Source organism: Rhipicephalus sanguineus, chromosome 1 (assembly GCF_013339695.2).
Source record: "Rhipicephalus sanguineus isolate Rsan-2018 chromosome 1, BIME_Rsan_1.4, whole genome shotgun sequence".
In the NCBI taxonomy this organism is placed as follows: domain Eukaryota; kingdom Metazoa; phylum Arthropoda; class Arachnida; order Ixodida; family Ixodidae; genus Rhipicephalus; species Rhipicephalus sanguineus.
Genome location: NC_051176.1, coordinates 106,681,086 through 106,825,264, shown reverse-complemented (window position 1 = coordinate 106,825,264; position 144,179 = coordinate 106,681,086). Strand labels below are relative to the sequence as shown.

General features: G+C 45.3%; 3 protein-coding genes across 5 annotated transcripts in view; all 3 read right to left on the bottom strand.

Moving 5' to 3' along the window:
• LOC119395138 (cytochrome P450 4V2) overlaps positions 1–2,418 on the bottom strand; it is a 65,640-nt gene extending 63,222 nt beyond the window's left edge. The window contains exon 1 of one of the 2 annotated variants that reach the window (XM_037662428.2): positions 2,135–2,418. In XM_037662428.2, coding sequence (XP_037518356.1) covers positions 2,135–2,189 — 55 coding nt within the window. In that variant the 5' untranslated portion in view covers positions 2,190–2,418. The remainder of the gene's footprint in view (positions 1–2,134) is intronic. The other variant, XM_049415523.1, reaches the window with a different exon arrangement.
• Positions 2,419–22,237: 19,819 nt separating this feature from the next.
• LOC119378826 (cytochrome P450 4c3) lies at positions 22,238–42,427 on the bottom strand. 2 transcript variants are annotated; one of them, XM_037647851.2, is made up of 9 exons: positions 42,346–42,427; positions 42,068–42,255; positions 38,502–38,571; positions 38,312–38,438; positions 38,004–38,156; positions 37,686–37,859; positions 29,487–29,553; positions 26,285–26,458; positions 22,248–22,540 (listed from the first exon to the last, which is right to left on the bottom strand). In XM_037647851.2, exons 1-9 carry the CDS (start codon positions 42,381–42,383, stop codon positions 22,365–22,367), a joined length of 1,167 nt encoding a protein of 388 aa, XP_037503779.2. In that variant the 5' UTR covers positions 42,384–42,427; the 3' UTR covers positions 22,248–22,364. The 2 variants fall into 2 exon arrangements, with proteins under 2 accessions (XP_049271483.1, XP_037503779.2); XM_049415526.1 differs by lacking the exon at positions 37,686–37,859 and having other exon boundaries at positions 22,238–22,540.
• A 17,882-nt stretch (positions 42,428–60,309) lies between these two features.
• LOC119378773 (cytochrome P450 4V2) lies at positions 60,310–119,947 on the bottom strand. The gene is made up of 21 exons (XM_049411977.1): positions 119,300–119,947; positions 118,512–118,624; positions 117,195–117,280; positions 115,070–115,257; positions 107,407–107,476; positions 107,181–107,307; positions 105,813–105,965; positions 104,565–104,738; positions 103,634–103,700; positions 102,193–102,369; positions 101,297–101,467; positions 85,358–85,470; positions 82,416–82,501; positions 80,977–81,176; positions 75,494–75,563; positions 75,259–75,385; positions 73,708–73,860; positions 70,509–70,682; positions 69,933–69,999; positions 61,232–61,408; positions 60,310–60,539 (listed from the first exon to the last, which is right to left on the bottom strand). Exons 1-21 carry the CDS (start codon positions 119,535–119,537, stop codon positions 60,352–60,354), a joined length of 2,919 nt encoding a protein of 972 aa, XP_049267934.1. The 5' UTR covers positions 119,538–119,947; the 3' UTR covers positions 60,310–60,351.
• Between the last annotated feature and the right edge of the window lie 24,232 nt (positions 119,948–144,179).

Sequence of the window (144,179 nt, the reverse complement as noted above, 5' to 3'; positions counted from 1 at the left end):
TTACCTGTGCACAGCTATTTAAACTGAACACTCGACAAACAAGCTCGAACGCACCTGCGTACAGATTCTTCTCAAAGCGCTATAGCCCTGGCACTTTTATCGAGGAAGGTAAGCTCTAAGTAAGGAAAAATAGACAACCACCCGTTTGTAGGACGAAGTCAAAAGGTTTCGTGCTACAAATGGGTGGCTGTCTATTTTCCCTTTCTTAAACCTTCCGTCACCTTGCGGGATTCCGCAGAACTGATTTGCAAGGTAAGCTCTTTTTCACACAAGACTACTGAGGGGCAGCTAATACAATTCTGACCCGCACGTGAGATGACATCTGCCTCGATGATTTCTCTTGTAAGAGTTGACTTAGATCGAGATAAAATATTTCACCCACAGTTTGGCTTGTGGCTGAACGAACAAGCCCAGACAACCGTTAAAACTCTACGAACGATACACACCTGCGTGAATGTTTACTTTAATCTTACGGTCAAATGATTCTACACTGGAGATTAGTCTTCCTCTGGGGCTCACATGTGGGATGATCCAGCCCTGATACAGGCCTGATGTGAGCCCGGCAGACTTCTTCCTGTTCCCAATGCTCAAGAAAAGCCTGAAAGGTCATCTTTTCGACGGTGTCCCCCCCACCCAACTGATCTGATAGCAGTCTCGGCAGCGCCCATTTATTTTCGATAAACCTCGTTAAATTGGGTTTGGTGCGACGTAATTTTCGTTAATTCGGGTTGAAAACAACATTGAACCCTATGCGTACCTGAAGGGGAATGGAAAGTTCTTTGTTAGATCGGAAATTTCGTAAAATCTGGTTTCGTTAGATCGAGTTTCAGCTGTATATTTTTCCGTGCCCAGTGTGTGCGGGGAGGGTCACAGCACTTGTGCCAGGCATGACTTCATTGCTGCACGTAACTTTAAGCATGTATGATGACTTAGTGGCTAAGGCGTTGCCCTGGTAAACGCGTGGTGGCGGGTTCAACTCTCCGCCTCGGTAACATTATGATGAGCTGCGAAAGGCAAGAAAGCCCGTGCACGTAGATTAAGGTGCATTGGTAACGAACCTCTCGTGGTCGTCGATTACGGAGTGTCTCATTATCGTATCGTGTTGTCGGCACAATAAACTGCAGTTTGAGTAATTAAACTGCAGTTTATTGCAGTTTACTTTACTACAATCAATGAAGGAAAAAACACGTCAAGACAAAGGGAAAGGCAACGGCGCAGCTTCGCCCTTTTTAGACTGTACCGGAGTAATGATTCAGCTAGCCTGAATGTGTACATTTCTGCAGTTATTTACATATTGCTTTCATTAGCATAGTTGATAGGTGGTATGCGCGTATTTCGTTATGCCCACATTAACAAACACAACGAATATTTGCTTCGCAGGGGACTGCCTTTATATTTCATAATGGTCGGTTTTTCTATCGAATCACCTTCAGAGGTTTTGTGTTTCTAAACGAGAACTTGTTGAAATACCAATAGACAAGGACGAATGCTGATCTTTTATTTATGTAGCGCTCGGCCAAAGCACGGCAACTGCAAGTTCGGCCATGTAGCGTACCTAGCTTCTTTGTTTGATAGCACTATTGCTATCAAACATGGCAAAGAAACGAAGCGCGCTGCATAACTGCATCGGTGGTAGAACCTCTTTCCACAGGGTGTTTATTTCCGTGTTGACCGAAAGATCTCTGTTAGTGGGCGAGCCTTATTTCGTTTCGAATCATATCGTTCTCTGCGTCATTTAGGACAGGACTTCTGCGGCCCGATGGCAGAAAGCAGGGTTAGGTTTTTCTTTTTGGTTAGCATCTTTAATAAAAAAAGAATTCTACAAAGAGCCACGCGATAGATGGCGCACCGCAGTCAATTGAAAATATATGCCTATGAATGCGTTCTAATGCAGTGCTCACACGTCCGCTGTAATGATGTTAAATAAAAGTTTATGGCATAATCGTACTAAGCCAATTCAGTAGGATCAATACAAAAAACACTGGACGCCTCAAAGAGTATAAGAGCTCGTTTCCCCCGCATGAAACGCTTGGATAACTAATAATACTTCGGGCGTTATAGCTCGGACCCCCTGTAAATGGCATATTAATTATACCGGTTCAGACGTGTGTAAAACGTTGATACATATACTCACGTATATACCCACATAACGTCTCTGGCACGACGATTTCTTGGAAAATGTAGCCCATCTTTCTTTGCCCTTGTATCCTCGGGTCTCAGAGTGCATGTGGTCGCGCACATGGCAGTTCAGTACGCGCCTCGACGCAGACTCTCGCTTTCGACCGAGTATACCGCTTGCCGGTGGTGGCGCTCTGTGGGCGTCGGATGAGTTGACAGGTGTCTTTCCACTGATTGCCTTTCAGTCATGCGGCGCATCACTTTTCGTCGGCAATCGAAGATAGCTCCTCTCGCTTCCGCTTTTTCGGAGGTTCATTGTATGGGTTTTAATGGAAACGTGCCCCACTGGCGTGACAGGCACCGTCAGCGCACGGCTGACTTCTCTTTGAGGTTTATCACCCGCACGTATACCTGTTGCGTAATCGTCAGTGAGCATGGAGTCAGGCACCTAGCTTGGTGATTTGTCATCGGACCGTCAAAGAAGCGGCGCGCCTTCTGACGGGCCGGTAGCGGCAGCCGCACGTCAGCCCGCTCGTCGCTCGCCTCACGTGGCCTTGGAACATGTAGCAGACAAGGCGCGCTTTCATTGTGCTTAGGAATGTATGTACAGTACTCACGGATTGAAATAGGGCTAAGTAATGCACATGTTTTCGTTTATATACCGTCTTCAGTTCGACTCGAACGTGTAGATCAGAGCCAACATTATCTTTAGAGACCAGATTCGTCGCGACATGACGTGGTTATCTCGAGCAATTGCACATACAAGTCATTCTACAAAAAAAAAAAAAAAAGAAAATTGACGTCACGTTTGAATACGTGAGTACTGTACTTAGGCGTGTGCTGTATCATAATGCAGCACACGCCTAAACAAAAGGTGACATAATTTTGGACAACGTAAGCAATGTAATTTCTCTATTGACTCTATAAAAGTTATACAGAGTGTTTATAACAGGCACGACAAGTTTGCTGAATGTATCGATTGATACCTTGGCTATTTACATGTGAACAGGCTAATAATAATTATATCTGGGGTTTTACGTCCCCAAACCACGATATGAGTATCAGAGACGCCGTAGTGGAGGGCTCCGTAAATTTCGATTAACTGGTGTTGTTTAACGTACGCTGACATATTACAGTATACAAGGGCCTGCAGCATTTCGCCTCCATCGAAATGCGACCGTCGCGGCCGCGATCGAACTCGCGACCTCCGGGTTAGTAGCCAAGCACCAAAGTCACTGCTCCACCATGGCGGACTTTTGAACAGGCTAGGCAGCGTTTTCGACGACCGAAAGTGATTCTGTCTGTGCACGTTATATTTTTGTACCGACACGAATCGCCATCACGGGACTGCTGCGTCGCTGCTGAATAATCAGAGTCTGGCACGGCTTTTGTGGGGTGTTCCGCAGTTTGGTAGACCTGCTCTAACTAAAAGAAAACAGGGAGAGAAATAAAAGATGAAATAACCAGCATCTGGTCATTACATATGTGGCGGTGTACTTTTCGTTGTCTTAGCGCAATAAAAATTCACCGACATTTATACGATACTGCCTAATGCAAATGCTGAGCGCAGCTGTTTAGGTATTTTGATTTTGCGATAAGTTGAGCAACTTCGCATGCGTCAAGGCGACGCGGCGCGGCGCGAGTGGGAGTACAGAATGCTCGGTTTTCGCGTCAGCCAGGCGTCAGACGCGGTGAACCTGGCGTCGCCAACTTGCGCCGCCGCTGGCTGACGCGAACGCTGCGCTGGTCTATAAAGGGTCCTTAAGAGTCCGCTAGAGCGTTCCACACACAACGTGTCTCTTCGACCAACGCACGTCTTCTTCCAAGCCTCGCAGGTCAACCCATGTTCTCGTGCCCGTGCGCTAGCATATCCAGCTTTTGTGGACACATCGGATGGATGGATGGATGCTATGAGCGTCCCCTTTGTAACGGGGCGGTGACATGTCTGCCACCAGGCTCGAAAAAAAAAAGCTTCCTTGTTTCATGTTGGCCTAATACCTTATCTACATTGATTAAATATATGTTATTATACCAAAAAAATATAAATTCACGGTCTATCTCTCTGCCTCTTAAGGCAGAAGGGCCTTATTTTTCCCCGATTATTTATTTTTGTTCTTTATCTCTACTTTTCGGATGGATGGATGGATGCTATGAGCGTCCCCTTTATAACGGGGCGGTGACATGTCTGCCACCAGGCTCGAAGGCGAAAAAAAGGAGAAAGAAGAAAAAAAGCTTCCTTGTTTCATGTTGTCCTAATGCCTTATCTACATTGATTAACTCTATGTTATTATACCAAAAAATATAAATTCACGGTCCATCTCTCTGCCTCTTAAGGCAGAATGACCTTTTTTTCCCAATTATTTATTTTTGTACTTTATCTCTACTTTTCTGCCACCAATACTCTAACCGTCTCTTACTTATTTCTATCGCGGACGTGTTCAGCTTTCCGTTGTTGTCCCTAAAACCCAAGGCTTCATGTAGACTCGTGCCCACACGTATACCTGGGTGAATATCGCCACATTCAATCAGTACATGTTCCATCGTTTCCTTAGTTCCCCCGCAGCATGTACATAGTTCTTCTTCGTTACTGAATCTCGCTTTATAACTACGCGTTCTCAGGCAGCCCGACCTTGCTTCAAACAGTAAAGCGCTTCCCCTTGAATTATCATAAAACCTTTCCCTCCTTATTTCGTTTTTTCCTTTTCGGTAGTTACTCAGAGCCGGCTTCTTTTCCATCGCTGTCATCCAATAAGTCCTCTCCGCCTCTCTGACCTTCCGCTTAATGCTCCTTGTTGCCATATCGCCCGCACTGCCAGCCGTATATTTACTGGTGAGCCTCCTAGTTCTTTTTCTCCACTGCGTGTCAACGCTTTTTCTATACAAATACCTGAAAACCTTCTCTGCCCATCTACTCTCCTTCATTTTCCTCAGCCTCTCTTCGAATCTCATTTTGCTCTGCGCTTCCCTCACTTCAAAGCCTGTCCATCCCCTATCACCCTTTACCGCCTCATTTGTCGTCTTCCCGTGAGCGCCCAGCGCGAGGCGGCCCACCGTCCTTTGATTTACATCCATTCCTGATTGCACCTCTGACTTCATGCACACCACTGAGTTCCCAAATGTAAGCCCCGGAACCATCACACCCTTCCACAGCCCTCGAAGCACCTCGTACCTATTGTATCCCCATAAAGCTCTGTGCTTCATAATTGCAGCATTCCTCTTTCCTTTTGCTACCGATGCTTTCTCTTGTACCTCCATATATCTATCCCCCTCATTTACCCATACTCCGAGGTACTTGTACTCGCTTACCCTCGGTATTTTTTGGCCCTGTATTAAGACCGTATGGTCTCCGTGATCATTGAATACCATCAATCCACACATCACAACCAGCGCCCCTGGCGGCCCCGGCGCGAAGCTAGCGTGTTTTCAATGGAACTGGCGAGTTTTTCCCGAATAATTAAGTGTAGAGGGTGAATGTTGAAAAACGCAGACAACAGAGCGCTTCTGGGAACCTAAACGCACGAGAGGACTGCAGCGATCATGTTGCAGTAAGCTTCAATTTTGTTCCCAGAGCAGTTAAAGATCGTACAATGGGAGTCTATGGAAACGGCGAAAAATGGGGCCTGTTTTTCGAGACAAAAACGGTCACTGTCGTAAAACTAAGCAAGTTATGTTAATGGTCAGGAAATCACATGTAGTCCTGACACTCAGCTTTCGTTTGAAGCCATTCTCAACTTGCCGCAATTGGCGTAACATTGTTCCCTAACGCGTTTCTTTAAGCGCGGTCGTTCAAATATTTGTGGTAAATTGATAAACCCTTGCCTACCACAGGCGACAAGGCGTCCACCGTGGCGGAGAGAGCTAATCGCTCAAGTTCAGAGCGCGGCATCACCGCTCCGTCATCGGTTCGATTCCTGGCAAAGGATCAGCACTTCTTTTTTCAGCCCGCGACTTAGTTCAACAGCTTCGCACAGGATGTCGCCGCCGAAAAAAAAAAAAAAAAGAGCTTTCGTTTCGGTTTCGGTTCTTGACTGTAATCTTGAGCTACCGTTTCTTTTTCTCTTTATTATATGACTTTCTTAGTGTATGTTTGAACACTCCACACGTATCCCATCGTTCAGATCTACATTTGTAATTCTTACTTTATTCTTTTATAAACGTCCTAAGGAACAGAACGCCCGATCAAGTTATGGTGAACAAAGCTCTTTCGAACTTTTGTACGCGTATTGTGGTGGAAACTTATTTCTCCCTTCTCAATGATGTCGTTACGATCTTCTCAGGTACCTACAATTCAGCAACGTAAAGGAAGCGAACTAAGCTTAAACAAGCGTGGCATAGTAATTAAATGACAAAGTTAGACGTTTTTGCAGTTGCGTTTTACTTTAGGGCTAACGCAAGTGTCCGTAGTAATCTTAACGAACGAAGGGGAATTTTTCGAGGGGTTCTTTTTTTTTGTTAGACACTACTAATGAAACCAACAGATAATTAAGCCAATCAAAGAATAGGACAAATTATTTGTTCTTTTTCAAACAGCAGTGCAATGATTTAACCCTAACTTAAATGAAATCAAAATCGCTATCTCGACAAGCATCAGCGGACGGCTCATATACCCTTCTACATGCTGCGTTCTCAACTCGAAGAGACTGTGCGAAATCCCCTTTCCTGCCTGGAGTGGCTGTGTTCTCTTACAGCACCATTTTGTAGAGTTACGCGAGACTGGATATAGAAGAGTTAGCTGCCAGCTATACTTCATGTGTTGCTATCGCACTCATTGCATCGTCCTTGCGGTGAAACTGGGATTTTTATTAATCTCTTGTCATATCTATCGCCCTACATGAGCGAAAAAAAAAAACAGCATGCCTTCTCCTTTAACATCACAAAGCACTGTGTGCTGCATCGGATAGGTCCGTGGTATATGACGTGTGTGGATCAAAGCTTTCGGGAAGTCCAGGGACTGGTGCTCCAAGTTACAAAACGAAAATCCTGTGATTCAGCAGCTTTTCGCACGCACTCGCAGCCCACCTCAACGTGCCGCAATAAGATGCCATTTTAAACATCTGTAAATGAAAATGTGCGCAGCATGTACTGGTTGCGCAAGGCTGGAATCGATAGCGGAGCTAGCGTTCGACCTAGCTTCTTCTAAGGTTTTGCTAGTAATACCAAGCTATTGCTAGAGGTGCAAAGTTTTTGCTAGTATAGTATTATAGGATATGGCTAGGCTTGGATAATCTATTCTTCTCAGGTTTCGGTCGGTTCCCCAGGCTACGCACTTGTTGCGTGGTTCTGAAGGGGAAATGTCGCGTCACTAGTAGTTACGTGATGGGATTTTAGTCACGTGAGAGAGAAAGTACATCTTTATTAGAGTCCAGTGCAGACGCTGAGGTTGCCCCGCGCGACCCGATTGTTCCGAAGTTTTTGGCGCCAACACGTCACGTCAATAGTTACTTGACGTTACGGGATTTTAGTGGCGAGAATAATTACGTGATTTTAGGTGATTTTTAGTCACGTGGCTAGTTGTTACGTGATTGTAGTCACATAAGTAGATGTGCGATGTTACATGATTTTGGGCACGCGACAATTGCAGGCCTGGTGTACAAAAAATTGTAGTCGCAGGAAACAACAGCCCATCATCGATATCACATATATTTTACGATCACGAGAAATTCACTTTCGTTGCTCGAAAGAGCAAGCGAAGCTGCACTCGTGCACTTTTTATCACGTTTCAAAATTGCTTGGGCTTCTACGATTTTTTCTGGATTTTTTTGTATGCTTCATTTGCTCTATTCTTTTTCCTGTCCTGGTGATATAAGAACGCATATATATTGCTGTAAGTTTGAAAATATAGTCAGTTGTAAGTTCAGTGCTGTGTGTGTTTTCCAGTGTCGTCCTCGTTCCTTGCGCTGTGAAACATCGAATTATGGTCTACAGCGCATTTTTGCAAACAGAAAGCAGCTGTTTTCACTTTTGCATTCCGTTCCTGCTCTTTGGAAGGTGGGGACACTTGCAAGGAGCGTTGCAAGGAGAGTTTGACCGTAGTATCTTTATAAAAATTGGGGGGACGCTTAAGCTTCACCTTTAGCTTCGCCTTTAGCTTCGCCTTTAAGAGGTGAACGCGATAGGGATATCCTGCCCCTAGTGCGCTCTTCTAACACTACGAGTGTTTAACAGAATGTGCGCACTAAGATGTGTGCCTTATGTAATGGGTAGCATGCTTTAAACCAGGGGCAATTATGCGCGAGAAACTTTTTCGAAGTTGCGATGCACCCACTACGTGGTCTTAAGGGAATATGCGCAGTAATGTGCGTGCCTTTTGTAATGGGTGGCTGTCTTTAAACCACCAAGTCGTTATGATATTGACATGGTGTGACGCCCGATGGCAATGTACGCTTGTACCACGCAATATTACTGCGATATTACATCTCGTACTGTGACACCTGTATACAGGACGCGTATTTTTGGGATGCATGAAAGTTACTTTCAGTGCAGCTCCAATCAGAGGCGTGGCTGTGTGGTAGAACACCTGCTTTCCACGCAGGCGGCCTGGGTTCGATTCTCACCCGGACTTAATATTTTTTATTATTTATTTTATTTGCAGCTTTTTCGATTTTTCGGTCACGGACAAGATGATGATTTTTCGCTCACAACCAACGGTGCCGACGCCGACGGCGGAATTTCTGCGATACGAGCTCTTTAACGCTATCGCGTTAATAGATATCGTATCACGGGCTAGCCGCCGCGCGCTGTGGCTGAAAGGGTTGGTCATCCGTGCTGGCTGTTTGCGCGCAATCGCTGGGGCCTGGGTTCGAATCCCAATGCGGTTTTTTCTTCTTTTTTGTCTCTCTCAGAACTGCTTATGTTTGCCGCGGTGGTACAGCGGTTACGGTGCTCAGCTGCTGACCCAAAGGGCACAGGTTTGACGACGGCTCCAGCATTTTTGAATGAGGCGAAAATGCTAGAGGCTCGTGTACTTGGTTTTAGATGCACGTTAACGAAGCTGAAGTGGTCGAAAATTCCGCAGCCCTCCTCTACGGCACGCTTCATAAACATATTATGGTTTGGGCACGTAGAACTCCAGCAATTATTATTACTAGTACAACGCTGCTGAAGATTTAGTTGCTTGTTTTTTCGCTGGAGCATTGCACCCAAGATATTTGCTGCAGTTTCGGTTTCGCTTTTGGAAATGGGGCAAGTAAGCTTCTAATGTTTTAGTTTTTATTACCACGCAACCCATTGCTTAATAACGAAGAAAAGGAACCCACATTTTAGTTAACCTCAACCATAAGAAGGCAATACAAAATGAAACCAAGGCAAGCATGAGGGTAGCCATTGATAATATAATGAAGCGTTTTAAAGAAGTACTCTACTATTAGAGACGACGCAGAAACGTAACCAGTAATAGTAGAACCAACGCAAAGCTTGTATTGTTGAATCGTCGCCTTTTTTCTACGGGAGCAGCGTTCTCTACTTCTGCAAGTAGTGATGCTCTTTTGCATTACATTTACTTCACCCCCGAAAAAGAGCCATCCTGGCTTAATGCGGACAGCGGCACAGTGACAGTGAGGCTTTAGCAGGTCCATATGCACAATATCATGCGTCGACATTGTTTGATTACAATAAGTCTCAAGCGACTTCACGGCATATATGAAGTACGAGGCTTGCTAGACCACACGGTACGGGCCGTGGTACTTGGGAAGAAGTTTTGTAGATCGACCGAGGCCACCTAGGAGTCCAGAGGAAAGGCCCGTAGCTAGGGGGTATGCCCCAAGGGCCCGCCTCCCCTCCCAAAAGTTTGACGGAGGCGGTGTTTTACCGACAAGAATAATGAGAATAGGGGTTTCTCTCAAACTGTCAAGGCCTTCAGCAAGTGCCCCCTCCCATTACCCTACCCCTCCCCCCCCCCCCCTCGCTGACTATCGCAGGCCGGCGGCGGGGACCGGTGTGCACGGAACAGACGGCGAAACGGTAGGCAAGAAGACTCGGAAGCGAGCGCGGCCGCGCGCGCCGTTGCCATAGCAACGACGGAGAGATCTTCAACCGGCTGCTTTGCTGCTGGCTTGCGTTTCCTTTCTTGAATTCTCGGCACTCGCCACTTTCCTATGAAGAATGCTGTCTCACGCTCATAACGTGCGTGCCATTTGTGACCTGGAAGTGCCGGGCACGCGGCGATAATGCAATCGAGAGGCATGCACGATATCAGGACTGTTTTTGTGAGGCGAAACGACACCCTTTCAACACGTTCTTTAGTGTACGCTGCTTTCCTGAAGAGCATAGGTAATTTCATGGGGAATATTAGCCGATTACACACTGGGCCTTTGTTGCCGCGACGCCACTTCACGCCGTTGAAAGAGTAATAAGAAGGAGTAACTAAGAGGGAAGTCTATGCATGGACACATGCATGTTGCTTTACTGATGATTTTCCCTTAACAGGTACCCATGTTAGCCGCAATGTACAACAGAGTGAATGAAAACAGCGAGGAAGAACACTTCAAAACTAACAAGCGCTTTTCGCTTTAGAGTTCTGCTTACCGATTCTATGAGCCAAGTATTCGACGCTCACTAGATTGCCCTCCGCACTGTGTTCCCGAGCCAAGCCTAATTACGGTTCATCAAACTAATGAACAGATTAAACTCGCCTTGCTTGTTCGCCTCACGTTTATGACTAACGTGTCGGTAATGCACCATATATATATATATATATATATATATATATATATATATATATATATATATATATATATATATATATATATATATATATATATATATATGTGTGTGTGTGTGTGTGTGTGTGTGTGTGTGTGTGTGTGTGTGTAGAGAATGCCTTGCGGGTAGCACTCACTAAAAAAAGAAAAGATGCCTTTACTAATGTTTCAGCCGTGACACCGCGTACGTAGGTCAGTGTCTTGCGAAGCCCATGCCACAGCCCAAACGTTATGGAATGCATTTTTTCCGGTTTTTGATGTGTGCTACCTGGAAGTTCATTCAATGTAGAAAGCGTCGCGCGCATGCGCCGTTGCTCGACATGTGTTCACTAGTAGTCGCGAAGGCAACGCCACCTCTCAACGTCAACTCCCTTTACTCTTTTATAAGCACAGAATAAATCGAGAATGCCTAATAACGTGCGGCTTAATTTTAAAGCATTTTTTTAGTACTAAATAGCAGCGTACTGCGTACAGCATTCTGCACATCTCATTCGTGCACTATGAGGTCTTGCCCGTCAGGCAACGCGACATGCCGTTGTGATTTTCACAGCGCAATTCAACAATACAAATCCTAATCATATGGTGAAAAATAAAAAGCTCGTTTATATCACTGTAATTCACAGCCAGAGTCTTGTGACACATTTCGGTCGGTTGTCAGTCCCTTTAAGAAAGCACATCGCGAATATATATAGTGATAGAGTAAGTATTTACTCTAAAAAGGCGTGACCTCACTCATGCTCACCTCATGTTCCACGATCCCAAATATTTGTGCATAAGTAAATATTGAGAAGGTTATTGTGTATACATATTTGAACTTTCTCACTATCAAGGAGGTAATTTCCGCGTCACTACAAAATCTGCCCTAAATGGTGGCTCTGCGCTGTACAGCACACGTGTGTGCTGCACAGCGCAGAGTTACCATTTAGGGCAGATTTAGGGCCTAATCTAAGAAAAAAATATATAATGTTATCAGATTGACAGGAATTCCATTCTTTGACCTATTTTCACTCAGAAAAAGCTGAGAGGGAATACCATGTCTAGAGGGTGTTTTCTAAAACGCGTGCATCTATGATAGCACTGTGCTATCTATGCGCATTAACCAGACTTCACACCTGTGTGCAGATATCCCTATTAATAAAGTCGAGGCTACATGTCAGTTATCGCTTCTTATGAAATATTATTAATTTTCCTTAGTCGCTTTTGCACGTATTTCTATTGCAACTTTTATGTTGCAGTAAAATTTAATATTGAATTATATATTTCTTACTATCTATTTTACTATGCTTTCCTTATCTACAATAGAGACAAAACTACCCGATACAGTGGAAGGCACTTTCAGGGTGGGCCTACACGTTTGAGCCAAAAAAGAATCCCAACCAGGAATATCATCGCAGCTTTGACATTCCTATCAAGCCAGAAGATTCCAGGACTCAATACGCGGCTGATATTTTGCATCATGAAGTACAAAAAAATCTCCGGTTTTGAAGACCCTCGAGCGGAGCTGTAATCATTCTATTCGACACGGGTCATTTTCCGTTGGGCTTTGAGAGGAAGAAGACTACTGCTTGAAAAGCAGTAGATATTAAGGGAAAAAGCAGATTGCGCTAGGCTTTATCTGGCTGAAGACTGGTATTTTTCAGTCATTGCTACGAGCGAAAAACTACTAATCAAAATTACTGTGCGCATAAACACCATCGTTCTCTTGAGGGAACATCCTGGAAAGAAAGGCTTAAGATTTCCTTTGGAACGCCTGCACATCTTCGTGCCAACAGAAGGAGCTCCACACACAACTGAAGAAATTTTCATATGCTGAGTGAACGAAAAAAGGGGGAATTAAAGGGTTCGCTTTTCTCTGATGTGTCTTGTGACCCGTTGTTGAGCAAGTCAAATGCATTTTGTATTCTACATCAGGAGTGATACAGAATAAAGAAGTGATTTTGAGAGATTATAGGAATAGTTTCTATATTATGTTGCATTAACAATCGTTGTTGTCAGCGCAAAAACGCCAAAATTCGCTCTTCTGAATTTCGTTGTGGTGATCAAAGTGGACGATTGGGCCAGTAGGTGATTCATGATCGACTTTGTGCTTGCTGAATTGCAAAGTTGAAAGAGACTGCGCCTACAGAACATGAAAGGAGAGCTTCAGGAGAGCTTCCAGCCCATTAGAGTAACCTAATGGTGTATCTGCGCCAACAGGATTCAAGACAATCACCTGCAGCATATGAGTCAGTCGACCGTGAGAAAAAAAGAGAAAAAAAGAAAGAAAAAGAAGAAATGCAATTAGGATAGATAAGTGCCTTTTTTAGCGGGATAGACGGCAGATCTAGAGATTATTACACAACACGTCAGTCGTATATGTTCTACTATACGTTCATTCCTTACAAAAAAACTAACCAAGTTCACATTTTCCGGTGTACAAGATCATCTTTCAACGACTGTATCATTTTTGCACACCCGCTTAGACGGCGCCAAGCTTGCGGTGGCAGCCACATTTAAATAAGAACTAAATGAAAACAAATAAAAACTATCTTTAACTTCCTTTTTTTTCACTCTCATTCCTAGCGTTCTCAAACTTATCCAGTTCTAACTTGAGGTAACGCAAGGGGAAACGAGCGTCACCCAAGTGGTACACCAAAGGAAATTCGGTTTATTATGCAACCACAATATCCTGTTCGTACCCAAACATAATGGTTTCCGCTAGCTGAAAAAAGAAACTCGGAAAGCAGCATGCTGCTCCAATATCCCACCGGTACGGCAGTGCAAGAACCTAAACAAACAAACAAATAAAAACACGATTCTCTTCATGCATCGCGGGCGCGTCTATAACGGCCAAATATTTGGCACGGCTCGTCTAGAAAAACTGCCATTTCATTGCCAGTCGTCGCCGTCGAGATAACGCCGACAAACAGCGCTCTCTTTTCTGCGCACCGAGGTGAAGCGACAGTCTCGGGGCGTGTGTACTGTTTCTTTTGATTCTGTTTTATTGAGTGCCGCGTCACTGCATACGTCATGGCGGGACTTTTGAATTCTTTAAGGTCGATACGCCACGTGGTGTCGTTCACGCGAACTAGGCCGCTGGTGTCAGCAGGGGGGCGATTTTGTACGCGTTCTATAGCATAGAACGGGGAGGAGGATCGAACAAAAGGAGGAGGGCGAGCCACACGTCATTGGTCGATGCTATACTGACGGTCAAGACGTGAGAATAGCCACAAAATCTGCATAGAATGGAGAGGAGGCGTTGGAACGGTCTCCGGCCCCACTCTATCGATAGAACGGATACAAAACAGTCTTCGCAAATGACTTGGATTGGATTGAAACGAATGCGGAGGAGTGGGCTACCCACGCATCTCTCTACCGCGCTGACAGTTTGCGAAAATGGCGTCTCCTTTATCGTTCATGCCGTTTCGTGTCTCCTGCGTGGCTGGTGAAGTCACGCACAAACGAAGCCCCGAGGTAGAAGATGCGTTTGAGGTGATGACTGAAGAGGCGGGCTTGGGTGACGGGGCCCTCGCTGTTCAGCGCGTCGGACAGCTCGCCCCACAGCCGACGCCTGTCCGCTGCCGTAAATTCGTGCGTAAACTCGCTAGCTCGTACGGCCAACTCTCGATGCTTTTCCGTAAACGAGAGCAGCAACTCTCACTGATTGTCGGGAACGCGCGGACCTAGTAAGTGCGTGTACTGCGCCATTTCGACAACTGAATAACGGTTCCAATCGTCGAGCCATTTGAATTTTACAAGTGCACAAATATAATACTAGAAGCACTGGATGAAACAGCGTGGTCGCCAGCGCCACTACCGAACGTATCATGAAACCAAGGAGGTAATGAAACTGCGACACCCCCTGGCGTTATGTCAAGACATTAACACAAGTTAATTGTTAAAGTCGCCGAGCTCTTCCACTTCAAGCTACGAAAAACAATGCCTCTGAATATTGATGTTCATTTAAAATAATTGTACATTTATTTATGCATTGGATATATTCCTGAATTCCCGAGCGCGCCTATTGGCTGTGTGCTCCCTCTCGTCCTTTTGTTCGATCCTCCTCCCCGTTCTATGCTAGAACGCGTACAAAATAGCCCCCCAGGGGGGCTATTTTGTACGCGTTCTGTCACAGAACGGAGGCGGGACCGAACGGAAGAACGAGAGGGAGCAACCAGCCAATAGCTAGCTAAGGAATTTGGGAATGTTTTCAGCGCACGAAAAAATATGAAATTGTTACAGCTGAACATTAATATTGTCTGACATTGTTTTTCAAGGCTTTAAATTGAAGAGCGTGATTGCTTTAACAATTTATTTATGTTCGCATCTTGACATAGCGCTAGGTGGTGTCACAGTTTCGAGAGACGGTTGATAGTGGCGATGGCTACCACGCTCTTCCAACCAATACTTCTAGTATTTGTCCACGTGTAGTAATATTTGAACAGCGCGAGCATTCGAACCGTTATTCAGAAGAAAGTGCCGCCAGAACTCCTCTTCAGTCATCACCTCAAACGCATCTTCTACCTTGGGGCTTCGTTTCTGCGTGACTACAGGAGCCACGCAGGCGACACGAAATGGCATGAACGAGAACGGAGACGCCATTTTCGCAAACTGTCTCAAAAGGGAGATGGCTGAATACCAGTCGGCGCGTGAAGCCGCTCTTCCTCTCCTCAGCCCACGCGCATACGTTTGGATCCAATCCAAGTCGTCCGGAGACCGTTTTGTATCCATTTTTGTTGACAGAACGGGGAGAGGAGGTCGACGGAACGAGGAGGTCTCCGGCCGTTCTGTGGCTGTCACGTGACCGTTCTATGGCTTTCTCAGGCTATTCTCACGTCTTGGACCGTCAAACAATACATATTAAATTTGAATTTGAATCGAGCCTCGACCAATCCCGTGCAGCTCACAGAACGCTCCACCTCCGTTCTGTGACAGAACGCTTACAAAATAGCACCCCAGGGCCCGTATTCTCAAAAGGCGACAATCGCAAAAGTATCGCCTTTGGTGCGCGCTGATTGGCTATTGAGCAAACCGGAAAAGTCAGGGCGCCATCTGGTAATTCCGCCGACGTCAATTTTGCGTCATGGTGCTCGACGGTGCTCTCGACATATTTGCAACAAACGAAGGCACCGTTAACCGTCGGTTCGTGGTGAAGTCTAGCATTTCAGTGACGTAGGCGGTAGCTTCTAGTATTCAATCCTCGGTGGATATACGCAGCATTTTTTACGCTGAAGCTTTCATCGAGCATTACCTTGGGGTGTCATCAGCACTCGTTCTTTGCCAGCGTGTGTTTTTTTTCGTGGTTTGAACGTCCCAGGAACATGAACCGTGCGTTGCTCGCGTGGCTTATCGCGAGCCGGCAGCATGTTGAGATCCTGAGACGATGTCGCTGCGGCGGCACGCTACAGCTGAACTCTCCGAGTACGCCGTGTTAAATTCTCAACGAAAATACGTTCCACGCAAAGTTGCATTCTTGAAATATTATACTGTGCATTAAATAATCGAACAAAAAAAGTTTGAAAGCACTTTCAACACGTCTTATACTTCAAGTAGCCACAGCCAAGCCGGCCAAGCCTGGCCACTGCGTAGAAGCAGCAGCACACGCTCGAAAACGCCGCACTCGGGTTGCTCTGCGCTCGTACGGTGCGCTCACTCCTGTGTTGTGAGACATTCGTTTCCGCAACGGCCAGTTGCAACAATGACGTCACAGGCAAGTGTTTTTTTACTTATTGAACGCATAAAATTCTACGTCACCAAACGCGATACTATCGCCTTTTGCGATCGTTTGAGAATACGGGCCCAGAAAATGTGCATATGAGGCATGCGTTGCGCTGTCACAAGAAGCGCGAGCAGGCACGAGGCATTGCAGACGCTAACACAGCGGTTCGCTGGCTCTCACAGTGGAAAGCTCCTTGGGGAAGTCTCTCTTTCGCTCTCTTCCGTCCCGGTTTGCCGGTTACGCCGACAACAGCGGCGACGCTGCTCAACGCAGGAACGGGCGCCTAAGAGCTGCGCTCTAAAACTGGTGGTCGATTCCACTGGCTGCTCATAGGGCAGGTTCTGTCTGTACACGAGGATGAATTCTTATTCCACAGGCCGACCTAGGGGAGTTTAGTGTTCGCTAACGTCATGCCGCACGAACGAAGCGTGCCACTTTTCCATTTGTGCCGTCGGTGCAATAGGTATGATCCAGCTATTCAAGGATGTGTGCATCACTCTCGCATTTAACCTACCGTATAAAGGACGCGTCTGCCTGGTGTTATGTTCCTCCTGAAATGCCCGTACATAAGTTTCCGCTTCCTCGCATAATGGCCATATCGGCTGCCAATATGACGTTTGATCAACATGTGAGTGGTTTCACTTCGTAGAAGTAGCGCGACGCTGAAAATACTGTGATATCTTGGGAAATGAAAACCGAGAAAATCGCGGGAGAAGTGATTTATCTTATTTACTGAAGTGCATAACTTAAAAAAAGTAAAGGGAAAGAAAGTTAAAGGGAAAAAAAGTATTAGCCGCAGGTGGGATTCGAACCTAGGCATTAGCATTATGAATGCGACGGTCTTACCAGCAAAACTTCTAAATAAATGTATACGTTATAGGGGAAGTAGTCCATGCGCTCAATGAAATGGAGAAGGAGGAGGAATAAACCATTGATAAAAAATGGGAGTGGGAATGGTTCATCGGCAGTTTATGGAACTAGCTTTCCCAGTTTGTACCATCTAAGTAGAATATATCTTGCAAGATTTAAAGATACCTGTCTGTGGTGTTCACAAACACCAACACTCAGCCACATAGCATGGGAGTGCACCCAGAGGCCCACACACATCGACAGCCCACACATCACTAAGCAACCACGCATGTTTCACAGGCAGTGGGAGGCATGGCTTGCGGACGAGGACAAGCAGAGCGAAATAGCTTTGCTTGACCAGGTCCAGCGAGCCGCTCGCGCCAGCGGAGCCCTGGACTGAGGGCCCGACCAAACTGCCTGCATTTAAATTTTCTTCTTTTTCTCTATAAAGTTTCCTCCTCCCCCTGCTGGCACCATTTATGTGAGGAAGAAACACTTACTGCGTACCAAAAATGAAGTGGAAGCGATAGCATGTGCGCTAAAGAAATCTGTGACGTCGGGTTTTATGTCAGTAACGTTACCTTTATTTAATTTTATAGGCTTGCGAACAGGGCGGCATTTTCAAGCCTCCTGGAATTTCATACGGCTCTACAATGGATTATGCATTGGAAATTTCAAGCTAGACTCGATGGGTTTCTTCTACATATGAATGTTTCTCAAATGTGTACTTGTGCCTAGTGGTAAGTCAGTGAAATTTAGGTGAAGTGTCGTTCCACCTTGCTCTCGCTGTGAAAAGTAGTATACTCTACGTTTGCGAACTTACTTTGAATTTGGCGCCTCATTACTGTTTCTTCTCCTTTGGGTAATTCAGCCGGACTGTCCACATAACGCGTATATTTTTTTTAATTTTTACATTGTCTTTCAGGTATGTAGGGGTACCCCCAAGTGCAGTGTGGTGCTCCAGATTGCTAGGGAGTTTGCTTTAAACCAAAAGTAATTCGTATTCATGCAAATATCTGATACCAGTTCACTTTTATTGGTTGAGAACCACTAAACAAAAAATTGGCCGCGTATCTGCGTGCTTCGCTCCAAATGTCTAAAGACGATAGAAGAGGCGCTGCGTCAGATATGGACGCCATCTGGCAATACGTCGGGAAACATGAGTGCTGTGTTGCGCGGGCTGGTAGTCCCGGCGCAGCAGCAGGCGAAGACCGGCGGTGACCAACGCGACCGGCGTGGACGCCGGCCAGCCCGAACACGTGGTTTGGCGCGAAGCGCCGAAGCAGAAGAAACGTCCGCACTCAACGAGTACTCTCCACACACTCTTTTGTTTACACGTCGCCTGGGTAAAACAGGAATGCCAGAGCGGAGCCCCATGGCATCCGTACAGTGCAATACAGAACCGAAACCGAAACACAACAATGAGCTCGTGCAGAGGGCACGAAGGAAGGCAAGTTTCAGCGCAGTCGCGTGTTCTTTAGAATTACGTATGTATGCATTTTCTATTAAAGGAACACACCACCTAATACTTACCTAGTGATGTTGCGCCTCAGATATGCGTAATGTTTGCTTTTTGATCGACAATGTACACAAGTATGAACCTAGTCAGCCGTTCAAGATGGCTGGCCCTTGGGCAAGTGGTTCAACTTTGGCAGATTGGCTGAATGGAGTGACGTGCCCACAAACAGAAAGACAGACAGACAGACCAAAATTTCTCCGTTTAAGTATCCCAAGAAAGACTATCGTCTTTAAAAAAATCACATAGATGATGCAGTATGCGCGCGTGAAGCGTGGCAACGAAGACACATGTGTCTTCGTTGCCACGCATCACGCGCGCATCAGCACTGCGTTCTCCCAAAAACCTTACTCATCAATAATCGCACGTGTGATCAACGAAACATGCACAACTTGACTCAATATTTGAGTGACAAGAGAGCTAACTAGGACTATTAACCTCGAGGACACGGGTTCGATTCCCGGCTCCGACGGCCGCATTTCGATAGGGTTGAAATGTAAAAAACACCCGTGTACTTAGATTTAGGTGCACGTTAACGAACTCCACGTGGTCGAAATTATTCCGAAGAGCCCGCTACGGTGTGCCTCATAAGACACTTTTGGCTGAGCGTCTCTTACGCTCAGCCCCGCGCAGATGTAACGTCCCGAGACAGTGCAGGGAAATGCATAGATTTCGCGTTTTTTTCTTACAAGCGCGTCTTGCTGAGACGCGGTCATTACGCCGGCTGCATAATGACGGCGAAACCAAGTGGATGCACCTTCACGCTCCGGGCAATCGACTTCACGAGCGGAGCGAGAGATGCGTTCTGCGTTCCGCTGCTCGCACGATCGTTCTGCGCACGCGCACTACAGTTCCTTCTAGGCGTTTGTGTGTAAATTGCTAGCCTACGTAAGTCTGACCGGAGCGGATCGTAAACGCTCAGCTAAAAGTGCCACTTTTGGCTCTATAACCACGATGTGGTCTTTAACCATATCGCGGTTGTCGCACGTACAGTCTCGCAAATTATTGTTAAAATAAGTGTGTCTTTCTAACAACTTAAAGTACTCTTTATTTTCCCTTGTTCCAGATTGCAAGATGCATGCGCGCGAACCTTGCCTCGAACATAACAGATCCGGCGTTGCGCACTTCTGCTCACCACGCAAGAAGCTGCGCGTTCTAAAACTTTCAAGCAGAGAGTGACAGAGCAGCTTAGACGCATCAGTCAATCAATACCTAGATAAATTATTACATCGTTGCAGAGGACATCGTTTATTCGCGTACAGTAGAAAGAGTCCACTGTTCGGGGCCGGACTTATCGCCTCAAAGATGACGCCGAGCAAGCCGATCACTGCGGTGGCACGAAGACCGCTGAAGACCGTGCTGGTGCACTGTTTTTTTTTTTTTTAACTGGCTCACTTTTCGGCGAACGCGTTCACTCACGATGTAACAGCCCTCGGGAACACGGCGCACAACAAGCGTAAAATTCTGTTCACCGGAATTCATATTACACACCGAGAAGCGAAACCCGAAAACATTTGAGTGGAGCGTATGTCAGCCGACGATCTTTAGAAGCGCGCTTTTCTGCAGCGACGTCAACGCCCCATTTTTACCGGGAGGCAATAATAAAATACATACTTTAATAACACTAAACTAAAAGACAAGCTAAAATACAATAATCGTTTCTTCGAGCGTCACAGTTGCTTAAATTAAATTTGGAGCAACATTCTGCTTCAATATAAGATGGGTACTCGTGGTGTATAAAAGTGATTTTTTCGAAATAACGGTTGTCATCTTCTTATTTATTTATTTATTTATTTAGTACGTACTGCTGCCTCAGTGAGGCTATTGCAGGAGTGGAATGAACAAACATAGGAACATTTATAAACGAGCTTCCATTAATTCTTTCAAAATTAGTGAACGCATGTATCCAGGTAATGAGTTCCAGGCTTCAATTTTTGACTTTGAGTCAGCGTGGTACAGTTATAGATATCGTTACACTTCAGGCGCCGCTGCCGTAACCGCCCTCATTGATGTCTCTCGCAATTTTTCCTGAACCACTGCTTGTCCATTCGCGGCGATCGAATAAACCTTGTCCACTTAAGCGGTACCGACCAAACGAGATATCTGTGTGTCCGCCCGTCCGCCCCTCTCTCATGTTAGACGAATTGCTATAGAGAAGTAAACGTATAACAAAACGAAAATTTTCTTCGCAGGGTTGGGTTTCAAACTCCCACTCTCAGAAGCCGAGTGTCTTACGCACGGGGCTAGGCACCCACGCTTGTAGAATGTGAATACATCTGAATCATATGAATGTATTGTGGCGGCGGTACAAAGCAAACTTAAAAGGAAAACAGTTCCTGCGTAGGCTTCGTTGAGGTATTTCGTGATGGTGGAATAAAAACCCTCTCTAGGTCAAGATGTAAAGCAGACATGGAAGTTTGTACACATCAGGAAAATTCCAACTTTGCGAAAATTTACTGCATAACACGCGTTTCGTTGGTCGCGGCTGCGCCTTCTGCGGGGCCTTCTAGACGTTGACGAACACTATACAAAGATGAGGACGCCGTGCTGATGCCACCCGACAACAATGCTCCAGGGAGGGCCACAACAAGACTCTGCGCTTCACTTAGACAACTCTCAATGTCGGTTCTGCGTGGAGCTTTTTAACTATACCAGATATAACCCTGAGAGTGCGCGTCACTTGTAGGCTTACAGAGACTCCCTGGTGGGATCCGTTCCCTGTTGGCGTGCACATTATTGCTGTTGTAGCAATTCCCGCTGTTCTATTTCGGCACAGCTGGGACGCTAGGAAATTGACTGAACAATTGGGTTAACGGTGACGGCTATCCGTTCACCCAAATTCTTCAGCATTTACGTACTCGTATATGTAAGCTATCCCTGATGATGATGATAATGATGATGAATATCTTTATCGGCATGTCATTAAGCAGTCACCTAACCTGTTCGTTACAATAAAGCATTGCCTCATCCTCTAGAGTCTAGCATCCTGGCTATTTTTTCCTTACTTTGTAGCAGCCCCTGTTTTTTCTTTCAATTGTTTTATATATTTTTGTACATTTATCTCCACCACTAACGACGGCTGTCCCATCAATTTCCTCCCTGATTTTTTTTTCACCGCCAGTATCAGCTCGCGCACGACAAAGTAAATTGGAGGTCATTAGGAAACGCCTTAACCCTGCAGCGGACATAAAATAGACTGATAAGGATGACGATTGTGACGTCATATTATATAGCCACTGCTACCAAATCATCATCCCTGTTTTGCTTGTTAGACCATCACATTTTTAGCTCTCATAGACGCTACAATACCAGATCCGCCGGTAGAAACAGCTTGTATGAATTGCATGACAAACTAACGACCGTTGGAGACATTTATTTGGCATTATGGCTCAGGCTGCGAAATTTGCCCGGAGCTGTTTGTAACAAAATAGGTGGAAATGCCCTTCGTCTAAGAACTAATCTTGCAAATCAGGTCGGCGAAAATTTAGTCATGAGAACTGCGTTGGCGAGGAGTCAGTCTCAGTTGTATTCCCTGCAAAGGCCTCAGCACTATTTCTAGTTGCAGCTGAAGCTCCTCCATGGGCACCAGGGACTCGACTCTGAAGTTTCTGAGGATGTGAGTCAACATAATTTTCTCCTCCAGCTGGGCAAACCTTTGGCCTAAGGAATAAAGAGACGAAAGGAATATTTCAATCAAATGATTGAGAACTGAATGCGTTCCTGCCATTACAGCGGCAGAACAGCGTGGCCTAAAGACATGTAGGCGTTAGAAAATGGCAGTTATATTCTATCCTTCAGCCTTGCTCTTCAGGGGACAAGTCGCATATATGGCGACCACAATAGCCGAGCAGCGTTCGCATGATAAGGCTTGTTCTTATTGTTACTTTTTATTTTTACATGTAAGTAGGCTACAATTTGCCCCTACTGGTGAACTATAAAAACCAATTCACTATATATATATATATATATATATATATATATATATATATATATATATATATATATATATATATATATATATATATACACACTTCTCTTTCTTATTATCCGCCACTAACAACGTACTCTAGATTATGTTGGCAACGTTGGCAGACATCAGTCGTGCCGTGCACTCACCAAGTACGAGAAGGAAGAGAACTTAATTACATTAACGTGTATTCGTTGCAATATGTCGGACTAGCTCCATGACTGTCTTCTACCCGAGTGCTTGGAGTACATCTACTACGTGTGTAGGCAGGATAACTGTGGATGTCTTATTGTTAGGTAATATCCATCCAGGTAAAACCCCTCCCGGATTATTGAAGAACAATGTTCGGAAGCTCTTAAACCTAAGTGCCACGTGTTCAGATATTTTGTAGCACACATTAATGGGCTCGTATCTAGAAGATGATGCTTGGTATTGGATCCATGCTAAGTAGACATGAACAAAAGGCCGATGGGCTTGTCAAGCTGCTTATGAAGCTTTCTTCCTCGGTCTTTTCATGTAGCCAAAGGGAAATAAATAAACTTCAAACTTCGCCACACCTTCACGTTAAATTTAGGTACTCAAATGTAGATTCTAAATGATGTAGTATAGTTGCTCAGTACACTTTTCCTACATCAGTAAACGAACACGAAGGAAACGTTCATAGCTTTGACAGTACCAAGGATTTTCTCTGTTTTCTCCCTTGTTCAGAGGCAGAGCCACAACAGTTTGTGAGGTTGAAATTGAAGGGAACCACAACGAACCTGTTTTGCTGGCAGGAAGGCGCGCATTTTGAGCTGTCTTTCATAAAGCTGCAGACAAGACGTAGCCTCAAACTTAAAATCTTTATTATTATTGCTCTGAACATTGACTGCAGCTATTACCGCATTAAAATTTGCGAAGTTACACTAGGCGCGAGTTCATGGCGCACGACTCGGTTAGGTGACGTCCAGGCACCCTCCTGTGTTCTTAGCCAATCTAATCGACTCTGTCATCAGTGAAGCAAAAATCATATGCCATCTTCGACAAATCGCTCCGGTGCGCACCGGGGCACCAAGGCGCTACGATGATTGGATGAAACGGTGCACCGGGGCGCCCCGGTGCGCACCGGTGCGATTTCATGAAGATGCCAATAGATTCAGCTCAAAGTACCGTTTTCTTCTGGTATTGCCGTTATTACAAATAGAAACCCTGGCATATGCACCTTTAGGCTTAGCTAGCAACACACGCCTGGAAAGGGCGGGAGAGTGCGCGTTTCTTGCGCAGGATGGCGTTGTACCGTGACTTGAATTAGAGTTACTTTATATGCTACCTTTAGGCAGCAGAGTTGCGCATAGGTCTGGCTAGCAACCACAGCTATGCGGTGAAGTCGTACTCCGTTTTGCAGGCGACATGCCTACCGTGTCGCCGATTAAATGTCTGGCGTGTCGAAGACTGGCGATAAACATTGACTATCGATTACTAGTGTTAATTTAGTTCCCTGCACGCCGGCGTCGAAAAATACAAAAACTGGCCCGAGCGTCAGCTTCTCCGCAATGCATGGTTGCTAGCGGCGTTTGGAAGACAGATGCGCAACTCTGCTACCTAAAGGTAGCATACACAGTAACTCTAACTTGAATAAGACATCCACGACAGTTAAGCAACTGTGTGTAGGCAGGATAACGCTGCCCGAAATCAGTTGCTGGCGCATCCTAGTAGGCACAGCTCCTTTGAGCGTAGGAACACTGAACATTGTGGTAGGGCCAATCACGTGCCAAAGAGAATGCTCGTGGAGTATTTTCTGTAGGGCCGATTTCGATGTGTCAGATCGCACACCCGCGTCATGTCGTTATGTTCATATGTATAGCACAGTTTAATGTATGTTCTGATGATCACGATCAATCTAGCTCGTTCTTTTTATTTCCGTTTTTTTAAGACGGGAAATATCATCCACACGACTCTAGCACCAAGCTGCAAGGGAAACTTATGCGTGTTTCTCAGAAAGGCGAAGTCATAGTGGGATGAAGGAAAAAAGAAAAGAATACTCACAAGGTACCTTATGCATTCGCCTAAGACGAGTCGAAGGTGAAAGTCATCCGGTGTGTCTATTTTACCGTGTACTTTGTATCACGCTTAAATTGTTTTCAGTCATGCGAACGCTGCAAAGGCGAAGCGAACGCGCTGCTCACGCTCCCAGTGCCGCGATGTGCACAGGTGGTCATGTGACTATTTGTACCATGCCCTGGCTTTGCCTCCGAGGGACCTTTCTCATGAGCCGTTTAAAGGGACACTATAGGCAAATAACTATGTCAGAGTGAAAGCTCAATGTATGACAACGTCTAAAACAGCAATATTATCAACAGCAGTGCCCTACTTACCGTGAAAATAAGCTAAATGTATCACGCGATGAGCGCCACTAGCGGGACATTTTGGAAGTGATGCCGATGACGTGAGAGAGTACGACTACAATTAATCACTCGTAATCAAACTAGCTGCAATAAAAAGGGAACCTTCCGCGCATCAGGAGACGTAATAAAATGCTGCTTGTTCGTTTCTGTTTGATTCATGGAAAAAAGAACCTCTTTGGCGTTGCCATGGGGAACGGCGCGCATGGTTCAAAGGTTCCGTTTTCGCCCAACTGGGCTCCGCCCGGCGCCCTGCTTCGCTCACGCGGTCGCGTGTCAGTGGTAGTTTCGGTATCGCGTACGGCCGCGTGTGTTTTGCGCGCTCATGAGAGTCGCTCTGACAGAAAGTTCGACAAAATGCCGCATGCATGTGATATTGCCGGATGCCCGAATGGTGCACGCCGCCAGTGCACGCCACCGCGCAGTAAACGCGGGCAACGTTGGGCACGGCAACAGCGGCATCTGGATTGACGCGAAAATTAATGTTGCGGTGTTTCATTATTGCTTATGGTTATTGCTTGTGGCTTGCTTATGGCATTATTGCTTCTGGCTCTATCGTTATCAACTACAGTTTTCTCGGAGAAAACATGTCACTGCAGTAAGGACTGACACGCTTTATGTGTCTTCGATATGGCAAGGGTCGATGGCGGTCGGGTCCACCTGAGCGCAGTCTTTCAAGTGTATCAGACGCTCTTAATGGGCTACATATCCCACAGCACATCTGCCCTATCTATCAATGGCTATCGTGGCTGCTCATACTGGAGAGCCTGCTCATATATCTCGATTTAGCACGCTTTATGTGCACGTTAAAGAATTTCAGGTGGTCAAAATAAATCCACAGTCTCCTTCTACGGCGCGCCTCATAATTATATACAGAGGTTTTGGCACGTAAAACGCCATTCTTTCATTTTAATTTTTAGAATGAGAAATAGAATACAGTTTCTCTAAATGAAGTTCCGCATAACAAAACACTCCAGTTCGGCTCTAGAATTAGCAACTGTTGGTCTCCCTCAGTGTTTTGAAGTATTAGTATGCGCCGAGAAAAACTTGGCGTACCGATGCAGTTCCGGGATCCAGCGGAGAAGGGGACAAAAGCGAAAGGGCTGACATTCCCGTTGCCCATGAACCTCTCTGGCAAGAATCTGTTCGGTTCCTTGTAGACTTTGGGGTGCCGATGCAAAAAGTAAATGGCACAGACTGCGACAGTTCCTTTCGGAATTGTGTACTTTCCTGCAATAAAGAGGGGTGGCCAAAAACGCACGTGTCAAGCTATACTTCAAACACGACAAGGTTCACAGAACGATGTAGACAGGAATTGGCCAACAGTGGGCCAACAAGGAAACTCTTAGCCCAGAGCGAATGTTTCAACAAGGAGCCTGTGCGTTCGGAAGCCCTGACGATAAGTAGTCACCCTGTTGAACCGTTGGCTCTGACTTCAGAAAGGTGAGTCGTCACCTGTTTGGACACCAAAAGCTATATGTTACGACTCAACCCTGACAGCATGCTGTAATGACAAATTACGTTTCCGGGTCAGTTGATCAGACTGTAAGAGCAAGTTGAAAATCTTCAGTTTAGTGGGATGCGTTGCTTTGGATTTGATGAGATTATCAATAAAATATACCCTGCAAGCCTTGGCGATACGTTTAGCAAATGTCTGAGCATAGCATCGTTACAGGGGCGTAGCCAAGGGGGGGGGGGGGTTGGGGGGGTTGAAACCCCCCTCCGAAATTTTTCAGTTTTGCTTGCGTATATAGGCACGCACACATACAAACACACGCACGAACATACATAAAGTATGGTTGAACCCCCCCCCCCCCCCGAAAAAAAGTTCTGGCTACGCCCCTGCATCGTTATGATGTAGCTCCAACAATTCAGAAGTCACATGCTCGTGATTCCAGGTTGATGCTTAACGCCAACCTGCAAGCAGAAGTGTAAGAATTGACACCGGGGCCTGGAGTTGAAAATCCAGGCCAAAAAAGTGCCGCTCTTATAAAATGCGGCCGCTTTCTCCTTTCTAGAGTTTTTGTATATGTCTTTTCAGCGCAACCGATCCATTTTTTAGCTTCTTCCCGACGGTCGGATCCTATTTGTGAAAGAAAAAAAGGTCATACACACTAAATGAAGCATGAAGTTCATGATCGCTGTTATACGCAGCATTGTATACAGCACACGTGACATTGTCCCCGTCGAGCTACATCGAAGCCAACATGAAACTGTTTTTCTGACTCTGTGAAGAGAAGAGACCGCTCAAACTGCGTTGAAGTTTCGGTGAGTGGTCATTGTTGGTTACATATATATACCAGCCACGGTGGTCTAGTGGTTATGATGCTCGACTACTGACCCAAAGATCGCGGGATCGAATCCCGGCCGCGGCGGCCGCATTTTCGATGCAGGCCGAAATGCATGAGGCCCGTGTACTTACATTTAAGTGCACGTTAAAGAACCCCAGGTGGTCAAAATTTCGGGAACCTTCCCTTACAGCGTCCCTCATAATCATGTCGTGGTTTTGGGACGTAAAACCCCAAGAATTATTATTATTGTTGGTTATACTATTGGTGTAACATCCTACAGGTTTCTGTATCATAGTGAAAAGTGCATGTTTGAATGCGCAGCATTATTTCGTGAGTCCGTCCCGGAAAACGTTGTCATTCTGTCACCAACGAAGCAACGGCCATGAGAGCACAAAGTCGTAGGCGGATAGATAGATAGATACCCTCAAAGTATCTTTGTTTCGCCAAGAAAATGCTTCGTACTTAAAAAGTTTGGGTGTCGCAGGGGAAGTAAAGCAGACTTCTCGCCGAAGGTAAGCTTGGGCCGATCCCGGGCCGAGGTCTTCTTTTTTGTCAGCTTCCAACTCGCAAGAAATGGCGTGCTACGTGACGCCATATGCCAAAAAGAATGTTCCGCTTTCGTCGCCTTGGCGACGAGAGCGCTGGCTGAAACTCCTAATGTTACAGATACAGAAATAACACAGAAACTAGACGGGGGGGGGGGGACGACTGTCGCCTTAGCTCAGTTGGAATAGCATCGCACGCGCCAATGTGTCGTTTGTAGGTTCGGTCCCCACCGGTGGCCAATTGTCTTTCGTCCACTTTAATTCCGTTTCCCTCTTTCTCATAATTACCACACTTAAATAAAAAACTGCGAACAACACCACATGTGCTTTCCGTGAATTCATTCATTCATTCATTCATTCATTCAAGATATCTCTAAAAGCCTTAAAAGACGGTATTACAATGAGGGAGATTGTTCGATCTGTTGGCTTCGGACGCCGCCATTAATTGGGCAAACGGCATTTCAGGAAAGCAAGTTTTACATTTGTGAAAAGGAACTATTTCTTCGCAATCACCACCACCGAGTGTCATGAATATTCGTAGTTACATTGAAAGAACGACGGCTTCGTTGCGATTTGGGAAGTCACTGTGAAGTCACAGGGTCTCTTTAGCCGAGGCTAGGGCCACAGGCGAAGGCTTATGGTCCGATAGATGCTCTTAATTCACTTGAACCACTCTTCTTTCACCCAACTCACTTTGATGTCTCTTAATTCACTTTACTGTGCGTTGATTCACACTAAAGCCACTTTATTCGTTCCTGATTCACACTATAGTGGCTCGATTCCCTCTTGATACACACGTAAGGTACTCGACTCTCTTTTGATTCACACTTATGTCAATTAACTTATTCTTGATTCTCACTTAATTCATTTGAGCCTCTCTTGATACACTTTAATGTACATTTATGTGTTCTCGGTTCACTTTAGTATACGTTGATTCACTCTAGAATCACTTTAATTAGCATTGATTCACTCTTGATTCACATTAATGTACGTTGATTCACTATGAATCTATTTTCAATTCGTTTTAATTTGTACTCCTAATCATTTGCGCCATTGCATTTGTGTCTAACGTCACGAGACTTTTGTACCATTCGTATTCACGATACCGCCGGACGTCGGACTTCTCGACCGATGAGACATATAAAGCTTTCGCCTTAATATAATGGTCGCACATAGTACTGCATTTCGTGTGCAATAGTTGTATACTACACCTAAACTAGTTATCAAGTTTAAAATATCCCCGGGGTTACGCATAGCCAAGAGCTTATTTTTGCTTCGTAAATTTAATGAATCAGGAGTAGCACACCGACACGTGCGCGCGCAGCCAGACATCCACACAGGCACGCACGTACGCGTATATATGGACGCACAGAGGGAAATATGCTAAATGCAGTGTACACAGCATCAGGCCTTATTACTCACCGATGTGCACGTCTTCATCTATATTCCGAGCGACAAGAGGAACTGGCGGGTAGAGACGAAGGGACTCCTGGAATAACGAATTGTAGAAAAAAGCAGTTACCAGGTAAGCCAGTTAAACGTAAAACCAATTATATAGCTGTATTCTGCTGCCATTCCATTTGGTCACTTGAGCGAAAAAACATGAAAGGAAACAAAGAGGTGTAGAGGAGTCAGTAGATTACAATTTGCAGGTTGAAATCGCTTTAACTTGGTTACCTATTGCACGCTCCGACATCTCTTAGGCAAGCTGGAACCGTAAATCAACCTTGTTACGTCACCTAACGCATTTCTTTAGGTTTCCTAAACGCACTAACGCTCTTTCTCTTAGCTTTAAGAGCAGATTGCACGCAAAGCCCACAAGCAGTTGGTTGCCTTTTTACCGTGTCAGACTGATTCATCATAGCAGCCACCTCATCCTAAAGTGCGTGCTGTCGCGATTTCCGCGCTGTAGGCAAGTCTCGGACGAAAGCGGTCGACTCTGCTTCGCTAAAGCGCACGTCCGTAGAAGCTAAAAGGCACCGACAACCAATCCCCCCCCCCCCCCCCCACCTTTTTTTTTTACACCCGCCATGGCGATCTAGTGGTTATGGTGCTCGACTGCTGACTCCCAGGTCGCGGGATCGAATCCCGGCCGCGGCGGCCGCATTTTCGATGGAGGCGAAAATGCTTGAGGCACGTGTATTTAGATTAAGGTGCACGTTAAAAAAACACCAGATGGTCAAAATTTCCGGAGACCTCCAGTACGGCGTCTCTCATAATGAAATCATGGTTTTGGGACGTTAAACCCCAATAATTATTACATAACCAATTTTATGGCACCTGTTTTCTTTAGCGCAACGGAAAGCTTACCGGTCAGAGTGTCTAATCACGAAATGGTAACGCGGAAAACGCCATGAAAGATTTATCCTCAGAATTTATCGACCTGCGCCAACTATGAAGTCGTACACACACAACACATGCTGCAAACAGTGGGAGGTGTGCGTGAGAGCGGTTCGTGTTTGTGCACGACGGTTCGCTGCGCATGCGTGCACGACGCGCGCATGCGCTGCCGCTCGTTATGCTGATATATATAGTTGCCGCGAAGGCAGCGCCGCTCCTCACCGTGCAACTCCTCTTACCTCGTAAGCAGCACAGAATAGAGCGGGGATGGATAATAATATGCAATCTGTAATTTCTAGCACTATTTAGGGTGCGCATGAAAGCGGCAGACTACGCACAGCAAAGTGAACGACTCCATAATCCAGCTTCAAGGCTCTTACGCTAGGCTGCATGACATACCGTTTTTTTGTGACTTTAAGTGCGATTTAAAAATATAAATCCTACTCAGACCTCGAAAAGGATGCTCGAATCTGTCACTATATTTCACGTTCTTTTCATTTCCACCAGGATCTAATCAACACGCTCTGTCCAGTTGTCAGTCCTTTTAAGGTTTCGAGCCTTAGACCCTAGCTGCCCGGTTGAATTTAAGCCTTTCACCAAAATCTCTTACTGCGTCCTTTCTCCGAGTGCGGTTTTTCCTTCGGTACCTTTGACACGTCTCTCCTGTCGCCAATACGTTTTTCAACGACGCCTACCTGCAACGTCCTCAGCTGTCTTTGTTTTATTCTTCTTCTCCTCCTTTGTCTTACCGGAGGTCCGTGCCATTTGCATGCGCTGCAGGCGCGGTAGGCAAGTCACACTTCAGTGGCGCGTAAGGCCGCCTGGAGCGTCACATTCGCGTGTGGCCTCACCGTTAGTGGCGGCCGAGAACTCTGTCCTTACACGGCGAGATAAACTGTTGCTTCCTTCGAGAAGTGCCGCGTCGCACGCACGCAAGTCTTTCTCTCTGGTTTCTCAACCCTCGAAAGGCAGGCAGCGAGAGGAAAGAAAAAAAATATGGCAAATACGTGCCGATCAGTGCCCCACCTCAAGGCCGTTACACGTGAGTGGCCTAAAATAATCCCCGACGCTGTTTCCCTGAACCCCCATGTCAGCTTTGAATTAGAGAAAGAAATGAACAAAAAAATTACCAATGCTTGATCGGGTGATCAGCTGACCGTGTAAAGTAACGTACGTTTTACATGAGCATTTCCACATCTTTGTTTTGCAATTAAAAATGATTTTTTAAAACTAACTCCACCAAATCACTACAGCGTCTTCGATGAGCACTCGCAGTTCGCCATTTGCGAAAGCACTATGCGTTCTGAAGTATGACTGCGGCGACGAATATGTGTTTTACTCACTATGGGACCAGAGGAAGTACTACACTAAAGAGAGAGAGAGAAAAAAAAACAGAATCACAACTATTACTACCACTAGAAAATTCTTGAAATGCATAGAAGTAAAGCTACATTCACTTGTATGACGCTCGTTGACAGCAGCTACAAAAAACTCAGGGACAACTATAACATGCTGTTGTGTCCGCCTCGGTGGTACAGTCGTTACGGTGCTCGGTGGCTGACCCGAAGGCTGCGATTTGTATTCCGGCGGCGGCGGTCGCAATTTGATGGAGGCGATATGCTTGAGACCCGTGTCCTGTGCGATGTCAGTGCATGTTAAGGAACACGAAAGGGTCAACATTTTCGGGGCTCTCCACTAGACCGGCCTCGTAATCATATCGTGGTTTTGGCACGTAAAACTCCAGATATTATTATATTGGTGCTCCTCGTCAGTTGATCAAAAACCGCGGCCGCTGTTTCCTATCTAAAGTAGTCGACGACCTCCTGCGATCCTGCTCGACCCACCACAAGTTCACTACAGTGTACCGCCCACAAACGAACGTCCTCACCAAACGCCTGACTTATATGCCTGCAATGTACGTCTTTGAGGACCACCGAGATTGGTATATCAACCTACCTTTTGTAACCTTTTCATACAACTGTGCTGTATCTATAACGGTACCCGTGGCTGCTAGACTTGGCCGGGAGTTTCATGATATCACTGCCACGGAAGCCCAATTGGTAAAGCACTGCACTAGTAGCACGGAGGATGCGGGTTACATCACCTGCTGCACGTTATATTTTCCTTCACTTTGAATGCGATTTCCCGAATTATTTACACATTTCAGGGAAGTACATTTATACGCCCATGTGTTTTCCCTACGTTAATCATCACTTAATATGGTCCTGAAAGACAAAACATCGGATCTGGTGGCCTATCCCTCCTCACCCTCGCCCTCGTCCTCACCCTGACTTCCCTGTCCCACCCTCTTGCTATACTGTACTATACATGGCTATGCTATGCGTTCTTCCTGTATCTTTCAGTCGCTTTGCAACGTGCTTGACAAATTGGACGAACGAACTCTTTCGGAAGAAAGAATCCTGCGCCACCGACAGGACTTAACGTCACAGAAGAAGGCTGTGCAGGCGCTAATGCGCTTTCTGCGTTCAACCGGTCTATCAGAACGACTCTGATAGGACGTCCTGCATGTGTGTGCATGTGGGCATTGTTTGTTTTGTTTTCTCACTCTCTCTCTGTCCTCTTTCCGACCCCTATATCCCCACCCCTGTGCAGGGTAGCAAACCGGTCACTCGCACCAGGTTAACCTCCCTGGCTCTTCCTTTTCATCTATTTCTCTCTCTCTTCCTTTTTTTCTATCTTTTTCTTTCTCTCCCTGCCATCGTCAGCCGGGCCCAAACTCGATGTCCAGGAATTCCTGCTGGGAACGGCCGTTCGTGCCACCCATGGACTGGCGGGCTGGGCACTGAAAATTTCGCATGATTCGGTAGCCGGGATCGCTTCCACGCCGCCTGCAGTCGGTCGACCGACTGTGCTTGTTTTTGCGCTCTCTGTACTCGGTATCCTTCTCTCATCGCCGCCGTTTGGACCCGGCAACTTCGGTACGGTAGTCAGTGTCGGATCGCAGCCGTTGCATTCGCTCGCGAGCGGCAGTGCGACGGGCTTCCCGACAAGCGGCTTCTTCCTCGGGGGTAGTGTACTTCTTCGGCCGCCCCATGTTCGGTGACGCGTTCGGCGAGCACACTCCGGGAATTCTGTCGCCGACGCGGCGACACTGCGCTATATCCTCCGAGTGACGTCATGGCTAAGCTGCACCCACGCATCTTAAGTATGACGCTTATGGGATTGTGGACAGATGACGCTGTACATTTTGAATATCCCCTATTGTCTCTATATTAGTGTTGAATTGTAGTGCACTTTTTTACTATAATATTTTCTAACTTAATATGTGCAGATACGCCTTCCTTTGTACTGAGCAGAACAGTGGCGCCGCCTTGCCTTGACGCATGATCCGATGCTCATCAGCGGCAGCATGAAAGTTATCTGAGGGCCTAGCGGCACTTGCCGACGAGTTCGAGAAGTACGAGAAGCGCCTGGCTCGCGAGGCGGTAAAGGAACTTCACCTGACGACGAGCGTTCGGAAAACTTATTCTACCGGCTTTTTATATTCGAAAACGGTTGAAAATGTCAAATTGAAGGTAAAATGTCAAATTACTAGAAACAAAATGAAGGAAAATGTAAAGATAAGTAGACACAGCTGCTTTGAAGCTGGCGACGAGAGCTTTTCCTCATCCCTGGTAAAAGTTTCGTTCGATCCGGACTCCGAACATCCAGCAGGCGTCAGGAGTCCCTTAGCAGGCACATAGTCTGTTGGGAAGAACTCACGGTAAGCCGATATCTCTTACAAAAGGAGGCACCGGACACGAGCAAAGAATCGAATGGTGCTCTGGGCACCTCCAAGGTGATGTGAATCGTGGCTGAATGATCAATGACAGCTGAAATGGTCGCCGCTGTTGACGTGTAGCTTGACAATCCGCTACCAACCCTGAGTGCCTCTCCCTGAGCATTTTTGATTTTGCGTATGCTGCGTTTACAGGTGTTTGTCAGTAACGGTAAGGTGTACCGCAGCTGCCCGAGAAACAGCGTCCTGTGTAGTAGCAAGATAGCGTGCACTGACGTACTACACGTTTTGCCAACTTAAGGAACACTACGGTGTGTCTAGATCTGACAAATAGGCCCACCGTAACTTTGCACAAAGACCTCATGTGTAGCTAGCAACAGATTCAACGGTGCATTCGGCCACTAAGGGTGACCGATTCAAGAACGTCAAGCATGGTCTCATGAGAAACGTTGTCATAAGTTCGTTTGACATCTCAATATGGCGCGACAGATAACCGACTCCTCATTTTTCTGGTGTTGAACGTAAGTTACCAGATCGATGTCGTATTCAATGGAGCAATGAAGGCATCGAGAACCGACCACAGCATCTGGACATTATAGCATTACAAGAACTGCTCTAGTATAGCAATGATATTTTGCATCATCAGATTTCCTACAGAACAAGCCAGCACTATTGGGCGGTGTGCCACGAGCGCTAGGGGGGATTTTCCAGGTTTTAGAAGTGGAACGAAACGGCCTGCTTTCAAATCTTCAGGGACTTGACCACCTCGCCGGAATTCGTCGAATGTATACAGCAGATTGATTTATGCCAGCTCGCCGAGGTTTCATAACATGTGGTATAATATGCAGTTTTGTACAGTTGATGAAAACTGATTACAGAACGCAAAAGCCGCATCCAGCTCCTCACTCAGTAGGGTAAGAGGCAGGTCCATTCGTGAGTTCAAGGAATGTGCCGCGTTATTAGCAGCAAGGGCTCCTGTTCTAGTTGATTGGGCCGCATTCTTCCTACAGAATTCTTCCATTGGAAATGCGCCAGGCTTTGGACGGAAAACGTTTTTCAGGAAATATGCTCTGGCGTCGCACGTACGGTTCTCCACATTTGAGATAGAATTTTTGTTTGTCTAGAGACTCACAAAACTTCGCCCGTCGTTAAGGTTGCGGAATAGCAACGCTATACGCTGGATATTCTTTTGCAAGCGCCTGGCTGTCCTGATAGTATAAATGGCTTTTGTTCATTGCCAACCTTGCTCAGCATGTCGACGAATCCTAAGGAGTCACTCCATACTACACGTCGGTTTCCCAGTGCTTTGAAGAGGATGTCAGCGTGCGCATCGCAGCCTGCGCTGCTTCCTTAATTAATCGTTTGCTCTAGGCCAGAGGACGAGCCGTTGTGATAAGTGTCTTCAATGTCGATTTTTAACGTAGACTAATCATCTGTTCAGATTGTGTTTGGTGGATGACACCTAGCCGAGCCTTTGATCTTAAGATAACTGGGATTATGACCACTCCCATGTGTCTCAATGCCTAAAAACCGCTTAACACGTGTGGCAAAGCGACGTGATGCAATCGTCAAGTCCGAGCAGCTGTTCTACGTTGAGCCCTGTAGAACTGCAGGGATTTCATCACGGACAGTTCATGATCGCACACGAATTAAGCCAGTCGTGTTCCCGTTGCGTTAAATTTTGAGCTTCCCCAGATAGGGTGGTGGGCATTATAGTCCCCTGTAACAATAAATGGGCCAGGGTTTCGTGCCAGTACGTTATACAGTATTTTTCTATCGAATGGGGCTGAGGGGGACAGGTACGTGCATACAAAGGGGGCACTTTTCTTCTTCACAACCTGGCTAGCATATTGGTTGTGATCATGAGGTGGTACAGGCTGAATGATGTAGGCAAGCTCGCAACCAATATACACCAGCGCCTTGTTATTTTCATTGCAGATTGAAGACATGATTGATTCGTAGCCGGATAGCCTGATTGCGTTTGTTAACGTCGGTTCCCAGAAAATACATAGTGACAAAAATCAGGAATCTTATTATATCTTGCTAAAGTAGTGTTCAAAGGCAGAAAATGGTAGTACTGAACAATCGAATTTAGTATATTCCCGATTTCATCACATATAAAAACTAAAAAAAAAACAGATAGCGTTACTCTCTTCATTTATCAACGTCAACAAAATATATTTTGAAATCTGTAAGGGGGTGAAAATTTGCGCCTCACCCTAACGCACTATCATCCCTAAAAATTTCGTGAATGTAAAGGTTCGTTGCAACATTTTTTGAGCAGATTACACAATTTCCAGTGTGAAGAGAGTACTAGCATGTGCCCTGTGAACTCTCCTGCGCATGTGACAAGGCCACTCGTACTGTGAAATCTGTAAGGGGGTGCAGGCAAGCTCGATAAGCTGTAATGTAAGATATTTTGCTGGCGTACACTTATAACAACTCGTGTTTCGTTGCCAAAAATAGGTTCTCTAGAACGCTTGTAGTTGCTTTTGTTACTAGAATTGCTGCTGCCACACGAAGGGGCCGCTATACGTGGATCTATGGGCAACAGAGCGAACGTTGTTATCGACCTTCGGACACTTCGACCACTGGATGTGCCCCAGCAGCCACATTAAGTGTTTGGTGTTCCTTGTATTCGCGACGACATTGGAAATGAAGCCTCAACGTGTTTGTTTGCATAAAGAGTAGCGTCTGATTTCAACTGAACAGCAATCAAACGCAATACCATCTCTATATAGACAGGGCGTTTCAAGAAATGTCTCCAAAATCGTCAAAAATCAGGAAAATGCGATATTTGCTCACTGCCTTCACAAATGCTTCTTCTGTAGTGGCAGTCATCTTAAGATGGTTAAAGACATCATTTGGGACAGTAATTAGGAAAGCTAAATTAATTAACTTTTTAATTAGTGGAGTTAGGCGGTTATGTCAAATGGGAGAATTGAAGTTCTCCATGCGAAGAACCCATCGCAGCTTTGAGATATAGAAAAAGTGGCCTCTAGTAATTATTGTAATGAAATTCAACCAAATTCAACGGCGAAACCGAAGCCGAAGCACCGATGAGCGCAGCAAGCAGACGACCAGAATGACGTCACTGTTCAAGACAACGATTACAGACGTGTAGGACGCTCACTCATTCTGGACGTCTGAGAAGAATATGGCACTGGCGCTCTTCCGCATTTTGGTTTCGGTTTCGCAGCTAAACTTCGGTGAACTTCATTACTCAGCAATTATTAGTAGAGGCAGCTTTTTTCGAAATCTCAAAGCTGCAACGGTTTCTCCGTGTGAAGCACTTGAATTCTCCCATTTGACATAACCGCCTAACTCCACTAATTAGAAAGTTGATTAATATAACTTTCTTAATTACTGCCCCAAATTATGTCTTTAGCTACCTTGATATGCCTGCGGCTACAGAAGAAGCAATTGTGAAGGCGTGGCCCCTTATCGCCTTTCCCTGATATTTGAAGATTTTGGACACATTTCTTGAAACGCCCTGTATGAAAAGAAAGGTCACAGTGAATACTCTGGTACACCTTACTTACCTTTATAACGCAGTCTAGATATTTCAATTTTTTTATGTCTTCAACCGTAACGCTCCTCTGCTTGTCGTCCGCGAAAACTGCGTCAATTTCAGCGTGAACTTTGTCTTGTGCTTCGGGATGATGGCCCAGCAAATACAGGGTGTATGATGTCGCTGTGGCCGTTGTGTCAAAACCCTGGAAGAGCATTGAAAGAACACAGGATACTGCACACCCGTTGACTTGAATTTGTCACGGCACCTTTTGTCTTCGGAAGCTTTTTTCATGGGCAACGCAACTGAACAAAAACTTAATCGTTTCAGAGAAAATATTACGGCTTACACCAATGAAAAATGTTGCAACTTCTTCGGCGACTTCCTGCTCCGTTAGCGTTTTTTCATCAATATGCATATGAAGCAGAATATCCAGGAAACTTTTTCTTGAAGCACAGCCGGCTTCTCCTGAAATATATTGTGCTTTCCGTTGTTGAATAATCTAAAAGAACAAGGGGAAGTAAAGCGTGCTTTTTACATCTCGTTTCTTGTTGTGCCATTGCGGTCACAACCCATGTGCATTCTTATACTTATGCGAATGGTATTCACATTCACGGGCTACGTAAATAGGCATGTCAGAAAATTCAGTGCACCTACCTTCTCATTGTACTGTCGAATGTAGCGCGCCTTCTTCAAGAAACTCTTTCCTTCTTTAGTCATATAATACACAGTATCGGACCAGTGGAACACCTTGAGAACTCGGGATATGATGCTGGCAGCCAGGCTATACAATAGGCAGCATTGTTATTCACCTGTAGATGCCTTTAAGCAACGAGTGAACACTTACTCGTCAGTTGTGTGAAGTAGCTTTTTGTTTGTGACTTCTTCTTCGTTAATGTTGACGCCCATTGCAGTTTCTGTCAGACATGAGTTATCAGAGGCATTAGAAGAAAAAAAAGCAAAGCTTCGCTGATGTCAAGCGTCGCCCGTGGGGGATGGGTTGCTTCAAGTGCGACTGGGGGAGGTATATCGCAGCCCAACTCAGGCAGCAGAGTGAATCCTTGCGCGGGGAGCCCGAGGTACGCGAATTGCGCTTCCCGGTGAATTTGAGCCAATTCGTCGCAGGTCAGTAAGGATAGCAGTATATCGAACCCTATCAGATTTGGCGCATTGAGGGGTACCCAATATAGTGCGATAAATTTGACGGAGCATGGTCTCAAGCTTCGATTTGCGTAACCGCCGCAGGGCATATCCCGATCCACTTCATTCTATGACGAGGCGCGAGGCAGCCCTGTTGAGGCGGGCCTAAACTCACTCTTTACTACCCTCCCCACATTCAGCACAACATACAAGGCAAGGAAGGGTCTCCCGCATGCCTGGCATGAGGTGGCTTTCCGGATAACGCCCACGTTCTGTGGGATTGTTCATGCAGCCAGGGGCGGGAGCCACGGACACATACCTACTAACCTAAGACCTGCGACCCTGAAGGAGTGGCTTACGGACTCCTCCACAGACATCATGAAGGCACTACTCCAACACTTGAAACTTCTAGGCCTGTGTGATGGCTAGGTCCTGCTTCTTTTAGTGGACCCGGACTGGGGTTCGTTTTCCTTTAATAAAGTTGTTCTCTCTCTCTCTCTCTCTCTCGCGGATGTCAAAATATCAGAGATGAAATATATTCCATTAGCAATATGGACAGCATAGACAAGTAAATCTGTTGCGACTAATTAACAAAAACTTGTTAAATATTTTTTTTTAATTCTTGACTTAAAGGCAATTGTTTATATGAGAAAGTTCTAGTGCATGACAATTAATGGCACACCCATTTTTTAGAAATCACAAAAGCTGCGCGTGATTAGAGATATTATTAATCGAATTTAAGGGCGATATCGAAACTGATCGCGCCCGGGGCGCACGAAACGCGACCACTCTCTTACGTCAGACCGGAACTACCCGTGTCAAGGAAGTGAAGAAATTTAAATGAAGGCGCGTCGTGGCCGTATGTGTTCGGCAAAAGAGGCAAGTCATCTCACTAAAACTTTATAAACAACTGTCTTCACGTCAGTATTTAACAAGTTAATCAACGAGTTTTTGATAATTAGTGGCAACAGTGTCATTTCAGCTGCCGCGAAGTATTTCCGCCTCGACGTAGAGTTCGTGTGCGAAAACAACAGGAATATTGCCGTCATAGGATTTTTAGAAAAAATGTGTATTGTCGAAAAATGAAAGTATTATATATACTACACGTTATATATATATATATATATATATATATATATATATATATATATATATATATATATATATATATATATATATATATATATATATATATATATATATATATATATATATATATATATACACGTTTGTTTTCTTCTCCAACTAGATATTCCTGCATTTGCGCATGCCTATATGTATCTGGATCTGGACGCACACAGCTTGCGGTGATTAGTATAGCCCTATGATTACTGCTTCAGTACGTCGCCCCAAGCTTATCTAGTCAAATGTGGCGGCGCATGACGCAACGTGTCATGAGCCGCCCCATGGGGCGAATCCGGTGGGATCAACTCGCGCACTGCGGAATGTATCTACTGTCTTGGTGCCGCACTTTGTAAGTCTTTTGCACCGATTCTACTCTCATTTCCATTAATTATTCCTGTCACCATGTCGCTTCTCCCTGCAAGAGCGGGGGCACACTGTCATTCGAGCAGGGGACAGACAGAGAAACAGAATGAAAATAATTATAACTCGATGCTTAACCTAAAAAAAAAGGAAGAAAACAAGAAAACCAAAAAAGCCTAGACGACCGTAATCTTTGACCTAGGTGTCTGGTACTGCCTCTCACACCTCGGCGCTCGTGTGCCATGGTGTATTCCTCAACTTTGTGTGGTTAGCATTGTGTTTCGTCGCACAGCCGAAGCGGATCTCAGAGGCCAAGTAGAAAGATGCGTGTGGTTGAGATCTGCTCCGCCAGTGGCCGCAACGATCCCACCTGCTCATAAGAAAACCATGTGCTCTTTTAATGAACTCATTCAATCAATTTTTAATAATTGTTCAGACTGTTAATTGTCCTTATCAGAGCATAAGTAAACTTATGCTCCGATGACATATGTATCAAATCTAACTCTTAGTTATTCAGGAAATGTACATCCAGCCAAAACAAACGATAACAGGCAACGATGAAGAAGACAGGAAACAAGAAAAAAAAATCGAAACGACCGCAGTGCTTGACCTAGGTGTACTGGCTCTCACACCTCGGCGTTCGTGTGCTCCGGGGTGTGAGATCTTCACTGTTTTCTGTGATCGATTGTTTTGGCTGGATATGCATTTTCTCAATGCAATGCACCAATTAGGCCAACAACGTGTTATACTAGAGTAACTCTTAAAGCGGCCCTGCAACAATTTCGCAGCATGGTCAGAAAACGCTGCCAATCGGTAGTCGAGGCTCCTGAGAACACGCGAGCCAATCATTATAGCGCAGCACGTGGCCTGGAATTTAAATTAATCTCAAAGTCAGCCAGCTTCAATGTCAGCTAGCTTCTTTCTACAAGTGATGCCATATACCTAAATTCACGTCCATTGGCTGATTTGAGCATCACGAGCTGCATAGTTGCCGTGGCCGCCGCGGGAGGCCTCCACGTGCCCCCGCGCTCGCTCGCCATCGCACTGAAAGTAAGCCGCGCGTTCAGAAAAAAAAGGGGGGCTCAAGGTTATAACGCGCGCGTGACGTTTCTTCTTTCCTCTGCTATCCCTCACTGCTTAGCTTCGAGTGCGCTCGTGGGAACGACAGAAGAGAGAAAGCAATTACAGCGTGCGAGAAATCTCTGCAACTCCGCTCGTACTGGACGGATTCTAAAAATTTTTGTGGTGGTCGATTCGTTAGGCAATAAACTCCTTTAATAAAGCCATTCGACGGTTTCTTGGAAAAGTGTTGCAGGGCCCTTTTAACAGCCAGCCTTATTTTTTAGAAGACTTTTTCTGAACATTCGGAAAACCGGAAGTAAATGCTCTGCCGGAAGCGCTTGGAAGAGAAACAAGAGTGTCTCTCGTTACTCGCGCCACTAGAAAGGTGCAAGTAAACAACGAGTGCTCATCAGTTCATCCGCAGCGTTAGAAGACCTCAAAATTAACTGTCACATTGCAAGTTGTGTTCTGGCTTTCACTTTAGTGAGTGAGGCAACTTTATTGTCTACGTAGATTTCTGTACCCATGGTTCGTTGAGAGTGTGATTATTTTGAGAGGCACACAATATATAGAAGCGGTTGGTAGTGTCCGAAATCCAAAGACTTTTCTTGTGATGCAGCTTAAGTAATCCTGAATCAGTGCATAGACGGACGCATATGGCTTCCTGCTTGGTGGGGGGAGGGGGGAGGTGAGTCAGTGTGGCTATGCTGACCATTTTTTACTCACCGAAAAGCATGCCAAAAGCTGCAAGCCGCAGAATAGGAAGTATGTCGAAAGGCCTTCCCCCCAGTTGCATCAGCTTGTCAAGGACTTCTTTCGTTCGTCGATTCATAATGTGCACGTAGTTGTCCAATATCTTGAAGTGAAATGCGGGAGTAAGTATTTTTCTACGTGTTCTCCAAATTTCCTTGTCACTGCGGTGAAAAAAGAAAGCGGAAGTGTACAGAAGACACTATGTTCGTGATGAATACTCCCAATTATTCACCACTGATCTATTTATTCACCTTGTCAGAACACCATTTCCCATCCATGGTTTCATCATGCGATATATGAACGACTTATTAAGGTTCACATTACTTGACAGAATCGTCTGGAAGAAAGATTATAGATTTGTAGTTGAACGGACAACTCGCCGCATTCAAGCTTCTACAATCACTAGAAAGCGTCGGGCCTGTTCTGTCTTACCTTTGGGGAATAAAACCAGAGACACTCAGCGCTAGAGAACGACACCGCTGTAGATTATCACTCGCTCGGCGCGATGTTGAACTGAAGTCTTTATTCGTCGTCAATGTCGTCATCCTGTTTACATTGACCGCAGTTCAAAGCATTCTCCCAGCGGCTTCTGCTTACCCCTTCCTTATATTAATCGCCACATTATTATCTGTCGCACTCGATAGCCTTTATCGGCCATTTATGTGCCAGCATTTATCTGCCCTCAACTAGAACTCCAGATACACCACTACGTTTTAGAATGATCCATATCACCGTCTCCCTATTTCCCAAGTTAGCTGCTTGCAGATCAACGCGGGAAAGGCGTACCCTTGGTATGGCCTGCTCCGTACTAGTCTGCAAACAATTTTGCCTGCCCTCGTCCTGAATCATTCGCTGCGAATTTATTCCGGGCTTAGCTGAAAATTACGACACACACGAACTCTGGTTTCGTAAAAGTTTCGCTTTGGCTCCTAACTGCCTATATAATGCTTACCGCCCTAGCTTACCAAAAACGTTTCGCAATCAATGAAGACATGCAGATATGTTGGTTATATTCCAGAGACGTTCTATTTACCAGTTTGAGAAGAACGAGCGATGCTTGAAGATGTGTGTATCAATCCACTCTGTCATAATAACTGTTGGGGTTTAACGTCCCATAACCACTATATGATTATGAGAGACTCCGTAGTGGAGGGCTCCGGAAATTTCTACCAACTGGGGTTCCACAACGTGCACCAGAATCGAAGCACACGGGCCTCAAGCATTTTCGCTGCCATCGAAAATGCGGCCGCCGCGGCCGGGATTCGATCCCTTGACCTGCGGGTCAGCAATCGAGCACCAGAACCACTAGACCACCGTGGCGGGTCCCCTGCTCTCTTGGTTGAGTGATGTGCAGTGATGGTTTACTCACACCATTAAAATATACTGGTAACTTCTCCCACTTTGCGGTATGTCTGTCTGTCCGTCGTTACCTAACCTCCTGTATTCATCGAGGGTCACTGGGTAGTTCACAGTTTAATGCATAGAACGCCGTACTGGTGTGCTGGAGGAACCGGATTTGAAAGCAACGATCACACTAATTAAGATAACTAAATTATTTGTTATTACGCGCTCAAACTAAGATATGCTTACGTAGCACGTCGTTGTCGTGGACTCCGTATTATTTTTGACCACTTAGGGTTCTTTAACGTCTACCTAAATCCAAGTATGTGGGCGTTCTCGCCCCCGATACGCGGCCACCGTAACCGGCAATCGAACCCGTGTCCTCGTGGTAGCAGCGAAACGTCATAGCCGCTAAGCTATCATGGTGAGTACAAACTACGGTCGCCGGGCATGTTACACAGGATATGGATGTCTCTTCAGTGACAAAAATAACTTTTAACATTCAGCTGACTGTGGAGCCCGCTATAGAACTCATCTACTTCCTTTATGCTGTCATCCAAATTTCAATTGACTTGTTTATATTTTACTGAGGATATCTTATCCTTGCCTAGTGCCTCTTGCTTTATTACCTCCGCGTCTTTTTTTTGAGTGTTACAACATGAAATGGCGCTCATTTACGGCTTTTCAAGATTACTTATGTCAGTTCGTCCAGACACACCATATCTCGCGAGCTCGGTTGTTGGAGGTTTTACGACTTATTGTTTATTTATTAGATAATTTCTCGCTTAATGGAATGACTAAGAATATCTTCCACAGTTGTACATACATCCAGCTACGATAATGTTCAAGAATGGAGCACCAAGCAGCCAGAGATTACGCCCATCTTCTGTCGCCTGCACAGGTAGCTGTAGTATTGTTTTCTTAACCTAATATGAAGTGCCATGATCATAATTCATTCGTGGCTATTTACCGACATTTTGAAATAAGAGCAAGCTGATATTCATAATTTGGACTGGTGTTCGCAATACTTTTCCTGCGTAAGGGCTTTCCCTCAATGGCCTGTGGGTATCGCCCGTCATGCCCGACAGTCACCGCCATGACAACAATAAGATAGTTGCTGGGATGGCGAGGGCGGAAGGTTGGAAGGTACTAACGAAAAAAAAAAAAAGATTGAGACGGCACAGGCTCGGCAAGTAGCTCAACACTTGTAGCTCGTAAAAGCTACACGAGTTGTCTTATCTTGTCTGTAGTAGCTACTACAAATAGCTCGTGTTCTGTAGCTGCGTGTAATGGCTGTATTCACGCATCGTAAGTGCATATTGCAACGAGCTTGCGAGAAATTAATGTAGCGCTAATGTCGTCCTTGTGCATGCCCTAGTGTAGTTCTAAATCCTGCTCTTAATGCAGCTCCACTACCGTGAAATCTGAAGAAGTGCGTAACACGGGCAGCCCTGCGATTTCCTTGGCAATTGCGCGGTTGCCGAGACGGTGGCGCCCTCACATGCGCGACGCAGGTCTCAGCAGGATGTTTCAGAAGCGTTTTCGCGATTTTAATTAAATTATTGCGGTTAATAAATTATTATTTCTGTAGTTTATATTCTTTTAGACCTAGTTAGTTTATTTGGCACTGGTTTTGAGCATTGTTAGCCTTGTTTTAGGCCTGTATTGACCACCGCGTGACCATGCGACATGGGACTGCGGATGGACGACAATCCGGACCCCTAATCTTCTACGCACTTGAAGTAAAACTTTTGCAAACGCTGGCAATGTTGCTTGCAGTATTCATTACGTGAGAAGTTTTCTACTCACCTCGAGCACCGCCGGAGAAATGCCGAGGAGAAATGGTTGAGGGCCGTAGTAGGCTATAGTTACCTCTTGATCGTATGTCTTGGAAGCGATATCTTCAAGGTAATTGAAAAATTCTGTAACAGAAAAAAAGGAAGAGTAGGCGTGTAGGCCCCAAGTTATCGTTGCAAAAATGTGACATTTCATATGACCTAATTTGTGAATTGAACCTTGCTTCAACTAGCTAATGCTTTGTTGGTCCCATATGCGGCCCTTTTAGCTACAGATGTTCGAAATTAAACTTTCAAGTCAATAGAAAAAAGCCCGATTCAAATAAAGCTGTGCCGTCGAAGAACTTGTTTCAGACGTGTAGTGAAACTATATACAGGGTGTTTCAAGTAATGCGTCCGAAAATCCTCAAAAATCAGGAAAATGCGATATTTGCTCGGTGGCTTGAAATTGCTTTTTCTGTAGCGGCAGGCATCTTAAGATGGTTAAAGACACCATTCGGGACCAGCGCTCCACCTTCACGACTTCGCTCGCCATGTAGTTGAACATCGCAAACACACCCTTTGACTACTTAGGGTATCTTGTGTATCTTGTCCGTACTGCTTTCACTACGAATGATCACTATAGACCAGGGGTCTCAAACTTAGCTGAGCTAGCGGGCCGCAGTCAAGAAATTTAATCCTGCAAGGGCCGGGGCAGCGAAGAAGATCGGAGTGGGAGGGGGGAGGTAATTGAACAAAAGAGTTGAAAGGCTAGGCTTTTCCCATATCTCATATCATTTCTGAAGTGAATTTCGCGCCAGCAGATGCGAACAACTTATCGATGCCGATCTTCAGAGTGACTCAAATCTGTACGCCGACTTTTGTAACCTAGAGGTTTTGTTCCACTGCATGCATGAGGTGGCTCACGAAAAAAACGCTTGAGTCCGGTCACGTCTGCGTGGCATACCCGAAGCCTAGTAGTCGCAATAGGCGAGAAAATAGTGCGAGTGCAATTTAGCAAAGTCACAAAAACCCAGTCACAAGGTCATAAAAAATATGGGACGAAGACAGTCATGTGCGGGCGCGGGCCGCGTGTCTGAGACTCCTGCTATTCGCGAATAATTGGAGCCAATACGTCACCTAGCGGAGAGAGCGCGGAACAGGCTATTGAGGTTCATGTAGCGGATGACATTCAGTTTCGTACGTGCGGTAGCGGTTCTGGCGGATGGATTCGTCATCAGCATAGGCGTGCGCAGGGTTCCATTTCAAGGGGGGGGGGGGGGGAAGGTTCGTCGCAGCGCCCCCCCTCCCAAGTATGTCAACGTATGGCGCTGACATTGCGCCCCCCCCCCCCCCCCGTGCGCAGGCCTATGGTCGTCAGCAAAGAAAAAAATGCGTTGCGAAGCAATTTTTCTGCTTTTCGATATCCACATCAGCGAGGCGGAATAGTATGTTTTCACGAGTTTCCTTTCTTTGAGTGAACCGTGAAGAACGGCGTAAAACCTCCGCATCAGCAGAGTTACTCCAGCGATGGTTGTATGTTCTCGGCACTTCAGCAACAAGTATTACGCCGCTGTGCTAAACATTTGTTGCACTCTTCGAACGGCATCAACGAATCCTAAGGATAACACAGCTGGAATGAATCGGAATCGATTCGTGGAACGTCACGAAGCGATACAAGCTGCGAGAGACGCCGTAGTGGCGGGCTACGCATAATCTCGACCAGCTGGGGTTCCGAAATTGCACAGTACGCATGCATCTAGCATTTCACCCCCATCAAACTGCGACCGCCGCAACTGGGATCGACACAGCGTCTTTCGCGTCAGCATCCAAGCACCGTACTGTGCCACAGTGGCTGGCAGAATCGAAATCTTCGTATAGTATTGATGTCACCGTGCTTGCTGCGTGGCTTCAAGGCAAGAGGCAGTAGCGGTTTACCGGCCTAGGGCCGGTAAACCGCTACTGCCTTTTCAGTCAGCTCACTCCAAATTGGTGAAAAGAAGTGTGGCTTGTTTTTGTTTCAGAAATGCTGTGTCAAAGTCATGTGCCCATCTAATGATAGAAGCAGTGCAGCTCCAATCTGAGCGCTTATCTCTAGCGGGCTATCCGATGCATTTGCAAATTTCAGTAGCTGAAGGTCTGCTCAAAAAACTGGTGCGACCACCTGAGGCGCGACCAATTAACACGAAGAAGAAAGTGGTCATCCCTTACATTCATAAGGTGGCACACAATCTCAAACGAATCGCTCAGAAGTCACATGTTCCAACTGTATTCTCTGCGCCGCTTAAGTTGGCCTCTTTGTGTAGGTTAACTCAACCAGACAGAGCTATCGATGAAGAAGTTTCTTGCGCAAAGAAACACCGAGCGCCTTTTCAAGACTGCGCAGTAGGCGTAGTTTATTCTATACCGCTAAGTTGTGGTAAACATTACATCGGCCAAACGGGCCGATGTATCAATGAAAGGTTCCGTGAGCATGCCAGCAATGTCACGAAAGGACAGGGAGGCCTTCTCGCTCTGCACTGTAATGACTGCACGTGCAAACCAGTCTTTCAGGAAGCTGACGTGCTTTGTAAACATAGAAATAAATATGTCCGTGAAATAATTGAAGCAGAGATGATTCAAAGGTTGGGTGACAAATGTGTTAGTTCGCCGTCGATATTTTTATCAGATAAAGAATTGCAATTTCTCCGGTCGGTCTTTTCCAAGTTGATTAGAAAGTTATCTGCTATGACATGCGCAGCGGTTGGCTGATCCCCTGTATATATGTGAAATGTTGCTTCAATAAATTTTGTTGTAAGTCAGCGCTGTGTGTGTTCCCTTCCTGTGTCCCCGTTGTTTACTCGCGCTGTGTGGTTCTTCAAGGCAAGCTTTAGATGCTTGCTATATTATGACGTAGTAGCTCTGAGATTTCCTCTTTAGATGTTGCGGGCTCAATTTCCTTGATTTGTGGGCACGCGTAAGTGGTATAGCCCAACCTAATCTAGTACCGTTGGTATAGCCTGACTGATGTCTCATCGTAGGGTTCAGAGAGCTAGGAAAGTGCCAATTTACACCCACTTATAACGATACACTGCTGTAGCAGCAGGTAAGCAGAAGAATTTGCGGGCACCACAATTCTGCTCACGTATGCGGATGAGCTGATACACGCACAAACAGACAAATCAATAAGTCTCTGTGCATGCACTAAAAAAATTGTGAACAAGTTTCCTGCTATCATTTCGTCAGCAGTTAGTAGTCATTCTTTCTCTCCGCCTCTTCTTATATATGCAACGTTATTTCTCTCGGTGTACCATCACCGTCTAATTTTTTGGATTCGAACACATTTATTCAAGGACGAGACGAAGTAACTGGCCGACAAAGTCGCTGCAAAATGTTGACGTGTCGCCGTGATGCTCTAGGCAATCAGCATTTGATAAACGATACCCACCGGCAACTACCGAGTGCGTTAGCCCACCTACCTTCAAAACATTGCCGAACAGTTTGTCTGCCTTGCCGATTGACACGGCCCCTGACAGCGAAGCAGCACTTACCTAGCACTAGATGAGAACGGCTGATGAGCATTTGCACTTCGCTAAAAAGCCAGCAGTGCAGGAGGATTGGCCATCGCAGATCACAGGCTAAATAAAAACACTTCGCAGCCGCACTGGGATTTCTTGTGCGTTCGAATCACGCCAGACGCTTACACGAACAGTGCAACAACATTTATTTTATCGTCGATGTTGTCCTTCGCGGCAACCAAAATGACGTACTCGGAACCAAGTACACTCTCACCTTCGACAAAACACCACGTTTTCACCTCGCAGTCTAGGCAACGCGGTATTTCCAGCAGCAACAATCAGCACATGGACCTCCTTGCTGCCGCCATCCTTGCCAGTGTTGTTGTTGTTGTCCTCTCCTGATGGCACATACCCAATGGAGGGAATCGGCCGAGTAGATGGTGAATTCTTCCTATATTTTCTGCATGTTGTGTCTCCTTGTTACGCTGTTTGTTTTTAATTATTGAATTAAAGTGCCAATTATGAATAATGAAAAATTTAATGCCCATGAAATTTAGCAAGAGATTCTTTTAGTAGCAATGATGTATTGCTGAACAGCAAGGAAAACATCCCTGTGGTTGTACCTCAGGGTAGTGGACCCCCAAAAAAGAAGAACGGGTTCTGATAACTCCAGGCCCAGTTTTCGAAGAGGTGCTACTAGTATTCGTTTCCTGAATGTGTTGAACCAGCGACATGATATGAAAAAATGACTAATCGATTTCTTCCTGATTACACAAGAGGCACAGAGAGGAGTTCACTAAACCTGATCGATGGATGTAAAAATTGAGGGAATTAACGCGGTAGCGAATTTTTGTTATGGCAACTTCCATCAACCTTGAATTAGCTAACTCGCTGTGCCAAGGGAATAGAAGGTGCATGACTCTGGAGAAACTGTCAATGCCGAGTCTAATAAGCTTTTCCTAATTGTAAGTGTGTGGAAACGCGCCGTCGTGATGTGAGCTGTTGTCGGGAAAACAGGAATTATCGGTGCGGTCAGCGACGCCTTTGCAATACTCTCTGCCATTTCATTGCGAAACAAACCGTTGTGGCCAGGTACCCAAATTAAGTGAATACATTGTAGATTCGCGGGGACCAGTATTTTAAAGAGCTTTGTTATAGGTGTGTCACAGGATGTGGAAAGCGAAGAGCACACAGACAATGAATCGGTCATTACTGCCGCTACTGGAATTGAAGTACTTAACTTGCGTAAAGCCAGAATTATTGCCATAAATTCAGCAAGGAAAACGGGAATAAAATCCGGCAATCGCAGTGAAAAAGACCAATCAAGTTCAGGGCAAAATATTCCGATACCAGATCTTTCCTCAGACTGCGTTGCATCCGCTGCAATAAAAACATTCGTTGACAAAGTTTGTAGATGTTCTTGCAAGAAACCATTTAAAATGCCGGAAGGCAACAATTTCGCGCGGTTCGGAAAGATATCATGATACACGATTTCGGGATAGTTATGTTGTGTAGTCAGAGGAAGCAAATCACGAATTTGTACATTTAGTGGATCAAGTAACGATTGAACAAATACAATTTGTGGTTTATGAAATTTGGGCCAATGCGCTGAGAAAAAGAAGTCAGGGTCCGAGATAAAAATTATCTGATCGCGGATAGAGGGTGATTCGTATAATCTTAAGAAAGTTTGCACCGTTAGAAGGTTAAATCGGCATAAAAGGGGTGCCGTGCGCGCTTCTAGGTATAACACTACATTTGCAGCACATTTAGGAAGGCCTAAGGACAGCCGTAGAGCTTCTCTCTCAAGTAGAACCAGCGGCCGAAGCTTGTACGCTGGCGCACCAGAAAATAGAAAATAGAACTTTGGAGCACCCCCTGGATTTCGTTTTAGGTGCGAATAGACGCCCCCCCCCCCCCCCCCCGAGGTTAGCTGCTATGACGCGCAGGCTCCTGGCTGGGATATTGATGTATTGGTAATCGTTCTCTAGCGGCAGCAGCGTACGGTTAGGAAATCTCAGTGTCGGCAGGCAGATCTGAATGACCCCTCCCCGGCTTTTTCTTGCGAGAGCAATCATGTGGACTCTGGAGTAGCATTATTGCGCATTTTTGCCGCCATGTTTCGTATAAAGTCCAAATCGATAACATCGTCCCGCGCGTCGTATGTTCTACGCGCGAGCGAAAGCTTGCCAGACTTGATCTTAATGGACTAAGCTTCAAGCTTTACTCCGTATAGCATTCCAATTTGTTGCTGTCGCATTCACTGCTTCGGCCGTGTGGCCAAACTGCAAATTGTTTTCATACCCACCGACTTCCGCTTCTCACGCAGATGCATTGCTATTGTACTACCATCACCTGCAAAAGGGCGCGCACTAATTGGACGAATGTAACGGGAGCTGGACACAAACGCGAGCTAGACGACGCCCATGTAGATAGATGTCAGCGCCTCTGCATGCGAAGCCCTCCGCTCTAGCACTCCCCACGATAATGTACTCCTCGCTGCCGTGTTGTACTGGAACGTAACGGATTCACCAATTTACGGAAATCGTGACCCGACTCCTCGCTTGATGAAAGCTTTGGGTAGAAAACAATCGCGACAGTTTATGCATGGAATTATATTGCGAGGTAGGCCCTTATCAGGATTCGCTGGTTCGAATGTTTATTGTTGCATGCGTTAGATATACTGCACTGATCGCTCGTTAAGAATTAAGCTAGTACTTTTTGGGCAAAAAGTAATGACGCAACGCAAGGCGGAAAGACCAAGAACAGGAAAGAGCGTCAACACCTCTCGTTTCTTCACCTTGCGTTGTGTCATTACTCTTTGCGCAGTATGAACCAACTAGCCCAACAACATATTTTATTAGTACTTTCGTCTGGTGTCATAACACTGTCTACCCTTATTAATTTTAAAGCTACACGTTTTTTACTTCGGGAGCAGTTAAAAGACGATATTGGGATTGCTGTTCAAGTCCTTTCCATTCCACCTTCATTGTCAAGCGACCACCTCCTGATCAGCTTCACCCTCGCCATATGGCGAGAAAAAAAATGTAGACAGCTTGCACTAAGTCGCGCAAGGCTAGGTCACAGCGGAGCCTGGGGATCTGCTAGCTAGTCCCGACTTGGCTAAGTTATTGCTAGGTTTTTCTAAGTGTTGCTAGGTATTACTAAGTGATGCTAGGTTTTGCTAAGTGTTGCTATGTTTTGGTAAGTATTCCTAGGTAATGCTAGGTATTGCCATGATTTGCCAAGTTTCGCTATTTTCCATGTCCCATCAAGCCCAACTGGCACTTCCGTTCCGGTCGGTGCCCCATCTTGATCACTTCTCTACTTTAAGACATGCGCAGTGTCGTTCTCAGCTGTTTCAGGGAGTCTGTAGTAGCTATAGGAGTGGCTGGTGGAAGCCGGGACTGGCTAGGAGATCACCAGCTCCGCTGTGAGTCTGTGACCCAGCCTTGCGCGACTCAGTGCAAGGTGTCTACATTTTTTTTTTCTCTTCCTTACTTCCCCTATTTCATTCTTCTTCTCTCTTGTCTCTGTTTTCTTGCCTTTTTTGTCTGTGGTTACTTCTATTCGTTTCTTTCTCTCCCTATCTATTTCTTTCTCCCCTTTCTTTCTCTCTCTTTGTCTATTTCTAGATTCATATTTCTTTCTACCTCTTTTTCTGTTTCTTTCTCTTTCGGTCTTCCCTTTCCTTCTCTCTTTCTATGCTGTGCTTTACTCTCTCCCGTCCTCCTTTCCTTCCTCCTCACCCTCACTTCCCTTCCCCACCCCCTTGCTATACTATACTATACAAGGCTATGCTATGCTCTGTTAGCGTAGCTGGATAGCCGAGTTGTTACGACGTTCGCCGTGGGAGCGTGGGTACGCGGGTTCGAATACCACAAAGCCAAGAAATTTTTTCGCCAGGAATTTCTCTCTTTCTCTTTCTTTCTCACTCTCTCTCTCTCTCTCTTTCTTTCTTTCTCTCTCTTTGTACTCGTTCTCTCGCGCCCATCAGAGTTATTGCATCCCACGCCGCGCAAATAGGCGCACGTGTTCTGGGAGCGAAGCAGGAGATGAAGCAGAGGACGAATAGAGCGCGTGCCGGTTCATGATGATGATAGTTTTCACTCGACGACTAATGGCATTACGAAAGCTGAAGTGATTTTAGAATTCGGTAAGACTTTGTTGTTAACAAGGACGAACATTATTGTCGACGATGGCGCAATTTTTTTTTTTTCGCTGTTGTGGCAGGAGGAGCTTTAAAATACGCGAAAGAAAAGTTCTTGCTCCGCCCACGCAAACCCGCCGAAAATGTAGGCGTGGAAACGAACTAACCAGAAGTACGTCATCGTCAGGAAGCCGTGCAGCATTGCCGTGACTATTTCCGGCTGCGCGTTGGTGCTGATCGCGAAGGCGATGCTTCGATGTTGCTAATGGCGCACCCATCGAAGATGACGTCACCGCGTTCGCTCAACATCTCAAGAAGCCCTGCGGCTGCAGCCGCTGTTTTTATTGCGATAGAAATTATATGGACAGTCTCGACGGGTTTTTGCCGTCGCCGTCATGTCCTTCCGGTATGAAGTCCAAATTGATAAGATCCTCCCCCCCTCCCCCCGCGCATTTTATGTCCTACCGTGGATAAAAGCGCTCGAGCGGGGGAGATGAACGCGGCCGAAGCAGAGTTCAAACAAGTCGGATCATCACCCCGCTCGGGGAAGGCCTGCCGTCGAAGCAGACAGGAAGCGCCCGGCCTTTTTTAACGAGCCTTAAAAGATGGAGTGGGAGGGGGGGGGGGGAGTGTCGCGTCGCGCGAGGAGCAACTTTGCACTTTGAATCTAAGGGCGCGGTCGCGATCGCTGGCGCGCGCGCACTATCTCGAAAGCCATCACAGCGGGCGGCTCGTATACCCTTCTACGTGCTGCGCTCTCAACGCGAAGTGACTATGCGGAGAGCATCTCTCCCTGGAGAGGCCGTATTCTCTTACACCAGCGTTTTGTAGTTACGCGAGATCGGATACAAAACAGTTAGCTGCCAGCTTCACTTCGTGTAACACTACAATTTGTTGCCATCGCATTCATTGCTTCGCCCTTGCGGTGAAACTGTGACTTTTTTTTGCCAAGAAATGCTACTTGCGTTCACTTCTGTGAACTCTTACATTGGTTTTCGAATTCAGCAGGGATCAAACTATGATTACACACTCCAAAGTCATTTTTTAAAAAAGTGCTTCAGCTTCCCCTTAACAGCTCCGCTGTAAAATAAAAAAAAAAGAATATAACTCGTGTCCATGCAGGAGTGTGCGGGGGTGGGGGGGGGGGGGTGGAGGGCGGGATGCCGGTTGTGCTATTAGCGCAGTGCTATTCCGAATATTCTTTTCCGTCAATACATAAAAGAAACGTAACTCAACATTTCATTCTAGACAGATAACATCGCTACGGGTACAGTCAAAACTGAGATAAATACACACATGTAAAACAATCGCATTCGGAACGGTGGGACTTTCCTGCTCAGCAGGCACGTGTTGCGCGTTCAACGCTCTTTCCGTGAATGGTGGCGCCCACACTTATGCATATTACCGAGGCTATTGCAGGCAGTGCGGTGGCGAAAGGAAGCAACGCTTCTGTAATTTCAAAGAAGTTGTTTTCAGTGTTTTTGCACATCTTCTATTTCACGCGAATTACGCTTATTCACGTGTCCAAAATTTTGGGGTGTCAGGTTTGCCGATAGCAGTGCGTTCCGTGTGTGCTAGTTATGCGCAATGTTTGTCCTTCCCTTCTCGTTGCGGTGGTCCCTTACGCAGCTTCCAACCGTGATATTTAACCAATTTACCCGACTCGCTGCTTTTCGAAAAGCAATAATAAACAAACAAACAAACAAACAAACACACACACACGCACACACACCTTGAATGTTTTCTCTTTGTTTCTTTCTTTTCCAGGGCGTGAGTTACGACCATATGAGGGCATCAATTAAGCAAGATATGACTCTTAGCACTGTAGCTAACATGAACAACAAAAAAATCTGACCTCTCGGATGTCATCATCTACCTAGCTAATTGCTGTGTGAGTCTATTGCGGCCAGTTTACGTCGTGTAATACAAGTCATGTTTTATACCAGAGAATTAACAACTGCGGCATCTGCTTTTAGGGCCTGCTACCGCTGCACTTAATGACTTTCTGAGCCTGAACTCAATAACTCTCTCGCTCAAGCTTGCTCCCTTCTCTTAACTCTTTTGTTAAAAGAGAGATTGACAGATGAAAGGCTGGGAGGTTAATCTGGCTGAGCTCGGTTCGCTGCCGCGCACTGATGAAACGGAAAATGCGGGAAAGTAAAAAGAAAAAGAGGAAGAAGCAAAGATATCCATTGTTGGGCAGCGCCCAAACGGACGAAACAAGACGAAAGAACACGGCACCGTCTTCTTCTTTTGGTGTTTAGTCCGTTTAGGCGCTGGCCAACAATGGATAGGTTCCAACTCACCCGCCTTTCAGTCCTACTAAAGCAAAGCTAGCCGCATGCACACATATCCTCACGGTTCATCGTTCAGCCAGTCACGAACGGTCACTCCGTGAAGGCGAACGCAAACCGAAACCCGAGGCCAAGGTTTGGGCTCTGCGCATGCGGCTCGGTACACGCTATGTCGCAGGTGCCTCTTGGCTTCTTCGATAGATAGATAGATAGATAGATAGATAGATAGATAGATAGATAGATAGATAGATAGATAGATAGATAGATAGATAGATAGATAGATAGATAGATAGATAAAAACTATATATCGAACGTGAAATGGTTCTTGGATGCTGTGTTCGGAATCTTTCAGTCCAAGGCCTCGCTGACCTCGGCCACCCGCTCAACGTGGTCTATAAGTCGCTAGATGCTCCCCTGGGTCTGAACTGAGACAGCTGTACTTCACACTGGTCTTCCGTTACGCGGTTTCTCCTCTGCTTATCAAATTTATAGCTAAGCGCTAGAGGTTTTCTATCGCATTTCCACCAATGCGATATAGCGTGGGGCGGCCCACCCCCTGCCACAAGCACTGGGCCTCACGCTGTTCGTTGGGAAACAGGACATTTAACCTTCTGGGTTATGGATTGCTCACGATCTGTACTTTCCTATATCGTTCAGTTCTTGAGAGGTGTGGTGTGCCTTTTTTTTTTTCAATGGGGTTCGCCATCCACGTCTGTTACGGCTAAACTGCATCTTTGTTTTTACCTCGTGCCCTTCGTATTTGGCCGCATCGACGTACATCATAACGTCGTTTGCCTTCTTTTTTTATCGTTTCTGGGAAAAGGAAGACATAGCACGTGTCTCCAGCCTTTACACAGAGACAGAGTGATGAGTAAATAAAGAAACATAGCCATAGCAGTGATTGAAAGTGTCAAATTAAAACAGTGAGATACTTTTTAGCATATGCGGTTCACTAGATTGTGTGTATGAAGAAATATAAACAAAAAGTGCAGAGACCTCCACTATTGCATTGTGTTTATTTTGGGGTCTTGAACAAAAACTCACAGGGTCCCTTATGCATCCGCCTCAGTCTACTCGAAGGCGAAAGCCATCTTCTTCTTCTTTTTCTTCCAAGTCGATGTATTGAACCTCTCGCGCTCCCCTCCGAAAGCTTTCTGCAACTAACGTGCTTTTGCAATGCCTCCGGGATCGGAGGCATTGTAAGTTCGCGGCAGCTCACCTTGTTTTACGCTGCCTCCGTGATCGGCCCACCTCTGACCAAGCAATGGTGTCATGTGATGACATCACAATTTAACATCATGATGACGTCTCGCAGATTATGGTAATCTGTGACGTCATGATGACGTCATCACGTGAGAGTGATTTTTTGCATCACTCGTGTTGACGTCGCCGACGTGGGACGCCGACGCGGGATCCCGCGTCGTTTTGCGTATTAAGGCTTTCGCCTTAATACGCAAAAGGTGTTATCCTCGTGGCGAAATCGCCGAGTATACTGACGGCCACAGCTTTGCACACGCCGAGAGGCGCTATATATAGACTGCATCGACGTAGAGCTACTGTACAAGGGGAACGTATACAGTAACTCTACGTCGAGGATGTCACACACTTAAGTGCGCTTTACTTTACTTTACTTACTTTATACTTTACTCTACTGAGGCACCAGTACTTGTATGGGATGTTCGATTGCGTGTATTTTGGAGCCCTCCCAAGATAATCAGGGCTTCTTGGACTCCAGAAGTGCGACGATATATTCCGAAATGCAGCATTGAAACCGTACCTTGAGACCCAGGTGGTTGAAATGTGATGGCAAGTCTTCTTTTTACATGTTGGAGACTTGCCTAAATTTTACATTACAAAAATAATACATACAATATCAATATCTAAAGATAAAGCGTAGTTTTCGGCCTACAAAATTCTTGATGCGCTCCCTTGCGGTTCGAGATACCTTTCATAATTATACTTGCATGCTTAATGATGGTTTGCCTTCCGTCAAAAAAACAAAAAAAACAAAAAAAAAACCAGGCAGCGATACTTGATGCCACTCCAACAACATTTAAGGCCTCTATTTTAATGGCAATTTTGCACAAGAATCCACGATAGTGAGCCGCTGAGGACTGTATAGATCTCGTTGACCGTTTTTATCTCAACAGTCGAAATAATCGGCCGCCCTCTACTATTGCAACGAGTAAGTCCAAACAACGCAATAATTCACATTTACGGCGAATTGAATCTTTGCGTGCAAGATAAAGTTAAGGAGTAGGTCTGGGTACGTGAGATTACTTGCAGCGACTCAGGGTGGTGCGACCAGGAATGCCGCTGAAGCCATCATTTCAACAAGGGGTCTCGGTTTCGCTCAGGCGAAGTGAAGTCCCCTCATGGAAACGGTTGGTTTCCAGCGATAATTCCTTGCGTGCCACTATTATTTCCTCCACAGCTGCATTTTTCATATTCCTGCAAGCACTTGCTTTATTATAGTTACATGACCTGCAGCAGGGACGTTTAAACTACTGGTATTGTCATTAGTACACACCTAAAAACAACGTCTTTGTAGGTATTAGCTATCGTTTGATAACTGCTTCTCACACATAAGTTACAGCCAAGTTAGTAACCGCAGTTAGTAACGCCAGTGTCATTAACACTTACCAACTATCAATGGTATAGTAGCCGCTAATATATGTGCCAATGCACCAGTTACAAAACATTGTGATCGTTATGCGCGTTCCTAAATTATTGTTATAAAAAAGTACCTGGTGTCCGCATCTAGACGAGGAAGCTAGTAAAAATCTTGTAGTTACAAGCTTTTCACTAACTTCGGCATCAGACTTGCACTGGCGGTTATAGACTACGACGTTAGCATGACTGTGAGATGTGTGTGACTTTTTGTGCGTGCTCTCTCTCTATCTTTATATCTCCCCCATCCCTTCCCCCAGTGTAGGGTAGCATGCCGGTCCTTCTAGACTGGTTAACATCCCTGCCTTTCCTTTCTCTCCTTCTTCTTCCTTCCTTCCTCGTTTTAAGAGTGTAGAATAACGTAGAAAGTTCTAGATTAGTGATACGTGCCCCTTTTGCCAAGATTTTGCCGGACCAGCATAAGTAAATTTATACCTTCAACGAGAAAACTCCATTAGGAGGCCACATATCTCCAAACAAACAAATTACGTAGTGTGCCAAGTGAAAAAACTAAAACAAAAAAAAACTTGACTGAGTTTTCTGTTCCTCTAGAATACGTGAAGATAAATGTGAACTGGAATGTAAATACATGTGAAAAAGAAAAACATGCATACAGTAGCGTGTAGCGCAGGAAAAACTTCACATAGCACCTGTACGCAGTGCAGGAAGGCGGTGTTTGTTTTGCGCTCTGTGGGAAGCAGCTTCAGTTCCCGTATGAACTTACGCAGTCTTACAACCGGTGGCTTGAACGACCTCGTTGGTGTATCTTCGCATTTAAATGAGAGAAAAAAAAAAACACTCACTCGCTGTGATGGGGAGGTTATGGTCCATTTTCCTCAACGCCGTCCAAGTATCGAGCAGCAGAGAGAAGGGCCATCTTTCCTCGAGGTGTGGCACGTGTCGCAGATAGTAATACATGCGGATCCATTGCAGCGCGAGTTTACTGCATATGCAAATGATTATCATCAATGCAATGACAGCTGCAAGTTCTCCGATAACGAGAACATAATGCACGGCAGCCGACATCTTGCGAGCCGGTGACACTTCTGTCAACGAAGAGTCTGAAAATAAACGTGACAGCTTGGTTGCTCGTTAAGGCGCGCCTGGAACAGTGAATGTCCGTGCCTCTCTAGGGGCCCAGGAATGCCGACAGAGGATGTACGGCTTCTCGGCGAAGAACGGCGTATATTATACAAGGCCAGTTTCCATGCCAGCGCATATTGGACTGGAAGCCCCAACGCCGCTGTCATTCGCTACACAATTGATCCTGTGCGTGTGTTCATTCGTCCGTGAATGTCCCGTGTATGCATCACAACGCTTTCTATTCGCCTCGCCGTCATGACCGTCTCTTTTGTGAGTTTCCGAGTTTCCTCCGCCGGACGTCCCATGCTGAGACCAAGGCGACTTACTCGCTGAAGGCGCTTGTTTTTGCTCGCTTCACGCTTTTATCTCGTTAGTGGAAAGTGAAGAGTACCAAGACAACCCCGACGTCCTGCTGCGGTGACTCGGTGGCTACGGCGATCTCGAGGACTGACGCGTGTATAAGTCTAGGTTGTTGCGGTGATCGCTTTCCTACTGGAGCAAAAAAAAAAAATAAAAAAAAAAAAACACCGCCTATTAGAATAGTCAACATTATGCGTTGACGGCATCGTTACACACCGCGGTTATATTTGATGTAATCTCACCAGTGTACATCGTTAATATAATTGCTACATCATTATAATGGCGAAAAGCACAAAGATTTCCGTCACGTAAACAAACAAACAAAAAAAAAGAACAGCGAGGCATTCTGCTATTTTTTCTTGGGTTTTGTTCATTTTTCCTATACCTGAATAATAGGAAGGAAAAAAAAACAGAAGGGCAGAAGGCAGAGAGGTTAACCAGGAAAGTGTCTGGTTGGCTACCCCACGCCGGAGTAATGGGAAAGGGAAAAAACTCACAGGGTCCCTTATGCATTAACCTAAGACGACTGGAAGGCTAGAGCCATCTTATTTTTCTTCCCAGTCGATGTACTGATCCTCTCTCGCCCACATCACAGATATTTCTGCACGTAACGTAGTTTTCTTACTGCCTCAAGGATCGAATGCACGGCAAGCTTTCCGCGCCTGAGCTGGTTATGCACTGCCTCTGTGACGGGCCCACCTATGACCAAGCGAAAATTTCATAAAATGACGTCATCGTGTGACGTAACAAATTTTGGCGATTTGTGACGTCATCACGTGATGATGATACTTTTTTTGCATCACTCGTGTTGATGCCGCCGACGTCAACGGTCAGTCTTCGCGTTTGATTAGGCATCTGAGGCTTTCGCTTTAGTAATAATAGTTAGGTTGTTTCTTACGGTTAGGTAGGATGTTGGTCCTTGGAAAAATTTATGTGTGTGCTGCACAGAAAACATGTGTGGCTATTTTTTATGGCTATAATGGTTCCAGCTGCCTTTCGTTCCTGGCGTTCAGTGTAGAGAGAGAAAAAAAGGAAACAGTCACGTTACTTTCTCTAATTTAATTGGTTGACAGGAAATCGCCGCGCATATTCATTGGGCGTGTTCTAGCGGATTTCGAGGTCTTCTTGGGGTGAGCTTCACTTCAAGTCCCTGTGATGGCCTCAGAACGATGCCCAGTTCCAGCTGCAACTCTTCTTCGGGAAGCTTCGAGTGGATCTCAAAGTGGCGCATAAGCTGAGTGACCACAATCTTTGCTTCTTGCACCGCAAAACGCTGACCTGGAAATGGTTTGACTAAATGAAGGCAAGTAGAGGAATTTGGCACGCGGCAGCATAAAACAAATGAGCGCGAATTCTGCGTGATAGAAAACGACCCGAAATTAGCGGCCGATATATCCCACATGGAAAAAAGGGGAAAAAATAAACGCAGCGTTTTTTTATATCAACATACTTTTCAAACTTTCTGATATTGCGCCGAGCTGCTTGTATCCCACAGATTGTCGTTTTCGTTTGATGAGCAGCTATATTGTTTTGTTCCATACTCTGTCTACAACCATGTAGCCGAAAGCTAAAGTTCGCTCTATTTACATCGTCATTCGCCTATATCCTCAGCCTTTTAAGCAGTCGATAACTGCTAGAACCTTCGTAAAACAGCACCACTTTATATAGAAAAGTACATTTTTTTTGCTGAACAATCTTGTTCACTTCAGTTCACATCTAAAGTAAAAGACCAAGTCTTCGATACGTTGCGTGAGTTGAACAGTCTAATGATGCGTACAGGTATAAATAGTCAAGAATCCCAAAATTTATTCCAGGGCGGCTTTATCTTTCCGTTTTTTGTATCTACTACGAGCATTTAACTTTGCGTTCCGTATCTCGCTGTCGTTTCAAAGGCTTTTGTTCGAATATTTACGCTATTTGCTAAACCAATTGTTTCTTCCAAGGCTGCAATATGAAAAGCACGCGTTTACCTATGCAATTTCTTGGTCCACCAAAGAATGGCATGTAGGCGTACGGTTGCGGCCGTGTTGCGTCGCTTAAGAACCTGTCGGGTGTGAAACTGGTCGGGTTCTTGTGGAAGCGGGGGTGTCGGTGCAAGAAGTAGATGAGAACCATGGCCATTGTTCCCTTTGGTATCAGTTGGTTTCCTGGGAGAAGGGTAACGCAAACGCTCGCGGTGAAAACAAAGCATCTGACAGCAGTTTCCTGATTTGCAATACTATTACTGCATGCTGTTAGAGCAGTTGTAAAACATAGGCAGTCCAAAAATAATGAGTGGTGACCGGCTTGGTGGTGCGGATACGGTGGCTATTGATTTTCAGGCATATTTACTGAACAAATTGAACTGCAAACTGGAAAATTTGCAGTTCTGAATGTGATAACGTTTGTGAATAGAACTGCAGACGAGAGCGAACTCGCGCCCATGACACTGAAAACATTTTTGTTTTTTGAAGACATTGTCGCTTATCGGCTCCTACAACGGTCTTTATGTTTAAGCTGTATAGGCCGAGGCGAAACGGATGTCCGTAGGCAGGTTGTGCCTAGCGCAGGTATGTGCAACAGAAATTGGACAAATCTCACTACCCACTTCTGTTGCACTAAAAATGAAGTGTCCTCGGGAAAAGGCGTATGCGCCACTGATTCCTGCTATGGGCTATGGAATCTGGCGTTCGCAAAACCCAAATGTACAGCCTTTGTGATTGGTGGCTCTTACTCGGACGAAGGATGCGAGTATGTGCACGACCAATGTTCACGCCAATAGGATGTTTTCTCCAGGAATCTTATATAAACGCATTTTATTCCTTGCTACAATGCACTGCAATCATCTTTTTGCTATGAGCGAGAGAGAGAGAGATAATGAGAGAGAACTTAATTCGCGCTCAATTTGGTGTGGTTCGTCATATATAGAGATGAAATTTGGTTAGCAGCGTTCAGTAACATACATTACATAAAAAAGTACAGTCAGTCCTACATAGCATGTACTGTGACAATCATATATATATATATATACGTGCTATGCGTGTTATAGTATTGCAAGCAACACTTTTTATAAATTACCCACACTACTTTATGCTTGATGAAAACTTCAGCGCAAACCCGGACGGACCACAAAGAATAGATGAGACAAGCACTGGCACTTGTGCTTGTGTCATCTATTATTTGTGGTCCGTCGGGGTTTGCGCTGAAGTTTTCATCTTGAAAGCTATGTACGAACCAGGCCCAACAGAAGTTTTATTGACTTCATGAATAAATACAATGATGCCGGAGGCGGCCTCCCCTGTAGCATAGATTTGTATCATTCAATGAAATTTCGTTAACGTCTAGGCGCTGCGCACTAATAATTGCGTTTTTTATGTAGGGATCTGCGACTGTAGATTTCCGTTTCCGTAATTAGTACTACACTTTCTGGCAGATATTTAGGTTTACGCATCTTATATTTTGCCTTGTTTACTCCTAGTCGAATTAGTGTTTCTGGCGAATTATTATTAGTAGTACTATTGCTATATTACTATTATTGTTAACATGTCAACCACAACTTCTCTTCAAGTAAGAATTTGTGGTAATAGGGGCGTAGTACATTCTTTATACTCATCGTATTTGTATTTGCAACTTTGCTTGGAGTGTGCGAACTTCATAGTAGAAAACAGCGCAATAATAGAAGACAAGAAAGACCAAACAGGACCAGCGATGAACAGCGCTGGTTCTGTTTGGTCATTGTCTTCGTTGTATTGCGCTGTTTTCTACTTTGCTTGGAAGGCCTTCCGGCCCCTCCAAGTATTTACGCCTATGCAAACGGTGTAAGCACAAATTTTCTTTGAAAAAAAAAAATACGGGTGATTATAAAGTAAAAATACCCCACCCCCTTTTTTTTCCCCTTCCGCATTGGTCGTTAGGGGTTTATGATTGGTCGAAATTTTCTGGGTCATGCACACGGCAGCTGCTCGTAACGCGGTACAACAAATGACCCCAAACTGATCCATTGCGCAATGACCACTCGAGCACGACTACATAAAAAATAAGAAAATACGCTATTTTCAATACGGCATATTTTTGATCATTGGTTCTTCGCCGTTCGTCAGAAATTTTCGGTGTGGCTTAAAATCGCGTGCTTGTTACGCGACATCACAAATTTGTGAAATCTCGTGGCGTTAATGTGATTTTCGCGCACTAAACAGCGCATTAGTACGCTGAACAATACCTAAATATTTTTTCGGCTAGACGGACAGTGTCTCATTTTGAATGTAGTTCAAGAAGGCTGTCCGCCGATCACATTTGCAGCGGCTACTCATAGCAGCTGGCGAGATGGATTCATGTGAATATAATAAATATGTTCACTTGTATAGTATAACGATGTTGAGCTGTTTGTGCGCGTGTACAACTCTGTGAACTCATCCTTGCTGAGAGAGAGGAAGAGAGGGAGAGAAATGAACAGCGCTGCGCGTATGTGCTTCTTTGCTGTCCGAGTTATATTTGGCCTTGCGCAAGTCAATTCGAGATGACTCAAGACCAACTAGCCCGGCTGTCACTTCAGTCTCCTTAGTCCAGAAAACCCAGATCGCGGGATCGAATCCCGGCTGCGGCGGCCGCGCTTTCCATGGAGGCGAAAATGTTTGAGGCGCGTGTGCTTAAATTTAGGTACACCCCAGGTGGTCGAAATTTCTGGAACCCTCCACTACGGGGTCTCTCCTTTCCTATGAAAGAAAAAGAATTTCGTGAAAGAAGAAGAGCGTCTGATCGGTCCATGAAACGTTTACTGGTTCCTTCCCGTATCTGAGTCGTCGATTATGTAAATTTCAGGCCAGGCACAGCAGAATAAAATCATGACAGAGTGCTCTAACGTTAAGAGGCCCTACTCAGCATTCTCTGCAATGCTGTAAAGCAAAGCGTTCCATAGGCGGCCTGCACCGCAGAGAATCTACAGTGCGTGGTCGTGACACACGGGAGACGTTCTCTGCAGCAGAAGCGGAGAACAAATTTCATTATATAGGTAAGTGATTGCTGTGTAGAAGCAAAACTTCACCTCAGTTCATGGTTTCCCAGTGTGCAGCCCACAGTGCCACTGTCGAAAGTGGGGGGGCTCCGCCCCCCCAGCATTTCTTAGTGAGGGGCTAGCGCCCCCCCCCCCCATCCCCCCGGTAAATACGCCTATGCCGTGATTGGACTAGCACTATGCCCTGTTGAATTGCAACTATCTTGGTGAATTTTCTGTCTTGGTATGCCGATAAAAAAAGCGCTGTTGTCGTTATTGTTGACGATGTTCTCAAGTATATATATATATATATATATATATATATATATATATATATATATATATATATATATATATATATATATATATATATATATATATATATGTGTGTGTAACCTAACTAGTTATTTGCATTTATTGTCACGTTAAACTTCATTGACTGCCTTAATTTTCTAAGAAGTATTTTTGATTGCGTTCCTATGATTTATTTTTTTAGATTGGGCATTATCGTATTCTGTTTGTCTCCCTCCCTTCTACACTTTTTCTGTAACGACCATACGCACTGCGCTTTGCATATGCACACTTCTTTACAATTGTTTGTTTGTGCACGCTTGTGCGTCGGAGATGCCTATGTGTGCATTGAAAAATATAGCGTCACTTTGAGGAATGACCATTCGTAAGCTGACTCACGGAACTGTTCAGTGACACTCGCTGTGCAACGCACTTCCACACGACTGCAATCGTGCACTTACTTGGCTATGTTGAAGTACGAATAGCCTCGATGCAAGTACTCTAAATATATATAAAATAACGGCAAAACAGGGGTGCTATGCAGGACGGCCCAAGCTTCTCGGGCGCACGAGTTTGCTCCGAGCTTGTACTACGGCGGTCATGCTAGGAAGACAGGGCGCAGCGCGAGATAGCAGCGTTGATAAAAACGGCTACAAGAACGAGCATGGCGTCACAAGCGTATGTGCGGCGTTTGCGGCGGTTCTCAAAGGAACACCGCGTGCGAACGCGTCAGCGCCTCCACTCAGTCAACATTTCAACAGTGCAGCGACGTCAGCGTGATTGTCACGCTACCTTTTTGCAATCTGAACATCGCGCCTCCCACAGGTGTGTTCGTGGGCGTTTGTCCTCCTTCGGGCAAGTTCTTTCGTTCCACCTGCAGCATAGAAATTTCCACTCTCGAAGGCAACAAGGGCGCACACGCAGCGCTCTCGGGCAGCTCATTTCGCTTCCCTCGAATATTACAGATAAATAAATGGACAGGTTACTGCTACTTACACCACACGTCTGAAGATTTTTTCTGCAGTAACGAATCGGTAGAAACAATGTCTTCACAAATAAGTAAATAGTAACATTTCTCGCCGCAAATGCCACCAGGGGTGCTTGCTTCATGGCTGTGAGTGGTACGTCGTGAGCGCGGTGAAACTGAATGCGAGACATCGTAGTCACGTGATGATATAATTTTTAGTTCTTCATGCGTTTGTGCATAGTCTGTGCGATTAAGCTCATAGATGAAGCGTGCCGTTCGCTGGCGTTGCGGCGTGAACACTACTCCTCGCCAAGAGCAAACGCTGTAGGCAGACCCGATCTTCGCCGCGGGCGTCTGTCAATCAAACTGACTGAAGCGCGAACTCGGGTACAAACTCGTTGATTCTGAAAAGGCCCCAGTTGAACTCGTGACTGTCTTAGTGCCGGTGTGACTGTCAAGCATTTCATGCGGTGGACGCTAAGCAGCAGCTTCTTTGCATGTAAAACAATTTGGTCAGCTTGCACTACTTCTGCAAGGCTGGAGCCATCGGAGGAGGTTGTGATCACCTAGCTTCTTCCAGCTTGTTACGTGGCTCGTTTACTCAGTCTGCTCGGTCTGCTTCAGGTGAAGACCGCGCCAGTTCGGCCTCAATTGTGGTGGTATTAATTAGCTAGGTCTTAATTAACATTAAATTGAGTAGTTATGTCTTAATCGGTAATGTTTAGTTAACATGACAATAATCAATCATGCTTAATTAGCAAGTAATAATTAGCATGGCGCTAACTAGCGTAACACTAATTAGTGTGTTCGTAATTAGTGCGATCTTATGAGTGATGTCCTTATTAGCTTCGTATTAGCGCGCCTCTAATTAGCGTCGTGTTAATTAGCATGGTCTTAAGTAGCTAGGTCTCAGCTTTACATGGCCTCATTAGCATGGTCTTAGTAAGATGTGGCTTAATTAGCTCGGTCTTAGCATGTCCTGATTAAATTAGTTAGGTATATAACCCAGCCAATTAGCTAATCAGTCGGGCGCACGTGCTCGAGGAGCGAGGAGACGGTGAACAAGAGGACGAAAAGAGCACGCGCCAGCCGAGCAACGTGCTAGAATGTACAGGCCGATCATGATGATTATACACATGGCCTCGGCGATTAGCTACGGCCGCGATGTTGTGAGGCGCTCGGACGGAGCTAATTACAGAGGCCAACACGGTGCTTATTATTCTAAAGGATACCTAGTGCAGGCAATAAACGCTTGAAAATTAATTTAAACAGCCCCCGTACCTCTAAAAAGTATCGTTAGTAAAAGTTTCTGACACTTTTTTGCATGGTGCACTTCTGCACTAAGTGGAACGACAAACAAATGAAAGAAGCTGCCTCTGGTTTGAAAACACCACCCAACTTTGTCGACCGCCGTTGACGCGACGCCGCGTTTCATCGGAACCAATGGGACGCAGCGCGCGCTGAGGGATGGATTTGACCTTTTCGTACTGTTAGCTCGTGCAAAAAAGAGTGTCGCCAGAGCTCGGAAAGATTCCGAGTTTAGCCAAACTCGGGCCATCCTGCATAGCACCCCTTTTCTGCAGAAGCTTGCAAGTGGAGGAAAGTTCAAGAGCGCAAAATCTGACATCCACCCCCTTGCAGCGCGAAGCTTCAAATGAATTCTATACGACGTACTCAGAACTAAACCTTCCTGAATAGGGCAAGTATTGATACTGAAGGTGGCAAATCAGCACTGGTACTTTTTTGGTCAACAAGGAAGCTTTCTTTGTGGAAAATCTATATGAATTTCTTCTGTATCTTCATTACATAAACGGCTGGATATCAAGTCGTCCCTCTCACAAATTTGTCTCCAGAGATTCCATGGAACTAATTTGCTAGATTCAGTGTCCCTGGTCATGTAGAGTACCAAAATGATTTGCGCTCATGCTGCCACCCACTGGCTTCCTGGTTAGCTCAGATGGCGTAGCAACCACCCCGAAAAGGTATTGGTCCCTGTCACAAGCGAGCGTTTAAACCGCCTTCGAAAGCGCGTCAAATCACGGCGCCAACAGAGCCCGCACCGCACCGCGACGCCAGAAGCCAGCAACGGTTGCTTCTCCAAAGCACAGCCCCCTAACCCCCTCCGACGACCGCCGACAGCCAGCGCGCTCGAAGCAAGCGCTCGCGCAAAGCCTTGAAAGATCGAGAATCGAGACAAGATTCCATGTTGAGCGAAGCCGCAGCAACTCTACCACACACACGCCCGCCGCCGCAAGTCGAACATCCGGGAACTTTCTCGCCCTTTCCCCAAGCCTTCACTATGCTGTGAGGAGATGATTCATGTCGATGATTCGCGAACCCGGGCGCAACCTAATATAAGCGCGCGGCAACGGTAGTTTGTCGGTCAGTCAGTGAAAGAAGTTGGGATGTAGAAGTGTGCGGTTCGGGCGGACAGAGAAGACGTGTTGTGTTATGATGTAGTGCCGTCGATCAGTCGGTCGGTCTAGGAAGAAGTGCTGAGGAACGACGCCGTGCGAGCAGTGAAGATTTTTCAAGCCAGTGTCGCCGAGAGGAGACGTGATCACCGACGGCGGAAGGGAACGACTGGTCAGCGCTGCAGTCTACGTGGAGGGACTCGCCAAGCCGGTGAATATGAAATGACTTTGTGTTCGCGATTATTCTCGAGGGCTTGTACTTGAGCGCAAATTATTTATTGTTTCCCAATTGTTGCTTAACCCATCTGAGCTGTATTGGGATTGAACCAGCGAAGTGTGCATCTTGGCGTGATGATTGTACTGCCTTTTTTTTTAAATATTATAGTATAGTGTTCAGGAGATTTTGGCACTTTTGTCTAGCGCCGGCTACTCCTTTTCACAGATGATAGTATACGTGAAAGTCAAAGCAACGAAAAAAAATTACACCATCTAACGCTAAAGGGGATTATGAGGCGATGCGAAGTCGGAGCACTTGCACGATTGCGTTCCGTTGGCGTTCGTTGGGCATACCGACCTCGCGTCGTGGAACGCGAAGAGGAACAGTACGCGCATCGTGTCTTCCCTCTAGCCTGGCCGTTAATTCTCACAGGGCGAGCGGGGAACGCGGTCGACAGGCGCGCGAGAGGGGGACAGCGTAGGAGAGGAGAGAGAGGGGGAGGGGACGCGCATGTGCTGGCGCTCATGGCGGCGCTGCGCAGGAGAGAATTCCGGCATGTCGAGCCCGCATTTCAGAGGAGTCAACCGAAGCAAGCGCTGGACTGAACGCGCGCAGCCCTCTACCACTTGAACGAGAGGAGACTAGAGGAGGAGAGTTGCACATGCGCCGTGAGAGCAGAAGCGAGAGCGCTGGAGAAGCGCAAGCAGGTGCTGGTAGAGAAGTGGAGAGAGTAACGTGCAGCTGTTGGAGAGAGGGAAGGAGGAGAGTTGCGCATGCGTAGTGTGAGTGCGGACGCCCAGGCCAACGCCGCGGGACATACCCCCGAGCAAGAGATGCTTCGCATCTAAAATGCCTTAATTGAGAATATGTTTTGTTTGTGTTATCAACTCTTGGCTCTTTAAACCACAACCGGCGCTCGCTGGCGCGCTAAAAGGACCTACTCTTAAATTGTCTGTGCTTTCGTGGTGCATTTTGGAGGGCCGATACGTCAGCCCTTGGAACATACCCGGTGAGTGCCTTCCCATTAGCGGTGTTGTGACAGGCGCAGGTTGGAGTCCCAAAACAGAACGAATTGTGTGTCAGTTTGGAAGCTTTCTGTCATAGAAGTCCGCATAGAGTTTCTTTGTGACTTCGTGCTACAAGAAAAGGGGATTACAATTTTCATGTAAACTAAATATCAGCGAGCGCGCGGTCGGCGTTAATAGTGAAACCAGCTCTTATGTAAATAAGACGTCTAAGCGTTTCTCGTCATGAAAACAGCATTTATTCATTTACAACGAAATCTGTCATTTTTTAAAAGCACCCATGCTCGTCCACAGTCAAGACTTTCAAACAAGGGCTTAATGTAATGTCCTTTCTGGTTCGCTCCTGGCAACTAATCTCATTAAAGCAATTTTGGTAACATTTAAAATAACAAGTGTATAATGCATTGGCCGATTTGCCGAGCGACACTGCCATCAAAATTCAAATGACGCTTTTCTTCATCGTCTACCAGCATGCCGCCAATGCGACAGTTGCGATTGCAATGTGCACTCGCTCGATGTGTGAATATATGCTCTGCTCGGACTCAAGTGTCATAATTATAGTGACCAAGTGCACTGACCATCTGCGTTCTCCAAGTAATCAATCTTACAGATGTGTCATACCAGTGTACGTCAATTATAGGTATCGGTTCTTGATTTTTGTTGATCATAACAAACATTTAAATAGCAAAGAATAGCAACGCTTCCTGGGTAAGCCACACTTGTCTGACATATGTTAGCATGAGTGACATTATTAAGGCATGATTATGGGCAAACGTGTTAGTTCTTACCAATTTTCATGTCTTCCTCTATGTAGCGTCCCATTATAGGAACAGAGGGGTAAAGGCGCAATGTTTCCTGAAAGAAAATGGGGGAAATGTCACAGTCTAGCCCGAAAAGCGAAGTATTATAGCAATAGCAATGCGTTAGAAACTACCAGTGTAAAATTTTACTACGCAAAGTAAAATTCGTATATATATCGGCCGCATGTACTGCAGCAAACAATTACTTACTCCGTAAATTGACAAGCATAGTGCCACGCGCGCACAGGCAAACACGAACAGAGCTCACTCGATGACAGTGAACGTTTGCAGTCACAACGCCGGCGTTACGAACTGCGCATGCAGAACGAAATGCGCAGACCCATCGCGTTGCCTTTTACTTCAACTATAGTCTCGGGAACTTCGAGACAACGCGGCCTCCGACATTAGACGTGTCAGAAGAGAGCGCGCAGGAAGCTACCAGAAGCCATCTGTGCTTGCTCAGCTGATGTCCTTGCTGCACATTCGAGAAAGGTTGCACGACCGACACGTTGACGCGCGGAGCACCAGCGGCTCAGCCGGCTAGACTGGATTCGATATGGTTACCTTTATGATGCAGCTCAAGTACTTCATACTCCTCAAGTCGTCGGTTGTCACGGGCCTGTGTACGTCATCTCCAAATATTCTGTCGATCTCATCGTGTAACTCAACTTGAACGTCTCGATGATTTCCCAGCAGGTAAAGGCAGTAGGCGGTCAGTGCAGCGGTGGTATCGTAGCCCTTTAAGGAAAAAAAAAACGTTTTATATAAGCCTAACCGAACGCGCTTCATCGAGCCGCATCAAACTCAGTGCTCGTTTACTGATTCACAAGATGTTCCGGAGGGCAGTTTATGAACCATACGAAGTTCAAGGATGGTCGTTAGGAACCCTTACAAAACATCACTGACGTTCCAAAGAAACCATTTTACGACAGTCGTTTGGAATTTAACAAAGCCCTTTTATCAAACTGGAGAAGCCAACGCGATTTCAAGCAGAACACAAATATTCTTTATACCAAAGAACACATAGAAGAAAGAAGCATCGCTCAAGGACAGCGGCAGCTATAGAGCACACGATGAAAAGGCTGAAAATAGGTTCATCAGGTCATAGTACATTCCGATAACGACTGAACAGTCGTTGAAGTGCCTGTAGCATTGCCTAATGCGCTGTGGTACGAGCACGGGTGCATGATATCCTCTGCATTGTCATGTAACGGACGTATTGGAATAATCATATATAAGGTCAATAGTCACAAATTTACGCAATATATAATGTTTTCCTCAGACAGACACACTTCTTGCTTCTGTAGTTCCACAAAGCCGTGTGAAACGAGCGTTCGTCTTTTGCTAAACAGAAGAAAAGAAATGGAAGGAATTAAAAAAATCACACCATCTCCCGCTAAAGGGGACCATGAGGCGATGCGAAGCAGTGTTTCGGCATGTAGAGCCCGCATTTCAGAGGTGGAGTGGTGAGGGGGAAAGGGGAGAGGGGAAGTGGAGAGGGGGATGGGAAAGGGAAAGGGGGAGGGGAGAGGGGTGGGAAAGGGAAGTGAGAGGGGGAAAGGGAGGGGAAAGGGAAGGGGTGATGTGGAGAGGGAAAGGGGGGAGAGAGAGTGGAGAGGGGAAGTGGAGAAGGTTCGCGCATGCGCAGTAAGGGTGGCCACGCCGCACACCACCACCACCACCACCACCGCATTGAACTCCGCCATAAGATGCTTCACATCTGAAAAAGGAGCTATTAGCCCCGAGAACGAACACTGGCGTCGCGGCAGTCGCGGCGATGTGACGTCACGGCAAGGACTCGCTTGCTCCGCGGCCGAGGATCGCCTTTTTCTGCGCCCGCCACGTATCCGCTCTTTCGCGATACGGTGGTGATGACTGCTCATTCTTGCGATGCAAATATCCCAAGGTAGAAGGTGGAAGTTTACACTACTAGCGAAAGCTAAGTAAGTTGTAGAAAGTTTGGATAATATAGCTTATGATGGGCGAATTCCCGTCCGAACGGAAGACTCACTGTGAAAATGGTGATGCACGATAGCAAGACATTCGATGTATTCACCGCGTATTCCAAGACATCTGTGCTAATAAAATTTACGCTAATGGTTCTAACTTCATTACAACTTGGCGTGAACTCCATGGTTAGAACATGCGTCCCGAAGAATTACAAATGAAATGAGGACGTTTTCAATTCACTAACTACATTGCGGTTTATCGTACAAGTTATGTCTGCCTTTGCAGATTGTCTAGGTTATTTGACATAATTGCGCTTTCTACTACAGCAGACTTTAGATGAATCTGTCTATCATAAAGAATCAGTTAATACATCCGGAACATTAAACAAAATAATACTGCCACACACACAATGGTTTCGGGAATGCTGAGATGTTAGTATACTTGGATTATGTATGTAAAGATTTCTCCTCAACACTCGTCTAGGATTATGTGGCCGTACACCCTGATTTGCGTGAACTGCTGGTCCGATCAACCACCCGGTCACAAGCGGTAATGTTAAATTCTCGTGGGAGCACTGTTAGCAATCGTCTGCAAAACAAACACCTGAAAGTCGAAATGAGCGTCATGAACTGTTTCGATGGCGCTCTCTGCGAGGTGGCCCACGTAATAATTAAACGTCCTTCGCCTCAATGAGTCAATTATCTCGTACGTCATGTCCGCATAAAGGCTGATGATGCTCAGAGTTATATAAAATGCAAGGAAAAATATTTTACGAGCTGGCTATCTAAACTAGTACTTATACAAGTGTAACAGCGCCGTTGCTGCGATGCTGCATGAAGACCCAATCTGACAACAATAAGAAGTTTCTGCGATTAACCTCAACTTGTTTTTGTAGTGAAATGAAGCCCCAAAATTATTTCGAGTAAAACGTGAAACTGAACAACGTGATGACTGAGCGAGTACACAAGAAAACAAACACAACAACTGCGGCGGTATTCTCAGGCGAGCGCTTTCTACATATTTTGGGAAAGCCAATACTGCATACGGAATGCGGCTGCTGTGGTCGGGAATCAGACCCATCCCCGAGGTTCGCAGCGCGACACAACAAACCTGATCATCCCTTTCAAAGTGTGCACGACGGAGCACGGGCACCGTTGGTGACTGTGAAGAAAAAATGTATAGCTCTTCGTGGTTTTACTAGGAACATTATCGATGCAGTTTTCGTCACTCTTCTGAAGCTTGAGCCAGGCAAAAAGCAAGCGCAAACAGCGGAACAGCGTACGAAGCACGCGCATGATATGCCGGCGCGTCACGGCGGGCGTCGAAGAGTCCGTGCCGTGACGTCATCCAGGCCTCCCGCCAGGCGGCGCCACCACAACTCCTCGGGGCTAATAGAGAGAACGCTGAGAGCGTGCCAATGTTTAATTTCAATCTACTAGAACTTGCGGATAATTCTTGACCATTCAGCGTTTGCATGGCGTGCACATAATTTGCACATAAATTATCGTACACATAAATTAAGTACACTGACGTTTTTGCATTCCGCCATTATCGAAATGCGCTCGGTGTGGCCGGGAATCGAGCCCGCACCCTCGTGCTTGCCATCCAGCGCTACAGCATGACCTCTAAACCACCGCGGCGGGTGATATTTCGATATACGCTTGAAATGTTAATATAGGCTCTCCCCAAATGACTGCCAACGACGCCATTAGGTATGTTAATGTCACTTCTCGTCATTGGAATGTAAAAAGCCTTACACCCACTAGGCCCACTAGACTTCAATCCATTCAGAAGTAAGTGGCGTACTGCTTACCGCGGCGAATATTGTGACTGTTTCGTCGAGGATTTCCGCCTCCGTGATCGATCCGTCCTCCAAATGCATTTGAAGAAGGATATCCAGGAAAGACCCTGTGTAGTCCTTTGCGGCATCTTTGGCCTTCAATGCCTCTTTCCTTTTCAGCAGTATCTGAAACAGCGAAGCCACGCGTCTGACATGGTTCGTCTGAGAAAGTAACCTACGTGTAAGCGCCAGCAACAATCAGTCTTTGTCTTTTTCGTTCCGGCACGGTTCCGGCTGAAATTCGTAAGGCCTTTAGGTCAATATCTTTGATTACACAGCACTCTTGACGGTTCCAATAGGTACTCAATCGCTTAGCGAATTAACCTTAGCGAATTAATTAGCAATTCGACACGATTGGAGTTGGCGTTTATTCATCCACATAGTAGATAAAAAATGTACATTTATGGTTGGTTATGAAGGGGAAAAAAAGCTGCATTAAACCAACTTGACGAGCCCCATCAACCCTGAAAACAAAACAAAACAACAAGCACAGGCAGCAGAAAACAACGGTGCATAAAGTACATATCTGGTATTTCGCGAAAAAAAAAAGGATTCAATGGTTTACATAATACAAAAACTAGATCATCTATAATGAATGAAACAAATGCATCATTTAAGTAGCGCAGTTCTTGGTAATGCACGCAAGTTCTCGGTAGTTAATTTCCACTTATTAGACAAAACCAAAATGAAACCTACCGACAGTGAAACCAGGGAAATGATAGGAGACATTATTTGCTCTTTTTTTAATTGTAGTGTGGTTATTACGACATAAATTGGAATGAATGAATTAAAGTGGACAAAAAACACCCCTGTCGTCGGCGTGTCCCGAAACCACAACCTATGGTTACATGTAAGCGGTCTCAAGGCATCCCCGTTGTGTCAATTTTGTAATTAAATTGAAGCTATAGACCGTTTATTTTTATCCTGCAGTCGATATTCCAGTCAGAGAAAAATATTCCTCGAAGCTCCGCTTCATAAGAGAGGATGAGCAATAAGTGCACGAGTAATTTTATCTTTGGGCGCATGTTATGATCACTGGGATGTCTGCTCCGCTGTGTTCGATCATGTGAATGAAACAAAACGATTGCCGTGTTACTTTACCTTTTATTTCTTCCTTTTGCCTGTTCTAAGTCCATTTTGTCTAAATCTATTCTTTACATAAATTCCATCTAATAGTCTGGCCCCTTGCTCGTTTGCTATTTTCATTTATTCGGTTTTTATTTTGATTTCAATTCCCTGTTTTCCTTAATTTGATAGGCCCGTATCACAAACCTACTACCGCCTGGTTCTTGGCCCATCCTCCTTAGTGAGTGAGCGCAATAATAGACCCATCGTCATCATCATCATCATGAATGGCGTTGGAGCTGGGTTAATGTTGGCTTATAAATAAATAAATAAATAAATAAATAAATAAATAAATAAATAAATAAATAAATAAATAAAGTTCATGCTTAGCGCAGTCAACACAACTGATTAGGATATCAAGCTAACAAATGCTAGTTCGAAAACTAGAGCGCTACTCACCTCCCGGCTGTAGTCTCGCAATCTGTCGCAGCACCGTCTGTAATATTTGCCCTCAGTAGTGAGCTCGTATAAGAAGTCCGACCAATAGAATGCGTTGACCAGCCGAGACATGAATCCTTCACAGAACCTTTTGCAAGAAAAGCCGTTGGAAACCTTACAATAGTGCTCCGCCCGCTCATACACGAAGTGAAGGTAACTTTTTGAAGGCCCAAAAGAAAACAAGAAAGATCGCTACCCTTTCAATGCCTCCATTAGTCCCATCTCTTGCACGTCCAGGTGGTCTACTCTTACGCCTAGGACTGTTTCTGCAAGTAAAAATATAAAAAAGGTGTTTTTTAACATTTCGTTAAATTTGCCGTGTGCACCCAGTGGTGCTTCTTCTCCGACTTAAAAGGCCCCTCACCAGCCCGCGTTCAAAGACGAGGCAGTGGATTCTTTCTCGCCTTCGCTACCCTTCCTACGGGCTCTATCTCCCCCTCGCCCCTTATTTCTCAAAATCACATGTACAATGTCAGCACCAAGCGTTGTGCCCATCAGGATTTCGCGCTCGTCGGCTATACGCTGTTATCTCTGATGGCGCAGTCGGAAACACACAAAATGAATTGAAATCAGTTGATCGCGCACGATAGTCATACGAGGCAAGGAAGAACGAGTGGGCGGCTGCATGGCAAAGCAGTGTAGGAGACAATTCACACCTGATATTTTGCGTACATGGACCAATCGAGAGTATGTACCGTAATGACGCCACGCGAGTCACCGTTCTTGCGTCACGAAGTGCGCCAGAAAGACGCCAGGAGAGAATAACGCACTCGTGTTTTGTATTTTCAGTATAATAATATCGGGAGTTTAACGTCCCGAAACCACGACATGATTATAAGGGACGCCGCAGTGGAGGGCTCCGGAAATTTCGTCCGCCTGGGGGTTTTTATGTTTTGTATTTTCAGAGGCTGGTGAGGAGCCCTTTAAGCTTCATTTTATGATGACATATGTATGCCCGTATCTCTTAGCGCAGCGCAGCAACACCTAACATGCGTAGGTTGACCTCCTTGCCATTCCATTCCCCATTGCTGCAAGCTCGATCCGTTCGCTTGAAACCAACATTTGCGACCGCCCTCATGAAGAAAACGAATTAGTTGTTTAGGTTTTATAATGGCTGTGGCATAGGAAACATGTGCCAAGTAGAGGAAGATTTTAGTTCCTAAGAGCTCTTTCTTATTTACCTGTTGCCTTCGCTATAATATGCCCCCTGGACAGATTTGCTTGAGTTGACGAACCGACATAGCGTAAAAACTGTTTTAACGCATAGCATTAGAGAGTTGGTTTCGCAGTAATTCCGGTGTCGGCGTCGTTGGTTGTGAGCGATAAATCAGCGTTGTCCGTCATTGAAAATTGAGAAAGATGAACATAAAATAAACAATAGAAATATTCTGTTCGAGTAAGAATCGAACCCAGGCCTTCCGCGTAGCATGCAGGTATTCTACCACAGAGCCACGCCATTGATTGAAACTGATCCGAAAAAGACAAACACCATATGAATGACATGAAGTGGGAGGCGTCGTCTTAAAGCATGTAATATTGCGTGGCAGAAGCGTAGAATGGCGCCAGCTGTCAAAACATGTGAATTGCGCAACGATCGAGTGGGTGTTTTAAAGACCCACCCATTACAAGGAGCTCAGACATAATAATAATCATCAGCAGCAAAAGCATCAACAAAACGAGCAGCTGCGTAGGTTCGCATGTTGCCTTAAGGACGCGTAGTGGGCCCTTCGCTGATTCGCAAAAGGAAGAATAATGGCTTAGTGGACACTGCGCAACTGTACTTGCAGTAGACATTCTAGGATAATTTTAAACGGCCAATGTTACGTGCACAGACGTTCGTTTCCTTGCCGCACGGTTGAGGCATGCACGGAGAACCGAAGCTAGGCTAACAATTGAGAAGGCGATGCGCACGGGGCCCGATTACACTATCGCATTATACTCTTGAAGGCGAAGCTAAAAATACGCGAGAACATAATTGGGTTTTGATTGGTTGATTGCAATGTCACTGTAATAAAAGCGGATAGCCTACAACGTGCAATGTTAGCCAGCGCATAGCATAATTTAGCCTACACCGGCCATCATTTAGCCAACACCTGGCAACACTAGCTGATACTAATATTAACACAAATGTATAACCAACATTAGCAATAAATTACACAACACTGGCACACACTAGCCTTAATACAGCCAATACTAGCCAGCATTATCCAGTGCTGGTAGTAGGCAAATAAAAAATTGGGGCAGCTACAGACTAGTTGTGCGAAGGCTGCGGAAAAAGTGGAGCTGGTGGCCTTCCCATCCTCCTCCCCCTTATCACTCCTCATCACCCTCACTCCCCTTTTTCTCCTCCTTGCTATACTATACTATAGATGGCTATGATATGCCGTACTCTCTCTCCACCTCCTCACCCGCCCATCACTTCTCACCCTCACTTCGCTTTCCCCCCCCCTTGCTATACATTACTACACAATAATATGCTATACTTTATCCCCTCCTCCTTTCCCTCCTCCTCCTCACCCTCACTTTCCCTTCCCACCTTTGCTGTACTATACTATACATGGCTATGCTATGCATCAACCTCTCCCCTCCTCCTTTTCCTCCTCCTTAGCCTTACATCAGTCCTCCTCACCCTCACTTCCTTTTCCCGTCACCTTGCTAAACTAGACTATGCAAATCTAGCGATGTCATGCTTTACGCCCTCCCCTCCTCCGTTCCTTCCTTCTCACCTTCACATCACTCCTCCTTACCCTCAATTGCATTTCCCACCCTCTTGCTATGCGATACTATGCGTGGCTAGGCTATGCCAAGAACTGCTTGGCACATACCTACTGCCTGTGGCGCATAAACTAAGCTATACAAGGCTATGTAATGCTTTAACCTCTCCCCTCCTCCTTTCTTTCCTCCTCACCCTCACTTCCCTTTGCTACACGTTTACTATGCACGGCTATGCTATGCTTGGAGCACCGCTTTCTGTGGCGCATGCCCGCCGAGTCTTCTACAATGCCGGCCTTACTCCGAGCTTAAACAGCTCAGGAGTTAGAATTCAGGCCCACCCAAAATAAGTTTAAAACGAGTCCTGCGCCGTATTCGCAGTCAAAGAAGATGCGGATGCTGGCCAGTCTTGATTTAGTGCGTAATAATAACGAAGGGCGCCGGCTACTCGCAGGCAACACTTGCGGAGGAAAATATTTGTAAGTTCGGCCCCTGGATATACTGAATTTCGATAAAGTCTTGCATCACTCCACAGCTATGGGTTTAGACAGGAGAAGGAATGGTGCTGGGGGCCCCATTATCGTTTCGGTACAGTATATTTTTTGGTTGTTTACACGTGTATTCCTTCAACGTGCTCTTTCTCCTGAAGTACTTACACGAGACAGGAAGAAAGCAATCGTATAATTCAGCAATCCTATCGCATCAACATTTCTGTACGTATACCTTCAGCCGGAAACTTTTAAAAAAAAAAAAGCTTGCTCCTAACTTCATTATTTCTCTGGAATTCATGTTGGTACATGGCGTGTGCACAACTGCTTGTAAAAGTAATTCTGTTTTACATTTTCAACTGCTGCGTTAAAGTTGCGCCTCTTAAAGGGACACTAAAAGGAAATATTAACTCGATTTGATTGTTGAAATAACGGTCCAGAAACCTCGTAGTGCTACTTTCGTGCCAAGGGAGTGCTTATATTGAAATAAAATCACGTTGTAGTGGTCCGAATTGCGTTAGCGCACTTCAAATCACCCGCCTGAAAACGGTGTTTCTCACGTCACTGCTGCCGTGCCCAACGTTGCCCGCCTTTACTGCACGGCGCGTGCACTGGCGGCATGCGCCAATCGGGCATCCGGCATCATCACATGCATGCGGCATTTTGTCGAACTTTCGGTCAGAGCGACTATCACGAGCGCGCAGAACACACGCGGCAGTACGCGATACCGAAACTACCACAGAGACGCGATCGCGTGAGCAAAGCAGGGTGCCAGACGAAGCGCAGTTCGGCGAAAACGGAACCTTTGAACCACGCGCGCCGTTCCCCGTGGCAACACCAAAGAGGTTCTTTTTTCCATTAATCAAACAGAAACGAACAAGCAGCATTTTATTACGTATCTTGATGCACGGAAGGTTCTTTTTTTATTGCAGCTAGTTTGGTTACGAGTGATTAATTATAGTCGAACTCTCTCACGTCATCGGGATCATTTCCAAAATGTGCCGCTCGTGGCGCACATCGTGGGATAGGTTCAGCTTAATTTCTCGGTAAGTAGGGCACTGCTGTTGATAAAAAATGCTAGGCCTGCGCTGAAACCGCAGCACAGTCACAGCGAAAGCTGGAAGAGCGGCGTTTCTAGAGCCCATCGTAAGCTCTCTTGGGGCTACTAATTAATACAAGTACACTAGCAAGGTACCCACTGCGTCATAAATCACAATTTTTGTGAAGTTGGGAAGGACCTACTAAGCCAAAATTCGTCATTCTGCGGAGAAGCCAGGCACCAGCTACACGTCTGTAAGGCATTATGTGCACTTTGTTGAAGCGACGACTGATGACGATGAAGAATTATGGCTCTGCCCTTTGTAATGGGTTGGAAGCTTTAAACGGCCCACCAGTTATGTAATTTGCATTGGGTGACGCCCGGTCGCTATTTCCTTCTCCCGCCATGCTGTATAACATACGTTGACGTGGGAGAGAGGGGGGGGGGGCGAAAAACTTTACTGAGACCCCGAGGAAATGGATCATGCGCTTATGGGCTTCCTTGGCAACCAATACAAGTGCACTTGCGAGGAACCCACTGTGCTATAAATCATTGTAATTTTTGAGAAGTAGGGAAGCAGGCACTATGCCATTTTTCGTCCTTCTATGGAGAGCCGTGGTACCTGCTAAACGCATGTAAGACATCATGCGCACTTTGTTAATGCTGTGCCTGATGACGATGAAGATTTATGGCGGAACCCTTTGTAATGGGTTGGAAGCATTCAACAATTTACTCGTTGCGCAATTCGCATTGTGTGACGCCTGGTTACAGGTGCGACGCATGGTGCTTCTTTTACTCTTCTACCACGCTATATTGCATATGTTAATGTGGTTCCTTCCCGACATGAAGCCTGTATAGGGTCTTTTTGCCATGCAGTTTCAAGCACCGGCATGGCTCAGAGGTTGAATGCTGGGCTCCCACCGCAGAGGGCCCAGGTTCGAAACTCGTTCCATCCTGAAATTTTTTTTCTTATTTCGTTTGTTTTCTTATTTCGAGCGATAGTGGTTACGGACACCGGCGGCGGCGGCGGACAACTACGGCGCCAAAAACGGCCGCTGAAATGATCTCATAACAGCTTTCGCTGTAATATTGCCGTTTTAGACGTTGTCATACATTGAGCTTTCACTCTGACATAAATTGTTATTTGCCTTCAGTGTCCCTTTAATCCCGGCCACGGCGGCGGCATATTCGATGGAGGCGAAAATTTTTGAGGCCCGTGTATTTAGATTTAGGTGCACGTTAAAGAACCCCAGGTGGTCGAAATTTCCGGAGCCCTGCACTACCGCGTCTCTCATAATCATATCGTGGTTTTGGGACGTTAAACCCCAGATATTATTAATAAAGTTGCGCGTCTTCCCCAGTTTGAAGCAAAGTACCATCCAATGGAAGTAAACTACCTACTACTTAATGTGATCGAATGGGTAAGGTAAGTCCACTCACCAAGCAGTACACCACATGTTGTCGACGTCAGGATGCCCAGAACATCAAAGTAATTATTGCAGTAAACGGCTTTGTTCTTCAGAATTTCTAACACCAGTGATTCTGCTCTCCGACTAATGGCAGGAACAAATGACCACACATTCCGAGTGCTAAATGCAGGATTAAGAGTTCGCCTCCGACTTCGCCACATGCCTTTATTACTGTATTGTGAGAAAAAGAAATGTCCATGAGGAAGACACCACACAGTTGCACGCAACACACTTAGCGGTAGTGGAAGTAATCAGACAAGCATATTATGCATGCGAAAATGCAGTCCAACGCAATATACGTAGTCTATGCTTACTAACGCTTGCACAAGGTGCGTCCTTGATTGAAGTTTCGTATGAACAACTTCAGGGAAAAGGACAAGCACGCTTTTTGTGAGTGTACTGGCAACAACCATGGTTTCTATTGGAGAATTTTCTGCACACATATTTTAACACACAATCGATGAACTGAAAATATGGAGTTGGAATTCATTCTTTCATTGATTCATTCACATGCGAAAAATCAAATCATTGCATATATTTCCAAAGAAGTTACAAGCTTGCAATATTGCGCGAGTGATACTAAAGCGCTTGATAGAAATGAATTGTACACTCTTAATTTGGTCCACCAGACAGAAGTGGTAATGCCCTTTTACCGACTAAAAATTTTCAAATGACATGTAAAATTTTCACATTGTGTGCCTCTAATTAGAAAGTGGGAAATGAGTCATTGGCGGTCGCGTTAAACAGTGATTTTAAAAAATGCGTTACACAAGGCTTATCATAGGCAACTCTGACGGCTTTCGGAGCAGTAACAAACTGATTTAAGTGCTCTGCACAAAGTGCACCTTTTGCAAAAACATTTTAATTACGCACATCACTTCAGACAGCAGTGCGCTGCCATAACGAAACTTTCCCGACTTCCCTCATGTAACCGATTTTATCGGCATCTTAGCGTTTATACCGGAGAAGAAAACGTGAGCAGCCGGGTTTGTGGCGGCATATGGTGACTCAGAAATCAGTCAACCAGACAAGCACGAAGCGCATCCTCCGCGATCTTCCGGGTGTCGGAGGACGATCGTAGAAGGCAGAGCTTAGGTCGAAACGCTTCGGCGTAGTTGAAGAGGAAAGCGCAGTTTTGGAGAAGGACACTCTTTAATCACCAGTTAGCTCCCTTGCTGTAAGGTGCCTCACTTAAATTAAGGTGCAAGTAATGTACTCTAGTTGTAGCCTGAGCGCTGCATGACATAACTTCGAAAAGCCTTCTTAGGGACGCTTTACAAGTTTGTTGCGAAAACTTGTATATTAGTACCCCCCCCCCCCTAAGTAGCGATTCCATTAATAGAGCGAAATGAAGCACAATTTATTTTTTAAATAAGCACAAAAACTGAAGTGGTGGTCTTGAATACTTACCATGTCAACAAGCTGGTCCCCATCAGTGTTTTCAACAAACCGTACACAAATGGCTTCGTAAGGTTACTCTCGCAGCGGACAATAGCCTATTGTCACAGAAACAAAAGATATGAGTTAGGCATCACAGAGTGTTTCAAACTAATATTTGCTTGTGCCTGGAGCACGGAAGTGAGACATAAGACTAACAGAAGTGCTGCCTCAACTATCTAATGCTTTGTTCATAAGCCCGCGCCAGAATGGCGCTCTCATTGTTCAGTTTCGCCGGGCCATTGCAGCCCCGAACATCGTGTCTTCTATAGCAGCCGGAACGAGACGCTGGCGCCACGCTCGAATCATTCACGTTAAAACAAAGTTTTCTCGCTCTGCGAGCACCCACACAATGACCGCATGTACGGACATGAACACCTGTCTTAGCCTAAATATTTTATGGTTCTTCGAGCCAATATAACAAACATTGTCATCATCATTATTGTAACAATTTAAGAATGCTACGTTAATGCTCTATTGTCTTCGATAAACTTTCATGAGAAGTTCGCACTTCTATATAGGACCGCTTAGCTAAATGAGGCTTTTTTATGAAAGGTAGAGTCACCGTGATAGTTGTGGACAATACGGTCGCGCGAATTCAGCACATGCGTGTCACGGGTAGAAGATTAGGTCATAGAGTACCAGAGTGCTTTAAGCACATCTCATTACTGGCGCGCCGTTTACGATGACACAACAAACGAATCCCTGGCCGTTTAGGAGGAAAAAAAGAAAGAAAGAGAGTAGCCGCAGCCGCCGTATACTGACTGCGTGGTTCAAGTCATGATGGTACTAAAAAACCAAACGACATGTTTTGATATGAATGGAATATTTGAAAGATTGTATCGTCTGTCCACTTGCAAGAAGAATGTCTAAATCGCCTATACGCCGATGTTACATGTGAAGTCGTACGTGAGGAGAATATATATACCTGAGGAGAATAAAGAATATATACCGGGTGTTTCAAGAAATGTACATCCTCAAAAATCAGGAAAATGCGATATTTGCTCGTTGCCTTCACAAATGGTTTTTCTGTAGCGGCAGGTATCTTAAGATGGTTAAAGACATCATTTGGGCGAGTAATTGCGAAAATTAATTTAATTGAGTTTTAGTTAGTTGAATTAGGTTATGTCAAATGGGAGAATTCTTCATGCGAATAACCCATCCCAACTTTGAGATAAAGAAAAAGCGGCCTCTAGTAATTATTGTGGCGCAATGAAATTCAACCAAATTCAACGGCGAAACCGAAACCAAAGCACCGATGAACGCATTCAAGCAGACGACCAGAATGACGTCACTGTTCAAAACAACTACTACAAAGGTGTAGTTCTTCCGCGTTCCTTAACGTATATGCCACGCGAGCTATAATTGCAAGCACAGCCGGCACACCCACACAAGGAAGTCGGTTGATGGTTGATATAACGACGCTCACTCATTTTGAACGTCTCAGAAGAATGTAGCAGTTGCTCGCTTCCATGTTTCGGTTGCGGTTTCGCCGATGAAATGTGTAGAATTTCATTACTTCGCAGTTATTACTAGAGGCCGGCCGCTTTTAGGGGCGAAACACCTTACGGTCTCGGCGTGTCGGCGTGCATCGTCGTCTGCTGTCGTGAGGGTCCATTTACTTGAGCGCAAGAGTGGGCGCCATCGCCTCAGCGTTCGCCGTGTGGCGAGAGAGAGCGAACGGCGCGCGTTGACTATGGAAACGCTCTTTCTGCTATGAACGCTGAACTACCAGCTCGAATGAAAGGAGAACGCGCCCTCGCCCGCGAGAGACAATGCCGACGCAGGCAGCGTCTGCTAGCGAGTTTTTTTATTCAAAAACCCGACGCTCGCGCTGCACAATCGTTCACCGGCCCCCCGTATATATAGGCACTGGATATTGACCTGCATTGTAGTGCCGGTAGGAAATTTATCTTGCGCGTAGTTGAACAATAAAGATTCGCAGCGTGCACGTTAACTAAAAGCGGACTGCGGGTCTCTGTGTCTAATCTTTCTTCTGTTTCTCATTGCCCATTATCAGTGATTTTGCTGTGGGAAACACCGGCGCACACTGCATTCTTCGACGCTCCCCAGGTTTCACGTTAGTGGAGCTGAAACACCCTTCCCGACATGCTTCGCCCCTTCCCAATGTTTTTCGAAATCTCAAAGCTGCAAGGGGTTCTTCGCATGAAGGACTTCAATTCTCCTATTTGACATAACCCCTTAACTCTACTAATTAAAAGTTAATTATTTAACTTTCTTAAATATTACCCCAAGTGATGTATTTAGTCATCTTAAGATGCCTGCGGCTACAGAGGAAGTAATTGTGAAGGTATCGAACAAATATTGCATTTCCCTAATTTTTGAGGATTTTGGACACATTTCTTGGAACACCCTGCATATACGTGAGGAGAATATAGCCACGTGTGCTAGTTCGGTACGAACTGGCTATCTTCGCCACATGCTGTCTTGTATGTATTGATAGCGAATGCCTTGGTTTTAGATAAAAGGGGGACAAGGAAATAAGTACTGCGCAGGCGCCGATGTCAACCCGAGAAAAACGCTCGCAGGCCCTCCACGCCCACTCAGCTTGACATCGGCGCGTGTGCAGTACTTATTTCATTGTGCCCGTTTTTCTCACAAACGTGGCGTCACCCTAAAACCAAGGCATTCGCTACCAATACATACAAGACAGCATGTGGCGAAGATAGCCGGTTCGTACCGAACTAGCACGCGTGGCAATATAGTGGCAATTTGTAGAGCAAGTATCAAGGACACCAAAGAAGATGCGCGACGAGATACGAGCGCTACAACTTGCGGTGCAAATTGTCACTGATGCAGGACCGAAAGTCCCAGACAGCCACAATTCTGAGGCCTTATATAACAGGCTACTTGTCATGTTCATACAGGAGATCTGCTCTATATATGTATCTCACCTGCATTGTCGTAGGCGTATTCACCAGTATTATGGCCTGCGGGCCGTAATAATATACTGTCAAGTCTTCATTCAGGTACGTGTCCACAGAGTTTTTGAAGAAGTTAAATAGCCCTGCAACCAGAAATCAAGAATATAATCGATGCATGTCCCATTTTCAAACTTCACTTAAATACTTTAAACGAGATCCCACGTTGAACCTTAGTGTTGTATTTCCACAGATGTAGACGCTTGCGTATACGCTTGGTGCGTATGTGAGTAGGTTCTTCTCTTGAGAATATATAAATTTATGATATCGGCGTAGTTTATTTTTATGTAGTGAGCAACAACTAGCGCAACTAATAGAGCAACGCTGAACTTGCCTTCGTGGACCAATGATATTTTTCACTGCTGACATGTCAGCTGGTTCATCAACATCCCATAAATCATCTATATCTCTTCGGCGGTAAATCGCATCACGCACTCTCAATGTATTGCAGCATCCCTAGCTGTAAGTTGTTCAGTTCATTTAGATGTAGCTGGAGAAGTACTTTAAAGGTGGCCGTATATGCAGTATCAAAGAAATGAATTCACGGAACTAGGGAGGAACCTTACGAATCTGCGTATAGGCGGCACTACCATACGTAACATAATGTCACCTGAGCAGCACCATTTATCGACACACGCGTTCGCGATCATGCATTGTAGTGCATTGATTAGTGCTATGATAAAACAAGCAAAGAAACTCGGGGTCGAATTCGCACAGCTCTTCGTTTGTCATTGCTCTTTTCCATTAGCTGGTCGCCTGCGCTAACGCCTTCACTATGAGGATTCGCTTGGCTAATTCGTTTTCTGAACAATTCTATCTAAGAGCTGTTTGTGAATATGGGTTCGGAGCATTAGGTTCACACGATGAGAACAAACGAACCGGAAAGCTCGTACATGCGACACGGTGGCGGTGTAAAGTTCAGTGTAGTAACATAATAGGCATGGACAGGCACTTGAACGAATGCATCCAAGCACTACTAATGTACTGAAAAGCTAAAAAGAACATTTAAAGAAAAAGTAGTGGTATCTGCTAATTTTAGGTAGTAAGCGCTTACCACAATATGCACAGCCTATGTAGCGACTGCATGTAGTAACTGCCGTGTTAGTAAGTTTACTACCACGACACTTACTACTTCCAGTTACTACCTACAGGGAAGAAGTAGTACAAAGTTGGTAACGTTACTACCATGACAAACTCAAATAAAAAAAAATTAAGGCAGCTTAGCACTGGGGGTGCCAAGCCTGAAGGAAGTGCGGAGCTGGGCAGCCTTCTTTGTTTCTCTTCGGTTTCCTCTTTCTTTCCTCCTATCTTCATTTTTCTCTTCTTCTGTTACTATCAGTCTTTTTTTCCCCCTTTATCTGTTTCTTTTTCTTTCTTGCTCTTTCTATTTTTCTTGCTCTTTTCCCCCTTCTTTCTCTCTCTTTATATTTCTCGCTTACTTTCTCTTTTTTTCTATTTTTATACATGGTTTTGCCTGCGTTACGCCAAGTGACGACAGCATACGACAGCCCGGGCCCCTAAAGCGCTCTGCACTTATCATCATCAAGGCGCTCGAAGAACAAGAGGAAGAAGACTTCTCCTTGGCGCGAGCACGCGCTCAGAATGCTATGCTATTCGTGGTTTTGCCTGCGTTACGCCAAGCTACGACAGCATACGATGACAGCATACAAGTGCGGAGCATTCCAGGCCCCTGGAGTGCTCAGCACTTAAAAGTGAAACCGTATAGTATTGTGTATTCATGCGATTATCCTGGTAAATGCGCACCACCATGACATCCTCAGCTAACAATGTATATGTAGAGGCGTGGACGAACCATAAACGAGAACACACATACAGTTACGTGCAGAATAATAAGGCTTCTACTGGACCCATGCTCTAGCAGCAACTCTAAGGATATATATAGCCCTACTTTGGGGTAGCACACGTTGTACAGGTGGGCTAACCACGAACTTCGACTTACATTTGATGTTTTGGACCCAGATTCTTACTATTTGCATATGCGTGTGCCACAACGTAGTACAAAGCTGCTATTTTAAAGGAGTCCTGACACAAAAATTTTCGCCCCGCATTTTTTAGCTGCAATGTGTTGCTGCGGGCCTGTTAGTCATAACACGGCACATCGTTTGCTGCAGCGCGCGACAGATAATTAATTACAAGCTCCTCATTACCGATACAGCCTCAGTTTCGGTTTGACAGAGCTCCAAAAACGACAAGCCGCCGGGTGCAACTATCACCACCTAGCGAGTGAAACGCTCGGTCACGTGAGCACACAGAACAGTGACGCATTTCCGCGTGGTCTGTCGTCGCCGGGCTCATTGTCATCTGATGGCGACGATTTTCTTGCGGCGGGGATGGAAGGAATTTTCGACGTGGCGAATCACTTCAGGTTTGACCCGCTGGCGAGGAGCGATTCGTCGGGAAGCGCGTCAAAACAGAAATGGCGGCTACGACGTCATCATAACTTGTACCGGCTGCAACGGTTACGTAGGGGAAGTAGGGGGGTCACCTCGGGTCACCTCCGAGCGTGTCAATGCACTAGGTGCGGCCTATAATGCTGGATCGCGCTGGCGAACTTCAAAATTCATATAAAATACCTTCCAAGCTTTATTCGATGTCAATATTTTGCAGATGGTACACGCATGTACACGGGAATCGATCCAGCAGGCTATCTCGGCCGCGAAGTTTTGTGTCAGTACCCCTTTAACATAATTTAGAAAATTATAGTATGCCTAAATTTTTCATAACACATTCACAATTACAGCATAACATACCGCGGCTGGTAGAGGTAGTAACCTCTATTAAACCTGACACGCTAAGTAGTAACGACAACGCATATACGATTACTTCTAAAGAAGACAACGTTAGCGAGACATAGTAGACGCGTGATGGGAGTAGTGAATGCTGCGGTTACTGCCTTTTACTGCCTTTTTTTTAAAGAGTGAATGATTAAATTCACACGGCATTTTGCTTAATTGCTTTTTTCGAATGGTCGGCCGCCATCGCTAATAACGTGTACAGCGCCAGTATTCGCTTGAATTTGATATTTCCTAGATGACTGGCCGCGCAGATCCGCGTAGATTTCGTCGATCCCGGCCGCGGCGGCCGCATTTTCGATGGAGGCGAAAATGCTTGAGGCCCCTGTTATTTAGATTTAGGTGCACGTTAAAGAACTCCAGGTGGTCGGAATTTCCGGAGTCCTCCATTACGGTGTCTCTCATAATCATATCGTGGTTTTGGGACGTTAAACCCCAATAATTTTTAGATGACTGGCATTGACGTTTTTTGTTAATACGGCCCCAGTGGGCCAATTCCCAAAGCCTTCCTTTCGAAATTGCTGTTTTCTATTGGCCAGGAGCCTAAAAATATGCCATACATATGGATTCGATGACAACATCTGTGAATACGGGGCCAGATTCCACCTGTTTCGAATACACTGGTTTAATAACTTTGTATATCCTAATAATTCTAATAACAACACTGCTGTGCCACATAACTCAGCACGACATTAAAAATGCTTAATGAACTCGGCACCAGTTTGACACAATATTTATAATGCAACTTGGCGCTTTGTTTTTCCACATTAAAAACGTGAAAGAATTGGTTTCTTCGCAATTACGAAAGTCACTGCTTCAAGAGCCTTGCAAACATTTTTTTTTTTGGTCATGGGCACTCCAACGGGCCCGCGACGTGGCGGAAAGACTAGGCCTATATTCCCGACGTGGGAGCGTCCTGCTACGGGCTAGTTCACACCCCGAAGGGCATAAACAAAGTCATTGCATTACATTCCATGAAACTGTATTAATCGTGAATAGTATTCAGAATGCTTCAAAAACTCACTTGCTGTAGGACTGAGGTGTGTATCCATCCAGTATCGGCAAACAATCGCTTCTGGCATGTACCATCGTTCCTGGCAAACTCGCTTCGGCCTCGGAAGCTTTCGGAAGTGCCAATACATCCGAGTCCAGTTGTACAGAACTCTGAGACATTTCAATATTACGGTTGCCAAGGTCACTACGGCAAATACAGAAATGATTTCAAAAAGTAACTTCGGCTTGAAGGCGCTGTCTGAACGGGAAAGGCTGAAGTGCTTCTCCATCATAACGACTCCTCAGTGCTAACATTCACAACCAGAAAGCTTGTTCGGCGGTTTCACGACACATTTCTGAAAGTAACTGCATATGCTGACCTGTAGCTAGTGGCGCTAACGATGAAGGTATTCAAAAACCAAAGTTCGAGTTACACTATAACGGAAATAGAATCCTTTGGATGAAATCGAAAACCCGGACAGCGTTTCACCAGGCCGCCTGTGTCCCAGACCGAGTCTGTCTAAAGGTGCTTTCCACGGCCGGATAGTACCTAAGCTTTTCAAAGTGAAAAACTGGTTCCCGTTCCTGTGTAGATTTACTAGCATAAACGCGAGCTTGACCGAGCAGCGCAGGCAGCAAATGCAGTATAAACAAATGATGAACAACTATTCAGCAACAGTCTGTCGCCACCCCTGGTGTGGACACCAAAAATGCAATATCTCATCCGGAGATGCAAAATAAGAAAGGGAAACAAAAATGAGGACGTGCGCGGGTAGCCAGGTTAACATTAGAAAATGGAAAGGGCTGAGGTTACCGTGCGATAACCTCGCATTTCCAGCTACGGCGATTGTCGCTTTTTTTTTTTTTTTACTCGTAGTCGCACGGTTACCAGTCAAACTTTCGAGTTGGTTGAATTCCCAGGCTTCCTCTTTCCGAGCAAGACGCGGCACCCCGAGTCGCTCCTCTCTCGTGCCGAGTGTGGTTTCCACTAATAGCACTAGCCACTGACCGCAGTAGAGCGGTCGGTTCAGTCCAGCGGGTGACAGCCTATTGAACTCTCGGCGAAAACAAGTTCAAGGTCGTCCCCACGACGGGCCATGCAAATTTTGAGTAAGGAGCGCCGTTCAGTAGTCGCAATACTCGAATATATCTTTGGTGCTCCTCGTAATCTGGGGTTTTCCGGCACCTACCACAGTGACCCTTAGAACAGATGAACCTATAAAAGGCCGATAACACTGTAATTGCGCACACTGTGGAAGGTACTTCAGTTGATGCGCGAACTCCCGAGTCAACTTGACAACCGCATCAGGTCGTGGTTAGTGATGTGAAATTGCCGGTCATATTGAAGGCATGAAAAAATCTGTGAAGAAATGAGAACGTTTTTTTTTCTTTTTCTGGGAATTTAAGAAAGACCGGACAAATACCCTAACCTTTCTTGAATTGGGGTCCATTGAAAGACCTATTTTCTTAAATTTCCGTCTAGCTGTTGACGATTCACAACAAATAAGGTCATTTTTTATTCACTGCAACATATTTGGGACACTTTAAGGAAGGAAAAAATTCCTTTTACTTTTTTTTTTGTGAATTATGACGTGCCACGTTGTGAACTTTTCTTTGGAGATCATTATACTCTCTTCGGAGAGTCGTAGGACACAAAAGAGAGTTAACATGTCTCTTTAAAGAGAGTCATATGCGTGGCAAGCTAGGACTTACCGAAAGGAGTAACACATACTCTTCATTTTTCATTACAGTTCAGCCCAGACTTCTTATCTACCAAGCTTGAAAACTCCGCTATCTTACATTATCAATGAGCGGAAGATTGCGTACTGTCAGCGAACTTCTGGCAATTTACTTTTTTTTCTGGATTGCGGGCACCACGTACAAGTAATTACACGTTAAAGGTTCGATATTAAACAAAAAAAAAAAAACGTAAGTTAAACGTGTGGGCGTATTCGGACGAATGCTACGGGGATAAAGGAAAACCCTAAAGGTAGGTTATTTTCTGTGACCCGCTCGAAACCAGTTAATAACAATTAAAAATTCTTGCAAAACTGGTTTATTTATAGCGTGAAACGAAGCTTGTCGATAGTACTTGTTGAAATGCAGATCAAACTTTCTTTTTCTGAAGTGAGCACGTAGCGTCTCAAATTTCAATTCTTGTTCTCGTGCAGGGCTATTTTGGCGCGGCTGAAGTCTTCAAAATTTTCCAGGTTGAGTATCTGCCTTATTCACAATTCAATGCCGACTGCCTGCAATGCATTCTTCACGCAAAATAGTTCCTAGATCCATGACAATTCAACGAAACTCAAGACGTTCTGATGAGCCAGTGTGAAAAACTTCAGGCTGAACGAGCATTCATTATTTGCGTTTTCTGCTGTCTTCTGGCGGCCAGGCGCGTAGCCAGAAATTTTTTGCGGGTGAAGGGGAGGGGGGAGAGTCAACCGTACTTTATGTTGGTTCGTGCGCGCGTTTATATGTAAGCTTTTGCATATACACATGAGAAATTGTTGAATATTTTCGGGGTGGGGGGTGAGGTTGAACCCCCCCCTCTCCTTGGCCATGCCAATGCTGGTGGTTTCGGATAGAGCACTGCACGGGCTCGGACCTACCCGAAAACCCGGGCCGGGTAAAGTGGTTTTCACGGCGGGCCCGGGCCGGGCTTGGGCCTGAAGCTCCGGGCTTAGGGCCGGGCCCGGGTTTGAGTCGGCGTTCTCGGGTCTGGCCGGGCTTGGACTTTCCTCCGTTCTTAAAGGGACAGCAAAGTGAAACAATGAATCGGTTTAGACTGATAAAGTGTACTCTGAGAACTCGAATGACATTCATTTCACCATCATGAGTTTATTAATTGAGGAGAAAATCAAGCTCAAAGTTCCATTTTTAAATACCGCCCTGAAAACTCCTCGCGTGATGACACAAATTTCAAACTGTATTTGTCGTATTTTGGGAACATTGGCTCAACGAAATTTCCTGAAACTTGGTATGTTAAGTCTATGGCCCCCTCAGAGGTCAATGCACTTCATTTTTACCGTTTAGGAACTACGTAGGCCCCAGTTGATACCTTCAGAATCTATGGCGTCCCAGCGTCTCCTGCGCGAACTTCAAGGAGACGTCGCCACCCGCATTTTGTTTTTGTTCGTGTTATCGCTTACCAAGAGTCTTGTCGCAGCGAGCGTCGTGATTTTGGAATTGTAAGATAGTAATTTACTGATAATAGTAAAATCGTTCTTCTCTTCAGTGTCCCTTTTAAGTTTGTTCCACATACGTTGTGCATACACATATATGTCTCATATTTTATCTCGAAAAGAAAAACGTTTTTTTACGTGGGGCAAGCTATTTGGAGAAGTTTTATGAGGGACAAGTACTGAACATTTTTTGCTCCTTGCATTTGGGGCTACTTGATCTATCTGAAACAGGCGAGGTAAAAGTGAATAGATCAGGCGCTTATATAGTTAACATATCACTATTCCGTGCTTTATTTGCATTCGTTATTATTTTATATCCCGAATATTATCTGTAATCGCAGTAGTAAATGTAATTTAATAAATTTACACATTTAACTTATCATCGCAAGAGCGATCACAGAGCTCCAATGAGGAGGAACGCTCTTGAAAGTTCTAGCCTTCCACTTTAACGAAAGGACTGCACGGAGTCTCCTTACGTAAAATTTCTATAAAGACATTCGTTTTCCGTGGTTCCGTCCCGGCTCCCAGTGGTCATCTGACGCACGATGGACATGCACAGCCTGCTCTGTGTACCCACATTGATAACGTCCGAGCTTTCGTGTTGTTTCGCTATATCAGGGGTTTCAAACTCACCTCAGCTAAGGGGCCGCATTCACGAAAATTTACCCCCGCAGGGGGAAGGACAGTGACGAAGATAAGAGTGGTGGGGGATAGGTCGTACCAAATGTCAGCTCGTAGGGGAAACAGCGTAAAGACCAGGACAGAAACCAACTATATGATCAACCAACTAGCCGACAAGTTCACCCTTCAAATGTCAGCTAACGTTGCCATTTGAAAGACCTTTTCCATATCTCCTGTATGGGTCATTTCTGAAAGGTATTCGGCGGCAGAATTCCAACAACATATGAATTCCTATCTACAAAATGACTAAAATCTGGACGCCGATTCTGAAATGTACAATTTTATTTAACGGTTATATATCAACACATGGTGGCCGCAGGGTTGTCTCACGAAAAAAAAAATGCTTTAGCCCCGTCATGTCTGTGTAGCTTAAACGTACTTATAAAGGGAACAAGATGGGACGAAGACAGTCATGTGCGGGCCGCTAGCGAGAGGTTTGTGGGCCACATGTTTGAGACCCCTTCACTATATAGTGCAAGAGCTTAAGATACCGCCGCAACAGCGCTAGAATGATCAGGTATAGCACAGGCCCATTATACAAAGCGTAGGGCAAAGTATGTTCGCCTGACGAAATATCTGGCTTGAATTACGAATTACGCATTACGAATTCCGTGCCGGATGATGTCCTCGTACATCGAACCATCTGCATCCAATGAGTAAGCGTCGAGAAGCTTAGTCGCGCTTTCTTCACCAAACTTGAACGAATCCCGAAAATAGATCGAAATCGCTTCGTCCACTTCCTGCCAGTTCTACCCGCGTAGTTCAATGAACACCTGCTACCGGTTCAACACCGTTAGGAAGGCACACACCATAATAATATGGGAAAAAAGAGCATGGTGCAAAGCGTGCATAACATATATACACTCCTGAAAACTGCAAGGAGAAGCCTTCAAAGAGGAGTTTTATAAATGAGATTGATGAGTGACACGACGTTCGAGAACGAGAGAAATGAAGGGATGAGCTGGACAGCTGTGTTCATTCTGCAGAGGTCCACAAAGACATCCTAAGTGTGCTCCAGTGGTGGAAGATAAGAACAACGACTGCCGAAGACTTAACAATTTGCAAAACATGTTGTGCGCCCCTGCGGCTAGCGCAAGCAGTGCAAGAAGCTTTAGCGTGGCAGGATATGTGATGCAACAGCGCATGGTGTGCCTAAAGCCGGAATATCTTGACAATTTGATTTTTTGCACAATAACATGCTAAGAAATAAACAATAAAATATGTCACAAAAAACTTATAGACTGTATATACTAGCAGTGGTCTGATATTTGAAAATAATGCTATGACATAGTTTTTTTCTTCCTTTTGGATGCTTAAAGGGGCCCTCCAACACTATTCAACCCCCCATTTTTTACTTGCGGGTTGCGTAGACTGATGGCTGGGGATAATTTTAGCATAAGTTTAAGCACCGATATCAAATTATTTAGTATTTTAATCACGCGTTGAAGTCGCTACATCGCTGCTGACCGCATCAGCGCGTAGTGGCGCTTGCCAGAACTATTGCGGGCGGAAATGACGAAGATGGGCGCTGGCCTATGATTGGATAAATGTAACGTTAGAAGTAATAACGGCGTTGCATCAAAGTTGAGATTACTATTGTGTTTCGTTTTTCTTTTCTGTGCTTTTTCAATGAACTCCAAATAGCCGCCGTCGCAACAAAAAATATCACTACAACCACAAAGTACGACAGAGGCGCCGGTTGCCATTTCGCCTCTGGTTGCTCTGGCTTTCTTTTTTTTTTTTTTTTGCCTGCGCCGGTCGGATGTCCATATGAAACGCTTGCCCCTCTTCCTTCTTTTTGCGTCTGTACGTTTGCGAGCTGCCTCTTTCCGCATGTGCGGTAGGCTCATGATTGTTGTTGAAACGGTGCAAGTAATCCTCTTCGTTGAATTGTTGTCGCTGCACACTTGTAACTTGTCGGGCTGCCCCCCAACAACCCGCGTAGGGGCGACCGTGTTTAACCGCCCATGCCGCTCCACAAATTCCCTTCTCAGAATGAGAAGAGGGAATGACATGGAATGTCGTTGTAAGGAACAGTAGACAAAGCCTCCCCAGCCTCGCTACGAAGCAGTAGCGTCCGCTCAAGTTCTGACAAGTCAGGAGGAACCACGTTTGTTACTATGGCAACGACGTCAACAATACGTTGGAAAGGAGAAGCAACAATGGTGTGCGAGCTTCCCCTACGTAAGAGCCTTCAGCCCATTTCGTTGGAGCGCCATCCGACGTCACAGCAGAGAGTGAAATGTGGTCACGTGACCCCGCGAAAATCGAGTTGAGGGCAGGCATTTTTTTTCTTGTATTTTGAATTTTCTAAATTGAATAACTTCGTACTGCGTGCCGCTATCGCTGCCGTTCTTGCTGCACTAGTTCGTCCGTACTTCAGTCTACGCAATCCACGAGTAAAAAATGGGGGGTTGAAGAGTGTTAGAGGGCCCCTTTAAACGTATTTCGAAAAGTACACGTGGTGCATGCGGTTCATTATTATTTTTATTTATAGGTTTGTGTATTTACAACAAGGTGATAAATTTGGCTTTCTTCCTCTATTTCTCTTCCTTTGGCAAGGTGCTACTATGCTGAAGACAGGTGCTACATATGCAGAAGAATGCAAGATCGGCTTTGTCGTTAGAGCATGCTTTAAATTTCCACAGAGTGTGCAATAAAAACAAAGTGAAGAGGGCGTTCTGTTCTCTGTCTCTTCTGTTTATATTGCGCTCCCTATTGAAAGTGAACTCATGCTGCAAATCACTTGCCTTGCTACAATATGATCTGTTACAAAACGCCCTTGATGATCCCCATTGTATTTGCAGGAAAAATAGGCACAGTATACCACTGCTGAACAAACATACATTGTGCCCAGTATGTCCGCTGAACTTTTTCAACCGTGAGCCCCTTTTTACGAGAAATTACCGTAGGTTAAAGTATAATTGTTAGCGAAACATGCGCCAACAAAGCGTATATATTTTCCACTTAAAACACCTTGCCGTCGATTCCATGTTCGGGCAACACCACCTAGATTAGTGGTTCGGGCCCCTGTCGGGCCCGATCTGCGGTCGGGCCGGGCCGGGCCGGGTAGGCGAAATTTTTTCTCGAGTTCGGACCGGGCCCGGGTCTCGCTTTGAGTCACAGGGCCGGGTTCGCGCGGGTAAATTTGAATGAATACCGGGCCCGGGCCGGGCCCGGGCTGAGAATCACGGCTCGTGCAGTGCTCTAGTTTGAGATGCGTAATTTTCATTCATATATTAATATGTTTCATGAATGCATTTTGAGGAGTTATAAATATTCGCGAGACATAAAATTCAGTGAATTTATCTGGCTGAAGAAACGCCTTTAGGTTCTTGATATGAAAGTACGAGTGGCGCATCGGCAGTTAGCCTACCGCCTTGGGATATGAAAGTAGAGAGGTTTGCTTCGAAACTATAGGAGTCATGCAAAAAAAAAAGGAAAAAAAGGAAAAGCTCACAGGGCCCCTTATGCATTCGCCTAAGACGACACGAAGGCGAAAGTCATTTTCTTCCTTTTCTTCTCAGTCGATGTATTGATCCTCCCCCCAGCCCTTTCACGAAAGTTTTCTACAACTAACCTGGTTTTGCAATGCCTCCAAGATCGGAGGCATTGCAAGCTTTATGCACCTCACCCTGTTTTGCACTGCCTCCGTTATTGGCCCACTTTAGACCAAGCGACGGTGTCATGTGATGACATCATTGTCGGCACGTTATGTGATGTCATAGTGACGTTATGACGATATCACAAATTTTGGCGATCTGTGAAGTCATGACGATGTCATATGGTGACGTCGTGGTGATGATCTTTTGCATCAGTCGAGTTGACGCCGACGCAGCGGGACGACGGTTGACGCCGACTGCCAGTTTTCGCGTTTGATGAGGCATCTAAGGCTTTCGCCTTAAAAGATAGGCACTGTTGTGTAGGGTTTTTCTGTGAAAATGACAAAAAGTGAAGTGACGCTATTTTTTGCAGAGAAAAGCTTGTGGCTGAAATTTGCCTAAAAATATAACGATGAGATGGAAGCGGGCATGTTTTTGGGCCCACGGCGGAAGTGACATAGAATTTCAACCAGATGTAGCTCTGGCTTTGACACAAAGAAGCGTATACGAAAAGGGTAGCTACACAAAAATGCTGCACTGAATTGCCAAGATCTGCCCACTGACTCGGACATCCATCAATAATCTAGGTAAGTATCGCACATTTGCTTTTAGAGCTCGTTTTGTTCATAATTGTGAATGAGAGCATTCCCACAAATGACATTGTCGTAGTTTTTTTTTTTCTTTAATTAACGAAAGGTAAGATCCTGTTCGCAACGACAGGCTACGTGTGACGTGTATCGAAAATGAGTGTCTGTTCAGCAAACGACGGAGACGCAGCACGCCACTGCTATAAAAAAGCTTTGCACATGCTGGATGAAACCAGATATGCGGCCTGTATATTTATGCACAAAAAAGGGACACCATGGAACTTAGCTTTTCCGTGTTTTACAGCCCTTGACTGTATTTTATTGGGCAAATTTAGACCATTGGTTTTTTTATGCTTTTTATGCCATATATAGAAAGAAAAATAACGAGAAAGAACTGCTGTTGCCAAAGTTTTCATGTTTTTTCGAGCGCCCGCATATCTCATGATGGCAGGTTCAGAGTGCCGTTGTTTGACAGAAGCCAGAATCATAACTACCATCACACTTTACCTGAGGCTCCATGAGCACTTTTGCTTTTGCATAGCCGTGTACATTGAGAATAATATCGCAATATATGGGTGCTAAATTAATATCAAACGCCATAGAACAGTCAATTACGCTGGATGTTTTTTTCGCAGTACGAGCGCTTGTACAAGTATGCTGAGAAAAAGAATTAACTCTTTTCTCCCCCACAATAGCGTCGACGAAGCCCACACGAAAAGCTCGAAAGAAGGCATTTAACGAATATTTCAGAACCCATCCTTCGTGGATACATCTATGTACAGCGCAGGAAATGCCGAATCTCATTTCGAATAAACCACAGTTGACAGCTTCGTCGGGTGAACGACGCGCAGCATTTGTATTTGTATTCCTGGCGGGGAAGCGTTGCGTGACCGAGTTACAGTAACATAAAGCAGAGGGCGCCACAATAGCGCTCTGTACATGTCGATACTGCCTTTGCTGCTTCTGCCGTTTCTTCACGTCTTCTTAGTTCATCCGTGGCTGGCAACAGCAGTACATAAATCATGTTGAGTAATATTTGGAAAGGCAGGGAGAAAAACACTTTTCCTCGTTTTCTACTCGAGGTACAAGAACGGTGCCAGCAGGAAGCGCGCTTGAATCACATGTCTTTTCGGACACCTCGCTCATACATCAAGTTGTGTTTGCTCGTGCCAGCATGATTTATTCATTTATTTTGCCAGAGAAGTGTATACGTAAAAGATCACTTACACGGATGTCTGAAAGCAGGCAGCAAGCAGTGCTTTCAAACATTTCTGAACTCGTCTTATAACTACCGATGCACTGTAGGCCATCGGCACATCGTGTTTTGCGCTCAACTATGCCTTTATGAATGGTTTGGGAAGCTTGAATGGGCACTGAGCTGGGTTTCTGCTGCAAGAGGCGAGGAAATTTCTGAATTTCTTTGCCACTTACGGTACTAACAACAAACATGTGTGTCACTCTGAAATATTTATTTGTGGTGTTCTGCTTGCCAAATAATACGACTTAATTAAAAGTTCGCTTGAACTTTTACTGCACATCTGACGGTACATAACTCGAAGCTGGTGGCGTACTGGGAATACGTCTTGAAAGGATATTCCTCGCTACCTTACCGGCTTCAGTTTGCAAATTTCAACACATGCTTGAATTAATTAGCTGAAACTTTTTAGGTGTTCTGATATTAATGTGATTTTACGGTGCGCCTCTTCAGCAATCCAGTTCGTGGATTATAATTGTGGTATGGGCCTGTCACGACCCAGGGTCAAAGCGTTAGCTCCTTCTAAGATGTGGCATCGGGGCTTGATGTCTGATTCCCGGCTAACGCCAGTTGTCGTGAACGAGATAAAGGCCTTATCGAAACAAACAACAACAATTTAATGAAGCATAGAAACAAAGTAAGCTATTGTTCTTCCGAAAAACTGTTATTTTAAACAACGCGAACAAGTACGAATCTGGAAATCGTTAGAAATAGGCGTGTCCATGTATAACAATTGAGACATGCTTTGTAACATCCACCAGAATTGGTATTACTTTTTTGGTATTACTTATATGTCTAAAAAGTTAAAGAGAAACGCAGGCTTAGAATCCTTAGTCCATTAGCATGCGAAGCTTGTGACATACATAAACCGGCCTCGGCGACAGTCCGTCCACAACGATACCGCGCGGCGAATTGAAGTAGGGAGCGGGCTCGCGGAGACTGACGGTGTTCGGTAACGGGACGTGGTGGTGTTTTTCCCGGAAAATGATCAGCGTTCATTTCTCGTCACCTCCAGTAGAGTGGAAACCACGGTGACACTTGTCGCCATCGTTTTATCCACTCTACTGAAGGTCAACTTCGTTGCGGAATAATTTATTCACGCACGAACTCTCGAAGCCTACTGACCGCCGCTAATGAGCAATTACGAACGAAAAGTTTTGTGAATTCGGCCCCAGTCACGTAGGCACACGGCCTCACCTGGCCTTGAATGTGTTGCCGCTGCGGTCCGGACTCTGCTGGTGGGCAACTTCTTTGGTGAAGAGTTTGGTCATACACAGAACAAAAGATGCTTACATATACACAGCCAAACAAGGTTCAGATATGCAGAGAATCAGGGACCGAATTCACGAAACTCTTCTTTGGTAAGTAAAGTGTCATTGGCCAGCAGCCTTCGCTTTAACATGATCAGCGTCAGGATTGACTGTTACGAAAATTGCTAGCATAAGATGCTTATGCGAATTCTGGCCCAGTTTTTTTGTCGTTTATGGAAACACAAATGAGCGACGATGCGCATTTACGCTCGCGCTTTTGACGCAAGGGATGCGTAGACGGGTGTGCATTTCTCGCTGGGAATGAGAGAGAGAGAGAGAACTCTTTATTGAAAAGCAGAGAATTTAGCCGGCGTATGCAAATCGCCGACTTGATACTCTGCGTGGGGAACTGGGATTGGGGACTGAAAGACATGAAAACGGAGGGAAAAAACGACATAAAATCTTAAAAGGTTTACACGAAAATGTGTTTTCGTGTAAACCTTCAATGCGTTAGACGCATTTTGCGGCAGTGCCACAGGCATGTTTAAAAGTTTTGCATGGTGCATGAGAGAAATCTAGTATAGAAGTACCACGGGGAAAATGATGGAACGGTTGTCGTGCCACAAAAGGAAAATTTACAATCTCTCGATACGTTTCGCTGAATCTCCAATTACACCTTGACGACTCAGAGCGCCCGTTTCGTGTATTATGGCTGTTATTACTCCACCGTACAGCCTCTATGGGAAGGAGGATTCAAATCATAAGCTCAAGCGAGCAATTTCTCTTTCCTTGGTGTTGACGATAAAGCTGCCTGCTGAGGCGTGCAAACGTCGCACGAGGATGCTTTCTCGGTGTAAGCACGGCTGTTGTCTCAAAATGCAGATGGATCTCGAATCACTAGTGCTGTTGAGCTCGTAGTGGGAACAACGCACGCCCCGCACTTGAGAGCTTCAAAATTTGAGAAAGGCAGAAGCTGTGGCTTTTAAAGTCAAATTAGCGTTAGGTGTGGTACACTACTGGCCACCATTTTACGTAAGACAAAATTGAGTGTTCCTGTTCAATTGCTACCATGGCTTGTGAAAAATACTGCACATATCTTTTATTTATTCGTAATTGTTCCGAAGTAAAATCACTGTTCACGTTAAAACCAGGAACGTTTTTCTGTGTTACAGCCATTCACTGTTATTTATTGTCAACATCCTCAATGATTAACTTAGCAATGTTAAAGCAAAGACGTGTGCGCAATCGTTTTTCCTGAATGCGTCCTTTTTTCGCAAGAAGCGGGAGCTGACACAAACAGAAAGACAGTGAGACAATTCTTACCATTGCTTCAAGGAACTTTATTCAATAAAATTATTTGGGTTACTGTACATATTTACAATGACCAGCAGGCGCGCGTAAGAGCCTTCCATACGCAAAACCCGCTAGCGCAGATTTGAAAGATCGATGCTCTACTGCTGTGCTCCTAAAAGATGCAACTATAGTGACATTCACCGTGCGAGCGACAATATAAAATTACTACGGCACTACGAATGCTGTCTTCTGGTTTACGTGACCGCGTGATCCCGTGGCGTCAGCTTTATGTGCAGGCCTTGAGTGGGGCGCAAGACGAGCTCCAGCGACATCTGCAGATCTTCGTTACGGGTCTTCGATTCCACCTTGAACCGTCTGAGGATCTGAGCCAGTAGAATCTTGTCCTCTAGCTGAGCAAACTTTTGCCCTGTCGAGTTGGGGTTAAAAAAAAAGACAGAAAAAAAACGAAAGGTAAGCGGGAGCTCCATTAGTATTCGACAAGCGCAGACGGCTGTAACATGGTATGCCAAATTTCCTCTTGGCACGTTCTTTGAATCTCTTGCTTCTAAAAGCAATTTTCTTTTTAAAGTTGTATCTAAGTAGCAGTCGGATAGTGTTTAGCCTATACAATCTGCCGCTTAATGAGATCTGCTCGGAAAGGTTTACTTCATCTTCTTTTCTTTTTATCTTGGAGGAAGGGCGTGGGTGGTATATGTATGTGCACATTAACAGAATAACGTTTCTATGTCTTTATCAGCTTTCACTATCTTTGGGAGGCCTTTAAAGTTCTGTTATAGTATAAATCTTACACTTCATGACGCACTCAAAGCTGCTTCACCAGGTCAAGTCGTCCTGAATCCGCTTGCTAGAGAAACCGGCAGCTGGGAAGCCTTCTTGAGTTCTGTTTCATGCACGCTCATTTGAATTTCATTTCGCGAGCTTCCCGTTGTCAATACGTATATTTAGTTACCAAGCCTAGCGCTGACTGTAATGAACTATTGTTTACTTTCATATCGTTTCCTTTTTCTCAGCGTTCAACAACAGGGAAGCTAACCAAAGCGAACATATTGCAATTACGAGTAACCTGTCTCCTTTAGGCTGTCATGGCCGTATTCAGAAGAATAACGAACCAGCATCGCATGCTTGACGTACCTATACAGTTGCGAGCTCCGCCGGCGAAAGGAATGTAGAGAAATGGGTGACGTTCCTTGTCGAACTCTAGGAACCTCTCTGGAATGAAGTCTTTTGGCTTGGGGACAAATCGCGGATGCCGATGCATGAAATATATGAAGATAACCGCCACGGTACCCTTCGGTATCGTATGTTTATCTGAAACGCGAAAAAAAAAAAGCAAACAAAAAACACAGTGAATCAACCGTTAGAATGGCTGGCATCCAATGAACATCGATGTAATGTTCACTCTGTATCGTAAAGTTATGCTCTCTAATTCATTAGGTACGACATTCCAACCTAACACGAGAAGTATGAACTACTTCATAAATATCTCGAGGCTTATTTTAACTATATTAAGTTATTTAGCCTTCACTGAAACCACTCTCTAACTTTTCCCAGTTGACTCTTCCCATTCTGCATTTGTGGGAGCCTAATTGCTGCGGCGTGGAATATCCAGCCCACGAACTTGTGTTAGGCGTAAATGGTACATGAAACCATAATTCTATTCGGAGTTATCGTTAGGCGCACAGATCCCGAAAGATGATATGTAGCGCAGAAAAAGTACATGAACTCAAGATGGTACAGAGAACACACTCATTCGTGCTGTGTATTCTGTCATGATGTTCGTAAGGGAAGTCGCTTTGAATTCGCTACCAACTTGCGCTGCCACTGTCTTTGTCATGCATTCACGCAGACAAGTACCTAACGTCCAACGTTTCGCTGTAAATAATAATGTAATAATGCTATAACAATAAAGTGGATCAATAAGGTTAGTTCCGCGTTAGCTTTGTTTGGCTTTCCCGGGGCCGTTCTCGCTGCGCAGGTTCTAGAGACAAATGCAGAGAGCTATTCTTTCAAATAAGTGAACTTTGCCACAAACCGGTACAGCCTTTGGCAATGATATGCCCAGCATCAGGATTGACGTGACATATCTCTTACCAACCAATCTTAACGCAAGAGCCTTTTTTTATTTTTTTGGCGAAGACGGTGTCTCCTGTCGTTTTAAAACACCGTTGTACTGCGTACAACCACAGAAGCGCTTTATGAAAGTATATCGAAACCTGGAGATTCAATATTTTTTTTAAATTGAAACATACAAACACGCAATACACAGTTTCTACCCCCAGCTTCGCCTTTCTCTAAAAGATAAATTACATGACCAAGTTCACCAAAGCTCATCATCACTATTATACTTTTTATTGTCTGCTTTTTTCTTATTTACCTTATAAAATACCGATTATTCGCGCTGCAATTTTACTCACTGATTGCTCATCGGGCAATTCTAATGTGTTCCCAAATTTACTAAAGTACAGTGACTATATCTACTGTATAGGCTTCATCATTACAGCTGATTCTTCTTTTCCGTTCAGTAGTGACTTCAGCTCCTCGCCAAAAAGGAGAATAAATGATCCAAAATTACCAAGGGTAAGATCTTCTCCAAGCTTCCTTGCAATAGCAGGAATAGGTGGGTAAAGGCGAAGAGCTTCCTGCAAATGAGAAATTTGAGAACATACTAAGCATGGCACAAGATGTGTCTCTAGTTGTATTTAGTCATTTATGTCGCAGCAGCGTGCATTCAGGAAACAAGAAGTACTAACAACAAATGAATGTAGTGAGCTGCTATAGATATAAATTATTTGCGAGTGATGGCTGCTGCGCTTGTTTGCATTTATTCGCATGTCTGTTAAGCAATCGAAATGTGACAACACCAATAGTAAAGGATTGATAGTGTACTCAGTAATGAGTTGTGTCTTACGTTTTTTTTTTTATCACCGAGTCTTCGCCAGAAGATCTGTCTAATATTTTTTTGTGTTTCTCTATGAACATCACAAGTACAATTACGTAATGCTCCAGCAAATACTCAATGTTCGCCGCTCCAAACCATAACTTTAGAGAACAGGACTCTATTTTTTTACTTTTTTTTTCTGCCGTTATGTTTCTTAGTTGTATCAGTGCATGATCGTAAGCTAAGGGCGCGTATCTAATACTTGGAAACGTATCCGTGATGACACGATGCACGCAAACTTTGTAACCACTTATGTCACATTGACTCGCTGAAAATAGGATGTACTTCGTATTATTGATACAAATGCGCGATTGACATTAACTATAAAGGCGGTGAAATGATCATTGGCTATATTCGTGGTAGTCAAGGCAAGAAAAGGCTCAGGAAATCATAGACAGTCTACATGTCGAGCACGTATTTTCCTTCTGCCTATACGCTGATCTCCAGGACAGAATATTTTGCTGCAAGCAAACGAACGGGCATTCGTTAGGGAGACAAGTATTCATAACGAGTGCCCGCTCGTCTCACGAATTATGGGAGCTGTATCTGAGTTCCAGCGGCGTACCTTGATAACGCAGTCCAAGTACTTCAGCTGCGCGATATCCTCTCTGGTTACGGGTCGTTCTCGGTCAGAACCAAACACGGCGTCCAGTTCTTCGTGAACCTTTGCCTGAGCCTCCGGATGGTTTCCGAGCAGGTGTATGGCGAAAGAAGCTGCCGTAGCGGTTGTGTCGAATCCCTGTAAAGTGATTGCGTTGCGCATCGCAACGCAATTGTTCAAACTATAGGATGGCGCTTTTCGAATTTCATCCTATAATATTCACATTGCCGAAATGTGGGAAACTGCATCGTGAAGGGAAACATTTCACGGCTTGATGTAGAGTATTAATTAGCGTTGTTTGACAGTTACTGCACGTAAATATATTCTCGCTTCTCTCTATAAAATGGGGTTGTCTTAAAGTGAACTGTTATTTACCGCTTTCTCAAAACGATACCTTCAGGAGACAATATATGGTGGTTTCTGTACATAGCTATCTACTAAATTTCGCAGAAGGGTTCCCTGAACGTGAGTGAAACCTTGGCCGTGCTATTACAATGGTAGTCGGACTGATTAATCGCAGATCGAGTCACTTATAATCTAAAAGCGTTAACTAAGAAGTGCTAAAGGTTTAACATCCCAATGTTACACGATATATTATAAGGAACATCACAGTCGTGAAGGAATCCTGACTAATTTAGGCCACCTCAAATTCTTTAATGTTCACATAGATTTAGATACGCGTACGTTTTTCATTTATTGATGATTTCCTTTTTTCCTGCCCCCCGCCTCTCTCTCATCTTTCTACTCCCCTTTCTCACTACCCCAGCGTAGGGTAGCTAACCGGGCATATTGGCCTTATCATTTCTTCCTTCCTCTTCCGTACGTTTTTTGCCTTCGCCTCTGTAGAAAAACGCCCGTCCTGGCTAGGAGTCGGAGCGGCGACTCTGCGCTTAGCAACCGAACGGTTAACCGGTGAACAAAACGCGAGGCATGTATCTGTTATCATGACAAGATATAATCTCTGTAAACAGTGTCCACCTGATTTATCCGTGAACAATTATTTACAATATAGATTTTACATATTCAATCGTAAGTCTCGTTTCTTCGATGCGCTCTCGGATTGTCCCTACAACCAAACGGTGCAAGATTGCAGCTTGCGTGTTCAGTGCAAAAGACTTAAAGGAAATGTTTCAGTTGAGCTGAGGGCGCGCGTGAACGAAAACCATTTTCCCTGATCAATGATTGCGCCACGTTTCGCGCCGTTGTGCTCACCCCAATCATGAACGTGTTGACCTCCTCCCTTATTTCCTCCTCCGTGAAGATTCCCTCCTCCATGTGCATACGAAGAAGGATGTCCATGAAACTCTTCTTCTGCGCAGCCTGGTCACTTTCAATCTTGTAGGTCTTCTTTCGGCAGCTGAGGATCTGAAGCAGATGTTAATTTTGGATTCATGCAAGAATGCTTGTCTGTCAAACTAAAACAGGTGATTAACAGCATACACATAGCCGGCTTCGAGGCCGATGACAACTTTGCTCTTATCTCTCATGTAGTGGTCTTATGTTTTTGTTTTTTTTTGGAAAGTTGCAGCACCTTTATCTTTTTGTCACAAAAAGTTCAGAACGTCCCCTGCCATAGTTATAAATGTACCACACCATACTTTGAATTTTCACGCTGCAAGCGCTTGCAGCTGCTTAGGCCTGCTTTATATGTCGATATTAGGCTACTCATCTAAGGTTAAAAAACAGCAACCTCAGATTGCCCCCCCCCCATTTTTTTCTCCTACCACCTTTCCTCGTACTTATTCATAACACCGCAATCTGGGGCCGAATTCACGAAACTTGTCTTTCGTAAGCGCGTTTTCCGATTGGTCATCTGGCTTCGCTAATCATATGTCCCGCATTGTGATTGGCTGAAATAACCTCTTACTAAAATTTCTAGCGTAAGGTGCTTTTGTGAATACGGGCCCAGGTGGGTACACTCTCCCTGTATGCAGTTAAAAGCTGCTTCATAAGTTTCAATATAAACTCAATTCCCCAGTGCAGGGTAGCAGACCGGATATTTATTTTCTGGTTAACCTCCCTGCGTTTCCGCATTACATTTCTCTCTATCCCTCTGCTGATCAAGTGTCCTTCCAAGGTGATGCTAATGCACTGTACCTCCATGTTCGCCAGTGGTATGTTCCTTGCCTAATTGAATGCTTCCATAATACTAGCGAAAACGCACAAAGACTACGAAGGAAGTTTTTGTGCGCGTTCGCTAGTGTTATGGAAGCATTCAGTCAGTACCAACTAACCCAGTTAAATGCATTAAGCTTGCCTAATAATTTTCGAAGATATAGACTGCAGGCAGTCAGTAATTTTGTCATTACGAAAGAAAAACATATATGCCGCGCAAGTAGCTCAACGCTGCATAAGGCAAGGTCGTCTTTTATATGTTAGGAGGCATCGAGAGAAGATTGGGACAATTAAGAAGCACACGAATAAAAAACAAACCTTATCATTTAGAACATTACGTTTTGTAATATGGCTGATATACAAAGCCTTGACTTTACTTTCATCTCCATTTTCAAGCCAAATGCTATAACTTAGCGAAATCAATGCGTATGTGATAGTTTTACTGAACGATAACAGTGTACTTACATCTCGAGTGTATTTCTTTATCAGCTCCACTTTCTGATAAAACTTTCTGCCGTCCTCAGTGCGCTTGTATATGAATTCTGGCCAGTGATGTATGTTCACCATCCTCGTAATGATCGCCGTCGCAATTCTGCAAATAAATTAAGGATGTGTGTTATAATATTCAAAAATAGAGAATTCCACCTACTTTAACTCTAATCTAAATATATATGTTAGAATAGTCACGTACTCATCGTTCACTTTCAGGAATCCAGTTTTCTTGACAGCCTCTTCGTCAAGTTTTATTCCCATAGCAGTCTCTAAAAGAGCGAAATACTTCGGTTTATGCCATAGAACAACATTTTTCGGTATTGTCAAGGACATCAAGCAAGAAACGACAGTGAGCGGACGTTTCCCAATTTACATCATCTTATATCTGCGCCATTTTCAGCCCAGAGTCACTGTGATTTTCTCGACCTGCCGTATGGATTGCTTGATTTTCTTTCTCTATTTTTCCTTTTGATGGTTAGCCCACTGTACACATCGGCGCGTAAATCTGCCTTAAAGGGGCCCTGCAACACTTTTTCAGCAGGGTCACAAAACGCTGCTGATCGGTAGTCGAGGCTCCTGAGAACACGCGAGCCAAACATTATAGCGCAGCATGCGGCCTGGAATTCACAATGAATTCTCAAAGTACGCTGGAAATCCATCCCTTTTCTTTCTACAAGTGATACCATATACACAAACGATCGCGCCATATACCCAAGCTTCAGGTGATTGGCTGATTTGAGCATCGCGAGCTGCATAGTTACCATGACCACCGCGAGAGGCCGCCACGTGCCCGCGCGTGCGCTCGCGATCACACTGAAAGCAAGCCGCGCGTTGGAAGAAAAAAGAAAAAGTGCTCAAGGTCATGACGCTCGCGTGACCTAACTTCTTTTCCCCGTGCCATCCCTTCCTGCTTAGCTCCCAGCGAGCTCGTCGGGATGAGAGAAAAGAGAAAGCAATTACAGCTTGCCGCAAATCTCTGTAATTCCGCTCGTAATTGACCGATTATAAAAAAAATTGCGGCAGTCGATTCGTGAGGCAATAAACTCCTTTAATAAAGCCACTTGATTGTTACTCGGAAAAGTGTTGCAGGGCCCCTTTAAACATTTTGCGCGTAAAAGATAACCCATACAGAAAGAACCCATAGACGTCTGCGGGCTTTCTCTTGATTTTTCCGAGTGCCAAATTGAATGCTAAGCACCCAAGTTTTTGAACAACCTCTCACACAGAAAACTGATCAAGCTTGCTGCAGGCCAAAATAGAGCCGCATTTAATGCCGTTCTGCTGCACGTAAGTTAATTACTAAATGCCAGTGTGTAACACAGCATGCATATAAATTTGGGAGCATTTGCGCTGAAACTTACTAGTATAGACGAGAACACAGCGAATTCCATGCGCAGCGCCGTACTTGCATCGCGCGTCGCGCCATCTATCGCACACGCGACGAAACAACGTGCCCGGGCCACGGCCACCTGGATCGGGGCGCGCGGCGCTGTTGCTCCCGATCCAGGCGGCCGTGCCCGGGCTGCCATGCCAGCAGACGCTACACAGAGCAAACGCGAAACTCCGAAACAGCCCGTAGGAGAGCGTGTGTCGCGTCTTTTCTAACCTGGACATTTTCGCTCTGTTTATTGGAACATCAAGAACACAAGAACACCTTGCTCATGCAAGTCCACAATGTATACAGTACGTGCTTAGCAGGCTGCGGAAGCAACCTCGTCAGGTACGTACGCTGTTACATTTGTAAATAAAGGTCCTCGCTGTAGTACGCGTGAATCGTAATCGCAGTGCACCTCGCGAAAAAATGAAACGATGCTTTGTTGCCCCATATTGCAAGTTGTGCACAAAGTTTTGTGAAAACTCATCATGTCAACGTGCATCGCGTAATAATTAGAGTACGCTTTACGGGTAGTTTCGCGGAACGTACTTTTTGTTTCACGAGCGCTCTTACAATAATGCGTCTTCCTCACAAAAGCGTGCTATCAGAGAGTATCACCTGCAGTATCGTTAATCGATCCCTTTTGGAAGCTATCTGCGCGATTTTAATCTTGTAACGATGATGCTTTACAAACGAAACTGTGCTGCTCCTAGTTAAGCCGATATTGAAATGGGCGGTATCCAGCTGTCTTTTATTAAATGTGTGCTACGTAAATATGCTAAAAATTTAGCTGCTTGAGATAGCGCTGCGCCTGCGACGTAAAGGGCACTGGCGCGAGTACTGTTTACTTCAGTGCCAATATATGTATTATGTGCAGCTAGATGCCTCGTGTCCAAATAAATTTAGGGACAGCAAACACTGAAATGAAAGCACGAAGTTCTGGCTTACTGTTGAGGAACACCGTACCATTTACTACCTTTTGAAGACGAAATGTTGAAGGCGTGGATGCCATCAAAAACACTAAAGCTTAATACTACGTTGAAAGTGGCAAAGCATGCTGATTGCTTGATGCTTGATGCTTGATTGCTTGTGCTTGATGCACTAACTTTGCACTACATTTCCGCCAAAGGAAACTCTCAAAGGTGTGAAGTGCACCCCCACACAAAGCACGCGCCAGCCTTCAAGCCAGCTGCGTGTCACGAAAATTAGGTTAGTAAAGTGACATATATGTGGGCATCGCACTACAGAATACACGCAGTTAGCGTACTTACTCGCGCATTTTCACTCGGCTCGTAGTTTTTCTGCTTGAATCACATTGATCCACTCGCGGCGAAGTTGAAAACACCGCGCCGGCGCTAGTCTTGTGGCGCGTCGTGATCGTCGCAGACAACGCTAAATAATATCCTCCTGTTGCGCTGCTTGTTTTGGCATCCAAAGACGACGCAGTAGTGCCCAGGAGAGCTCTTATACTCAGAAGCGGCGTGAACGAGTACTTTTTCGCGCTTTAAAGCCTCAGAACTGCAGCTTGCCCTGTTTACTTGGCGCAACCCACGCGCGCCTTGGCAGCCCCGCCAGTACAGCGTCTGGGTGCCAGAGTATCCGCTCGGCTCGCCAGCAGCCTGGGTGCGAGACCGGCGTGCTCTGCTTATAGCGCTAACAATTAGGGGTGTGCGAATATTCGAAAGTTTCGAATATTCGTCGAATATTACATTCGAAATATTCGTATTCGATTCGAAAATTGTGTATTCGAAAAGTTTCCAATATTCGATAACTTCGAATATTCGAAAAATTCAAATATGCGATTCGATTATCATGCATAAAATAACTCGTCTTCCACATTTCTGCTGCGTTCGTACCTTCAGTGTACATCAGTGTTCCTTCTTAGTCCTTGTCGATTTTCGCGCTAGCCAATTTTGAAGATTATGAACCAACTAGCCCAACAACGTATACTAGCGAGTTTTAGTATAGCGGGAAACGCTTACGTTAGCGTTAGCGTGCGTCTCAACGCTAACGCTAAAACGGAACGCGCTGCGTGTCAACTGGTGGTCTTTTAGTATAGCGGAAGGCATTCCCGCTAACGCTAACGCAAGCACATACGGCGCCATCTAGAAATAAAAACACTAAATGCACTGTAGAATCCACAAAAGCGCCACCAAGTCGAGCTGATCCAAAGTCACCACTGTTGCGTCTTCATGTCGCGTTTGCAGAAGTGTTGAGTTCTGACACACCGGTTTCTGTCGACATGCCGCGTTCGAGAATTCTTCAAGACTCCTATTACTTGGCCTTTTTAAGCTGGGACGCATCACGCGTCACATTCATGCACTGCCGCGAAAGGCATGAAGGGAAACGACGCCTGACATGTATCTGCTTGACTTGTGGCCGTATCTTGGAAAGAGGCGACTAAAGACAGCGTCGCCATCTCTGTGCTGCTACAGAAAACATGAGCGAACCTTGCAAACAAATCTTGCTAAGCCTTCTGCAGCGCAAATCCACATTGTATCTCAAAAACGGAGCTATTTTACGGCGGTGGACGGTTGGCGAAGCCTCATTACTCAAATCTAAATCAAACACGAACATTATTAGGGAATGAGTAAGCTTAATAATGCAGGACGACGGCTACAAAGATTCGAAGTGGACGGCTCTCGCTTCAACAGGCACCGCCATCTTGCCCTACGTACGGGATCTCTTGCGTGCGTTAGCGTTGAACGCTATATTCCAGAAATAGCGTTCGTACGTAAGAGCTCGGGCTACGTTTACGTTCTGCTCATGCGCAGTTAGGAGCACGCAACGCTAACGCTAACGCTAAATCCTTGCGTTTGCTGTTTTCCGCTATACTAAAACTCGCTACTAGCGAGTTTTAGTATAGCGGGAAACGCTTACGTTAGCGTTAGCGTGCGTCTCAACGCTAACGCTAAAACAGAACGCGCTGCGTGCCAACTGGTGGTCTTTTAGTACAGCGGAAGGCATTCCCGCTAACGCTAACGCAAGCACATACGGCGCCATCTAGACATAAAAACACTAAATGCACTGTAGAATCCACAAAAGCGCCACCAAGTCGAGCTGATCCAAAGTCACCACTGTTGCGTCTCCATGTTGCGTTTGCAGAAGTGTTGAGTTCTGACACACTGGTTTCTGTCGACATGCCGCGTTCGAGAACTCGTCAAGACCCCTATTACTTGGCCTTTTTAAGCTGGGACGCATCACGCGTCACATTCATGCACTGCCGCTAAAGGCATGAAGGGAAACGACGCTTGACATGTATCTGCTTGACTTGTGGCCGTATCTTGGAAAGAGGCGACTAAAGACAGCGTCGCCATCTCTGCGCTGCTACAGAAAACATGAGCGAACCTTGCAAACAAATATTGCTAAGCCTTCTGCAGCGCAAATTTACTTTGTATCTCAAAAACGGAGCTATTTTATCGGCGGTACACGGTTGGCGAAGCCTCATTACTCAAATCTAAATCAAACACGAACTTTATTAGGGAATGAATAGGTTTAATAATGCAGGACGACGGCTACAAAGATTCGAAGTGGACGGCTCTCGCTTCAACAGGCACCGCCATCTTGCCTTACGTACGGGATCTCTTGCGTGCGTTAGCGTTGAACGCTATATTCCAGAAATAGCGTTCGTACGTAAGAGCTCGGGCTACGTTTACGTTCTGCTCATGCGCAGTTAGGAGCACGCAACGCTAACGCTAACGCTAAATCCTTGCGTTTGCTGTTTTCCGCTATACTAAAACTCGCTACTATTACGCTAAAAACGTTGCCGAGAGGAGCGATAAACATCGTAAGTACACGGAGGCACGATAACTGCGACGAGCGCCCCAATACGTATGATTTATTGCTGGTGCATCTCCGACGTGCAGCGCTCTTGGCGATCATATAACCGTACATTTTCAATATTATGCGGCCGTAACGTGCCGCACTACCACTCGTTCACTTTGCGGGACCACTTCTGAAGAAAGACAGTGACCCATGCGACTGGTGGCGGACTGTAGGCACCTTCAGATACCCCAGTCTGGCAAAGCTGTGCCTCATGTAACTCTCTATACCAGCCACTTCTCTTCCAAGCGAGCGTGCCTTTTCAGTGGCAGGGGGGGGGGGGTTGCCTCTGTTACAAGGGAGCGCCTGCTGCCTGATCATGTGGAGCAACTCATATTTCTTCATGATAACATGTAGTCATTACTTTCATTGTGCCGTGATATTTGCTTGTGTTGGGATGTGCACTGTGCTAGCCTGGACATTGTGTTCTGGAGATAGCAGTCTATGTTGTGTTGCCAGTCAGGCTGTTAATGTTTTTGTTTTTTCAAATAGCTACATGTTAAATAAAATATTGTTACAGTGGAGGCATTTTTCCTTTGATATTCGATATTCGATTCGATATTCGAAGGTGGATATTCGTATTCGATTCGTATTCGAAAAATTTGATATTCGCACACCCCTACTAACAATGTCACCCTGATGTAGGAGTTGCTTGACAGTGTCCCTCGATTAATGTTTCTGTGCGTAGAGAGCCCCTAAATGGGTGACACCTTGCAGTAGCGGATTCTCTGTATGCGTCTCTTGGTTCATGCCACAAAAATTTCGTTAATACTTCTTGGGCGAGTTGGTTCATATTGTAGATTAAGGGGGTAACAGTGTCCGTGTCGCCTCTCTTGTGGGTGCGTGTTCGCGCTGTTACCCCTAATCTACAAAAATTTCGACCGCTTAGTAATACCGAACTGTTTATCACGATACAGATTCCTCTAAAATCTATCTCACGACGAGAGATAAAAAGTTTGAGCCTGATCATGAGCTCCCAGCTTGGCTTCGAAAAGCGAGCTCATTTTGCTTCCCAGTAGTATGATTCTCTCGAACCTTGTGTCGTCGCAGCCCGTATACTATTTCACAGATGGAAGCAACGCTTCATCGTGAAAGTTCGCGTTCCTCTGCTATCTTTGCAGCTGCACAAACGGGCATTTTACTTTTAGTCTGAGATGCGCAACAAGCGCAACGGTATCCGTTTCGGGCAAGCTGTCAACCAGCGCCTGCGCCTGTAGCGCACACAATTTACCGCAGACAGAAACTTCGGAGCAGTTAAGGACGCGTATTCATGCTGTGAACTCGTTCTCGGTGAATAATGGTCCCTACGAAGCCTTTCCTCAAAAAAAGAAGTTGAGTTACCAAACGACGCAGCCGCGCGAGCTTTGTTCACTATCCAACATGTCACGCTTTTGCAACGCGCGTTGGTGTCAGTCACGTTAGAAGCGCACAATATTCTCGCACGAATGCTGTACCGAACCGTTGTTGAAGTGATCAGCAGTCCAGAGCACATCGCTTTGGACATTTAAAGATCCGTTGATGTGGTGTTGACATAGGGTGTGGCATATTGCACTACAAGCATTGCTATATGGTCTTGGCACGCACTTTCTGCGTGCTTGTTCCGGCGCCACTGATTGCGGCGTGTTCTCGTTTGTTTGCACTGCAGCGGGGTCAGACAGCCTCCTAAAACTTTCAACACAGTTTTGAGGCTCTTCGCCTGAGTCACGTATTCTAGCTCATCCAACAGATCAAGAAAGTCGCTGTCTTTTTCATATTGCAAACGTCTCTTACACCACTCGCAAATCTGTTTGAAAAACAGAAATGATAAGATTTCGTTACAGAAATAAGGATATAGCAAAAAAGAAAAAAGAAAAACGGTAGCATCAGTATATTTCTTCATTCCTGCACTCGGAGTACTTGTCTTGTTGTCTGTACTACTTGTAGCATTCATGTTCTATTGCTCATATGCGGTGGCGACAGTTTATCGGTAGCTTTTTTTCCCCCATACGCATGTCGCACCATTAAAAACAGTGAATTTCAATAAATGTACAGCGGTAGTTCATCCACCGATGTCTGCGCTGCACTTAGGTTTACACGTAGTGGCGAAATTAAGCTAATAAATTTGCGCCAGTTCAGTGTGCGCACAAATTTATTTGGTAATGCGACGTAGCAATATTCATCTTCTCCACTCTAACTTTTACTCGCTCTAATCACTCGCATAGCTTTCCCGCGCCAAAAACAAAAAAAAATTACAAGTTATACTTTAGAGAGAAATAGTGATTTGTGGCAACCTGTGAATCGAATTTTTTTATATTGTTTTCTTTGACGATCCGTTTCTTTTTTAGGAGTGATTCATAGTTTGTTTCTCCCATTTAGTTATACGAGAACAAAACGGCCTCTTTCATCTGAGAAGGCAGCAAGCGGCGATTTCTACGGGAACGAGGCCAGCTGGTAAAAAAAAAGAAGAAAAAATGACTGCGCCTCTGCTTTCCGTGCCCGCTTCCCATCAATTAAGGTCCGCTTGAGGCGTGCTCCTCGAACAAGCTTAGCGCGCGGCCCTTCTCGAAGGCCGGCGGGGCAATACGCGGCTCTTCAAACAGGACGGATGGCCTGTCAGAGGTGCCCGCGTGGTGTTCGTTGCGTCGGCACTGAGAAGAAGCGCTCGACGCGACGCGGGATCACTCACCGAAGAGAATGCCGAATGTCGCAAGCCTCATCTCTGGCAGCACGTCGAAGTGGTCCCGGCCCAGGGCGGCCATCTTGTCGCACAGCAGGGCCGCCCTTCGGTTCATAACGGGCACGTAGTCGTCGAGGATGCGAAAGTGGAACGCCGGCGTCAGCACCTTCCTACGCTTCTTCCATATCGACTTCTCGCTGAAAACGATAGCGCTTTTATTTAGCCCCTCGATAACGGCAGTAGCGGTGCCAAACGTTATAACACGCTCTCTTATAACTACAAAAACGACTTCATTAATTCTGGAGCTACTTTTTTACACTTTTCACTGCGCGAGATTCCTGCGATGCTCGTGGGCAGTTGGGGCCGAATTCGCCAAACTTCTCTTTCGTAAGTGCGTTTTCCTATTGGTCAGCCGGCTTCGCTAATGGTATGTCCTGCATCGTGATTGGCTGAAATATTCTCTTACAGCAATTTTTGGCGTAAGACGTTTTTGTGAAGACGGGCCCTGGCTAGAGCTTGGATTTAGCTCCGTCTTGATGCTTTAAATCAGGAAGAAATAGTTGAAATGCCTGGAACTATCTACAGGTAATATCGAGTCCGTCGATCTATAATGTAGAGACTATTCAAGGCAAACGAAGTGCGCGCGTAGGATTTTGAGTACCAGTTTGAATTTAGCAATGTTAAAAAAATATGAAAGAATCAAAGTCTGTTTGATTGCACACGGACAACGACGTGTATTCCTTGTCGCTCTGGAGAGGGAGCTATTTTTATTCAAGGCAATGCAGTTTTTTTTATAAACTAAGGCAGTCAGGGTCGGTATATACAAAACTTGTTTTATGTACGTATACACAAGGAAAATGCTCGCGCTTCCGTAGTTTCCTTGTAGACCAGCGTTCGCCCGTCCGCAACTCACGATAACGATCGTCGAGGTGACGAGATGTTATCGTGTAATAATACGCAAGCAAGGACTGCAATGTATAATGTATCGGATCAGTCACGGACAGCACTTGCGTAAGGTTTGCAAATACGGTCGCAACTATTTCTAATTTTTTGTTGTTTGCGCAAAAAGCAGGCCAAGCTCAATTGGGTACAAACCAACGCGCCACTGCGAGAGTTCCATACGGAAGAATGAATATTTGCTCTGAAGCTAGAAGCAAAAATAAAACTGGATTGCGCTGTTACACCAGCACTGCAACGATGTCGAGGAAATGGGCGTAAGACAAAATAAAAGTATTCGCTTACTTGAACGCAATAAAAGTATTTGCTTACTTGAGTACTGTCTTCTACTTAAAGGGGACGAGGTTGACGAAAGCGGCAGTTATAAGTTGATAGCACATTAATTTTCCATACTCCAACACTGGCGTGCTAATACGTTATATGTTTTTATCCTGTTAATTTCTCATGCAATAGAAAGAGTCTGGTAGCTAAAGCAACACTTCCAAATAGCCCTACTTTCTTCCTAAGTTATGCTCTTTTTTTACTTCTGACATTCTTTCTAACGAACATTGCAGTGCTTTCAGCAAAGTGATCGGCTGCGGTAATACGCAGCACATTGAAGTTTAGTGAAGACACGTCAACTATGCAGGAAGTTCAATTCATCCAAATTTCAATGTATTATGCTCTTTCTTGGCCACTTGTCGAAAGAAGCGGCAAAAACAAGTTGCGTCCACATATTTGAACACTGCGCCTGAAGGCGTTAAGTCGAAAAATACCAGCAAACTTGGCATTTGTCTGGGAGGTCTGCAGAGACAAATTCCAAGATGTGCTGAAGGGTTGTAACGCGCTGTGCTTAGGCAGCCCGCGTTATGCCAAGGCAAGTAATACAGCGAAATATATCGTTCAGGAGGACGGTCGCACTTGGCTTGATTTTGGCCAATATCATGACCAATATAAACTACGGACAATGTGGTTTCGGCTCTCGCTTTGCATGCTTTGCGTATTGGAGAAACCACGGTCATTAGAACGCAATGAAGACTAACAACTGTAGCTTTAGTGTGGCAGGTCCTCCTGCAAATATTTTCTTTCTTTTTAGGCATTACTGGCCATAGCACCATCCTTTTGGCACTATAAGAACAATCACTGTGCGGCACAAAAAGCAACAATCGGCCAAACGGAAATAGCCCAGGATATTTACCTAGTAAGCAGGCCATTGCCTATCCAGCTTTTTAACATGGCGTAGAGGAATGACTTGTTAACATTTTCGGTGTTTGATAACACCCGCTGCAAGAGAAAGGACAGCAATTCACTCTCGTCTAAGCCAAGGCACATGTAAGGTCATTCTGCAGTCGGCTATCTGCTATTTCTTTCCCTTTTCAATGTTAGCTACGATGAATAGGAGTCACGCCTTCATCTTTCACCACGGTTTTAAATATCAAATTCTAGGGTTTTACATGCAGAAACCAGCACATGGTCATGAGGCACACAGAAGTCCTATCTTCCGAAATAAGTTTTAACCACCCACGGTTCTTCGAGCTGCGTCTAAATTTCAGTACACAAGCGTTTCTGCCTTTCGCCCTCATCGAAATGCGGGCACCGTGACATAGAATCGAACTCGCGCCCATGAGTTTAGCAGCCGAACACCTTAGCAGCTAAGCTACTATTACGGGTCATGACCCTTGGCTTGGCGGCTGCGGCGTTGGGCTGCTAAAAACGAGGGAACGGGTTCTATTCCCGCCGCATTTCGACGTGGTTTATACGTGAAAACACCCGTGCACGCGGATTTCGTAGCAAGTTAACGGAACTCGGGGGCTAAAAATTCCGCGGGAGTCTTCCACCACGGTGTGCCTCCTAATGGCCGCGTGGTTTTGGCAAGCAAAACCACATCATTTAATATTTAACTGTTTTCACCGAGAAACGGATATATGGCAGACAGAAAAATGCCAACTCTGCACAGAAAGAAAGGAAACTGTGCAGAACTAGCTCGTGTACATCTCATCTGGGCCCTGCAATACACCTGCAGAACAAAATTACTCCACCGACTGCATAGTCACTGAAACAAAAATATGAAATAATAAAAACAGAGATCTACGGGAAATGGGTTCGCGTTGTCTTAATTCCAAAGTAAGAACATCTCTTTAAAAGCATTATCGAAATTCGAATTTCCCACATACATCTTATGAGATGTAGAACGCGTTCCGCCAATCCCCGCTGGGCTTTATGAGGGACGGGCGTCTGATTGCACGATGACAGTGTGAAGGGTGCCAGCACGTTACGACGCGAGCACATAGAACAGAAACGCACAGGACAAAGTGCAATGCGATTACATAACGGCGGCATGTGCAATTGCGATTTTGGAGTACATATTTTCTAAATGGCTAATTGGATATATGCGAGGTACGAAAACGCAATCTCTTTCTTCATCGCTTCAAAACTGCATATCTGCGGTCAGAGCGCGACTCAGATCCCAAAGCAAGGTCCGCACGAACTATCGGAATATCTTAAACGCGCTTACCTCAACAGTGTCGGGGGTCACGGCGATGAGAAATGGCTTGGGGCCGTAGAAAGCAACCGTGACATCTTGGTCGTGGATTTGATAAAACACGGAATCGAAGTAGTTGAATATCTCTGGGAAAAGTAGAGCAAGTACGTATTGAGGCAACATTAAGCTGAGAAAACTTGAGCGTTATTATGTCATTGAGTCATTGCGCATAAATAACATTACGCATGATAGTTATGAATGCTAGTTTATACACTTAGTTTTTATGCTAATGTATATGCCAACAATTTATATGCATGCTAGTTTAAGTGTGTCACTGGCAATTACGCGGTCGCTCTAATATTTAACGGCGCCAGTCTGCAACTCGCCAGCTAGCTATACAATCAGTCTTTTGGATTTGGGATTCGTGCGGAAGTTTGCTGTTAGTTTCACATCCCTTAGCGATCACTGAGCGCGGGCGCGTGTCGCCAACGCTATTAGGTGTTGGCGGCACGCTTTGCTCTCAGTGATGCCACACTTCTTCTGCAATAGCTATATTATGCGTTTGACCCTGTTTGCAGAGTGGACGATCTCAGTGAAAAGAGGTTGCAAGGTACTACGTAATTTGGAACTGCTGAAACCTGTTCATCCGGGGGACATCGGCGAAACAGGAATGGACCTCGTCTCCGGCATCTATTTCCCTTTGATAGCTAATTTTATTGCTCTTCTGACAAAAGCGTCAACTTAAGTCATAACACGGAACAAATCACGACGACGATGAGCGCGACAGAAAAGAAGGGAATGAAGGTGTCAGTTGCACTCACTGGCTGGCACTTCCAGCGACGAGTCCATCTTGGCGACGCTTTGCCACAGATCCAGTAGCAAGCAGAAAGGGAAGCGCTCGTGCGGATGCGGGATGTTCCATAAGCAAGCGTAGGCACGAATCGTGCGGGCCAGAATCCGCGCGCAGTACAAGAGCACAGCGATCACCGCTACGTATACGCATGCCGAAACAATTTTGCTATGTATCAGGGGCTTGTGCATCGGTGGTACGGGCTCCATGGCGCCTTTCGGCTGGTGCTCGCGATCCCTCGCGTCGCAAAGAGTTCTAAATCGGCGGCGCTTTGGTTCCAACTATTTAGGCGTTCAGAGGGAAAAACGCTTCCTCAGTTTATTCGGTGAAGCCGCTGTGCGGGTCGCACGCGCCTCTCAGGTTTTTTGAAAGTCAACTGGCTGATCGAATACCGTTCTCGCTTCTTTTATGGGCTTTTGCTGTTTTGACGGTGCTTCTCAACGTGGGAGAGGTGTTGGCAGTGTTGAGCGAGGAGGTGAGCGCGAGCCGATCGCTCGGTTCGCTGTTCCCGGCGATGACAAGGCGGCACCCTCTGCACCTCCTCGGGGGAAGTGAAAGTTGGAGCAGCCGTTACGGCTGCGTAGCTGGCACAATCGCGGGCGCGTGCGCGCTCGCATGCCCGTTCTCACCTGGGACAAATAAAAAAAAAATTCTGGCGGCCTTGAGTGCGTGCGTATGTCACCCCTCGCTCTCACAGGGACCGCCTCTTTCTCGCGTCGATACACAAGGCACCTTCCACCTTCCACCCCCCCCTCCCCCCCCATCCCCCCGCTCGCGCGTAAGCACTTGACACCGTGCGTGGACGATCGGCACCCGTTCGATGTTGTGGTGCGTGCACGGTACCCATCGACTTCGGCGTTGCGTAACCTTGCTACCTCGAGTGCACCAACCACTTGCGGCTTGCGTCACTAGATCCAAGTCGTGCACGCGTCTGCCCTCTCTATAGGGAGCATCTGGAGAGTCGTCACTGCGCCGTGATGTGAAACACGCGCGCTCTTGGCCTCTGGCCATCGTTTCCTTGCGGAGCTTCCGAATCATTATTCGCTCACGGAAAATGGCCATCGTGTATTGATGGCTTCGATCAACGGCGACCATTGAAGCGGGGGCGCGTTGAGCGTCATTCGTGTAAAGAGTTCTCGCGTTCATTCAAGTGGCTCCCCCGCCACTCGCAGGCCCGTGCTTCGGGTAGGTGCGCCTTTACTCGGTCGGTCGTCGCGATTCGCCAAGCCTATAAGCACTCTTGATTACCTTCCTATTATGACACTCGTGACTCGCTGCATTGATAACGAGGCATTGATCGCTCACATATTACAAGGCTTAGACGTCGCGGTGTAGTGCTTTTTAAACGGTGTTTTCTCTTTGGCCTCCCCTCGCGAATAACCCAAATGATTTTTATCATTTGGGTTATTCACCCAAACACGCCCCAATAATGAGCTGAATAATTATATTGCGCGAAATATGCGAGGAATGAGTCAAAGAGAACTGAAAAGTGGGCGAAGCTTTTTATTATCTCTGATAATTTGTGAACTCAACATAGACGTATCATCTATGTATGCAAAGGTCGTCAAAACATTTTTTTTTCGTCTGCATTTCACCTGAACAATAGATTATAGGCAATGGAAATATCCTGCCGCTAAGCTTGTGAAGAAAGGGCTCTAACAAGAAACATGTGGCACAGGAAATGCCCATGACAAAGTATGCGCTGTGGGATTCATGTCGTCGTACCAGCAACTTACATGTGTCGTCACAGACGCAACTGAACAATTTGCGCAATTTGCCCATACACGATCAGTCGCACACAGTGACTACTGTGAAAATTCCGCTAAAAACCTTTTTGTGCACACAGCTTACGCGAACTGTATACGCAGTTGAGATTGTAGTTTCAAAATTCAATTTTGTAGGAGATAAGCGCTGAAGGTTCCCACTGCATGTTAGCCTGCATTGTTGGCCTGGCATTGGTCGGGTAAGAGCTTTTTCCTCAACATGAGGACAACAACTTTCCACCTCCGAGAGTTGACCCATACCCGCTAATAGTAACATGTCCAGATTTTTCTTTCTGTCTTTTCTCTTTTTTTTCCGGGTGGAGTGAGCCCTTGACCGTGAAGTGATAGGTCGGCGAACATTTGTTGTCGAGTGTCGTTTTATGTCCCGTGTGGCCACTCCTGGCTACGCCTATGTCCGCTGCCATATAAAAAAACTTCTACGAATAGCGACTTGAGAGCATAGGCGGAAGTATTCAGGGACAAGGGGGCCAGCGACAATAATTACCATCAAGAATTGTTTTTTTAGTAGACTAGCAAGTTATTTACGGTTTTCGTGCATATGTGCCCCTTTTCGGGAGCCTACGCTAGGAAGCATTATTGCAGAGAAGAGAACTTATCACAGTACCATGTGAGCATTGCGTTTTCGTAAATAAAAAAAAAAATAAAAATGATGTTGGACCTATTTCTGCATTATACATTCGCTACGATCATTAAATAACAGCGCTCCGTTGCACTGAAGCGAACAAATGTGAAACACTTGTATTGTCAGATATTGAAGGCGATCGTTAAATAACATACAGATAGATCTCCCCAGTTAGCAGTGGGCACTAAAAACGCGAATGGTACGGTGGTTTCCAGGCCGTTGTACTACTGTGACCGTAGCCTGCATGGCGTCCGGAAAGCATTCTCTTTTTTGGACAGGGACCTTTCTTTGTATTTCTTCGGCTCGTCCTTCTCGCAGAATGCGAGGTCATCTGTTAAACTTACGTTACGACTACTGTACTCCTCCTAGGTTTTTATTTTTACGCTGCTGGTTTCCTTGTGCTTATTCACCGTGGATTGCTTAAGTCCTGATGTAATAATAATAGTCAATTATGTCTGCCTCGGTGGTACAGTGGCTATGGTGCTCGGCTGCCGACCCGAAAGTACTGGGTCCCATCCCGTCATCCGTCCCATCCCGTCCCATCACCTCGATAGAGGTGAAATGCTAGAGGTCCGTGTAGTGTGCGATGTCGAACCACCAACGCAATTATTGGCTTAACCCCCCTATCACGTCTCGCAATGGGTATATAAACCACATGTTTCTTCTGTAACGGAAACAAATGAGCACCACGCACAATTGTTCATTCTCTAAACACATTCTATCATAAAGGCAATGAATAAAGGCGAAGAGGAGGGTGTATTACCTTATATAAATAATGAAAATAGGTGTTGCCTCGAATAGTGAAAACCTTCAGCAAGTGCCCCTCCCCCTCACCCCAACCCCCCCAAAAAAATTCCTGGCTACGGGCCTGGCAAGAAATTAACACTTCCATTCGTCATTTAATACAGGCCGTACGCGTCGTGCTGCGGCTGGGACGAGGGCGTTTAGTGCCGAAATATCCCTCCTTTCGACGCTGCACTTCCTCATAGAGCACTGCGAACGTCGGGTTCTATGCAGGGTAGGGCCTTTCCTCTGTATAGGAAATGACGTTAGAAGACTTGTTGATCGGGGATCTATTTCAGTAGATGAAAGACACCAGTATAGAAAAATTAGAACCATGACGCTTTAACGCTTACCGGAAGCTACAGTTCCAGAAATAAAATAAAGGTGAAGGACTGGACACCAGCCATTCAATCAAGGACAATACCGCAGCCAATGGCAGCTGAAAAGCATACGAATCGAGTCTTGATTCGACTACCTTCGAGACAGATACCATGGAAATAAAAAAGAAGGCAAAGCTGCAATGCTTCACCGTGGCACTTTGCTCGAAGTTGACGTGATATAGAATTTCATATTCACTGTTTGTGTTGTGTGACTGGCTAGAGAGCAGTGTGAGCTTTAGTACAGCTTTAGATATTACTGAGCTGTTATTTGAGTGCAAGCTAATTGGCATTATCTTCTTACAGCAATATTAAGGCGCAGCTGCGAACGGTGGAAAACACAACGGGCAGCAAAGCGGTGTACCTTGTGTTATCCTGGTTGTGTTCCCGATTGCCTATTTACACGTTTAATTACCTTGTACAAAGCTGCCAACTTTCTCTGTCTTTTCTTTAGTACCTTATCGACGCCTTTTAGGTGCAGATACGTACGCACTGCATCCATATTACCAAGTCTTTCTTCAAGACCAATTTTGCTCGGCGCTCCTCTCACTTCAAACGAAGCCCAGCCCGTATTACATTTCACAGACACATTTCCAGTTTCTCCATGACGCTCCAATACTAATCGGCCCACTGAAACGCGTCTAACCTCCCCGACCTGACAAACCCACAAATTTCAGACATAAAACTCTCTTCGCGAACGTTAGCGCTTATACCATTGCGCCTTCTCAAATTCAGCGCACCACATCGTCATTATCGTAACGCCAAAATGTTCTGCGTTTCATTGGTGCTGCGTTTCTCTTCGCCTTTATGCTAACGTGATCTTGGTACATGCTTACGTAGGTATTTTAGGGGCGAAGCTCCTTAAGGCGGCACCCGTTCGTCCCTCGTAGTCGTAGTCGTAGTAGTCGCAGTGCGTAACCAGTCTTACGCTTTGACCTCCAAGGTGGTGCCTGTGGGAGATTTTTTCCTGTGCGTTGTTGAACAATAAAAAATTCGCAGCGTGCGCGTTAACTAAAAGCCGAATTCTTCTGTCTCTCATTCCCCATTGGCAGCCATTGGCATGTTCCAGTAGGAAACGTTAGTAGAAGTAGAAGTGTAAGTGTTAGCTAAAAGCCGACTTCTTCTGTCTCTCATTCCCATTAGCAACCATTGTTTACCCCCAAGGTAGTGCCTGTAGCGATTTCTCCTGTGCGTGATTAAACAATAAAAATTTTGTTCAAAACGCCGTTGATTGATGAAATAAACCAACGAAAGACGCCAGATGTTTTGTAAAAGCAAAACGAAAGAACGCCAGATGTTTCTAAAGCAAAACGAAAAGACGCCAGCTGCTTAACGAAAGACGCCAGATGTTTTCTAAAGCAATGGTTTTCTAAACAATGAAAATTCACAGCGTACATGTAAAATTAAAGTGAGCTGCAAGTCGTCATAACTCATCGAACCTTTAGTATAAACGCGCCCCATCTCACGTCGGTGATCATGTACTGGGCAGAATTCACGGAAGATTCACGGTTTACCGATGAACCTCCGCAGCTTCGCCCACTCATCATCATTCACTCCGTGGATATGCTGTGATTTTTTTTATTTATGTATACGTGCACCGAGGCACTGGTCAAGCTTTATTATGGGAACGGCTCGCTGTTGAACTGATATTACGTCAGTATGCATTCGTTCACTAAAAATCATAATTCCCGATTTCCTTGTGCTAAAACCGAGACCTACGTATGTCGCTTCATTGCCACACGCATTTTCCAGTTTCCTCAGTGTCCCCGCGCGTTGTCTGGTATTGGAGAAAATCACGTGCGCGGCTGTTCGCCGGGAGCATTCGCAAGGAAAGGGATGCTGGGTGCCATAGATCCAAATTTCAGGCAATCGTGTAGATGCTTTATAAAAGAAACACTGAGTCAGTGCTGGGCAGTATCGAAGATACATGTATCTTAGATACTATCTTAGATACTCTCTGGGTATCTTGTATCTGTATCGCGATACGTCTCGCAAAACAAGTATCTGTATCTGTACTTCCGATACATTCGATAATGTATCGTGTATCTTAAGATACAAGATACCGCTATCGCAACACAACTGTGCGAAACAATAATCGCTGGCCAAACCCAGCTCCTCAAGCTGGTACTGGCGCCACTATGCCATCTGAATAAAACTAGAGGCAGTGATGAAATTTTCTTTCCGCCAGTGCCCTCCAGTGAGGACCGAATATGAGGTCTGCGTGTCCCTTATTGGTGGAGAAGAGTCACGTGGCAGAAGAGTCACGTGTCACAAGCGCGCGGACGTCTACGCCCATCTCACGTACCTTCTGTTTTCTCAATCTTTTTTCTTTTTATTTGCGCCAATGCCATGACACTTGCTCTTAGCCACTGTCCTACGCCGCGTACTCCAATGCGTGCGGCGTCTATCGTGCAGATTCTGATGTTGCTATAGTGTCCTTATTGAAGATTCTCTTGCGTCTTGCTTTGTAACGAAATCTGACGCCTGCAAAGATGGGGTTGCTTTGCGCCTCGTGGCCTTTACATATCAGCGATTTGAAGGATCTCGGGGATGTATGTTTGACTTACATGCATGCGATGAATTAACTTACATGCAAATAAGGGTCTAACAACTTTAGCACCACTGATACTGATGCTAAATATAATAGAGCGAGCGTTTACCTAACAGAAGATATCTTGGCCTACCGTATCTTTTCTTCCTGCTGTCTTTATTTAAAGGATTTACGAAATCGTAATTTGAATGTTAGCAGAAGTGCTTTATTGGCTGTCCTTTTACATCCCATACATTAGCTAGGTCTCTGTACTGTTTTTTACGGTCTGTTCACTGCAGTATATATTTTGTAACGGGCTATCAAAATAAGATCTCTGCTTTATTCTGTTGACTGTCTGCATTATTTCTACTACTGCTTACACATTCACATATTGCTAAGGCGATTTTGAAAACATATATAATCATGTGGGCGCGCCTTGAGTATACAGTACAAAACATTCTGCTTACCGCTTAGTAAAATAGCGAAATTGAGTTTGCGTTATAAAAGAGAAAATTATTAGGAGCCATCTTAAAGGTGTTAGGAAGGGGGTTCGAGAAACGCTGTGATACCGAATGCTCTGTTTTTCTGATGAGCGTCCTAACGACCCGTTTCGGGCAATTTTCCATAGGCACTGAATTTTCTATTGTCCACCTTAACAGGTGAGTTGACGACATTTCGTGCTTAATTGTCATAGCTATTAAGGGCACAGTCTGTATCGTCTTTCTGTACTGATTCAGTGTGAATGTTTGATACGGAACCGCCTCTCTATTTTACCTATATTTGTTTTCCTGTTTTAGGCCTTCCTGAATTTTTAGTATTACTAATCGCCACGTAATCAGAACAATAAGGGGCAATAGCGCGAAGAGCGGCGGTATCCCGTGACGCTTTGTGCAACTAAACAATACGTCTGAGACTTTTCTCGATTGCACATGTTTTCTCGTTGAAGAAAATTGTTAAAAGATTGTACTTTAGCGAGTATGTCAACAAGGAATCCTTTACGCCAGCAGATAAGTACAATATGAAAATTCGTTGCAGTTTTACATCCTCTACGTATATATCAAGGGTCTCAAACTCGCCGTATAGCCAGCGGGCCGCAGTCACTAAATGCAGTCCCGCAAGAGCCAGGGCAGTAAAGTGACGGTTGAAGGGGGTGGGGGGAAGTGGCTTGAACAAGATGACAGCAACGTTGCCATTTGAAAGGAAGCCTTTCCCATATCTCATATATAGATCATTTCTGAAAGGACTTTGGAGTCAGGATACTAGAAACACCGATACCGATCTACGGAATGACTGAAATTGGGACGCGGATTCTGAAATATCGAGTTTTGTTAATAATAATAATAATAATAATAATAATAATAATAATAATAATAATAATAATAATAATAATAATAATAATAATAATAATAATAATAATAATAATAATAATAACAATAACAATATCTGGGGTTTAACGTCCCAGAACCACTATATGATTACGAGGGACGTAGTAGTGGAGTGCTCCGGAAATTTGGACCGTATGGTGTGCTTTAACGTGCACTGACATCGCACAGTACACGAGCCTCTAGCATTTCGCCTATATCGAAATGCGACCGCCGCGGCCGGGATCGAACGGAGTTTTTGTTCCACTGTTATGCTTCAACACATGGTGACCACATGTCCTCACGAAAAGAATGATTGAGACCAGTCATGTCAGTGTAGCTCATGTAAATACTTATTAACAAAATAAAAACAAATGGGACGAAGACGGTCATATGTGCGGGCCGGGCCGCCTGCTTGAGACCCGTGGTATACTCAATTAGTCAAGAAAAAAAATTCGCTACCAGCGTTCTTGCTGCTCTACACCTGTCCAGTGATCCGGTATTGCGCCAACGGTCTTTTACGGACAAGGCAAAAGTCAACACCGGTATTTGCGCCATTGTGCGAAGGCTTCTTATTGAAGTTCTTGTGATTAGATGGCAACCCGTTAGCTGGCCGGCAAGCAGAGCAGCGACTCTTATCAATTCCAAAAATTACAAGCAAGAAGCACTGTCAGCGAAGTGTATGAAGAGCTGTCCTGTTAAGAAGCTAAAACAAACGCCAATAATTTATTTCGTAAGGAAACTAATGTAATTTGTGGAAGAAGGGCAAATTTTCGTGATACCAACAGACATTTCACTCATCTTCTTTTTAATTATTTTTTTTTCAAACTACTGAGGAACGGAACCTGATACCTTTTCACCATCTGGACTCACCTGAATAAATTCATAATTACATTCTCGCTATTTCGCAAACAACGTTTTCATTTTAGAGCCGTTTGTTTGTTTGCCTTCCTTCGTTTGAGATTTTCAATTGTGCCTTGTACGTGTATTTCTTATGTTGTACCTTGCCCCTCCTGCTTGTGCCACATGGCCTACAGTATGATGTAAATAAATAAATGAAACGAAATGGGTCACAGTTAAGAAATTTTCAAGGAGACATTTTCGTGCATAGGCGTTTGCTGCTACATTATATGGACTTATAAAAACGAATTTGTCAATGTATCGAAGTATCTTAAGATACAATTGCCAAGTACCGTATCGGATACAATTCTTCTGGCAGTATCTTGTATCTGTATCTCAAATACTTCTTGTCTGAGTATCTTGTATCGTATCGCGATACAATTTCAAAGTATCTTTGCCCAGCCCTGCACTGAGTGTCGACATTTTACCGTTAAAGATGACAGACTGAGCAAAGTGTCAAATTTAGTGCCCTTAAGTGTCATCGGTGTACACCACCCGAACCAATGAACTGGAGAAGTAATCGAATGGAAACGAGGTTTTCTTCAAGTTAAAACGTGAATTGACGTTTAGACTACTTTAAACCAGTTAACTAAGGAAATAAAAAGGATCTCCCAAAGACGTCCGCTTGTCCGCCGCGGTGGTATAGCGGTTACGGTGCTCGGCTGCTGACCCGAAGGTCGCGGGTTCGATCCCGGCCGCGGCGGTCGCATTTCGATGGAGGCGAAATGGTAGAGGCCCGTGTACTTAGATTTAGGTGCACGTTAAAGAACACCAGATGGTCGAAATTTCCGGAGCCCTCCACTACGGCGTCTCTCATAATCATATCGTGGTTTTGGGACGTAAAACCCCAGATATTATTATTATTAAAGACGTCCGCTTAATTCTCATCGGGCGCATTCCACGTCTCAAAGACACGCGTCCCATATTGCAGCAAAATTCGGTATTGCCTAAGCATCGCATGTAGCCAGCCCGCAACGGCAACCACTGCCACTGCACGCTATCCCCAAATCGAAACGTGCGCACTCGCAGTTTCTTAACCGTATCACGCAGGCGTCGACCACCGAAACGGTGAGCGCCGTGTAACGCACGGAAATGAGCGATATTGCACGTGTGAGCAGTAAGATTGGCGGCAAAGCTTCCATACGAAAGTTCCACGTGTCTAGAAAATGACGGTATGGTGTAACCGTCTCTATCTGGGCATCGAGGGGACAATTTCCGCCAAGGACGAGAATTGAAAAAAAAAAAAAGTTTGACGTCAAACCTGGCGCGCACTGTTTTTCTTTATGTCATGACCTTGCAGCTTGCCTCAGTTTGCACGCGACCATGTCTTTAAACTTACTTGCGTAATTAAGGACGTACAATAGGATGCGGATAAATGATGTTGTCAATAATACTTGTCGAGGTTTTACGTCCTCAAACCACGAAATGCCTATGTGAGATGCCGCAGTGGAGGAATCCGGAAGTTTTGACCACCTGGGGGTTCTTTAGCGCACACCTACATACGAATGGTGATGTCAAGGAAGTTTAAAAAGGCAGGAGTTAGACTGTTTTTATCTTAAATTATACATTCAACCAAATGCTGCCATTTCAATAAGCGAAAGGTACACTGTGGGCGAACGCACAGTCAAAATACAGTAGTAAAATGCGAAACTTATTCACATAATCATTAAACTGCGCCCAGTGCTGTACAATATCATCGATTCATGTCAACAGTCATCAGACACTTTTGCATCAGAGAAAGTTCACCAGACACTTTTGCACTATATTATAGGCACCTGCCAGAGGCAGGAGTACGCTACGATGCTTTCATTTATCATGGTGCTGACTCGAGCCAGTAGGCAAGAGAAGGAAATGAGATGGCATTCCACATGCCAGCGACCTTTTCTTCATCGCTCGTCTTATCGTTAGGCGCCGAGGTTTGCCAAGCTCAAGTTTAGCGATGTTCGCGCCTCTTATTTAGACCATAAACGCGTCCAAATGATGCAGGACATGCGCTCTCGGAAACCTTCCCGCTTGAGAAACTATGCCCTTGTGCTAGGCGGTCTGAGGTGCCGCGATAAGTGTACACACGTCGGCACAATTTTTTAGACATCATGCGCTAGAGCTTCCCCCTGCGACGGCACCGCCACAACGCACAGCTACAACGAGCGGAAGGAGATAAATTTGGTAGACGTGATAAACATTAGCCGTTATATTGAATTTCTTCTCCCGAGGCAAGAGTGTCCGCAATCTGAAGTGTCCAAATACAAATGTATGCGCTACATGCGATGAACCACGAACTGTTAAGTGTGCTTTCCTGTCCTTCTAATGCCGTCTCACTTTCTTCGCCGCCACCCCCCTCCTCTATCGGCCGATGTCGGCAAACGTTTGCCGATAAATGGGAGCTAGGTAGTTCCATCTGGCCATTGCGCAGTACCGACGACTCTGAAGCAGTTCGATTCACCAGTTTTGCTGCTTGTGGTGTGCTCAAAGCTTATGCTGAAGTGAAAAAAAAAACGCATGTTGCGACGTTTCTTGGCGTAGTACGCCGCTCTCATCGTCTCAACAGAGCACAGGTTTCGGTATAGCGTCTGCAGATTTCGACAGCGTACTTTTCGACAGCGTCCAGATGCGCGATAACGAAGTCTTCATACACACCTTCACTGACCTATCAAGACCATGCGCTAGCTCCAGTTAAAATTTGAAATGTAGCACGTGGCATGACCTGGAAAATAAAAATGATACTACAGAAACTCCACTGGAGTGGAGTACGGTCTATAGGCGGTTACAACCTAAGATTAAATACAACCTCCGCCTTCAGAACTACGGCGCGCCTGCCATTCATATGTGCAAGAGAGTCATGCTAGGTGCCTTCCGTTCTAACCATTGGTCGAAATTTCCGGAGCCCTCCACTACGGCATCTCTCATAATCATATGGTGGTTTTGGGACGTTAAACCCCAGATATTATTAATTATCCGTTCTAAGCATGAATCCCTTTTCGCTGCTAATGTAAATACTGCGCACATTAATAATTAACAGTTCGTGGTCCCTACTTAAAATATTGCGTTTCCATAATATTTGCTGAAATTTACCAGGAAGTTCCAGTTTTTCAACCAAAAACCAGAGACACGAACATGTGTCTGTGTGGGAAAATCACCTACCCTGAAATACCCAAAAGGTGCTTGACGTCACGGAAATGAGCAAATGCAATTGGATGAGGCATCTATGCAACTTCTCTCGATGTAGGACAGTGAGGGATGTGGGCAGAGCTTACATTTGTTCTTAAGTGTAACCGACTGTAAGTATGCGTAAGCATTGCGCCACTTGCTCATCTCATTCGTCTTTGATGCTGCTGCTGCTGTTCTGTTGTTGCTTTTTTTCGTTTGGTGCGTTATGACGACGCGACGTACGCGTGGAGATGAGCAAACGGTAGAGTACTTAAGCACACTCCTTTTTACGTCTAATTGGTCGCGTTTTCGACGTAGTATGTTCTCCCGCTGCTTTTGAGCGCTCCTACGCCGCCTCTCTTCAGTTGGTTCCCGCCTAGGTGGCATCGCAGCCGTGCGAGGTCTATCCACACGTCCGCTCTCCATAACACCGTTCCACAAATCCGCAGAATGAGCAATCCTCGCCGTCACTCGAGCAGACGTCTTTGTCAAGTAGACACCGCGATCGCCGGTGCAAATGTTTCAGGCATATTCACCTTCTGCAAGCTTCGTCGTTTAGCCCACTGGCTACCGCGCGTGAGGTCGTAGATTCGAAACTCACCTCCGCCAACGTTTTCCTTTCTTTACTTCTTTGAATAGCGCACCGTCTTGTACGCTGTACGGATACATATCCTGGGTTAGTCGCCGAAGAATGTTCATACGCATAAAATAACACAAGCAAGGAAACCACGTGACTACGGAACGAACTACCGCACCACTGTGAGCAACGCCTTCCCGCAACACGTCGTAGCTGTGCGCGTATAGGACTGCACAGACTGCCATATTTTTTGTGGCAGAAGCACTGCAGCAAAAATATATTTATATACAGTTTAACCCATTGGCAAAGGACAGGAAAACCTTGCATTGGTGTTTTAAGACTTCAATATTATCCCGATGTGAATTGTATTACTTAACTTGGCAGCATATCATTTGTAACTTTAGAAATTTTTTTTTTCGAGCAGCATTTTCTTATTGCTGTTGTTTCACAGGAAATAGAACTCGTGCCACAACGACAATGTCCAGCGTGAAGCTGGATGCGCTGATCTTTCGCCTAAACTCGGCAGCTTGTGCAGGTATTTTGTGCACGAAGCACACGCTCAAAGTGACGGGGTCGGCGCGTGTACTTCGGAAGCCACTATAGCAGGTATAGGTGCCGCGTTATGTAATTCGTTGGCAGTGTGCCTCCCAGAGTGGGACTCACTTTCGCCCTTCTTGGACGTCAGTCAACGAAGTGATGTCGTCAAACCGCCGCCGCCGCCGTCACGCTATCGTCATATTTTCGTCGTCGTTGAATCCACTTGGACTCTGCGCGGGACTACACGAATTGACGTCGAACCCGGTGCCAAAATTTGTAACGTGTGTTGGTACCTTGTTTATTCCCAGATATCTGGGCTCATACGCGTTGCAGAACAGAAGCAACTGAAAGTATGGCAAGCAGAAGCAGCTATCTACGCTTCCTTGAGTGCCTCGGAACCAGCGAGTGTGGCGTACGTCCAACCGGGCGCCTCCTCAGGTAGGGGAGCGCGGCGCAGTTGATGTCTCGGCTCTGGTACCGTTTGACCGCAGAATAATAAGCGGCGGCCGTGGATAATCTGAACCGCGGCAAGGCGTGTCGGAATTTATGCATGCGGCATTGAACATTCGAGCCTTATCTCTGGTGCTGCATTAGTTCTAGAATGAACTCTCATCTGTTCGCGTTGGCGCAAGTCAGCAGCTACACGTGCAATGGGCCGGTAACATAAAACATACCAAGAAAGGAGTGTGTGTGGCAATATATATATATATATATATATATATATATATATATATATATATATATATATATATATATATATATATATATATATATATATATATATATATATATATATATGAGGGCTCCAAGCCCCGACCGTTTGGAGGTACACAAAGCACAAGGGAACGACAGGTGTGAACCCACGCCATTCATAATCGATAAAACATGCACGCTAAGGCGATTACTAACACAGCGGCCGGTTTGGCGTATGTAGTACGACTTGCCACAGCTCAACGGAATTTCATGAACAACGCCCACCATGCAACGCAGAACTAGCCGGGCGTGCTTCTTTTCGCATGAAAGCTTGGCTTTTTGCGAAGAAATGCGGGCACAAAGCTTCGACAGCTTGTTGGGTGCCGAGAAAGCCACTGGAACATCATGCCTGTTTGCAACTTTTTTTAAATTGTGGGCAATCTTGTGCATGTAGGCAGAACCAGCGGTCTCATTTTCTGCACGGCAACGGGCTGCCTGCTGCATCCTTTTAACTTCCGGAGCAAAGATTCGGACACGCTGACCAAGGCCACCGAAGGGAAGCCGGCTGCAACCAACCTGCACTACGAAGCACATTGGCGAAGGATGGATATCCCGAAACGTCTCCACCTAGGAACTATCAAATGTGTTTCTCCATTCAACGAAACATCTCGCTTCAACAAAACTAGAGACACTCATTATACTGTCATTAAATTCCATGTTTGCATCAGTGCTGGGCAGTATCGAAGATGCATGTATCTTAGATACTATCTTAGATACTTAGATCTTGGTATATTGTATCTTAGATGCTTAGATACTTAGATCTTAGATACTATGTTAGATACTTAGATCTTGGGTATCTTGCATCTTTGTCACAATACGTCTCGCAAGACGTGTATCAGTATCTGTATTTCGAATACGTTCAATAATGTATCGTGTATTTTGATATATAAGGTACTGCATCGCAACATCCCCGTGCGAAACAACAAACGCTGGCTGAACTCAGCTTCTCAAGATGACACTGCTTCCACTATAAGCTACCTGAGTAAAACTAGACGCAGTGACATTCTCTTATTTTTCCGCCAGAGTCCTCTAGCGAGGCCAGGCGACGAGGTCTCCGCGTCCCTATTAGTGGAGCTGCAGAGTCACATGGTGGCCCTCGCGCCGTCTCGACAAAATCAAGTGCGCGAACGTCTACGCCGTGCTGACCTTTTGTTTTCCTGATTTTTTTCCCTTTTTGGTTGTGTTAGTGCCGTGCTGTGTACTCCGTTGCGTGCCGCGTCTTTAGCCCAAATTTTGATGCCGCTGTAGAGTCGTTATCGAAGTTTCTCTTGTGTGGTGCTTTGTGACGATGCCTGAAGGATCGAAGAATGGAGTTTCTCTGCGTCTCGTGGCTTTCACACATCAGCGATCTAAAGGATCTCGTGGGTGTAATTTTGACTTACATTTTAGAGGATATTGACTTATATGCAAATGAGATTCTAAAAACTATCTCACCACCGGGGCCGATGCTAGATGTATTAAAGAAGCATTTACTTAAAAGAAGATATCTTGGCGTATTGTATCTCTTTGTTCCGCCTATCTTTATTCAAATAGTTTTTAAAAGCGTTGGTGCTTTTTAGCTATGCTTCTTTTGAATGACACACATTACTTACGTCTCTCTGTTTTTACTGTCTGTTTGCAGCAATATGTTTTTTTTAACGTGCTGCCGAAATAAGCTCTCGGCTTCATGCTTACTTTTAATTGTCTGCACCATTTCTGCTGATGTTTGATTACTTACATTCCACTCAAGCTTATTGCTATGTCAAGGCGATGTTAAGAACAGATGCACTATATTACGGGGGTGCCTGGAGTATACAGTAACAAAAATTCTGCTTACTACTTCGTAACATAGCGAAATTGAGTTTCAGTGATACTAACGGAAATCATAATGAACCACCTTGAAGATTTTAGGAAGAAGATTCAAGAGTCATTGTTATACCACATGCACCGTTTTTCTCATGAGCGTCCCTACGAGCTGTTTTATGATATTTTCCATAGTCAATGAGTTTTCTTTTGTATAGCCTTGGCAGGTAAGTTGACGATAATTCATTCCTAATTGTATAGCTATTAGGTGCGTCCGCTGTAACGCGTTTCTGTTCTTATTCAATGTGATTGTTCGATGACCGCCTTTCTATTTTACTTAGATATATATTTGCTTTCCTTTTTTTAGGTCTGCTCAATTTTTTTGCTGTCAATAATCACCATGTGGTGGGGGCTGTAAGTGGCAACAGTGTGAATAGCGGCGGTGTCCGGCGATGCTTCGTGCAACTACACAATACGTTTGGGACATTTCTGGGCTGCACATCTTATGTCGTAAAATAATAAATGTTAAAGGATTACACGTTAGTGAGTATATCGCTGAGGAGCGTTTTACGCCAGTAGATAATTAGAATGTGGAAATGAGTGCAGTATTATGTACTCTACAAATACACGATGCTAGACCAATAAAGGTCGTTACCAGCGTTGTTGCTGCTGTACACCTACCCGGTGATCCAGTTTCGCGGATACGGTGATCCGTTTACGGACAAAGTACAACACACCGATATTTGCGCCATCATGCGTAGGCTTCTTATTAAAGTGCTTGAAATTATGTTGCATTCCCTAGCTGGTCGTCAAGCAGAGCAGCGACTCCCATAAATTACGAAAGCGACAAGCAAAAACCACTGACAGCGCAGTGTATAAACAGCTGTCACGTTAAGCACCTAAAACAAACAACCCAATAAGTTGTTTCGGAATGAAACTAATATACTTTGAGCAAGAAATACAAAGCTTTTGAGATACTAAGAGACATCTCGTTCGAACGAAACAAAGTTGGTCGCAGTTAAGAAATTTTCAATGAAAACATTTTTTGCGCATAGACATTTGATGCTACAATATAGAGGGTGATCAGAATTAAGCTTTATGGTTTTCTTAAGATTCGCCACTGGGAGGTACGTGAATACCACCTTTCCAAATAAGTTACGTATCTAGGGGGACACAAAGTGAGATAATAAATGTTGCTGTCACCCGCCCAATTAACTACGATTGCACAGTGAACGTTTTACTGACTGCAGTAAGTGGGAATGTTTGTATTGAAAAGTTCGAGATAGTCGTGTTTCCGCACAGTTCCACTTGGCAGAATTCTTCTAGCATGTCCGTGCCCAAATATCCGGCCGCGAAGTTTCATTGCGCTTCGTATGATTACGCACGCAAGACAGTATACAGAGTAGCGCAAAGCAACGCCCCGAAGTGCCGTGGAAGTTTCGCGCGGCATTTAGGCAGAGATAACGGTTACCCTTTTATTGCCAGCTGGCGATATCAAGGAATGACTGCGCATTACATCACGGAGAAACCTTGCGCCGATCCCCGCTTTCTTGCATGCCTAATTATTCGAACCGCAATGAAACTTTGCAGCTGGATATCTCGGAGCACGAACATGCTAGAATAATTTTTTCAAGTTGATCTGTGTAGAAAAGAGACTGCCTCTAACTGTTCCTAACAAACATGCCCGCTTGGCGCCCCAATATAAAGTCCATCGTTGCATCTTAACTGGGAGGCTGACATCCATAATTACCATCTCACTCTGTGTCCCCTTGACCACACAATTTATTTGCAGAGGAGGCATTGTAAGAAATCATCAAGGTTCATTTGATCACCCAGTATACATCTATGATTGCTTTTTTTTGTTACATGTTTTATTCTGTAGCAACTCCTGCAAGGGCCGAGTGAGCCTGCAGTATGTTCAAATAAAAAAATAACGACACATTTGCGAATGTATCAAAGTATCTTAAAATACCATTGCAAATTATTGTATCGGATACAATTATTGTCGCAATATCTTGTATCTGATCTGAAATACTTCTTGCCCAAGAATCTTGTATCGTATCGCAATACAATTTAAAAGTATCTTTGCCCAGTCCTGGTTTGCATTCTATGTGAACACAAATGACGACTATGCCACTTCGCCTTGGTGTTGTTGGGCTCGGATTCAAGAGATTCAGAGACAAAAAAAAAAAAAAAGAAACGCGTCGCGGCCATTTACTTGTGAGTAAAATCTTCGACGCTATTAAATTCGCTTACTTTAGAAATTGATGATGACGGCAACATTGGGATAATTATCTGACTTTCTATTGCACGAGGGCTTCAGCGAAAGAAAGTCTGAGAAAACAGGCTCCTTATTTCTAACAAATGGAACGCAGCCTACGCAAGCTTTGAAACGCTTGTGTACACAAACGCGGGAATATTTCTCTGGCTTCCCGGTCACGCACTTTATCGCCTAGACTGGATGGAGCATTCTGAGGGCCCATTTTTACGCTCCCGTGTGCTTCTATAGAAAGCCGTTGTATATGTGTTTTCGAGCAGGCTCCAACTATTGGCACGGGCGTGAATATAAAGCTTTGCGATTTCATTTTTCTGGCGCAGCGCTATGGTTGTCTCTTGCTTGACAGAAAGAGGAGATGATGTAAAGGGGGAAGGGACAACGTGACATCGTAATTCAATCAAGCTAGTTGTTATATCGCCTTCAGTCGCTCCGGCGTGATAGCCTCTTGAAGCAGTCGTGTTTCTTACCGTTTTAGCGCGTGTATAATGAGTCCCCTTGTTACTAAACAGTGTAGCTAGCGTCATATTCTTTTTTTCGCTCTCTTATCGCCACCATTACATTTAGCGCTTGCAACGTGCAGAGTGGCTGCCATACACTGCCTACTCGCCACATATGAGCAAAAATATACGTGTTACTGTTCATCATGAGTTTTCTTCGTTTTGTTGATGTCGCCAGCCCCACTAATCAAAATTCTGGCAATGTGTATCGTACAGACGAAATCACACTTGTCTAGAGCGCCCAGCCGCTAGCTTCAGCTGCCGTTTTCTGCATAAATACGCAAAGACCGACGCCGTAATGATACCTAACATACTTATACTGCATGCTAGGTCCTTGGGATATAATTCAATAATTCAAGCATGAACGGAAGCTTGTAGGTAACGTGAGGTAGCAGCTGCGGACCACAACAGCGTCCACAGCCACGCACTCCACCGTTCTAGACAAGTGTGATTCCTTCTGTACAAAATAAGAAAAAATCAACTTCGAGCGGCTTCCAACTACCGGATATTTAATATATATATATATATATATATATATATATATATATATATATATATATATATATATATAATAGATCCCGTATTTGAGAGACGCGCGGAGTTATATATATATATATATATATATATATATATATATATATATATATATATATATAGAGAGAGAGAGAGAGAGAGAGAGAGAGAGAGAAAGAGAGTGCAGAGATGGAATCATTGCAACCCGCTGTCAGATATACTGATACCCCAGAACGTGCGTCCGGGCTTACGCAAGAGATTCTGGTGATAAAGTCTCCGCAGCAGTATATTTCAGTTGAATCGCGCCGACGAAGCTGGCGGCAGGAAGTTCCGTTCTGATATCACGTAATACACAATCAAAGCTATCAGTTCTCGCCCTTCGTCCCGTGTCCCGCAAACGGCAGCAATGCGGACTTTCGCTTTAGTACGAGAATAAAGAAGCACAAACAGTGCGCTAAAGGTATACATAAACCGGTAAATGCGCACATACTTTCCTTGGCAGCCTTGGCGACATAGGCTTCTTTGCTTACGATGTATTGCAGTGAGCGATAAGCTTCCGCGTTTAGAGCTGCGCAGCGTTGAAACAAGGCCGGCCGTGAACATTATGCTTTTATACGAAGAACTCGCGTCCCTTCGAATTGAATTGAAGTTTATTTGTCCTGAATTCTTACAGGATCGGGAGCAGAGGCTAAAGGCTATACTAGCCTGACAAGGGGCCTCTGTTCCTAAATACAGTTTGGCACGCAGGCCGCTGAGCATCTCAATCTGTCGCAGATGTTTTCAGAAATAAAGCAATAACACAAGAAAATTTAGTATGCTCTTATTACACAATTTCAGAGAAAACATTAGAAAAGAACTTCATCACAAAAGCTTCATCTCAAAAGAAACTTCATCAATACACAATGTGAAATAAAGCATAAGAAAAGAAACTACAACACATAACTCAAATTGATAGATAGGCTGTAACAAATCAAGCATAGAAACTTTAATAAGCAAACTCGCTATCATGGTTCATTAGGATGGACTTGAGAATGCTGTTCCAAGGTATGGAACTGAAATCTATGAGACCGTGTAAACGATTTAACATTGTGGGTATTTGATACTGAACGTGCTGCTTGCCATAATTTGTCCCTAATGCTGGGATTTTCCGGCGTTGCTGACGCATGGTATAATGAGTATTGTCAGGCGGGTTCTGAAGACACTGTGGCTTGTTTTGTTTAACCCATTGCATAAGTTTGAAGTGATACAGTTTTGTTACCGTTAGTACTGCGTCTTTTTCGAAGAGTGGCTTATTTTTCAAGTCTCTGATAATACCATGGTACTACTCGAATGCTCGCAAAACTCTTTTTTGAAGAACTAGTAATTTTTTATTGTTTGTGTAGTAGTACCCCATACCAAGATACCGTATGTCATTTTAGAGTAGAAAAGGGCATAATATAATTCTATTTGTAACCACTTTGGTAACACTGGGCTGAGCTTATATAAACATCCAACGGTTTTACTGAGTTCTACCGTTAGTTGTATTAAGGATACCGACTGAACTGCAATGTATCATTTGTTGTGCAATGTATCATATGAATCAAACGTAAAGAGGAATAATTTACGCTTTCTTTAATTGTAATGCTGTCTGAATAGGGACTAAGATTGGTAGCGCAGTCACGCCACGGGGGTCAGTGATATCGCCGATGCTGTTTTATCTGGCATTAATTTGATTACCAACCAAACTACAAGAAGATGAGGGCCTTAACCTCACTCTATATGCCGATATTACCCTATGGGTATAGGAGGGTATAGTGGAACAAACATTCGAAAAAACAAACATTCGAAATGGAACAAACACTCGAAAGCACGACTGAAACAGTCGAACAGTACCTACAGGGAACCGGACTGGTTTGCTCGGTGGAAAAATCAGAATTATTGTGATACAGGCCGATACGCAGGAGCCGTAAACCAAACAGCTACGGAGACGAAGGTGATCTCGAAAACGGACACACAATTGAAGACCGCCGCTGGCGAACCCACACCTAAGGTCGATAAAGTCACTGGTTTATAACTATTCATTGAAGCAAGAGGCACCAACGCAACGGAGAAACCATTAGGAAACTGGAAAGAACAGTATCCCATATTATGAGGTTCATCAAAAGAATAACCAATAGACACAGTGGAATGAAAGAAGGAACCATGATCAGACTGGTACAGGTGTTCGTTATGAGTAGGATAATATACGTAGCACCCCACCTTAAATATATTTTGAGTCCTAGGGTTATTTCTCGTGCTGGTATCACCACCGCACCGCCAGAACTGGACACCGTGGTCGACCCGTGGGTGTAGATGTGCACGTGGTTACTGTATACGTTTCGTGCAAGAAAAGTAGACTCGATTGTTTTAGTGCTGGGACGGGTAAAGCTGATTTCTTCTGCAGTCCTGGAATTGTTAGGTGTACTTGTGGAAGGTACAAGCTCCACGGAGGAAACACCGGCTTCTCCGCAGGCGCATACCCTAATGTAAACGATGCGCGATGGGCATGGACAGCTGCACTAAATGTCGCACGGGGCCTTTCAGCAGCGAGGCATGTAACTACATCTACGGCGGCAGAACTTACGGCTCTGCATTGTGCCTTATAGAGTACATCAATTCGGGCAGACCGAGCAAATGGGCTGTTTTCTCCGACTCGAAACCGGCGTTACAGTGCCTGCAGTCACTCTCCGACGCGGATGCCACGAACAGCTTACGTACGAAATTCTCAAGATTCATCACCGCGTCAAAGAAAAAGGCCACGAGGTTGTCTTTCAGTGGCTACCTAGTCAGTGCGGGATCAGTGGCAATGTTTCCGCAGGCAATGCTGCTCGCGCATCCCATCAAGAAGAGAATAATAATATCTGGGGTTTAACGTCCCAAAACCACGATATGATTATGAGAGCCGCCGTAGTGGAGGGCTCCGGAAATTTTGACCACCTGGGATACTTCAACGTGCACCTAAATCTATGTACACGGGCCTCAAACATTTTTGCCTCCATGGAAAATGCGGCCACCGCGGCCGGGATCAAGAAGAGACCACCGTTCCTATTCCTCTTTCTAGGACAGACGCTGCAAGGCAGCTTCGTCACCTGGCACGTAGTCTCTGTTTGGCGGAGTGGAACATGCCAAGTATAAGACGTACGAGACTCCACCAAATAAACCTTACGCTGGAACTCCGACCTCCACCCGGACTTCGTCGACGTGAAGCTTCGCTTCTCCGTCGGCTTTGGTTGGGAGTTGCCTTCACGAAGGCGTACACAACATTAATTGGAATGACCGACAGTGCGGCTGGCGAGGTCTGCAGTACTGAGGAAGACATCGATCATCTGCTATGCCGCTGCCCTCGATTTGCCTCTGAAAGACGAACTCTTTCTGATGCGATGCGACGATTGGGCGATCGGCCGCTCTCCGTGCAGTTGCTGCTGGAGCACCGTGCCCATCGCTCGTCGGCCCACAAGGCAGTTAAATCACTTTTGTGCTTTTTAAGGACTACTGGCCTTTGTGAACGCTTGTGACTATTGTACAGTGCCACCGCTACATATGTGTCAGCGCATTTATTGATCATTTCCTTTGTTGTTGTTTTCTCGCTCTCCCCCCTCTCTCTGTCTCTCCCATCTTTCCATTCCCCTTTCCTTTCCCCCGGCGTAGGGTAGCCAACCGGACTCTGTCAGGTTAACTTCCCTGCCTTCTCCCTTTTGTATTTCCTACCTTAAATGGTACGCCTAATTAGAGTGCCTAATTAGGAGAACTTATAGACAAGCCGTATGACTACAATCAGAACTAGTACCGAAAGACTGTTAGTATTATGCTAGCGAAACACACTGGACGAGCCCACAGGGGTGCAGTAGATATCGCTGAACGAACTCCTTTGTAAGACCATGACAGGAAGACACATACTAGAAAGACTAGATATTGGGTACCATACTCAACACGCCAAAGTGAACATCCCGAGTGAGGTCAGGGATACGATAACTACAAAAAAAAAATAATTGGGAATAGTAAAGACGTAGTCTCTGTAGACGCGGCTCGATACAAGCACTGGTGCGGCTTTACAGCCGTCGTAATTGATCGCGAAAAGAAGTGCAAAACATGCGTTGCGGAAAACAGAGCAAAAATCGAAACTGCGGAGGAGATAGCTATTGCACTAGCAGTCTCACAGACATAAGCGGACGTGATAGTCAGTGACTCTCAGGCAGCCGTACTAAATTTCACAAACGGCTGAATCTCCCCGGAAGCACTACGAATCCTGATGGTAGGTGACAACAGTCAAGAAAGGGATGTTTACTTAATATGGACACCCGCTCATACCTCCACCTCGCGAGGAGACAGCAATAATAATAAGACGGTGCACAACGTGGACCAAATCACGGCCGATAGTAGGGCCGGCACGTTCGCGTCTCCCGAGAATGAGGATGGAGAGGAGTTGGGAATGGGAGGATCGTGTGACGAGATTTAATGACATCACACAACACAACAAACTGCAAAGGTGCATTTTCCCACCACCTCACGAAAAGCTAAGCAAAAAGGCAGTCTGTCGAGTGGCGGTGGTTACAGACCAAAACTTATCCGAACCCGGTCATCTCACAACTCCTTTACCTAGACATATGCAAGACAGATAAACGCAAGAACTATGGTTCTAGAGCCACTCTGGAACACATACTATGGGAATGTCGAGGGATCAAAAACAATACTGATGATGCAGCCTCTAGCGATCGCCTTTGTGCGCGCTTGGAGACTGTTCAACAGCTCTGCCCTTGAAAATAAATGTTGGGCTGTCCAGCGAGCCGAGGAAGCCGCCAGGACTCAAGAACTCCTGGCCGCCTCCTAGACGCTACCTTTCGCCCATTTCAGAAACTCCCAGGACCTTTAAATAAAGTTCTTTGACTGACTTACTGTATCAATATCAGAGCGCACTAGCTTTCTTTTGAACTCGCCGCATCGTCTCAGTAGCTATATAGTGTGCTGCTGCACAAAAGCAGGTCGCGGATGAAATCTTTGGTAGCGCCGTTGTGATCTCGAAGGAGGCAGAATGTAATTCTCTATTCTGCTGCACGACGATTTTGGTGTATGTAAAGAACCAACGGTCAAAACTTTGCACTTCTGCTACTCTGTGATAGCGTATGCTGCTTTAGAATCAATCAATCAATCAATCAATCAATCAATCAATCAATCAATCAATCAATCAATCAATCAATCAATCAATCAATCAATCTTGCTGCTGGCGCTATGGGCCGCCCTCCTCGTACGTTTAGTTCAACTTACATGCTTGTATATTAGGCTGGGTGATTGCAGCTGTTTGAAGGCCGCCATGACACAGCAGGCAATGATGGTATCACTTGTTCTTGGCAGAAGCACTGACTTTAATACAGAACACTGTACTGCTTTGTAAGAGTTCGTGGGGTTGATCCTGGCAGCGTCAGCTGCATTCCAGTGGGACGGAATGCAAAAATACTTGTGTATCGCTGCGTAGCGTGAATGCAGTGCATGTTCAAGAGCAGCCATATTAGGCCTTTGTGTGAAATATGAAGGGTTGGGCAGTAAGTGTGTCTGTCCTTTACAACCTGATGTCGCTGTAAATAAGCCAGCTTAACAGTCAATTCCAGCAAACAATTGTACGTATAGTCATTGCAGCTGCCGGCCTCCGTGCAGTATCTACCTGATTAGCTGCTATAATTGAAATGGAAATAGAATGACGGTTGCCCTTTAATAGCGATACAGAGACGTCTTGCAAAACAGGTGGTTACAATTTTAAAGCATAGCTGCCTTACCATCACTTCTTACCTCTAAAATCCCTTTCGCCTAACATCTGCAATTGCGCAGGTGCACGCTGATTACCATGTAGCTTTGCATCTGCTTACATAGTTCCTAATACGCACCACATATCCTGTATCCATTCAGCACCCTTAACTTTCATGAATATCTAATCAATCCCTACAAAATAGGGCGTTCGACTGAACGTAGGGCGCTTAATGTGTTCTTAGTACAGTCACGTGATTTGTGGGCCACGGCACAGCCCAAAGCAACTTAAACGCGCGGCGATTCGTCAGCTTGGGGTCTTTCGGTTGCATCAAAAGTATTTCCATTTGTGAAATAATTGGAGAGAGGGGGTCAGGGGTCAAGGTAAGGGGAAAAGAGGGGAGACCTCATCTGTCTTTTTCCTGGTTTATGCAGTAGCCCGAGGCACTTTGAACTACCAGCCAATCAGAAAGATGTCACTTATAGAAGCGGCTGCAGAAACACTTTCAACTGTGCATGGAGTCCGCTCAGACAACCCAGACAGCTAGCTATGCAACAAGGATCAAGTTAATGACCCGAAACCATTCACACATGATAAACTGTAAATAAGGAGGCCTCCACACATACACGCCATTTCTTGCTTTGCAATGATCCGT

Coding starts and splice junctions, on each gene's coding strand:
- LOC119378773 (XM_049411977.1), bottom strand. CDS start 119,537: ATGGAGCCCGTACCACCGATGCACAAGCCCCTGATACATAGCAAAATT. Junction 105,966..107,180: donor TAAAGAAATACACTCGAGAT/GTAAGTACACTG, acceptor CATCTGCTTCAG/ATCCTCAGCTGCCGAAAGAA. Junction 104,739..105,812: donor TCAACACGTTCATGATTGGG/GTGAGCACAACG, acceptor ATCACTTTACAG/GGATTCGACACAACCGCTAC.
- LOC119378826 (XM_037647851.2), bottom strand. CDS start 42,383: ATGATGAAACCATGGATGGGAAATGGTGTTCTGACAAG. Junction 38,439..38,501: donor CTACTTCACACAACTGACGA/GTAAGTGTTCAC, acceptor CCTATTGTATAG/CCTGGCTGCCAGCATCATAT. Junction 22,541..26,284: donor TGGATCCCGGAACTGCATCG/GTACGCCAAGTT, acceptor TTTATTCCTTAG/GCCAAAGGTTTGCCCAGCTG.